This window comes from Delphinapterus leucas, unplaced genomic scaffold (assembly GCF_059928025.1).
Source record: "Delphinapterus leucas isolate spDelLeu-1000000601 "Yukka" unplaced genomic scaffold, BTC_Dleu_Yukka2 spDelLeu_asBTCV2_sq25, whole genome shotgun sequence".
Taxonomy (NCBI): domain Eukaryota; kingdom Metazoa; phylum Chordata; class Mammalia; order Artiodactyla; family Monodontidae; genus Delphinapterus; species Delphinapterus leucas.
In genome coordinates this window covers 7017598-7140242 of record NW_028322234.1, presented here as the reverse complement: position 1 = coordinate 7140242, position 122645 = coordinate 7017598, and the positions used below count along the sequence as shown (strand labels likewise).

The 122645-nt window shown below is 52.7% G+C and overlaps 5 protein-coding genes and 1 pseudogene across 8 annotated transcripts; 3 read left to right on the top strand and 3 right to left on the bottom strand.

Annotated features, from left to right (window-relative positions):
* The first annotated feature begins 3262 nt into the window (after positions 1-3262).
* Positions 3263-19079, top strand: JAK3 (Janus kinase 3). Its single transcript, XM_022558424.2, has 24 exons — positions 3263-3337; positions 5588-5784; positions 6245-6368; positions 6696-6807; positions 6985-7130; positions 7539-7833; positions 8385-8507; positions 8607-8764; positions 9216-9327; positions 9537-9723; positions 10303-10430; positions 10661-10792; positions 11377-11461; positions 12280-12407; positions 13110-13242; positions 13325-13476; positions 13616-13766; positions 14411-14550; positions 14622-14811; positions 15306-15430; positions 15717-15889; positions 16214-16331; positions 16696-16806; positions 17750-19079. Exons 2-24 carry the CDS (start codon positions 5601-5603, stop codon positions 17855-17857), a joined length of 3315 nt encoding a protein of 1104 aa, XP_022414132.2. The 5' UTR covers positions 3263-3337; positions 5588-5600; the 3' UTR covers positions 17858-19079.
* Positions 19080-19175: 96 nt separating this feature from the next.
* On the top strand, positions 19176-23887 carry INSL3 (insulin like 3). Its single transcript, XM_022558781.3, has 2 exons — positions 19176-21268; positions 22091-23887. The coding sequence occupies exons 1-2, from the start codon at positions 21079-21081 to the stop codon at positions 22300-22302; spliced, it is 402 nt and encodes a 133-aa protein (XP_022414489.2). The 5' UTR covers positions 19176-21078; the 3' UTR covers positions 22303-23887.
* A 1295-nt stretch (positions 23888-25182) lies between these two features.
* On the bottom strand, positions 25183-41000 carry B3GNT3 (UDP-GlcNAc:betaGal beta-1,3-N-acetylglucosaminyltransferase 3). Its single transcript, XM_089905273.1, is given in 8 exon segments — positions 25183-26392; positions 26394-26460; positions 26463-26710; positions 26712-26746; positions 28451-28931; positions 28933-29068; positions 30114-30296; positions 31295-41000. Coding segments are annotated over 6 exon segments (1101 nt in total). The 5' UTR covers positions 29019-29068; positions 30114-30296; positions 31295-41000; the 3' UTR covers positions 25183-26208.
* Positions 41001-45677: 4677 nt separating this feature from the next.
* Positions 45678-73392, bottom strand: FCHO1 (FCH and mu domain containing endocytic adaptor 1). Of its 4 annotated transcripts, XM_089905270.1 has the most exons (29): positions 73352-73392; positions 68488-68532; positions 68161-68253; positions 67688-67758; positions 63056-63147; positions 61918-61992; positions 60619-60760; positions 59066-59218; positions 58720-58824; positions 57588-57686; positions 57399-57495; positions 56263-56307; positions 56070-56148; positions 55307-55331; positions 54848-54905; positions 54186-54364; positions 54079-54103; positions 53653-53704; positions 52999-53090; positions 52331-52606; positions 50342-50454; positions 50145-50232; positions 49881-49989; positions 49004-49159; positions 48554-48686; positions 47912-48111; positions 47207-47262; positions 46528-46692; positions 45678-45966 (listed from the first exon to the last, which is right to left on the bottom strand). In XM_089905270.1, the coding sequence occupies exons 4-29, from the start codon at positions 67712-67714 to the stop codon at positions 45944-45946; spliced, it is 2664 nt and encodes an 887-aa protein (XP_089761396.1). In that variant the 5' UTR covers positions 67715-67758; positions 68161-68253; positions 68488-68532; positions 73352-73392; the 3' UTR covers positions 45678-45943. The 4 variants fall into 4 exon arrangements, with proteins under 4 accessions (XP_089761396.1, XP_022414197.1, XP_022414196.1 ...); XM_022558489.3 differs by lacking the exons at positions 68161-68253; positions 73352-73392 and having other exon boundaries at positions 67688-67762; positions 68488-68518; XM_022558488.3 differs by lacking the exons at positions 68488-68532; positions 73352-73392 and having other exon boundaries at positions 68165-68250.
* Positions 73393-78900: 5508 nt separating this feature from the next.
* On the bottom strand, positions 78901-111787 carry MAP1S (microtubule associated protein 1S). The gene is made up of 7 exons (XM_022558555.3): positions 111652-111787; positions 110309-110410; positions 108750-108832; positions 107773-107913; positions 104822-107177; positions 87203-87438; positions 78901-86239 (listed from the first exon to the last, which is right to left on the bottom strand). Exons 1-7 carry the CDS (start codon positions 111770-111772, stop codon positions 86084-86086), a joined length of 3195 nt encoding a protein of 1064 aa, XP_022414263.2. The 5' UTR covers positions 111773-111787; the 3' UTR covers positions 78901-86083.
* LOC149744061 (serine/threonine-protein phosphatase 2A catalytic subunit beta isoform pseudogene) lies at positions 88890-91947 on the top strand (annotated as a pseudogene).
* Positions 111788-122645: the final 10858 nt, after the last annotated feature.

Sequence of the window (122645 nt, the reverse complement as noted above, 5' to 3'; positions counted from 1 at the left end):
TTAATAACATTGAGTCTTCCAACCCATGAACATGGTATTTCTTTCCATTTATTTATGTATTCATGAATTTCTCTCAGCAATATCTGTAGCTTTTAGTATAACAATCTTAGACTTCTTTTGTTAGATTTATTCCTAGGTATTTTATCTTTTTGGTGTTACTGCAGATGGCATTTAAGATTGTTTTCATTTTCAGTTGTTTCCTGCTAGTATATAAAAATTCAACTGAACTTTACACATTAATTTTTTAACTTGTGAACTTGCTAACTTCATTTATTAGTTCTAGTAGTTGTCATAGATTCCCTTGGATTTTTATATAAACAATCATATTATCTGCAAACAGGGACAAATTTACCTCCTCCTTTCCAACCTTTAAACATTTTATTTATTTTTCTTGCCTCATTGCAATGGTTATGACCTCCAGAACAATGTTGAATAGAAGAGGTGAGAATGGACATCCTTGTCTTTTTCCCAATCTCAGGAGGACACAATTCAGTCTTTTACATTAAGTATAATATTACCTGTAGATTTCTTTGGTAGGTATTCCTTATCAGATCGAGGAAGTTCCCATTTGCACATGGTTTGCTAAGACTTTTTATCATGAATAGGTGTTGAATTTTATCATTTCCTGCATCCATTAAAAAAATCATATAGTTTCACTATACAGTTGATCCTTGAACAACGTGGGGGGTTAGGGGTGCTGACCCCATGCATTCAAAAATCCATGCATAACTTTATATTCAGCCCTCCATATCTGAGGGCCCACTGATTTAACCAACTGCAGAATGTGTAGTACTGTAGTACATATTTATTGAAAAAAATCTGTGTATAAGTGGACCCTCACAGTGCAACCCCATGTTATTCAAGGGTCAATCCTGCTTTTAATTTGCATTTCTCTTGTTATGAGTGAGGCTGAGCATCTTTTTCTGGGTTTAACAGCCATTTGTATTTCATTTTCTGTGATTTCTGGATTCATATCCTGCTAAGTCATTGGCATTTTCTTATTGTCTTCTAGGAGTTGCTTATATTATGAAGATATTTTATCCATGACATGAGCTTACCTTTGTTTCCAGTTCCATTTGTTTATCCTTTGTATTTATGGCTTTTTGCCTCGAGAAAATTTGGGATATTTGCATCACTGAAGTTTCCAATTTATTCTTTTTTTAAAATTTTATTTATTTATTTATTTATTTTTGGCTGTGTTGGGTCTTCGTTTCTGTGCGAGGGCTTTCTCTAGTTGCGGCAAGCGGGGTCCACTCTTCATCGCAGTGTGTGGGCCTCTCACTATCGCGGCCTCTTTTGTTGCAGAGCACAGGCTCCAGACGCGCAGGCTCAGTAGTTGTGGCTCACGGGCCTAGTTGCTCCGCGGCATGTGGGATCTTCCCAGACCAGGGCTCGAACCCGTGTCCTCTGCATTGGCAGGCAGATTCTCAACCACTGCGCCACCAGGGAAGCCCTCCAGTTTATTCTTGGGCAAATTCTGGGCTCTGCTTCCTGGAATCTCCTCATGGAGATGTCACATGCTCCTATCTGGGACTGGTGGTGCCACCTTTGTCCTGACTCTGTTCCCTTCCTGCTCATTCTCAACATACCACAGTGACCATAGAGTTGTCAGGGGCCTAGAGACTCACTGTCCTTCCTGGAGGGCAGGAACCTCCCTCTCAGGGCCAGGGATGGGAGTACACGTTTGCATTCTTCTCTGCTGAAGCCACCCAGGAAATGAAAGAAAAATACTATGGCTAAGCTCCCATGCAGCACTTCCTGCCACAAGCCTGCTCTGGCTCCCACTGTGCTGAGGACACACCTCATACCTCTTCCCTTCACCCACAAGGCCCCACTGATGCCTCCAAACGTCTCAGCACACCTTTTCCCTGCCACCCTGTCCTTCTCAGGAACACTGTGACCTTGCCCAGCTTCTCAGCCTTTGCCTGGGCTGTTCCTCTGCCAGAACTCCCCACGCCTCCAGATCACTCTCTGGTTAATTCTACTTGTCCTTGGATTTCAGTATCAAAGTCACTTCCTCCACGCGTCCCTCCCAGACTCAGCGTTTCTCCTAGCAGCCTGGCACTGAGGGCCACTGAAACACTGATTCGATAATAGTTTATTTATTGTCATCTCCCCCACTAGACTGTTGGCTCCACCAGGCAGAGACTGGGTCTGCTATGTCCCCTGCTGTGTCCCCAATGCCCTGCACACAGGAAGTGCCCAAGAAGTGTCTGTGGGTGACTGAATTAAAGTCAACAAAATCGTACCAAAGCCATTTTTGTGCCAGGGCTTGTGACGGGATTACAGAGATGCAAGTGTCCTCTTAAATCTATCCCCAAAGCTCTACCTTCTGGGGTTTGTATCCTACTAAGGACACTGGCCCGGGTCTGACCTGGACACTGCCCCACTCCTCCACTCATGACAGCCTCAGGGGTGTTAAAAAGCATCCATCAGACTCCGCTGTGATCTGACCCCAGCTGACTGCCCTGCCATCCCCCTCCCTCCTCACTGCACCCAGCCACGCCCTTGGGGCCATAAACAGCTTGACTCACTCCCACCTCTGGGCCTTTGCGCTTGTAGTGTTCTCGGCCAGGAGCCGTCTTCATCGCGCTTTAGATTCCTGCTTGATCCATCCTGGCCTCTACACAGAGCCTCCGACCCTGCACCGGAGCCCCAGCCTGTGCCTGTCCTGTCGCCTTGGTTTTCTTTGTTATCCATAATGATTAATTGCCTCCCTGCCAGACCAGACAGTGAAGTGAGCCTGAGGGCAGGTCCGGGTCTGTCTGGTTTTCACAGTTTCTAGGGCTGGGCTTAGGGCACAGAGCACAATAGTGGGCTATTATCCCTCCCAGGGTCTCATGGGAGAAATACCTTGAAGGAGAACTTGACTTTTGTCTGGGGCAACTTCCCTGCCTCCTTCCTGGGCAGATCCAGCCCAGTTCCCTTCCTTAGGTGCGAAATTAGTTAATCTAGGTGCCCAACCCACACATGCCACAGATGGGTAAACTGAGGCTGGAGAAGCGAGGGTGTTGCCAGGGCCCCCACAGAGAGTAAGTCCTGGAGCCTGCTGAGGTCCCCCTGTGTGACCTGGGCCCTTCTCTGTGCTGTCACCCCTTCCCTTAGGTCTGGGGTCTCCAGCAGCCTGTCTGAGCAGGACTGCGGCTGCAGAGGTTTCCGGAACTTTCTGCCCCTCCCCGCACCCCCCCACCCCGTCGCCCACATGGCCATGACTTTCGGTAAGTGACAGCAGCTCAGGAAGCTGAGGGGCCCACACAGGAAGGAGCGAGTGGGACTTTCCTCCCGCTGTTGCTCGCCTCTGCCCTCCCGTAGCTGGCCCAGAGGTCCTCACCTCCAGGTAAGAGCTGGTGGTGTCACAGGGCTCTGGTCGGGGATGGGCGTGGGAGGAGACTGTGTGGATGGTCGCAGCTGGGGACAAAGGCAAGTTTGCCTTTCAGGCCTCTGAGGACAGCTGCCAGATGTGAGCTGGGACAGCTGGGTGTGTGGCCTCTGGCAAAGCGCTCCCCTCTCTGGGCCTCAGTTTCGTTCTGCATAGGAGGTCTCGAATTCCCAGCTTCCTGGACCTGAAAGAATCATTACGCATGCGCCCAGGGCTCCCGGTCCCTGAGGGGACAGTTCGATGCCCCTAAAATCCCAGGTCCCAGGCCAGAACACTGGGGGACCAGCCAACCTTCCCGGCATGCGGGACTTTTGGTGTTAAAACAGGGGCATTTTTCTGGGCTCCAGACAGACTTTCTTTTTTTACTTTCGATATTTTAAAAATCATGTTGTTGTTTTTTTTATAAATTTATTTATTTATTTTTGGTTGCGCTGGGTCTTCATTGCTGTGAGGAGGCTTTTCTGTGGTTGTGGCGAGCGGGGGCTACTCTTCGTTGCGGTGCGTGGGCTTCTCCTTGCAGTGGCTTCTCTCACTGCGGGGCACAGGCTCTAGGCGCGTTGGCTTCAGTAGTTGTGGCTCACGGGCTCAGAAGTTGCGTCTTGCGGGCCCAGTTGCTCTGTGACATGTGGGATCCTCCTGGACCAGGGCTCGAACCCGTGTCCCCTGCATTGGCCCCTAACCACTGCGCCACCAGGGAAGCCCTAAAAATCATGTTTCTTTAAGATTTATTTTAAACACAAGACACGCTGTGTGATTCCATTTACATAAAGGTGCAAATTTGGGCAAGATCAGGACGACTGTTAGAAATAAGACTGTGGGCACCTCTGTGGAGAGTGACAAGATGGGGTGGTGGCAGGGAGGGTCAGAGCTCACGGGACGGGAATGTTCCAATTCCTGGTCTGGGAGCTGGTGACAATGGACTGTCCCTTGGGGAAAGTTCTCTCTCCCCCACGCCCTGCCTCCCTGATGGTAACCCCTAGACCACTGTGCTAAGGGACCTTCCTGTCTGGTTCATCTGGCATTTGTCAAGGGCTTGCTGGGCATGTCACCAAGGATTTGTGCCAATTAGCATGGATTAAACGTGTTGACAGCTCAGGCTGGGCTCAGCAAGCCACCTCACTCAAGCAGGTGGGAATCAGCACATTTCACAGCCGAGAAAGCTGTGTCCCAGCAGTGGAAGCCCTGCTGGGGTCATGAAACCAGAATACGGTGGGGCTGGGATTTGAACCCAGAGCCTGGGGTTTTTACCTATCCCCAGTCCCAGGCTTATATTCTGGGTGTGTTAAACTCTAATTAATGCTATCAGCCCCCATCCTGCTATTATTTTGGAACATAGTTTTTATCCAACATTCTCTTTTTGTATCTTCTTCATTTGGGTCAATTTACGTGGATCTTCTCTGTCTCCCCCCTTTTCCTCATTGGGTTTGAAACCCTACTCCTCCCTCTACCCAGCCAGGGGTCCTGAGCTCTGGGTCCCCCAGGGTGACAGAGATCTGGAAGTTGGCTGGTGTAGAACGCCTGAGAATAAGATGGACGATTTCCTCCTGGGCCTATCCCAGGGAGGGCTTCCTACTATGGGGACCTAATGGTGGGAGTGATGAAAGGAACTGAGATGCAGGGAGCAGGGGAGACAGACACAGAGATCTCTGTTGACTGAGTCATCAGTCTGGATCTGCCCCCAAGGCATGCATCACACCAGCTGCAAAAGCTTCTAGCCCCAGCCTCAGAAGTGCTTGAATCCTCCAGCTTCACAGGGAGGGATGGCCACTTCTATCCCCACCCATGTGCACAGGCCAGTATCTATCTGCTTTCTGGTTAGCAAATCCCTATATCTGTGATTGATTGGTCATGACTGTCTGGAGGAGGGTTGGAGAAGTGGTATGTGTGGAGGCTGGAGATCGACTAGAGATGTCTGTCCTAGGCACCAAGAGTCTGGAGTGTGAGTTCACACAAAGTTGTGTGAATGTCTTGCAGCCTCCCAGCACAGCCCTCACCTGGGGGGTTATGGCTCCTCACCCACCTTGCACACTCAACTCCGCCTCTCTGTCTCTCTCCATCTCTGAGTTTCTCTCTGTCCCTGTCTCCTCCCCCTTTCTCCGGCTTCATCCCTACCTCATCCATCAGCATCTCTGCCCCCACCCCCACCCCAGAAGCTTTGTAGCCTTGTCCCCTGATCACAGCTGAGGGGCTGCCTCTTTTTGTGTCCAGGCAGGCTGCACTCATGGCACCTCCAAGTGAGGAGACGCCCCTGATCCCTCAGCGCTCCTGCAGCCTCTCCTCTTCAGAGGCTGGTGCCCTGCACGTGCTGCTGCCCCCGCGGGGCCCTGGACCCCCACAGTGCCTATCCTTCTCCTTTGGGGACCACTCAGCTGAAGAGCTATGTGTTTGGGCTGCTAAGGCCAGTGGTGAGTGGGTCCCTAGAATGTTTGGACAGAGGGAGGGGTAGGACTGTGCGGAACACAGATTGGGAGCTGGAAGAACTGCCAAGTGGAGTCAGCATTGGAGCTGGGGTTAGAGGGATGAGTAGGGGTGTGGTAAGGAGGAGGGTGCACAGGAAATGGCATGTGCAAAGACTCAGAGGCGTGATGGTATACTAGGGGAAACAGCTAGTCATCCCTCGAGGTAAACTGTACATGGAAAGAGATGCTCTGGGTAGAGGGGCAGGGAGCCCTGAGAAGCAGATTGAGCACATGGCTTCTCTCCTAAGGGCAATGGGGAGCCCTAGAATGGGTGCGAGCAGGGGTGGGACATGGTGTCAGAGCTGAAGGTGAGAAAAAGCCTGTGGGGCTGCATGGGGATAACATGGCAGCCCTGCAGGGGACAGATGGGGAGACTTGGAGGGAACTGATGGGGGCGTCCCCTCAGGCATCCTGCCCGTGTACCACTCCCTCTTTGCTCTGGCCTTGGAGGACCTGTCCTGTTGGTTCCCCCCGAGCCACATCTTCTCCGTGGAGGACACGGGCACCCAGGTCCTTGTCTACAGGCTCCGGTAGGAAGTATCCCCTGCCCCCCCCCCCCCGCTGCCACAGGTATGGGTTAAATGATACCGAGAGGGCATGCCTTTGGCTGAGGGCTTTGGAAATGGGAGTTTAAAACAACAGTGACCCCTCAATCATCATCTCCACGTACCTCCTGGTGGATGCCCCAGGGAGGGCATGATCACTGCTCATTTCACAGGTGAGGAAACTAATGCCAGAGAGGGTGGGTCACTTGTCCAAGGTCACACAGCAAGTCAGTGGCATAACCTGGGCTCTTTGAGGTCCTGGCACAGTCCCTCCATCGTATCCCCACTCCAGGGTTCTCCCCTCTCGCACAGCTTTTACTTCCCCAACTGGTTTGGGCTAGAGAAGTGCCACCGCTTTGGGCTACGAAAGGACTTAGCCAGTGCCATCCTTGACCTGCCAGTCCTGGAGCACCTCTTTGCCCAGGTAGGGGTCTGCCTGGGGCTCAGCCCAGGGGTGGGGTCCCTGGGGCAATATCAGGGCTTGTGGTTGGGCAGCCTCGGCTGACCCTCCCTGTGGCAGTCCAGGGGTGGAGGTCAGCCCAGGTGTGGAGGTCTACAGAACAGCATCAGGGCTCATGGTTGGGCTGTGACTGGCCTGCAGCACCGCAATGACCTGGTCAGTGGCCGCCTCCCGATGGGCCTCAGCCTCAAGGAGCAGGGTGAGTGTCTCAGCTTGGCTGTGCTGGACCTGGCCCAGATGGCCCTCGAGCAGGGTCAGCGGCCCGAGGAGCTGCTGAAGACCATCAGGTGAGGGCTTCCAGGCTGTGGCGCCCAGCCTCTACCTGGGAGTGAGCCAGCACGGCTCCACCAGAGCACTGCCAGAGTCCAGGCCCACCTTGGGGCTGCCCACCTACAAGCCACCAGTGTGTTCATGTGACCCAGCCCACACCCCTCCTTTCAACACAGTCCCACTGAGACTCCATTGTCGGGCTTCAGGCAGATAAAAGGACTATGTGTGTCCCTGTCTGTCTTATGGGGCCCAATGGCCCTTCCTATAGAGGCCCTACGCCCATGCCTGTCCCTGAGTGTGTCTCTGTGCCCCCCCTAGTGAGGCGACACTCCAGCCCCTCAACTAAAGTCTGGGTTGATGTACGTCCCTGCCCTCCCTGCGGAGGCCCCTCTCCACATTGAGGGCCCCACTCCCCCTGCTCGCAGCTACAAGGTCTGCCTGCCCCCGGGCCTGCGCGACATGATCCAGGGCCTGAACTTCGTGACGCGGAGGCGTATCCGAAGGACAGTGCGCCGGGCCTTGCGCCGCTTGGCCGCCTGCCAGGCTGATAAGCACTCGCTCATGGCCAAGTACATCATGGACCTCGAGCGGCTGGACCCAGACAGGGCCACCGAGACCTTCCGCGTGGGCCTCCCCGGAGCTGCTGGTGGTCAGGATGCGCCGGGGCAGCTCCGCGTGGCTGGCGGCAGTGGCATCGCCTGGAGCCCGGGAGAACACGAGGTGCGAGGTCGGGTGGGTTGGGGCTCTGGGCAGGGCCAACGGGGGGCGGGGGCCAAGGGGGCGGGGCAAGGAAAGTGGGAGGGGCTTGAGGGGCGGGGCCGAAGAGAGGAGGGACTGCGAGAGGGCTTGTGGGGGAGGGCACCCGGCTGAGTGAGGTGTAGGGCTGAGCGAGGAGGCGGGAATGAAATAGGCGGGGCGTAGAAGGAGGGGCTAGTTGGGTGGGCGGGGTTCAGAGTGGGGCTAACTGCAAGTTGAGGGAAGAGGCAGGACTGAGGGTGGGTGGGGCTCCCGACTGTACTAAGAGACACCGCGAGATAAAGTGGAGTTAAGTGAGGGAGGGGCTCGGGGTGAGGTGGACTGGGGGACCTGCCAAGAGAAGGAGGCGGGGTTTGGCAGTGGTGGGGTGGGAGAGGGATGTGACTGGGTGAGGCTGAGAGGGGCGGGTCTCATGAGTATGGGTTGTATGGGTTGGTGGGGTCCAGGCTTCCAAAAGGGACTGGGGGCTCGGAGTGGGAGGGATCCCCAGCTTTAGTCCTCCCCCTTCTTCCCAGGTCCTCCAGCCCTTCTGCGACTTTCCAGAAATCGTGGATATCAGCATCAAGCAGGCCCCACGCTTTGGCCCCGCCGGGGAGCACCGCCTGGTCACCATCACCAGGACAGACAACCAGATCCTGGTGGGTGCTGGACCCCGTTCCCCTCCTGCCTTACCCGAGGGCAGGGATGCGGGACTGTCACCCTCGGGCCGCAGCGTGCGCTGACGCGGATCCTCACAGGAGGCCGAGTTCCCGGGGCTGCCCGCAGCGTTGTCCTTCGTGGCGCTCGTGGATGGCTACTTCCGGCTGACCACTGACTCCGGGCACTACTTCTGCAAGGAGGTGGCGCCGCCGCGGCTGCTGGAGCAGGTGGCTGAGCAGTGCCATGGCCCCATCACGTAAGGACCCGCCCCCATGTGGCCAGACTCACCGGGACCGAATCTCGGTCACTCCCCTTCTTGGAGCCTCTGTGTCCTCGCCTTTCAGGAGCCCTGGACGAGGGATCAAGTGCTTGGTTCAGCGCCAGGTGCATAGTTGGCGCTGAACGAGTCTGGGGTCTCCTTTCTGCTGCCAGGGCAGCCGCTTCCCTCCTCGAGGCCCCAGAGCCATTTTCTGGGGATGCTCGCAGTGCCCGGCTTCACCTGCAGCCTCCTCTTTAATCCCTGAGGCAGAAGCCCAACTTCTGGCTCAATTTATAAATGGGAGGGAGTGAGGGAATGTTACCTGGTGACCTTCCCAGGGCTTCAGAGAAACCAGAATTAGAACTCAGGTTTAGTTTGGTTTCTGTGCCTCTATCTCTCTGTTTCTCTCCATCTTCGAATCTCAGTTCCCTCCCACCTTTCCCCACAGCTTGGATTTTGCCATCAACAAACTCAAGACTGGGGGTTCACTTCCAGGCTCCTACGTTCTCCGCCGCAGTCCCCAGGATTTCGACAGCTACCTCCTAACTGTCTGTGTCCCGGTCAGTCTACCATAGGGGCCAGGAGGGCAAGGAGGGCTTCCTGGAGGAAATGATATTTAAGCTGAGAACTGAAAGATGAGTCAGCATTACTTCCTGAAGAAGGGGAGGGAAAAGGCATTCCCAGTGGAGGGAACAGCATAGGCAAAGGCTTGGAGATTTGAGGGGGAGGGTGCCGCCCACTCCCACTCAGGGACCACTCCTCTTTGCAGACCCCCCTGGGCCCTGATTACAAGGGCTGCCTCATCCGGTGCGACCCCACAGGAACCTTCTCCCTGGCTGGCCTTGGCCAGCCCCACAGCAGTCTTCGAGAGCTCCTGGCAGCCTATTGGGGTGGTGGGTTGCACGTGGATGGGGTTGAGCTGAACCTCACCTTCTGCTGCACCCCCAGACCCAAAGGTGAGCCTGCTTTCTCCCCTGAGCTGAGTGATCAATCTGGGTCCCTGCCTTTCTGTGTCTGTTCCAGCTCTTGTATGGCAAGTGGCAGAGACTGCAGGTCAAGGTAGTTTAGGAGGGAAAAAACGGTGATTCGGGACTCGTGGGATAGAGGCTGCTTTCAGGCATGGTTAGATCCGGGCACAGCTGGATCTGAGTGATGTCACTAGCACTTAGCCTCTGTCCATCTCTTGCCTCTTCCTCTGGGTGAATTTTGCTCTCAGACAAACCCCTTCGATGGGACAGCTTTGAGGTGTGAGTTCTCCAGAGTCTCCCAGAATCCCTAGCAGGACTGAGACCAGGCTGCCCACAGCATCACCTGCTCATTTGCACCCACTGCAGGGTTCCTTCCCTCTCTGTCTCACTCTCCCACCCCTCACTGGGACTTCCTGGAGTCTCCTTTCAAATAAATTATGTGCCCTCGAGTCCTCCTCTTAGTATTGGCTTCTGAAGAAGACCCCACACTGAGACAGGGAGTGAGCAAACCTTTGAGGACCTTTCACCTCTAACCTCTGGTTTTCTTCCTCCATCCACTCCCCATAGAAAAGTCCAATCTGATTGTGGTCCGGAGAGATTGCAACCCACCCACATCATCCCCTGTTCAGCCCCAATCCCAATGCCAGCTGAGTCAGATGACATTTCACAAGATCCCTGCTGACAGCCTGGAGTGGGTAAGGGGCCCCAGGAAATGGGGGGGGATGCCTCAGTTGAGATCCAGAGAGACCAGGTCTACATCCGTCTCTTCTGTGTGGCCTCAGGCATGTGATGTAACCTCCCTATGCCTCTGTTTCATCATCTGTAAAATGGGTCCATTACCTGTGCCTTGCTTGGACCAGGGCTAGGGGACTGGATCCATGGGAGCCCCCTTACTGGCCTCTCATGTTGCCCCCTCACTCTCCAGCATGAGAACCTGGGTCACGGGTCCTTTACCAAGATTTACCGGGGCTGTCGCCATGAGGTTGTGGATGGGGAGGCCCGAGAGACAGAGGTGCTGCTCAAAGTGATGGATGCCAAGCACAAGAACTGCATGGAGGTGAGCAGGGTGGGACCAGGCCTCCTGGGTTAGGGCCTGGGTGGAGAGAGAGTCATGGATTCAGAGAAATTTGAAACACACAGGGTCTTAAAACAACAGAAATGTAGCCACAGCATCTCCATGAAATATAGAAGGGTCGGGGAAGTTAGAGGCAAACAGAAAGAGTACACCAGACAGAGGGAACAGCCAGTGCAAAGGTCCTGAGGCAGGGCCAAGCCTGGCATGTTTAAGGAACAGCAAGGAGGTCAGTGGGTCAGAGAGAAACGAGCAAGGTAGAAGAGAGGAATGATGCGGATGGAGGCATCAGCAGGGGCTGGGCAACACAGAGGAAGGTTTGAGCCCTTCTCAAACCCCAGATCTCCCACTTGTGTGAGAGATTCAAGGTAGAGTACAGTGGGGACTTCCTGCCTCCATCAGAAAATCATGATACAGAGTGCTGTGTGCACTAATGGCGGACTCCAGGGCCAAAGGAGGCTGGCGGCCAGGTCTCCTAAGCAGGTGTGAGAGCAGCAAGTTTGGGGTCCTTGGTCTGACCCTGAAGTGGAAGAAACCCATGCATCTTCTCTCCCTTCTTTCCTCCCCAGTCATTCCTGGAAGCAGCATCCTTGATGAGCCAAGTGTCGTACCAGCATCTCGTGTTGCTCCATGGCGTGTGCATGGCTGGAGACAGTGAGAGACACTCCCCGCCCCACCCCTGCCCTGCCTCATTGAGCCCATCTACAGCAGCAATAGCTGTACACATCCAGAGCCTGCCCTGGCTGGGGCTCCGTTCCACCAGGGTCTATCACCCTCCCCCTCAAATCTCCAAGCCTATACCCATCTCCCTGAATCATCACTCCTTGGGCAAGCAACTCCAGGCTCCCACCAATACCAGCCCCCCAAAATTATCTCAAGTCAGGCAGACCTGGGTTCCAATCTCACTCTGTTGCAGCTTTGCAAGGTCCACGCTACCTCTACAAGCCTCGGTTCCATCAGTTCAGCTCATCAGCTATTTATTGGGAGCCGAGTGTGTGCCAGGAGCTGGGTGCCTAGCGTAGATAGAACACGATAAGCTGATCAGGATGATAAATGATTTTGTGTGATGGGGGCAGCGCAGGGCATTGTGGGTGATCAGAGGCTGCTAACCCAGCTTGGAGGTCAAGCAATGATTCTGGGTAGGCAAGGATAAGTTCTAAGCTGGAAAGGCAAGGATAAATAGGCATTAGGGAAGTGAAGGAAGAGGGATGTTCCAGGCAGAAGCACAGAACATGCAAAGGGCTGGAAGTGAGTCACGGAGAGAGCTTGGCACCTTCCAGGCATTTCAGACAAATGGTTCTGAGATGGGAAATGGGGAGGAAGAGAGGTGAGTAGGGTAAGGATGGAGGAATAGGGGAGGGAAAATTCAGAGCTGAGAGTTCAAGGGACCCTTGAAGGTGGAGCTGGGGCACAGCCTGTTGAACACAAGTGCAGTCCTGCCTCCCAACCGTGCCCCTCCCTACTGCCACCAGGCATAATGGTGCAGGAATTTGTATACCTGGGAGCGCTGGACACGTATCTGCGCAAGTGTGGCCAGCTGGTGCCGGCCAGCTGGAAGCTACAGGTGATCAAACAGCTGGCTTATGCCCTCAACTATCTGGTGAGTGCTCCTCTGCTGCTCCACCCTCCATTCACAGAGTGTACGGGGCTTTGAGAGTGGGCTCTGTCGTGTGGACAGGAGTTTGGCAAGGGTGCAAGGGGAGGGCATTTTAGACTGAGGGAACAGCATATAAACAGGTTCAGAGGTGTAAGAGCAGAAGGGAACAGCTTGTAATTCATGGAAATTGAGGGGAGTAGTGAGCAATGAGGCTGGCCAGGGCAGGGGGCTTTCCAGAAGAAAGAACATTAGAGTTGGGACCTTGAAGATTAAGTAGAAGTTCATTAAGAGGAGAAAGGAAGGAGGGCATGTCAGGCTGAGGGAACAGCCTGGGCAAAGGCTGCAGCTTAGAAGGTGTGTTGTCTGTCCTGGGGTGCACCAGGCGGGTTGCCTGGCAGGAGAACAGGGTGGAGATGTGGGAGAGAGAAGCTCATGGGAAGAATGAACAAGAGCTGGATCTCAAAGGGCCTTGAGTGCCGGGCTGAGGACCTTTGACTTTATCCTGAAGGGAGTGGGGAGCCATGGGATGGGGGAGCAGTGTTTGAGAAGAGGGTGGGACACGGGGGGTGGACTGCCAATAGTCTAGGGAAGATGTTGAAGTACGGCCTGAGCAGTACCAGGTGGGCTTTGAAGGATGTGCAGGAGTTCGCCAGCCAGAATATTCATTCATCATTCTTGGCATTTTCCTATGCTTGGTCCACTTAGGAAGACAAAGGTCTCCCTCACGGCAATGTCTCAGCCCGGAAGGTGCTCCTGGCTCGGGAGGGGGCTGACGGGAACCTACCTTTCATCAAGCTGAGTGACCCCGGTGTCAGCCCGACTGTGCTAAGCCTGGAGAGTGAGTGCTGAGGGGTGGAGGAGGGAGGGGCCTAGTGAGGCAAGGAAGCAGATCCCTGATCCCATCCTTGCCCCTCCACCAGTGCTCACTGACAGGATCCCCTGGGTGGCCCCTGAGTGTCTCCAGGAGGCCCGAACACTTGGCTTGGAAGCTGACAAGTGGGGATTTGGTGCCACAGTCTGGGAGGTGTTCAGCGGTGTCACAATGCCCATCAGCACCCTGGATCCTGCCAAGGTCAGAGCACGCGTATTGGCCTCTAGAGCTCTCATTTGACAAAAGGGTAGACTGAAGTCCAGCTTGGGGAGGATGGGGGTGTCTGGGGGTGCCTTCTGAGGGTACACTGGGGGTGACCAGCCCCTCCTCCTGCCCTCAGAAGCTCCAGTTTTACCAGGAACGGCAGCAACTGCCTGCACCCAAGTGGATGGAGCTGGCCCTGCTCATCCAACAGTGCATGGCCTACGAGCCAGGCCAGAGGCCCTCTTTCCGCGCTGTCATCCGTGACCTGAACAGCCTCATCACTTCAGGTGCCCACTGGGCCAGGCAGGGTGGGCAGGGCCGGCATGTCATATTGGGCCCAGTAGGAGAGCGAAGTTTGCATGTAGAGCCTGCCCTGTGTGCCTGGCAAGGTTGGAATGGTTGGTGACTGTGACAGTCAGCACGAGTTTCAACAGCTGCTGTAACAAACAGGCCCCTCAATTCAAGGTTGAACATGATGGATGTTTAGTTCTCATTCAATGAGGGTGTCCAGGTCAACAAGAAACTCTCCCTTTGTGCTTTCCCCCATCCCATGGCCTCAGGCCCCTGCTGGATCCTCTGCAAAAAAGAGAGAGTGTAGAAGGTCCCACCTAGGTTTCCATGGGCCGGGCCTAAGGGGGCATTCAGCATGTCTCTGTCCCCTATCAGCCTGAGCTCAGTTATTTGACCATACCCCACGGCAGTGGAGTCTGAGAAATGCCCTTCGGTCTGTGTACAGCATGTGCACTGCATAAGAGGGCTGCCTTTGCCCAGGAGCACCTTTTTCCAGCCCCACAAAGTACTTCTTGGCTTGCAGAGGCCCTGCCATAATGCACAGAGAGGCTAAACATTCAGATGGAGGTCACACAGCAAGTCAGTTAGGAGTGGGGGCTTAGGGCCCAATGCACGCTCACTCACTGCCTGTGCCCCCCAGATTATGAGCTCCTCTCAGACCCCACACCTGGTGCCCTGGCTCCCCATGATGGGCTTTGGAATGGCGCCCAGCTCTATGCCTGCCAGGACCCTACCATCTTTGAGGAGAGACACCTCAAGTACATCTCACAGCTGGGCAAGGTGAGGAGGGTTAGGCTGGGGTGGGTGGGGTAGCACCCATGCACGTGGACACCAGCCCTGCTGTCCCCCAGGGCAACTTTGGCAGCGTGGAACTGTGCCGCTATGACCCGCTGGGCGACAACACAGGTGCCCTGGTGGCCGTGAAGCAGTTGCAGCACAGCGGGCCAGAACAGCAGAGGGACTTCCAGCGGGAGATCCAGATCCTCAAAGCCCTCCACAGTGACTTCATTGTCAAGTACCGGGGTGTCAGCTATGGCCCAGGTGAGCCACCTCCCAAGTGGATGCTCTTCAAATCACACATCCTCATCCTTCTGCAGTACCATTTTAGGGTGGTCTGAGAGCGCCAGTGCGGGTGCTACTGACTGGTCTTTTTCTTTTAATTAATTTTTATCGGAGTAGAGTTGCTTTACAATGTTGTTAGTTTCTGCTGTACAGCAAAGTGAATCAGTTATACACATACATATATCCCCCTGACTGGTCTTGTTTACTGATCTAGACTGCCTTGGGATCGACAATTTCCCCACCGGAAAAAATGGGTCATTATGAGGTTTAAAAGAATCAATGAATATTGTTGAAAGTACTCAAAAAGACATTAGCGATAAGCGTCACTGTTGCCGTTCCCCTTTTACAGAAAGCAATATTGAGGCCAGGAGGGACACGAGGTCCTACTCTGAACCGGGAAGGAGAAAGGGGAGGGGGAGTAGACAAAGTTAGGCCCTGTGGTGACTCCTCCCTGCCTCCCCCGCCTCCCCTAGGCCGCCTGAGCCTGCGGCTGGTCATGGAGTACCTGCCCAGCGGCTGCCTGCGCGACTTCCTGCAGCGGCACCGCGCGCGCCTTGACGCTGGCCGCCTGCTCCTCTACGCCTCGCAAATCTGCAAGGTGCGGGTCGGAAGAGGGCGGGGCGCCCGTCAGACCTGCGGGAACTGACCTGGCTCGACCTGGGCAAGGTCTGCGTGGATTCGCCAGGAAGGCTGAGGGTTGAAGTTTGGGATCCAGGTCAGGCTGGAAGTGGGGTTGAGTTAGGGCTAAGGTCAGGACTGGAGTGCAGGATGGGTCAGAGGTAGGGTTAGGCTCGGGGTCTGGGTTGGGGCTGGTGTTGGATTCCATGTCAGACTGGGGCCCCTGCGGAGTCATCCTGGGGTCCATATTCCATGCCCTCCCGCAGGGCATGGAGTACCTGGGCTCCCGCCGCTGCGTGCACCGCGACCTGGCAGCCCGTAACATCCTGGTGGAGAGCGAGACGCATGTCAAAATCGCAGACTTCGGCCTCGCCAAGCTGCTGCCGCTCGACAAAGACTACTACGTGGTCCGCGAGCCAGGCCAGAGCCCCATCTTCTGGTAGAGACCTCGCCCCTGCCCCACCCTTCCTCCCCACTACCCAGGCCCCTCCCCTGCTCCCACCTTCCTGGCCCCGCCCCTCCTCCCCAGGCTCTGGGGCCCGCCCTGGCCGCGCCCCCACGGCCCCGGCCCCTTCTGGACCACGCTCCTTTTCTTGTTCTGGCTCCGCCCTGACCCCGCCCAGGCCCCGCCCTGGGGCGCCACAGGGTTGGAGACTTGCTCATAACTCCCACCTACCGTGACCAGCTACCCCAGTCCGAGGCTGCTCCCTTTCCCGTCCTATGCCTTACTGTCGTCCCCCAAGGCCTCCCTGTTCCCCTCCAGGTACGCCCCAGAGTCCCTCTCGGACAACATCTTCTCGCGCCAGTCGGATGTCTGGAGCTTCGGGGTCGTCCTGTACGAGCTCTTCACCTACAGTGACAAGAGCTGTAGCCCCTCAGCCGTGAGTCGGCACCCCTGGATCCCCAAGACCCTCCTCCCCACCAACCCCTTCCTGGCCAACACCTGTCCTGTTTATGCCCGCGTCCCTCTCTTGCTCAGGGTTCCCTGGTCCCAGCATTAGAGGCTCCAGTAAGACCCCTTTTCACTATGGCAGACCCCCACCTCCCACACCACCACAGGCAGCCCCTCCCCCATGCATCACAGACAATTCCTCCTCCTCCATTAAGGAGGGCCCCTTCCCCCACCACGGGTGGGTGATTCCCTTCTTCCCTTCACTGTGGCTGACGCCCACATCACGGGCGGCCACTCCCCCTTCCATCACGGATGGCTCCTCCCCCACCTCGGGCCCTCCCCCTTGGCTCCAGGAGTTCTTGCGGATGATGGGATGTGAGAGAGATGTGCCAGCCCTCTGCCGCCTCCTGGAGCTGCTGGCCGACGGCCAGAGGCTGCCCGCACCTCCTGCCTGTCCTGGTGAGGTGAGCACTGGAGGGCCTGCCTCAGTTTCCCACTTTGTAGGTTCACCAGGGGGCCTGGGCAAGCCTGCTGGTCCCTCTGGGTCTCTCCACCACAGACATCTCTTGATTGAGAGCAGGGACCAGAGCATGAGGCTGAAGGGGATTTCTGGCCTCTACCTTGCTGCTCTCTCACTGTATGGCAAGTCACAAACACTTTCAGAGCCTCAGTTTACCTGTCTCCAAAATGGGAATAACAATGCCTCATAGGGTGGGAGAGGATCAGATTAGCTAACATCTCTCCATTGCTCAGCTCTGAGCCTGGCATACAGTCGGTGCTCAATAAATGATGGTGACTCTTACAGTTTCTCATCACAGCTTTTGTGGAAGTGTCTGACATGTGGTTGGTCATTCACAAATTAATCTGTTCAGGCCACAAACATTTATTGAGCGCTGACTGTGTGCCGGCTCTGTGCTGGGTGCTGGGGACCCAGCAGGGGACAGAAGAGATACTACCCCTCTTCCCTGTAACCGGCAGAAGCTAACAAGAACATTCTGGTGGTGATCAATGTCTGGAAAGAGATGGGGGGGTGTGGTCAGGGATGGCCTCTTAGAGGGGGTGAAGGAGGAAGAGGATCTTACCCATGGGGAAAGCTGGGAGAGGGCATTCTCAGTGGAGCACACAGCAGGTGCAAAGGCCCTGAGGTGGGAATGAGTTTGGTGTATTTACAAAATGAGATGGGGGCAGATGTGGCTGCATGGAACAAGAGAGGAGGTGATGGAGGTGATGGTAGAGGGAGGGAGGCAGGGGAGGTGATGAAATTTTGTTCTAAGATCCATAGGGAGCCATGGGAGGCTTTGGAGCAAGGGAGGGATGGAGTCTAATTTATATTTTAAAACTGTGAACAGGAGTCATGTCCTTCCTACCACTCACATGTGACCCTGTTGTCTCTTCCCACCCCCTCAGGTTCATGAGCTCATGAAGCTGTGCTGGGCCCCTAGCCCACAAGACCGGCCACCATTCAGCACCCTGGGCCCCCAGCTGGATGCACTGTGGAGTGGAAGCCAGGGATAGTGTCCAGAGGCATGAGACCCTCACCTGCTTGTCTAGAGGGAGAACCCCATTCTCTGTCCTTTTTATATCTCCTGCACACAGATCTCTGGGTTCTGGTCTCCATGGACTGGCTGTGTGACCTTGATCAGGGACCTACCCCTTTCTGGGCCTCCCGCTTCAGAGACCCCCTCATGGGGCAAATGACATTGCACTTGGGGGAGCACCCCTGGCTTGTAGAGCAACAGCAGCCTCGTAGCATTGGGAACTTGTAAAGATTCAAGACAGATGCAATGGTGGGGTCTACTGAGCCCCCACCCCCAGAATTGAGGGACCAGAGTTAAGTCCCCCAGATCTTCCCAACCTCTCAGGGCCTGGCCTGGAGCTTCCTGTCTCATTTCCAGAGGAGACATTATATAGCTTTAAATATGTGATCTCAGGCTTCTATTCCCCCCTCCCTCTTTAGCTGGAGGAAGCCAAAGACAAGAGAGCTGCCCTGGCTGAAAATTCACTTTTTGGGGGGAGCCTGTGTGACTGTTTAGAATTGTGTAAGAGACCAGGAGAAGCTGATGTCCCACTCCACCCTAACTGAACCTGAGTGTCCCAGGGCTTCAGTTTTCCTCCCTGTACGCTGGGGCCCTTTCAGTCTGGACCAGAGGATCACACAACTGATGACAATGGAGCCTAACAGGAGTTTTTCAGCGGGTGAAGGAAGGAAAGGCATTCTTGGCAGAGGGAACAGCATGGTGAAAGGAGGAGGCTCAGAGTACAGAGGTTAAGAGCGCAGGTGTTGGAGCCCATGGTTCTGCCACTTATTTGCTGTGTGATGGTGGGAGAGTTGCTTCCTCTCTCTGGGCCTCAGTTCCATCCTCTGTATAATGGGCAATAGTGTTGGCCCTTTGGCTATACAGAATCAACTTCTGGAGGCTTGTGAGAAGGCATCTTGTGCAGGTTAAGCTTACCCCACCACTCCTTCACACCAGTCTGCAAGGTTTTACTGCCACTTTTTGCCTCCCTGGAAAACTCTTATTCATCTCTCAGAACCCCAGCTATCACCTCCTTGCAGCATTCCCTAGCGAACGTTCTCCCACCACTCCCAGTCAGCCCTGTACTTCTGACCCTAGGGCTGGGGTGGTGTCTGCGTCTAGCTCCGTCTCTTCTGACGTGGAGGCTCCTTGGGGGCTGGGCTGGGCACAGAGGGGACTCTGGGAGTGTTTGTTGAATGAATAAAGAAGTTCAGTGAAAAGGATGGTTTGTTGCTGGACTTGGGCAATGGGGATCCTTGGGGGGGTGTGAGCCGGGGAGGAATATGCTTAGGGCTGGGGGATAGAGACCCCTGGGGGCCACAATGGGAGCCTCAGGGCAGGCTGGGGGAGGAGGGACAGGAGGATGGGGCCCTTGAGGACAGAAGCCCTCCCCCCAGCCCCAGCTGCTGGCCTTGGCACTGTCCTGTGGAGCTGATTACAGGCTCTTGGTGGGTGGAGGGAACAGGCTGCTCTAGTGGGGGCCAGAGAGCAAGGCCTGGTTGGGAGGGTTAGGCTATGGGGAGGGGTCCAACATTAGTGGGGGCCAAACCAGTCCCTCGTTTGCTCAGCACTGCTGGAAAGATTTGGAGAGTGACAAAGACAGAGAGAGAAAGGCCAAGAGAGACTCAAGAGAGAGACAGAGGGAGCAGGGGAGAGACAGAGACAGAGATCTCTGTGCCTACTGTCGTAGCCTGCTTTGGTGAAAAGGGGGAGGAGCTGCAAGGCAGGGTTTTCAGCTCAGGGTCTCACCCGCATTGGGTTGAGTAACCTCCCTCTCTGCCAGTTTCCCTCCTTGGTAAAACTGGCATCCAGACTGGCACCTGGTAGAGGCCCTCCATCCCCTGCCCAACCCAAGGAGACCGTGCTGTGGGAGAGGCAGAACCGACCAAGACTCGCAGCCCCAGGGCCCATCCTCTTGTGACCTTGGGCAAGTGTGGGGGTCCCCTCTCTGAGCCTCAGTTTCCTTATTTGTCCACTAATAAGGACAACAAGGTTCTGAATGGCCCTGGTCTCAGTTGGCTGGATGCCCACTGCCACCATCCCATGGAATTATTATTTCTCAGTTTATCTATTTCTCCTCTTTAAAATGGTTAAAAAATAAAGACTCCTCAACCAGTGGTCCCCCTGGGAGAGATACGCCCAAGGCCCTGGCCCAGGGAGAGAGACCATGGCTGTTTTGTATGGATCTTGGCCTATCAATAATCAATGTTGGGCTTCCCTGGTGGCGCAGTGGTTAAGAATCCACCTGCCAATGCAGGGGACACGGGTTCGAGCCCTGGTCTGGGAAGATCCCACATGCCGCGGAGCAACTAAGCCTGAGCGCCACAGCTACTGAGCCTGCCTTCTATAGCCCGCGAGTCATAACTACTGAGTCCATGCGCCACAACTACTGAAGCCCGTGCGCCTAGAGCCCGTGTTCTGCAACAAGAGAAGCCACTGCAATGAGAAGCCCGCGCACCGCAATGAAGAGAAAGCTGCCGCTCACCGCAACTAGAGAAAGCCCGCGCGCAGCAACGGACACCCAATGCAGCCAAAAAATTAAATTAAAATAATTAATTAATTTAAAAAAAATCAATGTTGCGGCTGGACCGGCCCTTGAGTTCTTATTATGATTGAAACATGCCATTCAGCAACAACCATCAGGAAACTTTGATAAAATAAAGGTTTATTACTTATAAATTACATAGCACACCTGGAAATTACACAGCACTCCCGGGGCCACGGGGCGAGGTCCTGGGTAGAGAGAGCAGTGTGGGTCTGGGGTCCTGCTTTCATTGGGGTCAAGGGTGGGAGCCTAAGAGTTCGTGGGCCCACTCTTTATTGGTGAATTTAACATAGGTTGGAATTTAAAGCATAAGAAGAGAAAACAAAACAAGCAACCAAGTGGCCCAAGTGGACAGTGACTGAAATCAGCTGACATGTGTAAAGCAAAGGTGCCTCAGCGGGAGGAGGTGGCCTGGCCCTTTACCTAGTCACATTTATTGGGGAGCCATCTATGAAGCCAATGCCTCCGCAATCAAAGATTGTCAGGCACTCATATATCATAAAAAAAAGGAAACCCAACTATCAGGGGTTCCAGTATGCTTGCCCTGACCCTGCCCTTGACCTTCTCCCTGGACCATCCTGCAGGAATGCTCTTTCCCCCTCCAAGGCTCCCAGCTGGGGCGGGCCAGCGCCTATAAGGGGGATCCCCGCTGGGGCCCGGTGCCTCCCGCAGCCATGGACCCCCGTCGGCTCACCTGGGCGCTGGTGCTGCTGGGCCCGGCCTTGGCGCTCGCTCTAGGCCCTGCCCCCGCCCAAGAAGCACCCGAGAAGCTGTGCGGCCACCACTTCGTGCGCGCGCTGGTGCGGCTGTGCGGGGGCCCGCGCTGGTCCCCCGAGGATGGGCGACCTGTGGCTGGCGGCGACCGTGAGTAGGGGCGGGCGAGGACTGTGCTGTGAGGTCTCTGGGGCCGGGCGTGGGGCAGGTGCATGCAGACGGGTTTGCATGCATGTTCTGGGGTCCACCTGCCGGCTGCGCGGGTGTGTGCAAGTCCACGGGGGATGCGCCCCCTGCCAGGAGCGGGAATCAGTGCGCGGCGAGCCACGCGAGCGAGTCTGAACAAGTGTGTAGCCAGATCAGATCCTGTCTTTATTTACAGTGTCAATATTTTGATCTTCAGGAATTTCTGCATTCCTTTTAATTTTAAAATATTCCGTGACAATATGTTTGATCTTGGTTGTTGAGGTTTTTTGGCGACCCCTTAAAATCGCGGGCTCCAGGCCCGAGCCTGGCTCTCTTCACCCTAGTCCCGGCCCTGGTGCAGGGAGTATCAAACAGCTTTGTGTACAACGTCTGTCACATGCGTGTGTGTCCTGTGTGTGTGACACGGGTACAGATGGGTGTGCAGAGGTGCGCAGGGGAGTGGGAGGGGCTATGAGGGTGTGCGCCTGCGTCTGTGTGTACATGTATACGTCGTATGTCACCCCTTCTGTCATCTGCTCTGTGAAGTGTCTGTGCCTTCTTACCATAGGTGACACGTGGGAGTGTGCATAGCTGGGGACTTAAGTGTGGTGTGGGTCGAGACTGCACACGTCCGGATGGGGGATTCAATCTGTGCCTGGTATACACTGGGCACTCAATAAATGCTTACTTTCTGTTTCTGTGCATGATGAGTGGAGGCTGTGTGTGCAGTGTGAGTGGGGTCCTCTGGGGTCCCCCCCTCTATGCTGAATTCCTCCCTGTCCCCAGGTGAGCTGCTACAGTGGCTGGAAGCACAACATCTCCTCCATGGGCTGATGGCTAGTGAGGACCCCGTGCTGGTACTCGCCCCACAGCCCCTGCCCCAGGCCTCTCGCCATCACCACCACCGCCGCCACCGGGCAGCTGCCACCAACCCTGTCCGTCACTGCTGCCTCAGTGGCTGCACCCGGCAAGACCTACTGACCCTCTGTCCCCACTGAACCCTCCTGGGGTGTGGCCTTGGGGGAGCCCGAGACCCACAGGGGTCCGGTCTGGTGAACTCCTAATGCCACACAGCACCATGAAGCCCCATGTCTGGGGGGACTTTGTTGATTACCTCCTAGGACAAGGCGCTCACCACCTCACCGAGGCCGCCTGTCCTCTGGGGGGCCAACTGAGGAAAACACCAGATCCCAAACCTGGCTTGGAGGATCCTTGGTTTCGTGGAGATGCCAGACACCTGTTCTCAAATGTTCTCACCTCAGAAGAGCCCCAGTTACCCCGCTCCCTGCATTTGACACCCCTCTTGCTGTCTTATCAGTAGTAAATAAATAAGATGCCTGCAGAATCTGAAGAAACTTTTTGCATTTTCTCAAGAAAAAGGCAGAAGCCTGGGTCAGCCTTTGTGTGGAATTGTCCTCTGGCAGCCGTGGACCCACCAACACTTCCAGAAACTTAATAACAATTGGAGAATCATCACAATAAAAAGTGAGGAAACTGAGGCCAAGGGAGCTGGCTGTTTGCCAAGGTCAGACAGGGAGGGAATGGTCAAGTTCAGGATTCGAATCCAGGTCTCTGTCATGGTTCATGGGGGGCCTTAACCTCACTGAACGTCCAACACAACACATGAATGTCTGAATGAGTCACAGTGGATTTTTAATTTTTTTTTGGCGGCGCCGTGGGGCTTGTGGAACCGTAGTTCCCTGACCGGGGATTGAACCCGTGCCACCTGCAATGGAGGCGTGGAGTCCTAACCACTGGACTGCCAGGGAATTTCCCTCACAGTGGATATTTAGTGATCCAACTCTCACCATTCTTTTCACTTGCGTCCTCCTTTCATCCTGAGATAGGAATTGTATGATTTGACCCTCTTGAAAAAAATGCTCGGGCATTTGACTACGTGATCTGTTCACATGTGTATTAGTTTCCTAAGGCTGCTGGAACAGCCACAGACTGGGTGGGTTAAAACAGTAGAAACTTATTCCCTCCCGGTTTTAGAGGTCAGAAGTCAGAAATCAAGGTGTTGGCAGGGTTGATTCTTTTTGAAGGGCTCTGAGGAAGATTCTGTCCCCCTGCCTCTCTCAACTCTGGGGGGCTACTGGCAATTCTTGGCTTGTAGGTGCGTCACTCCAAGCTTTGCCCCCATTTTCACATCGTCTTCTTTTCCATGTCTTTCTGTGTGTTCATTTCTGTCTCTTCTAAAAGCACTCTCATTGGATTCAGAGCCCACCCTAATCCAGGATGATTTTATCTTGATCCTTACCTTAATTACCTCTGCAAAGACTCTATTTCCAAATAAGGCCATATTCTGAGGTGCCAGGTGGATGGGAACTTTTGTGAGACACTATTCAATCCGGTGCAGCAGGGGAGTAGCACTCTTTCCCAAGGGCAATGGGGAGACACAGAAGGTGTTGGAGCAGGGGCAGGATGAGATCACATCTACCTGGTAAAAACCCCTGCAGCCCCTGCCTCATCCAGGCCTGCCTCCTCTGGCTTGGAGGCTGCCTCAGCCTCCACCTTCCCTTTCAACAGTCTCCATGGCAGCTGCAGGGCTTCTTAAAACTTAAAAATCAATCATGTCGGGACTTCCCTGGTGGCGCAGTGGTTAAGAATCCACCTTCCAATGCAGGGGACATGGGTTTGAGCCCTGGTCTGGGAAGATCCCACATGCTGTGGAGCAACAAAGCCAGTGCACCACACCTACTGAGCTCACGTGCCACAACTACTGAAGCCCATGTGCCTAGAGCCCATGCTCTGCAGCAAGAGAAGCCACCGCTATGAGAAGCCCGCGCACCACAACCAAGAGTAGCCCCCACTCACCGCAACTAGAGAAAGCCCGCGTGCAGCAACGAAGACCCAACGCAGCCATAAATAAATAAATAAATAAATAAAATTAATCATGTCATTTCCTTGCTCCAAAGATGCCGTAACCCTCAAAACAACACCCTCTCTCCTCACCCAAACCCACAAGGCCCCATGTGACTAGTCCCTGTGATCTCCTGTCCCCTCTCCCTCCATCTCCTCCTTACCCACCTCCAGTCACAGCTTCCTGGCTGCAATTTAAATGCTCTCAGATCGGCTCACCTCAGAGCCTTTGCATATGCTGTATCATCTGCCTGGAACATCCTCCTCCCAATTCTCCCCAAGGCCATAACCTCCTCTTTCAGGCCCCATCTCTGCAGTCCCAACCCTGACTTCCTTCCTGGCTAGCACCCGTCCCCATCACTGTGTGTCCGATTACCTCATTTTAATTCTCCTCAAAGTTCTTACCACTTCTGGTAACTTCCTGTTTCACTGTTCACAGGTTTGTGTCCTCACCTTATAGTGTATAAGGTGGGTCTGTGCCCACTGACCTTTCCCATGGGGCTGGGAGGAGGAGTACGGGGCAAGGTGTGTAGCACGCAGTAGGTGCACAATAAATAAAGAGGGGACACAAGGAGTGGGACAGAGGACAGTAGAGCTGTAGTCCCAGTGAGAGGAGGTGAGCCCGGGGAAGAGAGGGGAGGCTGTGTGGTGGTGGGGCGGGATTCAGAAGGAGCCTTGCCAGAAGCAGGTGGGTCCAGCGCCCCATGCAGCTAGGAGCAGTACCACCGCTGTGCCTCTCTCTCCCGAGCCTGCCATCAAGCTGGCAGTGAGAATCAGTCTGCAGGGGGGAATGTAGGCTGAGGGCAATAGGGAGCCATGGAGGGTGTGTGTGGGGGGGCAGGGGAGGATGATGTGAGATCTGCCTGAGAGAAGCTTCCATAGCCTCTACTTCATCCTTGCCCTGTTTTACTGGTGTATATTTTCTTCTGGAAGTGAGATTTTAAGGATGAATGTAGACTGATCTGAGTTAAAACTTGTAAATCACTTTAAAAAAACAAAAAAAAAAGACCTCTAAGTCTTTGCAAAACATTTTATTCCCTGAGGACCTGGTCTCCAGTCCTCACTGTGCTGTGTGAAGCCCCCTTTGCCACTGCCCCAATCCCTGTGAAGCCTGTCTCAGACACCTGTCCGAGGGTGGCAGGGCTGGGGGGGTCACCAGTTCACTTGGATCTCCCCAGTCTGAGAGACACACAGGGGCGGGGGCCAGTCCTGGGTCCCGAGAACTTAGGGTTTCCCAAGGACCTGAATATCCCCCTTCTCTGGGCACTAAGGTGTGTGTGCTGGCCTTGGGCCCAGGGAAGACCCCTCTTGCCCCAATACTCTCTCCTGTATTGTCGGGGAGCACCAGTGTGGGGCTGGGTCCTGTCAGGGACTCCAGAAACTCTGAGCTCCCATAGCCTGAGACAGATAGCTCCCTCCCTCCTCTGCCCAATGTTTCCACCATTAGAGCGCTTGAAGCCACAAGCAGGGAGGGGGCAGTCCCATTCCCAGACTCTCTGGCCCCTCCCACCGTCTGAGGGGTCCAAGATCCAGGGAGGGGTGGAGAACAGAAACCCTCTCTTCCCAGCTGAAAAATCCTTCTTGCTTCAGCTGTGTGTGGACCCAGGTGTCCTCAATTGGCCTTGAACCATTGCAGGAATTCACCCACTGTTGCAGGTTCACAACCAAGGAGAGGCTGGTCACTGCTTAGGCTTTAGCCCATGATCAAGGTCAGGGCTAGGAAGTGGGACATGGAAAAGGGATAGATGCAGCAGCAGCAGCTGGGGCCCTAGCAGAAGTGCTTCTGCCATTAGCTGACATGGAAAGAGATGGTCCTTCCAGCTGACAGTCTAGGGAGGATGATGGAACACGGTCTAGGCAGTACTAGGTGAGTTTTGAAGGATGTGTAGGAATTCACCAGCCAGACTCATCCAACCTCCCTGGTACTCTCCTAGGTCCTTCCCACTTAGGAGGACAAAGGTCTCAGCTTCCAGGGAGGAAGCTGCTGCCCTTTCTATGGGGATGGAGACAGTAGCCTCGAGGCTGGGGGCCCTGACTCCACCTCAGTAGATCTGTGTCCGCTTGTCACAGGTGAGGTTGGGCTGGTTCAGCACGTCCCACATGAGCAGCATCTCGTAGGGCAGGAAGCGGTGCACCAGCGGCAGCTCTCGGTAGAAGCAGGGGTCGAAGGAGGACAGGCGGCTGGAGGGGGCCTGAACACCGGCCGTGAGGATACCACTGTGTGAGGCCCTCCTGCTTTTGGCACACGCCCAGGAAGACATCATCAATGGGGAAGAGGTCCAGGGCGGGGGTGTGTGGCACAGGGCGGTGGCTGTGAAGCGGGACAGTAGGAAGCCACCACCCCCACAGTAGGGCAGGTAGCGTTCTTCCTCTGTCACCACCTTCGGCACATAGTACTTGCTCCAGGGAAGGCAGACGGGGCACACACTGTGGGTCAACTGCCCCACAGAGAGGTGGTGGTCAGGGTTGTCACCCTGAAGGTAGGTGACCACGTTGTCTGGGTGGGCAAAGACGTCATCATCCCAGTTGAGCATAAAACTGGCATGTGCACCGTGTCTTCTGCCACTGTAGGAAGAGCACCTGCAAGGGGGGGTGGACAGGGCACACGGGCTTGATGCCTGGGGCCATCAGCTTTGGGTCCCTGTCGGCCACCCCAGCCCAGTGAGGCCAGGCAAGGATGTGTTTTCCAGTCAGGCTATTTTGGGTTAAAGGACTCACTCTGTGGTCCTTTGCAGCCAACTGCCCCTCTCTGTGCCTCAGTTTCCAACTTTCCAGACAGGACACATCATGGGACCTGCCTCCAGCAGTGTTGGGGATCTACAGAGATGATGCTCCGTAAAGCACCAAGAAGTGCTTGAAAATTGTCACATTTACATTTATTGCTATTCCTTCTGACTCTGCCTTGCCAAGCACTACCATTAAATAATTACTTGTATGACTGTTATATAACATCTACCTCCCCCACCAGACTCTGGGGTCCCCCTGGGTGGGAGCTGTGTCTCTCCTATGTGCCATCTCTTCGGCACCCATTATGGGGTCAATACTTTGTAGGCACTGGATTCATGTTTGTCAAGTTGATGTTTATCACATGCTTTTGTGCTCTGCGTTAAGAATGTGGCATGTGGGCTTCCCTGGTGGCACCGTGGTTGAGAGTCCGCCTGCCGATTCAGGGGACACGGGTTCGTGCCCCAGTCCGGGAAGATCCCACATGCCACTGAGCGGCTGGGCCCGTGAGCCATGGCCGCTGAGCCTGCGCGTCTGGAGCCTGTGCTCCGCAACGGGAGAGGCCACAACAGTGAGAGGCGTATGGCAAAAAAACCCAAAACAAAACCAAAAAGAAACCAAAGAACGTGGCATGTTAAGAGGTTCTGGGCCCTCTACCCACCTCGGCTTCAGTTACCTCCATAACTTTGGTTGCATGCCAGGCACCGTACTCAGTGCCTGCTCTACCTTGAATCCTTAATACAGTTTTAAGAGGCAGGTGTGGTCTTCAATCCCATTTACAGATGAGGAAATAGAGGCTCTCCAGAGAAAGTGCCTTGAGCAAGGTCATACAACAGAGACGGTCTGTTGTTCAAAGTCTTGAACCCAGATCTGTCTGTACTTACTATGAGCAGGAAACTGCACTGGGCCCCTTTCAACCTGTGTCTCTACTCAGCTTACTCCATCCCCACCCTCCACACCCTGGGTAGGTCCTTGGAGCCTTCAATTCCTCCTCTGAGCATGGGCAAGTTTCTGTCTACCTCTCATGGTTTCTTTTCCATCAGAAAGGCCTTTGTTGAGTATCTTCCACACAGACCTGGGTCTCATGGGGAGACAGAACCAGAAAAAAGAAATAAGATGTGTTCTGTCCAGCTCTCCCCATGCACCATTGCCAATGTTATCTGAGCACCTGGCACTGGTCCAGGTGCCTTATGAATATCATCTCATGTAATCGTCACAGCAGCCCTCAGAGGTGGGTGAGTTCAATTAATATCCCGTTTCCCTGATGAGCAAACTGACGCACAGAGAGGTGAATGATCATCCATGGCAAACAGCAGATAAGCAGCAGAGTCTGGATTTGAGCCCAGGTCATCAAGGCTTGGAAAGCCAGGCTTGTAAGTCCTTTCTCCCTGCCTCCCTTGGACAAAGAAGACTTCGGATCACCATGAGGACAGGGGCGAGGTTGGGGCGAGGTTGATGGGAGTTTCTGGTCCCCAGAGCTCCTCAGAGGAGGTGGTAGCAACTTTGGACAGGAAGACGAGGTGGCCCCAATCACGTGACACCCTCCCTCCCCCAGCCCACCTGTTTGAGCGTGAGGTTGAAGAATGAGTCGTAGAAATCCCACTGCAGGATGTCACCGTGCATCCGCGCCTCCATGGCCTACAGCCGGTTGACCTTTCACGTCTCCAGCGGGTTGGGGTCCGTGCCCACGAGGAAGAGGCAGTGCAGCTGAACACCGTGCACCTGGCGCTCACGGCCCCACCTGAGCCGCACCAGCTCCCGGTGCTCGTAATTGCTGGGCGAGGACTTGATCACCAGCAGCAGAAAGACTGGCTGCACGCACTTGTCAGGTGGCACGTCCTGGAGCAGCACGACATCGCGGCAGTGTTTGTACAGCAGGAAGTTGCAGATGTGCTGCGGCTGCCTGGCGAAGTCCGGCAGGGCGGCCATGGAGGAGCTGGCCAGGCAGGGGGCGGGCGGTGGGCGGGAGGGTGGCGAGGGCCAGACCAGAGCCACGGGGGTGCCCGGTGGCTCCTTCAGGCCTGGGCAGGTGGGTGGTGACCTGCAGATCGAAGAGAAGGAGGAGGTTGAAGGTGCCCAGAGCCACAGCCAGGCCCAACTCTGTCCGCAGGTGCCGAGAACACCTCATTCTGGTCCGCCTGAGTTTGGGATTGGTCTGAAGAGATCCCTGGGCAGCTCCTGCAGACAATAACACTCACTGAAGATGCCTGAAGATGCCAGATGGGCCAAGCACTTTTCCAGAGCTACCTGTGGACCTCAACACCTGGTTGCAGCCCTACAGTTGCTCAAGTTGGAAAAATACTGAAATTCACCCCCAGAGATTCCCCCGGCTCCCACCTCCTCCAGTACCCCATGTTGGCTCTGACTGTTGCCCAGGTCCTACCGGGGATCAATAGTTACAGAGAAAACAGGCATGGAAATGCCAAGGTGAGCCTCCCAGATTCAGTGTGCCCAGAATCCCAGCCCCCCCATCCAAGCTGGTCCTCTTTATGTCCCTCTCTCAGAGATGGCCCAGGAGCCTCCCCGAGAGAGGCAGAGAACTCCCTTTTTAGCAGTTGAGAGCTGCTGGGATCCTTCCTGCTTCCCTTTTCACTTGCTCCTCCAGGAAGCTCTGAGCTTCTGGGATTCTGATATAACCGTCACTCATTCTTCTTGACTATTTTTAATGGTCCTGTGAGCTGAGCGTGGGCCCTGGCTCTTCACAGAACCCTCAGGCCCAGCATGTCTCAAACAAAGCTATCTTCCTTGGCAAACTCCTCTTCCTCCTTTAAAACCCATCTCAAATGATCCATTCTCTGGGTAGTCCTCTTGGACCTCTCAGGAAGAGTCCTGGTCTCCTATTTAGCCCTGTCTCCCTCTCTGGCTAAGTCACTGAAACAGGAGGGAAGGGGGCAGGGCACAACCTTTGAAAGAATGACATAGCCCACAGACATGACATAAACTGACTAGAACCAGATGGATCCAGGATGGCAGACAAGTCAACTTCCACTAGACCTTGAGCCTCAGTATACACTCACTGTTAACACATCAGCAAGCTAAATGACACTATAGGCACCATGACAGTTCCAAGACCTACCATAAGGATCAAAAAGTGGGCGGTGGCCCAATTCTTGGAAATCCCCGCCCTTTCCTCTAATAGCTGAATACTCCTCCCACTCATTAGCCTATAAAATTACCCACCCCTATAAAAACTGATAACCCCATACCCTGGTGCCTTTCTCACCTGATATGGTGTGTGATCTCAGTAGGAAGACTGTGGGTTTTGGCCGGGTTCGAGTCCAAGTGTCAGTCTGGGTTTAGGCTGGGTTCGAGTCCCAGCACGTGGTTTCAAGTCCCAATCTGAGGTGTACGGTTTCATCATGATCTCTAACTTTTTCGTCCCAAGACTGGGGGCTTCTTGAGGGTCCTGGCATTGCCCAGCATGAGGCAAACGCATGGGGGAAGCAGAGAGTTTCTGAATGAATGCATTTATGAATAAAAGTAAATTCATTAAGTTTTTCTCTGGCACACTTTTTTTGGGCGGGGGTGGGGTGTGAAGTAGAAAAGAAGAGCTTTATTGCTTTGCCAGGGAAAAGGGGGAAGCAGCAGGCTCGTGCCCCTCAAAACTGTGTGTCCCAACCCAGGAGGATTTGGCAGTGGTTCAAGGGCAGGGCTGCTTATAAGGATTAGGGTGTATGCAGGGCCTGCACTCCTTTGATCTTGTCTCAGGTGGTCTTTTCTGGAGTGAAGAACGCTAACATTTTCCATTTGTTGGGGGTTTTAGTTCTGGTCTCAGGATTTAACAAAGCTCAGGTTCTTGATGTCTCGTCACAAAGAATTCAGTGAGAGACAAAGTGATAGGTAAGAAGTGGATTTATTTAGAGAGAAACACACCCGACAGAGTGTGGGCCATCTCAGAAGGTGAGAGCAGCCTGGCACACTCTTAATTTATCCATCAACCCCCCACCCCAACCCCGCCTGAAGATTTCCTTTCCCATATGTAGGCAGAGCCTTTGGTCTCCTGTCCAGATCCCTTTCCCAGGCTTCCCTGGACTCCCTCAATGTCATTTTGTCTGGAAAGGTGGTATCTGTGCTGTGTTCCAGCCCTAAATTTAAAGATCTATCTTCCAGCGCAGCATGAAAATGCCAGATTAGACCCAAGGCAGAACTTACCAATTCAGTAAACACTTATTGTCTCACCTCAGAGAGGTGCCCTCTGGAGTCCAACTCCTGGGTTTAAATCCCAACTCCATCACTCCCTGGCTGTGTGCCCTCCATACCTAGGGTCTCAGTTTCCTCAGTTATAAAGGGGGCATCTGAACAACCCACTAGGTTGTGCAGGTGTGAAGGGAGTTCCCGGCACCTGGTACCTAGTGGGTATTCAACAAGTATTTGTTGAATGAATATGTGAACCCCAGCACTTACCTCAGATTGCCTCAGGATGTCTGTGCTCGTCTGGGGTCTCCTCGCTCTCCCCTCTGGCACCTGAAACACTGTGGGGTAGTCAGTGGATTCTGGCAGGCCCCTCGAGCTCCAAGCAAACCCACCCAGCAATTGCCTGGGAGCAAGAAGAGAGTAGTTTCCCATTTTATCTAGAGCCACAAATGGGTGCTGGTGCTGGGAACAGAGGCTCCTTCCCTGATCCATGAGGCCATTTCCGCAACGTGCCCATCACTGTCTCTGCACACTGCCTGGCCAAGACCTCTCCAGCCAGGTGTCTCCCCGAAATGGGGCTCAGATCCCACTCCACAGGTTCTGCTGTGTGACCTTGGGAAAGAAGCTTGACCTCTCTGAGCTTCAAAGTAAAATGGGAATTAACCCTATGTAAAAGTGTGGTTGGGATTTTAACCTCAAATGTGCTGAGCACGGTCCTGCCTCAGGACCTTTGCACAGGTTGTTTCCTCTGCCTGATTCTCCAGATTTCTATACAACTCCCTCCTCCCCCTCCTCCTTGTCTTTGCTCAAATGTCCCCTTCTCAGGAACACCTCCTCAGGACACACCATCTCACTGGCAGCCCTGATCCCCCACCCTAGCCTACTTTTTCTTTCTTCCACAGCACTTTTCACCTCCTAAAATAAAAACTTAAAAAATGGGGCTTCCCTGGTGGCGCAGTGGTTAGGAACCCACCTGCCCGTGCAGGGGACACGGGTTCGAGCCTTGGTCTGGGGAGATCCCACATGCCGCGGAACAACTAAGCCCGTGCGCCACAACCACTGAGCCTGCGCTCTAGAGCCCACGAGCCACAACTACTGAGCCTGTGTGCCACAACTACTGAAGCCCGCGCGCCTAGAGCCCGTGCTCCTAGAGCCCGTGCTCCACGATAAGAGAAGCCACCGCAGTGAGAAGCCGGCACACCGCAGCAAAGAGTAGCCCCCGCTCGCCGCAACTAGAGAAAGCCCGCGCGCAGCAACGAAGACTCAACGCAGCCAAAAATAAATAAATTTTAAAAACCTTAAAAAATGTACTGCTTCTCATCTATCTTCCCCATCAGAATACAGGCTCCATGCAATAAGTCTTATTCATCATTTTATCCCCAGTCCCTAGAACTGTGCTTGGTGCGTAGTAGGCGCTCAGTAAATGTGTGTTGAATGAATGAATGAACAAACGAATGCTGGGATGCCACAGCATCTGAAAAAATATTGACTCTTGGGACTTCCCTGGAGGTCCGGTGGTTAGGACTTCGTGCTTCCATTGCAGGGGGCACGGGTTCGATCCCTGGTCAGGGAACTAAGATCCTGGAAGTCGCGGCCAAAATATATATATATATTGACTCTCAGAATGAATTTATACATTCATTCATTCGAGCCAATATTCCCAGCCAATAGATCTTTACTGTGCTTCTTTACTGTGCTTCTCCTGTGTGCCAGGCACCTCCCGGGAGCGGGGACACAGTGGTGAACAGGCACGGGATACCTCAATGTCTCTGCCACTCTGGGACCCACATGCTTGAGGGGGAACAAACACTAAATAAAAACCTCGGTGAAGAGATACAAGGGGATGAATGCCACGGGAGGAAATGGGGTTGGGTGGCGGGCGTGGATTTTGAGATCTGGATGACATTTAAGCTGGGATGTGAATGGCACAGAGGAGCCATCATGGCTGAGGTTGTGAGGGAAAGGTCCCCAGGGAGGGAACAGCAGGTGCAAAGACCCTGAGGTGGGAATGAGCTGGTGGAGTCCGAGCAGCTGGGGACCCTGTCTGCGGGTGGCACAGAGCCTGTCTTGTTTCCATGGCGTCCCTGGGTTAGCTGCCAGCCTCAGCAGGTGGTTCACCATCTGGAGGGTTTTTGGAGACCCAAAAAGGCAAATCATAATCTTGAGAGGAGACTGTGAACTGAAAAATGATGCAAGAATGAACAGAATCCTAGAAGGACATTTTTCTGAGCTGAAGAGGGGCCCGAGTCCAGAGTGGACCACAAGAAAGGAGCGTTCCCAGGTGAACCTGGCAGATCCCTGAGCTCCGAGGACAGGAAAAAACTCAAGAGCTGCAGTAGAAAGCCCAAGTCACCAAAAATAAGACCAGAGATGTCACAACATTCTCTTCGGTGACACTGGTGGCCAGAGACTCACAGATGCTGGAAGACAAGGGTGTGCCTGGGACCCTAACTTCTGGCTAAGAATCCAGATTTTCAGAATCCCATGAAAATTTAGAGGGTGATTCACCCCCTACCCCATCTGCAGTTTAGAGTCTAAATCAGTTTTCAATCAGGGGTTATTCTGCTCCCACAGGATAGTTACTGGGCAATGTCTAGAGACATTTCTGGTTATCATGATTGGGGCAGGGTGGAGATATGGGACTGCTCATGGCATCGAGCAGGTGGAGGCCAGAGATGCTGCTTAAATTAACATCCTATAGGGCACAGGACGGCCCCATGACAGAAGATGATCCAGCATTTTCAAGATTGAGAAATCCTGGTCTAAACAAACACAGAAACCAGAACAGAGAACTCAAAAGGAGGAAGGATCCAAAGAGGAGAATGAGGGACTGAACAAAGAAGCTTGATATAGGTTTAGTTAAGTTCATTAGACGGAGTATTTATTACTATTTAAATAGAAAATCAAACCTAAATGGCCAAGGATCTATTGGCTGGGAATGTGTTTAGTGCCCAACAAGAGCTCCAAAACAAAGAAAGATACCTCAACAAATAGGAATATTTACAACTCAGCCAAACCTGGACATTGGGGAGGGGGAAGGTGTGAGAAGAGGTAAAATGATTAAATGGCTCATATCACTGGGATCAGGGTATCTGGGCGAAATAGAAGCTCTTGGGGGTGGCCATTTGGTTTTAATTAAATCCATTAACGCCTGTTCTTTTCCTTGCATTTTCTTTCTTGTTTATTTGTAAGATCCCTTTGCATATGAAACACTTAATCTTTGTTGGCTACCTGCATTCCCAACTTTTTCTTGCCGGGTCTCTGGTTTCTTTAAATGGAGGGATCTTACAGCGACTTCACCCTCCCAACCCCCATAAGGCTCCTGACTGGGGTCTGAGAGCTCAAGTTGGGGGTGGAGGGGATGGAGGCTCACATCCCCTTCCCCTTACACTAGACCTCTATTAATGCATCCCAGATCCCCTTCCCTTTTCCAGCCACCAAGGCTACCTCCACCCCTAACTCATGGCCCCTTAGAACTTCAAGCAGCAAATGTTTCCAAACTCGCAACATCCCACATCCAGACTGGCATAAAAAAGAAACTCCAGGCCCCGCTTTCAGCCAGGTTGAAAGTGCTGTGGATTTACTGGTCCAGGATACCTTGCTGGGTGTCTCAGTGGGCTGTATCCCAGGTAGTCCCCAGCCTCTCCTTACAGGCCTTACTTTCTAAATGGGCTGGGACCTCACACCTACCGTGGGAAAAGCTGGGACTTACGGGCTCCACTTAGCCAAGGACGGGAAGCCTCTTGGTATTACTTCCTCCTAAGCGACTGTGCGGCAGCTCTGGGGACTTTGCTGGTGGGGGCTCTATGGCTGGTGAGAAGTTCCTCTCAGGTCTGCTTTCGATTCCCTGACCCCACACAAGACTCTCCTGTCCACCCTCTCCAGTTCTGGAAGGACTGGGCTTCTGGAAGCCCAAATAGCTACTCACTCTGAAGTTTGTGGGGTCTGAATAACTCTGGGGGAATCCCCACCCCCATTTCATAGCTGGAGAAGTGAAGCTCAGAGAGTCGTCCCAAGGTGGCCCAGTGGGTGACTCACATTGCCACAGAAATCCACATTATCTCCAAGTCCTTCAGCTCTGAGAAGGGTCTCAGTGGCTCTTATCTCAAAATACATATATGAAAACTATTCATTCGTTCAACAAATAGGTTCTGGAGGAATTGAGAAGCCTCATCCCTGGGCCTGGCCCCCCAGAAGCCCTCAATATGGGGGAGACAAGTCCAGACACCTGTGGGATCAGGGCTGGGCCAGAAGAATGGATCAGGATATTGAAGCTGAGGTTTTGAAGGATGCATATGAGTTCACCAAGGGGAGTTCAGGCAGCAAGGAGAGCAAATGCAAAAGCAAGGAAGGGAAAGAAAACAAAGCCTATTCAAGGAAACATGTGTAGTTTATTTTGCTGAAAAGCAGAGTTTGGAGAGGGGTTGATTTCTGAGGCTAAGAGGTGGGGCCAGACCCTGTAAAGACCTTCAACGCCAGGCTGAGTAGTGGGGCTGTTTCCTGGGGGCATGGGTGAGCCATGGAGGTGTGTGAGCAGGGAGCAGAGAGGTCAGATTCCTTGTTGAATGGTACCTTTGCTCTGAGTTGACCTTGGTGAGTCACTTCCCCTTGGGAGTCTATTTCCTCATTAGCACATGGAAGTGCTGAGGATACTCCCTGCCCCACAGACACACAATGGGTCACTTTGTATTGAGTATTAAAGGGCTTGGCATACATTGACTATGCGATGACAACCTCAGTGACCTTGGTTCATTGTCCTGGCTCCTTTAGTGCCCCCACTTACAGATGGGGATATTGAGGCTCAGCATAAAGCAGGAATGTCTATGAACATGTACGAATCCAACCGTTTTACTTGTTGCACTGACTTGTGGGCCATAGAGTATTTACTAAGCACCTACTGTATGCAGGGTACAGGGGACATAGCCATGGCCAAGCCAGCCCTTCTTTTATGATATTAATACATGAGGAAGTGATTTGTTTAGTCGCAGCTTCGATAAATGCTGTTGAAGAAGGAGGGATCCCTGGCAGGGGAGGGACCTGACCAGCCTAGGGACATCCTGAAGGATGAAGGGGAATCACCTGGGCAGAGCCCCAGGGGAAGGGCATTCTAGGCAGAGGGCACAGGAAGTGCAAAGGCCCTGAGGTGGGCACAAATTTAGGTTATCAAAGGGAGAGAGAGGAGGCGGTGTGGTTGGAGAAGTGGAGGAGGAGGGAGATACAGGCAGGGTTGCCAGATGATGGTGGGGGAGGAACAGGAAATGGGGCAGACCACAAAGCAGCTCTTCTGTTGCAGGTGAGGCGCAATGGGGAGCCATGGACGGTGTGTGAGCAGGGGAAGGACAAGATTGAGTTATGCTTTGAAGAAGTCCCCTGTGGGGCCACTGAAGCGGGAAAAGGTGATCAGGGCAGGAGTTAGAGGCCAGGGCAGCAACCAGGAAGAAGAATTTGGGGACCTGGATAGGGGCTGGCTGGCGGGGTACAGGGACGTGGGTGAGTTCAGCAAATAAGATGAAGGGAGTCATCAATATTTAGGGCCTGGGACTTCCCTGGCGGTCCAGTGGTTAAGACTCCACACTTCCACTGCAGGCAGCACGGGTTCGATCTCTGGTTGGGGAACTAAGATCCCATATGCAGTGTGGCATGGCCAAAAAAAAAGAAAAAAAATTTAGAGCCCGGATGTGGGGGACAGAGAAGGATGGACCAGGGAGAACAAAATGTGAGAAGTCTCTGAGCCTTTCACAAGGGGACTTTATGGGGCAGCAGGTGACCCAGGTGTGGTGTCTGGGCGAGAGCCTTCGGGACACGATGCCACGTAAACCAGGAAGATCCATCAGGCATTTGATGGATGAACACATCCATATATTGCTTGCACGTGGCAGGGCCTCCTCCATGCTCCTCCCTACAGACCGCAGTGCCACGGTGTGCAGAGTCACAGCAGTGATGTCCGGGCTGACTCTCAGGGCCCATCACCCAGTCCCCCCACTGCAATACTGGCCAATCCTGCTCGGGGCTGTTTGCCCTCCATGTACTGTTGCAACTTCACCATCACTCAGACCCTGCTTCCTGCAGCGCACACAGCAAAACCACTTGTTTTCTTTGGCTGCAACCCCAAAGCCTCCCCCTGGGGTGCTCTCAATCTCCTTCTCCTCCCGCCCCATGTCCACTGCCCCCTTTCCTCCACTCTTGCCACACCAGCCTCTTCACAGCTCCTTCAAACACCCGGGCTCAGCCCTGCCACAGGACCTTTGCACCTGCCTTTCCTTCCACCTCGGACACCCCTCTCTCCCGCTCTTCCCCCTGGTTCTCCTTGATCTTCAGGTTTCCGCCCAACATCATCTCCTTAGAGACGCCCCAACCTCCCAGCTAAAACACCCCACCCCGGCTCTGCTTTCCTCTGCTGCTCTCACCACCATTAGACAAAACTGCTCACTTCCCTCCTGTCCATCTCCCCAGCCAGCCTGGGGAGGTGGGGCCCAGCATCTTGGCCCTCACAGCTGTGTCCCCAGTGGGCGCTCACTGCTGTTTGTTGCATGAGGAAAAATACTAACGATGACTCACATATTGGCTATTTCCTTGCGCCTCACTTCAGGCTAACCCCATTCTAGGCAGCAGCTGCCACCATCCCCTACCCGGGACCTTGGGGATGCAGGTGATTCAGTCCTGAGAAGTCAGCAAGCACATCCTCGGAGCCAAGGGGGCAGGACCAAGAGGCACTGGATATTCCTGACTCCGAATAGTCCTAATGTGCTAAAAGGGCCAAATATTCACGGCACTAAAATATTCAGGATGCGTTTAATGAGCAAGAAGCAATGAATATTAGTGAAGTGCTGAATATTAATGATCTGTTAAATATGCAGGAGGCACCCAGTACTTATAATATATGAACTACTTATAAGGCAACAATGAATAGTTGCAAGGCATGTTTGTGATGCATTAATGAATATGCATATTATCACAATGAATATGATACGAATGAGCCACTAAACAGCCCTGAAGAGACACAGTCACTGAATAGTCATGATTCGTTGCATATATATATATATATATACACACACACACACAGTACTAAATATTAATAACCCACTGAATATTACTGAGACACTAGATGTACGGAAGGGGCTGACCACTTGGCAGAATTAATTAGGGACCCCCGCTGGTGACAGTGCTCTAGTCCCCCAGCCTCTGCCTACACCCCCAAGCGACAGTCAAGGTCTGTCAAGGACCCAGGCACGTATGGCTCCAGGCACCTCTGTCCCCCTCACCTCCCCTGGGGAGGCCAGGAAGGCAGAGAAGCTGAGACACATGAGGAAGTGAGAATGTCACACAATCCAGGTGGCAAGGCCCTACCCGTTAGCACCCTTGGGGGGCCTGGACCAGTCCCCCCTCCCCGTCCCCACCCTGCACTATTTCACGGACAGTGGGGGCTTGCCTGACACTGACTTGGAGGCCTCCATCACATCAAGGCGATTCCCCACACGACGCTCCCAATTTCCAGATGAGGAAACTGAGGCTTGGAGAGGGTGAATCTTGGGTCCCTCTCCAGGCCTGTCAGACACACACCCATGCGACCCCCTCCTTACCCCAGCTCCGGGGACCCCCAGGCCTGGGTGCTCCCAAACAGCCCAGTCACTTGGGCTCAGTTCTTGAATCAGGAACGTGAGGGCGGCTCGTTCCCCGCCCTCACCCAGCAGCCGTGAGGACCAAGAGAGCTGATGCTCCTAAGACAGCCACCGTGGCCCCCGGGGAAGGAGGGCCTGACCCGGCTACTGGTCATCTGTGGACTCGGGGCAAGTAGCTGCCCCCCGCCCGCTCCAGGCCTCAGCAGCCTCATCTGTGAGGCTGCCTGGCATCGGCTGCCCACTCACGGTTCACCCCCAGCAGGTGCTAAATACGAGCTCCACCGTGGCTTAAGTTGTTCCTTCGCTCCCCACCGACGCTCAGCTGGGATCTCGATAGGGATGGGGGCCTGGAACATTCTGGGGCTGCCACAAGGAGACGTGAGGGGTGGGGGGCGGTGACAGGAGAACCCCATTTGTGTGTATAACCCCCTGAGCCCTGGGAAAGGCTAGAGGACTCAGCGGTCACCTTTTCTCCAAGTCACACATATACGAAGTGCCAACAATGACGACATCAGTATCGGCGGCAGCACCTACCGCTATCACTTGCACACTGGTCACTGCTCTGAGCTGAACGCCCTGGTCTAGGTCCTGGGCACCCAACCAAGTTGATGGAGACAAACCACCATGTTTGGGGAGCCAATGGGCTAATGGGGAACAGAGGCAGCGAAGGAGACAATTTTCCAGAAAAGGGTAAGTCCCAGGAATGAAGACCCAAGGACGGGAGCCAGGGGTGCTTGCAGGAGAGGGTGCGAACCACTGGCCTGTGGATGGGCCCCCGTGGCTCTCACTGAGCCTCCCAAGGAGGTCCCCTGTTCCAGTTCCCGGGGGGGCAAGGTAGGCACAGAGAAGGCACCCACCTACCAGAGACCAGGTTGCTGGAATTTGAACACTGATGAGCTGGACCTGCGGGCGATCCCTCACCAGTTCATACCAGTTTGGCCTTCCAGTAATGACGGGCTGGTCCGTTTTTACAAGGACCATGAGTTGCTTTTGTAAACAGGACAAAAAAAAGAAGAGAAAGCCCAGTAAAGATAATTCGTAAGAAAGCCTCATTATGGGCCAACTCTGCTTACCATGTGTGTAAGTGGGTTTTATGCAAATATACGTCCAACATTCACTCTGGTGAACCCCTGGGCGTGGAAGAAAGGGTGGGAGGGGGCAGGGTGACACACACACACTTTAGACCCTTGAGTCCTCTGTTTCCAGGTCCCAGGGCTCCTAATGGATGACTCATTGGCTAAGCCTGCCCTCCCCCACTGCAGGAACTGCCCGGGGCACCTACGATGAGTCCAGGAAGGATTCTGAGGCTGGACATAGGCCCCTGATTAAATGCCAGCCCTGCCCCCAGCTGAGCCTCAAACGGCATCTCTGGGCTCATTTCCTAGCTGGGGAAACTGAGGCTAGGGAGGCAGGCTGTGCATCACAGTTCAACCTCAGAATCTTCCAATGATCCAGGGCTGATGTGCAAATTGAACCTCTGGGGACCTTCTGGAGGACCTCCACACCTGGTCAGGGCCCTCATCCAGGCTTTGTCGGACACAATTTCTTTCATGCAAAGATAAATATCACCAATGAGCCACATAATCAGGATTAGAGTTAACATGCGATATCTTGCATGCAGCCTTTCCACCATCAGCTCATCGACACTCCACACTTGCGCTGGGAGGTAGGGCTATGTTAGCCTCATTTTTATTGATGGGGAAACTGAGACACAGAGAGGTCAAGGAACCCATTCAAGGGAGGTCAAGTGGTAGCCCAGTCCCTGCCTTTAACCACCACCCGGTGGGACCTCCTTTAGTCTGCTATCTTGGTAGTGAGTTCCCCTATCACGGGGGGCAATCAAGCTGAGCCAGACTCCCATCGGGTGGAGGGACCACAATGGGCATCCTCCCTGGCTCATGGGGGGTGGGGGGCAAGTTATTGCCCCACTCTGGGCCTCAGAGGCTGTTGGCAGGAAGAGAAGATGCTCAGTGACGTCTTATCTCCTCCTCCTGGGCTAACCCAGCCCAGCCCCAGGGTCCCTGGGCCAACAGGCTTGTCTGGATTCCCCAAGCTCTGGCCTGGAGCAGAGAAGCTCCAAGGCCCCTTCTCAGTTCCCCCACACCCCGAGTACCTGGCAGGAATCACTCTCTGTGCCCTGGGGGCGAGGGAGAGGGGAAGGGAGGGTGTCCAGGCTGGGCTGGGCAAACATGAACTGCTCACCTAGGCTGCTAAGAGGTGGGGGCCCAGTGACCTGACGCAGGGGCCACACCTCTTCCTCTGGACTCTTCAGCCCTGTCTGTCACGGTGGCCACCTTGGGAACTGAAAGGGCAGTGGGAGAAAGTGGCGGCCCCAGGGCCAGCCCCAAATCCAGCAAACTTCCTCTGGGCCCTGAATTCCAGATCTGAACAACAGGGAGGCCCTGGCCCCAGGGGGTGGGAGGCGAGGGGAGGGGGGGAGGGAGGGGGGTAGGGGAGGGCTGGCGTAGAGGGTTTGAGGGGAGGGGGATGGGTCCTCAGTTTCCCCATCTGAAAAGTGGCCATGATAAAAAAAATCTGACCCAGAGGGAAAGTTGGTTGAGAACCTGGAAAGGTGGCTAATGACGTAACTGTAATATACTTACGGTGATGGCTGACATTCTGTGGGCCCCACTGAGTGGCCATTGCACTTACTGACTTATTTCACTTTCACCACAGTTCCGTATCATGAGCCCCAGTTGACACATAGCAAAACTGAGGCTCAGAGACCTACCATCACTCACTTGGGGTCTTTCAGTGACCAGAAGCGCCCCCATCATAAGAGCTTCCACTGCCTAACACCTCAGGCATCCTCATGGAAGCCAGGTCATTTTGCTACCTCCCAGAGGGGACACTGAGGTACATTCAGAGACCAGGAGCAACCAAAAGCAAGCAACACAGCCAGGCACTGGCTGAGCAGGGACCGGAATGGATCCCAGAGGAAACTGTGAACTGGGGTGCCCAGGCTGGAACCTGGTCCAGCGCCTGGCAGCGCTGGGGTTCAGCAGTGGTTCCCTCAAGAAACAATAATAAACCCAACCTGGGAACCCGGGTGCTGTTCCTGCCTATACCCTCTCAATCAGTATGCTAACAATCTCAACAATAACGATAACAGTAATAGTAACGGCCAGCACATACAAAGCTCCCTCCACTCCTGGGTTCGGATCCCACCCTATCCTAGGAGGAGGATGGGAGGTGGGGCTCCAGGGTCGCTTCACTGTGTCCACGACTGCGACGGCACATTGTCCAGGATCAGGGATGCCACAGCTCCACGTGGCCTCGGTCTCCCCCCATTCCCCAGGCGTGGGTGAGGTTTCCTTCCCGGCCAAGACTGAGCCGGCCTTGGGACGCAGGCGAGTACTATTACCGATGGGTGAAGGCAACAGGGTTATTGAGACCCGGGGCTCCAGGATCTCCCTGCCTCTTCAGGGTAAACGCGGCAGATACTCGACCCCAGGGACCTGCAGGGGCTTCCCTAGAGCCCCAACTCCGCCCCCCACCAGGGTTCCGCTAGATCCTCCGGGGCCCCCAGTACTCACCCCCAGACTGCCGTCCAGCCTCCGACCCCTATCCCTGCTCCTCTTGGCTCGCCCCCGCCCTTCCCGGCTTCGCTGCTTCCTGCCTGCCTTCCGCCGGAGCCCCCCCTCCCAGCTGGGCCGTTTCTGCAGGGTCCAGTACAAGTTCTCCTGCCGGCTCCTCCCTCTTCCCTCCCCGGCCCCGCCCCTTCCCCTCCACTGACCGCAGGGCACCACCCAGGCCGCTTCTAGCCTCCCCCGCCCCTATCCCGGCTCACGACCCCACTTGAGTCCTGCCCACAGTCAGGAAGTGAGCTCCCCGCGGCTGGAGGTGTGCAAACAGCGCCTTTTTCGGCACAGGGCCCCGGGCAGGGTTGGTCCAACGTGTGTTCGATGAAGAAATGATTAAAAGAGGGGCAGGAAAAAAAAAAAAAAAAAGAGGGGCAGGGAGGCGAGTTGAACCCAGTGGCTCTTCAAGAGGTTAGAATGTTTCAGAACCCAATAAGCTATCCTGAGACCCCAGACGTCTGGATGCCGTGAGCTGGCATTTTCAGAAGTCAGATTGGAAGATTCTTGGGATTGGGGCTGGTGAAGATTCGAACCCTGCTGTGTGCTGCGTCTGAGCCTCTAGAAGTTTCTGGTGTTGACACGTTAGAGTTGGGAGCTCTGGGGAGGGGGAAGATCCAGGTCCACAAGTGTGAGCCAGGTGATGGTTCAAGTCATCCCCTGTTTCCTCTCGCATCGCGATTTCTTCCCGTGGAGGAAAAGGGGCAGGTTCTGGCTGTGCCTCAGTTTCCTCGTCTGTAAAGTGGAGGAACTAAACCCCGGTTCCTCTAGCTGGGACAGGTCTGGGGGGCAAGGTCAGCACAGAGCAACTGCATGATGTACACTATACTACAGCTATAGCGGTTGAAGGTCGATTACATTAAATGTCTGCATCAAATGGGGGCACTTCAGGCCTCAGAGGCCCTGGCTCATACACTTTCTTGCGGCGGCAAACCCTTGAACTTTGGAGCCCATTGACGTTTCCTGGGCTTAAGGTCTTCTCCTATCCTACAGGGTCCCCTTGGGTTTCCTGCGTTCGTGAGCCCCATAAAAGGGCCGGAATCAAACACCGGATCTGGTGGGCGTGGCTCCGCCCATCTACCTCCACATCAGGCAAGGGCCCCTTCCCGTGTCATCTCCCGGGGAACGTGAGGGCCCTGGGAGCTGGGTCACACCCAGCCCTGCTTGCAACGTGGAAACTGAGATCTGCCCGGTCAGAAGTTTGAGTCTGCTATACTGCCAGAGTGGCTTCAAAAGCGCCAGGGGGGCTTCCCTGGTGGCGCAGTGGTTGAGAGTCCGCCTACCGATGCAGGGGACGCGGGTTCGTGCCCCGGTCCGGGAAGATCCCACATGCCACCCGTGAGCCGTGGCCGCTGAGCCTGCGCGTCTGGAGCCTGTGCTCCGCAACGGGAGACGCCACAACAGTGAGAGGCCTGCGGGCTGGAGGGAGATGGGGAATGAGGAGTGACAGCTAATGAGAATGGGTTTCCTTTTGGGGTGATGGGAATGTTCTGGAACTAGATAGAGGGGATGGTTGACAACATTGTGATTGGGCCACTGAATTGTTTGCTTCAAATAATTAATTTTCTATTATGTGAATGTCACCTCAATTAAAAAATTATCTCAATTAGGCCATTCACCTACTGGGGGTGGCCTCTGGCTGGTCACCTAATTGCTTTGTGCCCCAAACCGAGGTTTTGGGGCATCCCAGGTGTAGGAGACCAGGGCGTTGTAAACCACCAAATGACAACCCACCTGCCTGGGGTTGGCCAGTTAAGTGGGGATACCACCTTCCCTCCTGGGACTCACCCTCCCAGGTAGGCACATGTCACACCAGCTCTGAATGTCTGGGCACATAAGAGGCCGCACCCAGAAAGGCCTTCTGTATTTTAAAGGTTGCCCAGCCTCACTGGTGACCCAAAGAAAGCAAATGAAAGCCACCAGGAGGTGCCATTTTCCCATCTCTTATCAGATGGGCCAGAACCCAAACCCAGATAATGCTCAGAGCCGTGGCAAAGTGTCTCCTCACTCAGTGGCCCACAGCATGGATATGGCACCCTAGCCACTCAGCCTCAGGACCAGCAAAGGGACCGTCTTAGAGGGCTCAAAGCCACTGAGCATGCACGCACTCATGCACGCATGTGTGCAAAGACCTGGATGGAGGGGACAATCCCATAGGCTCAGATGTTTGATTCTAGCTTCTTTATGGGGCCCATGAGCTCAGGGAACCGCAGAGCCCCATAGGGCGAGCGTGGACTATGAACTTGCAGCTGAGGAGCTGAGGGCCGGAGAGGGAAAGGCCCCACCTCCAGTGGCTCCAAAGTCCTAGCTGTTGGAGGCAGTGAAGTGTGTGTGCTGGTGATATCACTGCCTGAAATGCCCCCATTTGATGCAGAGACCACTGTAATTGCCCTTCATACAGACGGTGTTGATCGTGTACTTGCTCCGAATTGAGGACGCTCCCCAGACCTCTCCCAACTAGAGAATTTCCCCCCATTTTACAGAGGAGGAAACTGAGGTACAGCCGGGCCCCTCTCCCCCACACACACACCCTGACTTTGGAGGACAGGGTGGGAGGATCAGAGCACACAGGCCAAACCCTGCTTTCTGCTTCCCGAGCTCCGTCTGGCCCTGGCTTGGTCCCTGGAATCTGCATGGTCTTCAGGGTCAGGCACCCAGCATACCCACATGTCCACTGGGACCCAGGACTTTCCATCAAGTTCAGACCTGCTCTCCACCACAGCATGCTGATTACCACACCTGTCCTGGGCCCACCTCGGGCTACCCCTTGCACACCTGCACTTAGGACCACCCTCCACCCCAGGACCCCCAATAAATAAGAGAATACCAGCACTTCTGGGGTGCTTATTCTGTACCAGGTACTCTTCAAAGTATGTGAGCTCTTGACAACCACCCAGTGAGGTGGGTTACAAATGAGGCCTGGGGAGGTCAAGTCACTGATTCAGACACGCAGCCACTGGGGGTCAGGCAGGCTCTAAACCCACACTTTTTGACTTTGCAGCCTCACGGCTTCTAAGAGCTTTCTCCTGCTCATAGCTGTGTCTCTACAGCCTGGCATATAGTAGGTGCTCAATCAGTGTTTGTGGACTAATTGCTTTCTCACAGAACTCACAACTCACCATCCTTCTGCCTGGCATGCCCATATCCAGCCTGCAAACTCCTACTCAAACTTCAAAGCCCCATTTATAATGCCTTCTGCTTAGGAAGTCTTTCTGGCATCCCCCTCTAGGTTCCTCTGGCCCTTGTTCTCTTCCACCAGCCCACGGGACTGGAGGAGTCCATGGGGCTGGGGGTGTTCACGTCTGGCTTTTTCTCCCCCCAGTATCGCCCCGCACGGGCTAGGTGGGGGTGGAGGGGCAGGGCTAAGGATTATTAAGGATATTAGATTTCTCCCACCCATCCGTCTTTTCTTCCTTTCCCCTCTGGCGATGTGAAGGAAACTTCCTGGAGCAGGAAAAGGCTTGTTATTTATTTTATTAGAAAATAGAGTGTTTATTTAAAGAACATTAAAAGGCCAAGGACCTGCATGAGAGTTGGCATGAGCAGGAGTGGATCTCAGGCTCAGCCAGACTGAGTGTTGGGATCCTCTCCATGGAGTCAGGGCCTCAGGGGAGGCCAGGGTGGGGGACCCTCGGGTCTAGCAGGAGGGCCAGGGAGCAGTCAGTGAGCACCAGGACGCAGTGCAGAGCTGGGGCCAGTGGTGCTGGTCGACCTCTGCAGGCTCAGCAGCTCACCAGATACATCCCTGTGGAGGCAGGGTTGTGAGGGGTGCAGGGGGGGGCTCTTGCCCCTACCCTGGGATCCCCCAATCCTCTTCAAAACACCCCCCTGTAACTCACTGTTCCCACTGCCCCATGGACCCCAGCAGCCCCTTGTGGGGACGGGAGAATGGGGGTGGGGATGGGTGCGCCAGAGGGGCTTCTGGCTCCCTGCCTTGGGTTCTTGCAAGGATGCCGGCCAGGGGACACTTCTTCCTTTTTTGGCTGCACCCGCGGCATATGGGATCTTAGCTCCCTGACCAGGGATCGAACCCGTGCCCCCTGCAGTGGAAGCTCGGAGTCTTAACGACTGGATCTCCAGGGAAGTCCTGTAGGGGACACTTCTTGATCCCTCTCATTGGGGCCCTGACCACCCCTCTCCACCTGTGCCCCCCATCTTGGGTCTCCAGGCCCCAACACCCACCTATCCTTTCCAAACACCCCAAATGCCTCCCCCACCCCCGCACCCTGGCAGAAGCAGGGAGTGGGGCTCAGAGCCCGGCCTGGTCTTGGCTCCGGGGATGCGCAGCGGCAGGGCGAGGGCGTACCTGTGGCGAACCTTCTCTTTACCAGTGACATGCGGTAGCCACTCCCCACCAGCTCCAGGTCCACGCCGGACAGAGTGGCCCCCTCGCTGGTGAACTGAGCAGCCACAGGGCTGGGTGTGCTGGGCCCCGAGCATGGCTCCCAGCTGGCAGACAGGCGGCCAGAGCCTGGGGAGGTCTGAGGTCAGCTGTGTCCTGTTCCCCGACCCCAGTCCTGCTGTGACCTGGGCTCCTCCTCAGCCCTGCACCCGAGCCCTTTGATCTGTGGCTCTGTCTGTTCCGTTTGACTTCCTCTTGTGTCCTGCACCCTTTTCCTTTGGCCCCACGGGGCTGTGTGTGGTTTGCAAAGGAATCCTGCCTCAGGGCCTTTACACCTCTTGTGCCCACCCCTTGGGATGCCCTCTCCTCCAGCTTCGTCAAAGCCCTTTCAAGCTTTCCTTGATGCCTACACTGCCCTGCTCCTAGCACATCCCCAATCCTCCCCTAGTTTGTTTTTAAAATTTTTTTAGCTGTGTCGCGCAGCTTGCGGGACCTTAGTTAACCGACCAGGGATTGAACCTGCGCCCTCAGCAGTGAAAGTGGAGTCCTAACCACTGGATCGCCAGGGAATTCCCTCTCCCCTAGCTGAAATAAGCCTCTCCCATTTGAGACCCCCAAGACCTTAAGCACAATCATAACTCACCCCCTGTCTCGGACACATCCGGAAGCTTCCATAGGAGCCTCTTCTCCTCCAGGTTCCTGGCATCAAGAGAAGATTGGTCCGGTCTCCACCAGAAAGGACATTGGGAGCCCAGGGTGCCAGCTCAGTTGCCTCTTGGCTACATGACCCGAGAAAGCCGGGTCTCCTTCCTGGCCTCAGTTTTCCCATGTGTGAAATGGGGGTGGGGTATGGAGCAGCTGGTTCCTGAAGGCTCTACAGCCTCGCAGCACTTTTAGATGATGCATTCGGCCCTATAAATTTGGCTTCTTGGTGGCAGGTTCTACCTTTTGTACAAAACAAAGGCAACATTGTGCAGTGACTAAAAGCCAGGGACCACCAGTGGGTGGCTGGGTTGAAATCCTGGTGTGACCTAGGTAAGTGACTTAGTCTCTGTGTGCCTCAGCTCCCCCTCCATAAGTGGGGATGATGGTGGCCAACCCCTTGAGGGATTGCTAAAAGCCCCAAGCCTGTCAGTGTGTGCAGAACACAGGGAACAAGCCTGACATGTAGGAAGCTCTCGGTGTCAGACATTATTATTGCTAGTAATATCACCCTTAGCTCCAAGCAAGGTGAGCCCACAGTGAATGGTCAGGCCTAGGGTGGACCCTTCAGTTGGTGTATCAAAGGGAGCTCTGCTAGGTTCTGGGGGCACTGCTGAGCTTCCCCAGGCCTCCCACATGCCCTCACCAGGTGGCAGCCGGCTGCAGGCGGACGTTGGTCACAGGCTCCCCTATGGGCAGCAGGATCTGGACATTGGTGAGTGGCGTGGACACGGCTGTGACACCAGGCCGGTAGCAGTACTCCACCGAGACCTGAGTGAGGGTCGCCCCGCACTGCCAGTGGGTGCTCAGCTGCAGAGGCACGGACTGGGGACCGGGGCGGGAGAACTAGGGGAAGGGAGAGCAGGAGAGAAGACACGGCTTGAGCCGTCCTGTCCTGCCACACCGCATACTATTCAGCCACACTGCCCCTGCCATGCCACCCGCCATTCAACTGACCTGACTGCACTGCCTAGGACACCCCAGGGGCTCTTTGTTGATGAGAGGCCGTGTTACAACACGTCTCCAGCAGAGGGCAGACGAGTGCCCCATCCTAACAAAGTCTTGGGGACAGGTGCCAGCTGCCAGGTCCTGGGATCGGACCTCTTCTAATCTGCACGATGGGGCCATCTGCACTAGTGGAGGCCAGGCCCCCCTACACTGCCCACCCCGCCTACAGCTCACCCCACGGTCATTGCTATCAGCCTCCATTTCTGCTGCCTGCTCACCCTGTCCCCATTCACCATCCCCTCCCTGCCCCCTCTGCCCAACCCCCATCCACCTGGCCCACCTGGTACCGCAGCAGCACTACGTTGTAGTAGGAGGCAGCTGGATTCTGTTCTGCCTGACGCTGCAGGGCCTCAGTCAGAGCCGCCATGTTGAGCCAGAAGTCTTTGGTCTCAGGGTCGCTCTGGGAGGGGTCACTGCAGAGACCGGGAATAATCACCCCAACCCTCGGGAGATGCCGTCCCAAGGGCCTCCAGCATCCCACCTACACCAAGGGCTTCCTAAAGATGCAGATTCCCAGGCTAACCTTGGGACCAATAAAGCATAACTCCCAGGGAAGGGCGAGGGTGGGAAGCAAAAGACAGAAGGAGAGTGAGTTTCAGAGAGGGAGAGCAGCTTGCCCAGGGTCACACAGCAAATCCCGGGAGGCAGAACAGGAATTCAGAGCCGGGGTGCTCCTGGCCCCCACCAGTCCCTGGAACCCCCTAACTTTTCTCCCTTTCCTCAACAGTACCTGAAAAGCAGGTCAGCATTGGGGTGGAAGTGCTCAATGGGGGCCGTGTGCACGAGGCGGAAGCTGAGGACCGGTGGGGGTGGGGTTCCGCTGAACACGCGCACGATACCAGCAGGGAAGGTCATGGTCAGCTCCCCAGTTACTCGAGCCAGGCAGCTGGTGGGGGCGGGTGGTGAAGGCACTGGGCGTTGGCTCAGGGCTCTGCCTGGCACCTCACGCTCCCCTCTCTCCTAGTTTCACTGTAGCCTGTGGTTCACCAGGTCCCTCAGAATCAGCAAGGCTCTGACCATGGCCAGCCTCCCAGCCCCAGCCTCCACCTCTTGTGTCCCTGCCTGGACAGCAATCCAGACACCAGGAAGAATCCACACTGGGCTGAAGGAGACAGGAACACCCCCTTCTCCAGTTCTCTTTTCCCCAGGCCACCAGGAAGCTCAAAGCAAAACATTCAGTTTTGTAACTGTCCTCAGCTTAGGTTTCCGGTCCAATACTCTCCTCCTCTTTGTGGCTTGATCTTAAGGTCTTTTCGTCTGGGCACCGCCCCCAGATTATCCCTGGTCCCTCAACTCACCCTTAACCTGCCCCCTCCACGGGCCTGGCCTCTGGTCTTGCTCCCTTCAGTTTGACGCCCACAGCAGCCTCAGAGGAGTTCCTCTAAACCGTGGCTACATCAATGCCTAGCCCTGCTCAAATGCCTTCCATGGTTCCTACAGCCCTCAGGATGGGTCTGGTTGTTCAGCTCAGTGTTCAAAGCCGTTCCACGGTAAAGCAGATCATGAAACCCATTTGAAAGCTGTCCCTGCCAGAACCTAGATGCACAGCCCCCAGGGAGCCCTATGTTTGCCTGTCACCATCTGCACTGTGCCCCACCACTGTGTACCTGGGGTTGTGGCCACGGAAGTAGGCGTGGACATACTCAGTGAAGGCAGTGGCCACGGGCAGGGCATCCTGGGAGCCCAGGACCACAGGGCTTGGGCCCCGGGAGACTCCTGGGGGTGGCAGGGAGGGAACGAGGGACAGGCAGAGTGAGCACAGGTCCCAGGCTCCAGAACCCGCCCTCTGCCGACACGGCCTCCATTGTATCACTAAGCCACACACCCGGATCAGAGAAGGTGAAACTGAGGCCCAGAGAGGACCCACGTACCATGTCCTGTCTGGGATGAGAAGCTGGGCCGTTCTGGGATGGTGCTGGGGGCTGAAGAGCCCAGTGGGGAGGGGCTCAGGGAACGAGACTGGAAGGGAAGAAGATAGGCCAGCCTGTGAACGCCCTAGCAGCAGTGCCCCGATGCTGACCCTGGAGGCGACCCCCAGCCCGGCTCCTGCCACCCCCCCTCACCCTACCAGGTCCCCGTTGCTGCGCATGAGGGGACAGGATGCTTTTCTGGAGCGAGGTCTCCGGGGTGGGGCTGCCAGGCCCTCCCTGGCTGCAAGGTCAGCAGGTACAGGCATCAAGTCTGGGGAATGAGCATAAGAACAGACATGGCTGAGCTGCTGCCTGGGCCTCTCCAACCTCCCCAGGGGAGGAACTCAGCCCCAAACTGGGAGTTGGGCTTATAGGAGGAGACCCCCTGATGGTTGGGAGTCCTAGGGCTACAGAGAAGGTGCTGGACAGGACTGTAGACACCATCTGCAACCCTGAGTCTCCCAGACACTACACTGGTGGCTCAATAAGGGGTGAGCTCCCCATTACTGGGGGTATGCAAGCAAGGGCTGGATGCTCAGGAGGTAGGCACTCTACGGGGGGGTGGGGATTTGGCAGAGGCATTTTACCCAACATTCGGCACTTCCAAGGGTAGTCTCCCACCCTGGGTTGCGTCTGAGTCACACCCTTCTAAATTAACTAATCGTGGTGTAACACCTAGGTTCCCCTCGCTCTCTTGCTTCACTAGTGTCCCTGCTTTGCTCCATCTACAAACGCTTACTCGCCCATCTCCCCTCCTACCTACACCCCAGGCTGTGCCAAGGTTCTCAACAGGGTTGGATCCTTCATGATGCTGGGGCCACCCTGAATACTGTAGGGTGTTGAACAGCCTCCCTGACCTCCACCCCTCAGACGTCAGGTATACCCCGCCCCCAAGTGGTGACAATCAAGTAACAGTGGTGACATTGCCAAGTGTCCCCTGAGGGGCATAACTGGCCCAGTTGAGAACCTTAGTTTTACTGTAAAGCGCAGACAACTTTATCTGTCTACACTCATGGTCTACACTCACTCCCCTGAGCCCTCCCTTGAACCAGCTCCAACCAGGATCTTTCTTTAACCAAGGATGGTACCAAGCCCCCCACCCCACCCCCCGCCACCCCGTCACCACTGCTGGGGACCTCATGTGGTCACAGCCCACAGTCCCTCTGACTCAGGCCCCCAGGAGCCAACCAGTAGCCAATCCCCTCCTTCCTCCCCCCCTCTAGCCCTGCCCCTGCTCCACCCTGGGCGCTCTCCTACCCTCTCCCTGGGCAGCCTTCCATCCCACTTCAGCTTGATGATGTCTTCATACAGCTGTCCACAGGGTGCTCCAGCCTGGCCTCCCCCATCCACCTGCCATCTAAAGGCCCAGCCTTGACACGCCCCCACCCCAGCTTCTTCCGCCCCATCTTCCCTGCTCTTTCTGCCCTTCCCTCTCCTTTCAGCTGCCCTCAGGCCCTCTGCCCTGATTCCTCTGTTCTCTGGGTCCCGTGACTGTCTTCTGGCCTTCTCCCCACTGTTACCCCATCACCACTTACCTGGACTCACCTCCCTCGTCTCTGGCTCTCATCCTTGCCTACCAAGCGGTCAGAGAGAGCCTGCAATCCAAGTAGGTCCCACCCCTTCTTTGCTCACAGCCCTCCCTCCTGTGGCTCTGACCCTGCTAGGGGTAAAACTCACATTTCTCCCTGGGACCACCAGCCCCCACCTGATCCCATCTCCCTGCCGACATCTCCCCCTCCACTCCCTCCTTCTCCCTTCATCACTCTGCTCCACCCACACTGGCCTCCTAACTGTTCCTCAAAGGGTCTTGCCTGCTTCCACCCCAGGACCTTTGCACAGGCTGTGCCCTCTGCTGGGAATGCCCTTCCCCCCCCCATGTCCATATGGCTGCGTCCTCACCTCCATCAAATCCCAGCTCAGATGTTCCCTCCTCAGGGAGGCCCTACCCTTCTGAGTCCTCACCAGGCACCTGCCACCTCCTGCCTTGTTAAATATCCATATCACTATTGTCCCTGCAAGGGTGAGGGTTTCTGCCTGCCTGGGTCCCGGCTGTGTCCCCAGCACCCTGTTCAGACCCTGGCCACATTAGGTGCTCAATCCTCCCCCAGGACTCAGATAACTCTCAGACTAGGGGTGGAGGAACTCACCTCCTCCAGCCACAGCCTCCACCCCCCAGGGACCCGGGGATGGTGCAAGGGGCCGTGGTGAGTCTGATGGCAGCAGAGGCTGTGTCCCCCTCGACTCTGGGGGCGGCACCCTACAGGTAGGCGGGCTCTGTGGGGTGCCTGGGCGGGGAACCCAGGAATCCGGGGAGGGGCCGGGTGCCACGTGGGACGGTGAGTCCAGGCCAGAGTCCTCCACGTTCTCGGGCGACGAGGAAGAGAAAGGCGAGGGGCTGGAGGTGAAGCCGAGACTGCTAGAGCCTGGGGTAGGGAAGGGGACAGCCAGCTCCAGACCCCACTCACAAGGAGTCCCGTCCATCCTCCCGCAGGCCACGCCCATGTCGAGGAAGGTCCGCCCCCATTCGATGTCTCCCCCACCCCCCCCTCCACCCCAGGCCATGCTGTCTGGCTACTTTCACCTCCACTGATGCCTGCCTATCCACTCATTGTCATCCTCACTCCCACGAAGGCCACACCTTCTCGCCGGCTCCGCCTATTCGTGCCATGGCCTCGCCCACCCTCACTTTGACCCACAAAGGACGCCCACACTCCTCCCTCCGGCCTGGCCCACGGTCCTGAGCCTCCTATCCTTGCAGTGGCCCCACCCTTCCTCCTGCTGGCCGCCCGTGTCCCCGAAGCCCCACCCCCATCACCTGTAAAATCTTCATGGTCAAAGGCGGACTCTAGGGGAGGCCCAAAGAGGTTCTTGGAAACCTGCTCATCCGATTGCAGCTTCTCTGCACAGCTGGGGACAGGGAATGGACAAGAGGGGTGTTTCCATGCCTCCTCCCACTTCAGGACCTTTGTACTTGCTGTTCTTGGTCTTGAGCTCTGTCCCCCACGATCTCCCTGCGGCCACCTCCTGCTCCTTTTCAGGGCTCAGCTCAGAGTCCTAGCACCTCCCCTGCTAACCCTCCACCACGGCCCCAACTAAAGTCACCCACTCCTATTTTCCATCACATTGCCTGCTTCAGTTTCTTCACAGCACTTGGAAGCATCGAATATACTCTAACTTATTTACTATTTTAAAAATCTGAGCCTCTAGAATGGGACTCTGAGGAGCATCTGTCTTGGTCATTTATCTCCAGAACCCAGCATAGCACAAGTACACATAAGGTGCTCAATAAATGTTCATCAAGGGAATGACTGAGTGGTCCCTCAAAGATGGCACGCCCTTAACTCCCTGCCAGGATAAGAGAAGGGGAGTCGGAGACATGGGGAGGCAACAGGGGAGGAGGAGAGAGGCAGGGACGGCCCTCACCTGCCCACTCATGTGGGCCCAGTGCCCCACCTCCCATGGAACCCACCTGCCAGCCCTTGGGGCAGATCGAGGCCTCTGTAGTTTCCCAGCGGTGTCCCCTGCAAGAGATGTACCTCCTTGAGCCTTTCTGTCGCCAGGCCTGCACTGCTTCCCACTCCACACACCAAGGAGACCAAGGTTTGGAGCTGTCTAGTCAGCCACCCAAGGTGACCAGCAAATCAGGCAGAGAGGGGTTCGAACCTGAGCCAACTTGTCTCCAGTTTTTGGCTTCTTTCCCAGCCCCAGCGATCCCTTTTGGCTCTCATTTAATTCTCATAATGACCCCATTTTATAAAAGGAGATCAGAGTGGGTAAGCAGCCTGCCCCAAGTTACACAGCAGAGCTGGAATTCAAACCCACACCCACACTCCAGGCCCAGTCTCCCTTCCACGTGCTCCTCATCAAACTGAAGACCCCTTAACAGGCTACTCACGTGAAGAATGGCGTTTCATGGTGCCCTGTGGACAAAGGGGTGGCATGAGGTCGGTGGCATCCAGCCAGCCCCACCTGCCCCACACACAGCACCTCCCCACGCCTCACCCCTGGGCCAGGAGGGAGGATGAGGCTGCCAGCTGTGGCCCTAAGCTGTGCTGCGGCTGCCTCGGGGCTGCAGGTTGGGGCCCGGGCCGGGGCGGGCTTGATGTGCACGTAGAATTTGCGGGGCTCGTCATCATCGAAATCGGAGTCGCTGGATGAGAAGCGGGAGGGCTCCGCTGTGCGTGCACTGCAGTCAAGGGCCCAAGCGGATTCTAACACGGGGTTTCCCTCCAGTCAGCCCTCAAATCCATCTCTTCCTGCTCACATCCCTTCGAGGCACTGCACAATTCCATCTCTCACCACTTGCCACCCTTGCCTCGACACCATATATTTGCCATTCTCCTCCCCCCACAAGTCTTCATACAAGCATGCCCTGTCCTAACTAGTAAACTCCTATTCAGCTGCTAAACCCCAACCCTGGTGACCCCCTCCTCCAGGAAGTCCCCTTGGCTCCCCCTCTGGGGTAACCAAGCTCCCCTCTCTCCCTCTTGTTCAGCCCTGACCCCGCAGGGGCAAGTGTCTGCATTTGAATCTGCTTGGTTCACAGCTGGAGGCTCCCCTCAGGATGTACACAGAGAGGGTTGCTAATGGTGGGTGGATCACTGTGGACAGAGCTCTGTCCTTGCTGTGCCAACAGCTGCCCCCAGAAGGCGCCAGGAGGATATTGTTCTGGGTCACATCAGGCCGGACAGTGAAACCTTCTTCATCCACCTCTGGACATGTCTGGGGGGACAAGTGGTGAGTTAGTCTCTCTGGTACCAAACCTCCCATCTCACCCTGCCATGCCCCCCTCCACCTGTGGGCCCTCACTCAGACCAAGAAACAACCCCAATGGCAATAACGGTCTTCTCACAGTTCGTGGGCAGGTTCTTGGAGGAACAGAACATGCCGCAACCTGTCCTGAGGGGCAAATCGAGGCTAAGAGGGGACATTGGTCCCTCCCACGTGGTCCGTGGGAGTTTGCAGCCACGGTGGGATTTGAACCTGGTCCCTAAGCTGTGCTACCTCTTGCCCCTTGAGCTCCAGGCTTGGCTTCCAGGCCTGGGCGGGGTGGGGGTGGGGGCCCAAGGTGGGATGGAGCCCTCCCACTTGCAGCCCGTCCTGGCCCCTCCCGTGGCACTCACCCCTGAATCGGGCTCCAGGGAATCTCTGGGAATGCAGAAGGAGGTGTCAGTGTCAGCTCCCCCACCTCCTCTGGCCCTCCCCTCCGCCCCCAACACCGGACACGGAACCTGGGGCCAGCCCCTGGGCTGCTATGTTGTCCTGAACTAGCCCTGCAGGTGGTGGGAACTTGGGGCTTGCTTGGGGCCGGGGCAGTGAATCTGGAGTTAGCTGAGCATGGGGTGTTCTCAGTCAACTTGGAAGGGGAGGAACCCTGGAGTTAGTCTGAATGTAGGGCTCACCTTGGCAGGGAAATAATGGGGCTAGCCTTGGCAAAGAAAAGAATCCTGGGCTAGCCTGGGCAAGGGTAATCCTGGGCTAGCCAGGGAGACCATGGGCATAGGGAAGAATGTGATACCCATCTGGGCAGGGAGACTCTTGGGCTCGTCTTAACAAAGCAAGAATTGCCAGGCTAGATTAGGTGGGGAAAGAGTAAGGCTAGCCTTGACAGAGGGAGAAATCCTGGGCCAGCCGGGGAAGGGGGAACAGGCAGGCCCTGGTCTAGTCTTGGCAAAAGGAGAATCCTGGACTAGCTTGGGCAGTGGTAATATTGAGCCAGTCTGGGACAGAGGAGCTCCTGGCCTAGCCTGGGTAGAGGGACTCCTGGGCTAGCTTGTAATACGATTCTCCTGGGCTACCCTAAGCAGGGGCCTTCTGGGATACCCCGGGCAGGGGGAGGGATCTTGGGTTAGCCTGAGCCAGGGCTGGGTTGGGGTACTTCCTCACACAGCTGCAGGTGGCTCCCGCTCCCGCCGGCTCAGTCCTGGGAGACGAAAGGCCTTGGCTCCCCGCAAACGTTTCATTGCTGAGGACAGATGAGGGGGATGCAGCTGAGCCCTGGGGGGTTCCCCTTCCCATTCAGCTCTGTCTCCCTCATCCCTGTGGTCCAGCCTGGGCATCCAGGCCCAGACGTACTTGCCTTCCTGCAGGGCAGCCGCACTGTACGCCTCAAAGTCCAAAGGCCCTGAGACAGAAAAGATTGAGAAACTCAGCTGGGCGGGGAGACTGGGCCTGGCAAGGGTAGCAGTATACCTCTGGCCACACAATGGCACCTGGATTTGAGCTCAAGACCAGTCAGGTCCAGGGCCTGAGCCAAGATGCTGAACCAGCCCCAGAGATGGTCATGAGTGGTTTGGGCCAAGCGTTCTGGTCCTGCCTTGGATGGTTGCCACCTTGGGATGGACTGGAGGGGGCACTGCCTGAGTTACTTCTTCTACCTCCAGCATTTCTGCGTGGAACTTGGGTGGTTCAGGGGATGGACCATAAGTCTGTGAGGTGGGCTGAGCATCAGGTGCCAGGATGATGATCTGGGACTCTCTCTCAAGGGTGATGGGGAGCCATAGAGGGTATATAAGCAGGAGCAGGGCATGACAAACCTGGAGCCAGTGAAGGGCAAGAGTGGGGGCCCACACAAGGAGAGGTGACCTGAGCTGGTGCTGAGCTATAGAGACAGGAGGGAGAAAAGACAGACCCTAGTGGCTGACCAGAGCTAGGGACGTAAACTGTGTACCAGCATCTACTGAGTGCCTACTATGTGCCAGGTACACATTTTGCCCTTTATCTGCATCAAATTACTGAACATCCACAACACCATTAGGTGGGGGTTATTATCATCCCCACTTTACAGATGAGGAAACTGAGACTCAGAGAAGGCAAGACAGACGTCCAAGGTCACACAATGAGCGACAAAGAAAAGACACAAACCCAGCTGTGACCCCAAAACTTTTGCTCTCAATTCTTCCTCAACTCTGTATCTGGACATTTTCAAATTGGTCTTTTGCTCAACAACCCTCAATGGCTCCCTTGGGCCCTCAGGGAAAAATCTGAAAGGCTGAGCTTGGCATTCAAGGCCCCTCTGGTATCCAGTTGTAAGAGATTTACACATAAGATCAGGCAGCAGATCCTCTTCCTCTGTGAGCTGCTGAGTTAGATTTGTCATCAGCCCATTTTTCTGATGAGGAAAACGAAGCCCAGAGAGGTTCATTCTCTTCCCTCTTGAGTCCTGTTCCTTCCCTACAGCTCCACAGCCCAACGCCCACAGATGCCCAGACTCACCAGGCTTCTCCTGGCCTGTGCCCTTGCTCTCTGCAAACTTCCTCAGCAGCATCTCCACGCTGATGTTTTCTATGTTCTGCTTAAACTCCTCATGTACCTGGGCCAGGCGAACGAAGTGTGTAATCAGGCAGGGCCAAGGCCCTCTTTCCCAGAACCCCAGCTTCATTCCCCACCCCTGGCCCCACTCACCTGCCCAATCTGCACATGGGTGTCCTCCACTGAGTGAGCATAAGAGCCCAGCAGTGCCTTCATTTGCCGCAGGTGGGTCTCCTCCATGGCTTGGAAGCGCTGAGGCAGGAGGGGAGGGGCAAATGGGAAGGTGGGGCCACAAGGAGTGGCTATGTGACCCAGCCTGACCAATAAGGATGCTCCAATCCCCTGGCCTCAGTGATTGGTTTGGGGAAGAGCTCTGGGACTTCTGCTGGAACCATGGAAGAAAACACTTTCATACCCTAAGTCAATGTGTTGGTGGATGCATGTGGGGGCTGCTGGTGGCTACTTTGCAACACACACACACACACACACACACACACACATCCGGGAGGGTATGTCTGCCTGGGAGTAAAGCCCTCAGGGAGAAAAACAGACTTGAGAGACAGAGAGGCACAACTTCCTGCCAATGCCATTGGAGCACCTGGATCCAGCCATACCTGAAGCTCTGCCCCCTGAACTTTTCAGTTCCCTGAGCCTACACGTCTCCTTGTCAGTTTGAATGAAGATTTCTATCACTGGCAACTTTCTATCACTGCAAAATCAGAAAAAAAAATCTGATTCTTAATCCTGAGGTCCCAATCTGCTTTTCAAACATTTGGGTAGACAGAGACCCAGAGAGGTGCAGTGCGTTTCCAAACGTGGCAGAGCTGGGGAGAGATGGAGGCTGGACCAGGAATCCAGGCTTTTCAGCTACCATGACATGTCAGGAGACTCTTGGCTTCTAAACTCTGCACTGTCTTCTTCAAAAACCTCATCAGTGCTAATAAAAATAATAATACTAATACTTCATAGAGTGGTTTCTATGCACCTGGTACTGTCTGAAGACTTCACATATGGTGACTCATTTAATCTTCACAACGATTCTATGAGGCAGGTACTATTACTGCCCCGATTTTACAGGTGGGGAAACTAAGGCACAAAACTGATTTGGTTTCTGAAATAATAATAACAGTAACAATAGCTAAGTGGCTCTAGAATTCTACGGCTTTAAGCCTGTGATTCTAAGGCTTCTGGAGTCAAGGGATTGGAAGGTTCTGGACTTCTGGGGCCAGAGCATCCTGGGCCCAGGAATGTGTAGGTCTCTAAGGTACAGATGCCTGGTTCTTACCAGAGCTGAGTCCAGCATCTTCTGCTCGAAGTCGGCACGGGCTGAGTTGTACTTCTCCACTGAACGCCGCAGGCTCTCTGCTGCCTTCTTGGTCTTGGTCTCTGCCTAGGAGGCACAGGGAGGGGACGGAGTTGAGAGGGTGACACTCAGGGCACTTCCCCCGGCCCCATCCCCCAGCACATAGACTCCTTGGGGTGCCCAGCATGTATGTGGTTCATGCAGGTTCAATGACCATCGCTCTGTGATATGTTTTCACTCTCCCAGCAGGCAGCTCCGTCACCCCTCGGCAAATTCCTCTGACCTGTGTGGGCCAGCGGTGGCTGGGGACCTGCAGCTGTGTGCCCACCTTGTCCATCTCCTTCTGGCTGGTGCTCTCCCTCCGCAGCCGCTCCTGGTCCATGCAACGGTTCAGGTAGTTCTCGCGGGACTTGGGCAGGAGCTGGCTGACGCCTGCAAGGACCTGCACAGCGTCCAGGGTGCCCACTGCTTCCTCTTTGCACTGTGGGGGCGGAGAAGAGCATGCGGGCCACCTGAAGCCCCTGCTGGGGTACAGGACCTGAGCAGACCCCAGGTGTATGCCGTGAAATTCCCAGCTTCCCAAACTCTGTGGGATTCCAGGTCCTAGAGAATACTTTTTCTGAGTATTCTATGAATTTCAAAACTTTTAACTCTTTAAATAGGTAATATTTACACATAATTCACATTTCAGAAAGTTTTAAGGGATGAGTTCAGGTAAAAACCTCCCATTATTACCATGATACTTCTCCAGAAATAACTGGCACATGGACCATCAAATGTGCCCATTTTTTATGACAAATGGCAACAGTCCATACTGTTAAGCTCACTGCTTTTTCCACTTAATAATTCATTCCCAAGATTGTTCCAGATCAGCCTGTAGAAAACTTCCTTGTTCCTCCATTTTTTAAAAACTGTGGTAAAATACATATAAAATAAAAGTTGCCATCTTAACCATTTTTAACTGTACAGTATGAAGTACTACCAACTCCCTTTTTTTTTTTTTTTTTTTTTTGCGGTACGCGGGCCTCTCACTGTTGTGGCCTCTCCCGTTGCGGAGCACAGGCTCCAGGCGCGCAGGCTCAGCGGCCATGGCTCACGGGCCCAGCCGCTCCGCGGCATGTGGGATCTTCCCGGACCGGGGCACGAACCCGTGTCCCCCGCATCGGCAGGCGGACTCTCAACCACTGCGCCACCAGGGAAGCCCCCAACTCCCTTTTTTAACGGGGGTTAAAAACCACAGACTCAAGACTTCCCCGGCGGTCCAGCGGTCAAGACTCCGCACTTCCGCTGCAGGGAGCGCAGGTTCGATCCCTGGTCAGGGAACTAGGATCCCGAATGCCGCATGGTACGGCCAGAAAACAAAACAAAACAAAACAACAAACAAAACCCCCTGTAGATTCTAGGGATCTGTAAATGCAAAGCCTTTATGACTCTAGAATTATACGCTTCAAATATTTTGGGATCCTGAGAGTCTAAGGTCTGGCTCTTCCAGAGTCTAGAAACGTCAAATAACAAGATCTGTAGCCCCTGATGCTCTAGATCAGGGGTCATTTTCACACATCACAAAATATTCTTCTTTTGGTTTTTTTTTCAACCACTTAAAAATGGAAAAACTATGCTTAGCTCGAGGGTTGCACAAAAACAGGTGGTGGGCTGGATGTGGCCCGCGGGCCGTAGTTTGCAAATCCCTGCTCTTGAATTTTGAGACTGAAATTCACCAATGCTCAGGTCTGTGAGATTCTGAGTTTGATGTCGTGGAATTAACAGAATTCTCAGAGGCACACACCAGGGGCTGGAGGTTCCAAGGCCCCAGAAGTCCTGGGATCCTGGGAGCTGCTGCCATCCCCCATCCACCAGCCTTGTGGTACCCACAGCACACACCTTCTTGTGTGCCTTAAGCTGTTCCTCGCCGTAGCGGAGCACGTCCTTGATGAGGTCCTGCAGCTTCCGTGTCAGCTCCAGGTGGCAGAGCGCCAGCTTGTCTGAGGAGACTCGGAAGACCTCCCAGAGTGGGGCGAAGGTCCTGGAAACAGGTGGGGTCACACATCCCGGGCCCAGCAGGCCCAGCCCCCCAGGGACCCCTCATACAGCATGGCTGGCATTGGCTCAGGCATCGAATGTGTGCCGGGCCCTGCTAAGCATGAACACATATGAATTCATTTAATAATCCCCACTGCAGTTGTGTGAGGTGGGCCTGTGGCAGATGGGGAAACTGAGGCATGGGAGGCTCCATAACTCACCCAAGGGCCCTCAGCAAATGAATATCAGAGCTGGAATTTAAACCCAGGCCGAGGCCCCGCAGTCCTCTGTCTGGACTCCAGGCCCCGCCTGATACTCACAGGCAGCTGAGACTCAACCTGCCCAAATCAAGTTTGAGGGGCTTTCCCACCTCGACAGAAGACCCCTCTGGCCTCCCCACTGCCTTCGCTCTCTGCTGCCGCCATTTCGGCCCCCGACAGAACCTTTGCCCCACGGGAGCCACAGGGAACTTTGCAATGCCAATGGAACCACATCACATCCTGGTTTAAAAGTCACCTGTGTGTTGGGGCCCTGTGGCCCCTTCCCTCTATTTCTCCCCTACTTCATCTCCAGTTTGTCCAGGCCCTGCAGCCATGCCAGCCTCTTGGCTCTTCCTTGAACATGTACGGTGCGTTGCTGCCTCAGGGCCTTTGCACTAGCTGAGCCACCTGCCTGGGTCTCTGTCCCGCAGACACCCCCATGGCTGATTCCTTCGCATTACTGAGGTCTCAGCTCCAGAGATAGTGTCCAGCCTCTAATGCTCCTATTCTGTTCTCTTCCTAGCACTTTTCTCCCTGGGAGAGGACTTTGTTCATGTTTGTGGTTAACAACCGTCTCGTCACACATCCCAGATGTACACCTATGAACAGGGCATGAAGGTGACTGGAGGCTTTATCTGTCTTGATTGCCCCGGGCCCCCTGGTGCCTTGAACAGTGCCTGGCACACAGTAGGTGCTCAGTAAATATCCAGTGAATGAATGAATGAACTAGTGAATGAATGAACTATATTCCTCTGTCCAATTAGCCCCATAAGCAGGGGGATGACTCCCTGTTCCACATACCACAAGCGTGAAGAGATGTCCACCCAAGGGCAGGCTCCTGTTGTCCCCCCCCAGCGCACCACACCCTTGGCCACTCCTGCCCCACCCAGAGCCCACTCACCCCACCGAGGTCCCGTTGCTGGCCAGCTTGGAAAGTTTTGCCATTGCCTTCGAGTAGGTCTCTTCGATGGTGGCCCTGGGTAGGAGGACAAGGCAAGGATGGGGAAGGTTCTGAGCACACTTGGGAAAGGCCCCACACCCCTGGGCCTCAGTTTCCCCATCTCAAGCATCTGAGCGGTGTCTCTCCAGAATGATACAGTCCCCTGACAGGGGGAGGTGTTCTGGAAATTCATGGGAGAGGTTTTAATCCTTAAGTAAAAACATCAGTAGTAGTAGCAGCAGTAGCAACAGCAGATAAACAAATTTTTAAGCACATAATATAAATGTTTTGTACGCTTTGTCTCCTTTAATTGCAGAAGACAAACTCATATTTCCTTTTTCCCTCTAGACAGACACTGCTAAATGCCTACCTAATATCCACTCACATTTTCATCCTAATAGAACCTCAGTTTTGTTTAGGGTAGCAGTGTGCCCAGTTAAAACCAGTTACCCATTGGGGTATTTTCTGAGAGAGGCACCCGTGGGGTAGCATAAGCAACAGTGGATGGATCCAGGGTCTGAAGGCCCATAAAATAAAGAGTGGCCCCTGTCCTGTATGGCTGCGACAGGTCCCACGTGACAGCCACAAAGAGAAAAACCTGGTTAATAATCCTTTGGACTTTCTGCCCAGATTTAACGGGCGTTCAGCTGCTGAGAAGCTGGGGAGTAGAGGCTGCCTTGCAATTTGAGTTTATTATGTTTTCCCATAATTGGGAATTGACATGCTGAGATGTAGCTTATTTCATTATACATGATTTTTCTTTTATCATACTCAGGGCCCCGAGATTGAGTTTTCAAAATTCTCCTTGTAAGTAGGTCATATTAGCGTCTCTTCAGGGGGAGGCGTTAGAACCTGGCGATTGTCATTTAAGATGGGGCATGGGACTGATAGTGTTGAGAACCATTGGTTTGGAGGGTCTTCAAGCCCATTTGGTTCCTGGAGACCCCAGGGGCCTGGATCCTTTCTGGCAGGGTGTGGTGTGGTGGGAGGATGGAATGGGCAAGGGAAAAGGGGGGCACCAGGGTTGGGGCACAAGATGAGCATGGCTGTGTGGACTGTGGGACGTGGCCATGGGGTGGGTGGGGCTTGGGGACCTCACCTCTCCCGGATGAAGTCAGCCAGCTCCTTGGTGGAGATGGGCCCCTGCTTCACGCTGTGGTACAGGACCTCAAAGCCATGGTTCTTCTCTCCCTGCAGGGGATGGGGGTGGAGATTGAGAAAGGGGATGGAGAGGACATCAAGGTTACCTAGCAACAGGGGCTGGGCTGACGAGCTAACCAGAAGAAGTCCATCCTCTTGGTTGTAGGGATTGGTTCAGGCCTGAGCCAGTCAACCTGTTGCATTTCCCCCTCGTCACAAGGATTGGTTCATGGGCCTTAATTTGGTCCAATCAGAAAGAAGCCTGGGAGAATTCCCTGGTGGTCCAGTGGTTAGGACTCTGCGCTTCCACGTCAGGGGGCCCGGGTTCCAACCCTGGTCAAGGAACTAAGATCCCACAAGCCACGAGGCGTGACAAATAAATAAATAAATAAACAAACAAAATTTAAAAATAAATAAAATAAAAATTCAAAAAAAGAAAGAATCCTGGGATTTTTCTCCCATAGTTGAGGGAGAGACATTCTCATTCACTGGTTGTCTCTCTCTGTCACTATCTTTCTGTCTTTGTGTGTGTGTGTACCTCTGCCTCTGTTTGTTCCTTTCTCTATCAGTCTCTTCCCCTGTTTTTCTCTCTATCTTTCCATAAATGATTGTGTGGTCACAGGAGATACTGGAAACCAAGTGGAAACCATGAACTTTGGAAAGAAGCTGAACCTGAGAGGGTCTGAATAAAAAGTGTGTTGAGTAGAGTTGCTGGATCAAACCAACCCTGAAAGCCACACTACTGCACAACTTTTCAATATTATGAACTAATACGACCCCTGTTGCTTAAGTCACTGTAGTTGTGTTTTCTGTTCCCTTCAACATGAAAACTCCCTCTCTGAGAACCCCACAAAGCAGGATGCAGGTCTGACACCTCTCTCAGGACCCAGCAATATCCAGTACAGGGTGGGGCACAGAAAGGGCATTTCAGTTTGTCGAATAGATGGACAAAGTTATTTTGCTCTTACCTGGGACTGGTGGGAACAGAGCCTCTACCCTGGTGCCTGCTGATGCCTTGCACCAAACCTCTTTCCTCCTAGTTCTGGGGTCACCATGGTGGGAGAGGCCAGGCCTGTGCTGTGTGATCCAGATCAGTCACTGTCTGTCTCTGAACCTGTAGTGGCTCCTCATTAAGATGGGGGCAGGCAGTCACCTACCTCTCATATGGGGATGAAGTAAATACCAAGATGATCCACATCACGCTCCCCTAAAGCCCCAAAGGCAACCCTAGTTTCTGCTGATTCATGGTATTACTTAGTTATCATTGCTTTAAGGTTGCTCTTGTTTCTTCTCCAAATATATTGATTTAAAAGGGCACCGCTTACCACTATCCTCTTTTTTCTTTTTTTAAAAAATTTTTTTCTTATTTTTAGGCCACACCACACGACATGTGGGATCTTAGCTCCCCGACCAGGGATCGAATCCATGCCCCCTGCAGTGGAAGTGTGGAGTCTTAACCACTGGACTGCCAGGGAAGTCCCTACCACTATTCTAAGTGGAAAGCCAGGGCCCCTTGCCATAATGAAGGGGACGGGAAAAAATAAGGCAACGACTTTGTTTTAATGCCAGCCCGATCCTGTCACACGTGAAAGGCAACATGTCTGAACACTGAGCTGTCAGTTAAAAAGGGTGATCAGCTGTGGTCGGAGGGAAGTCGAGATATTTTAGCACCAAATGGGGCCTTGTAATTAGACTGAAAGAGGAAGCTCATAGAGGGATCCAATGTTATTTAATTCCCAACACAAATCACTAAAGTGATCCCTTTGGGAGCACTTCACAGGCCCTCTGGAAATGATGGTTTCCTCCATCCTCCTCCAACCTGAGGGGTTCAGCCTCCCAGTTACCTGGAAGCTTGAAGGATAAAGCCAGAAGTCACCACCAGATGATCCCTCCTGCTGTGCAAATGGAAAAATGGAGGCCAAGACTGGGGAAGACCCAGGACAGCCTCTTGGCCTCGCCAGCAAACAGCAAATGGTGCAGACATGCTGCTCTTTCCCACCACGGTATCCTTGCTGGGGCTGTTACGGTCACCTGGCTCACTAGCCTGCAACTTTCTCAACCCATCCAAATTCTTCCACCTCTCAAGGATCACTGCCAGGCCCTCCTCCTTCAGGAACATTCTTAGACCCTCCTCAGACCCCCACTTCCCAACATGCATTGTTGATCCCTCCAGCTCCCCAGGAATATATTTTCTCTTATACTTCTTTTTTTTTTTTAATTTAATTTTATCTTTGGCCTCGGCTTACGGGATCTTAGTTCCCTGACCAGGGATTGAACCTGCACCCTCGGCAGTGAAAGCACACAGTCCTAACCACTGGACGGCCAGGGAATTCCCTAGAAACATACTTTCAAGGCCCAAGTGTCAAATCCTCCTCTTATGCACTGGGTCACTCTGAGCCAGTGACTTCACCTCTCTGGGTCTCAGTTTCCTCATCTGACAAATGGGGACAATGACAGCACTCACCTCCCAAAGGTCTTGGTGAGATGAGGCTGGTACAAGACACAGGGCCTCCTGCACAGTGCTGAGGGCTCAGCAAACAGCCCCAGCAGGCCTCCGCCCACCCTGCCCAGGGGATCCTCGGGTGAGGCTGCACCAGGCACCGCCGCCCAGGCCAGCATCTGGAGCTGACTCAGAGCCAACTGCTGGCCCGTTTCCCAGACCTGGCAAAGCCCCCAGCAGTGTCTGGCTCCCCCAGGCTGGGCTGGCAGCCGAGGGTCCTGGGAGGGGCTGTCTCGGGCCTGTGTCTTCTTTCAGAACCTCTGGACTCCAATCTTGCTCCCACGCCAGCCCCAGAGAGATCTTTCTAATACAGCTTGATCATGTCCCTCTCCTGCTCACACTTCCCCCGTGGCTCCCCAGTGCCGTCCATGCCTCCAGACCTGACTTGGTCCAACAAGACTGGGGCATCCCTGTGTGGCTTGATTTCCCCTGACTGGAGCCCCCTTCAGGCCAGTCAGGGCCCCAGCGTCACCCAGCAAAGAGTCACCAATACTAACAATAGATTAAAAAAGAAACATTAATTAAAAGAAACAGACATTCCAGGGGTACTACCTTAGTCCTGGGGAAGCAGGAGTTTCATCCCTCTTTCCCAGATGCAGAACCTGAGGCTTTGAGATGCAAAGCCACCTGCCCAAGGGCTCCCAGAGGAGCCCAATTCAAATCCCAAAGTCAAAGCTCTTATCCACTGTGTACCAGGCTATCTTTGGAAGGAGGAGTTGGGGGTGGCTTCTATTTTCTCTTTGCTGGTCTGAATTTTCTGTAGCGAACTTGCATGCCTCATACAATGAAAAAGAATTTAAAAGAAATGTAGGTGCCGCATGCCATTAAGAGAAATTTAAAATAAATGTAGGTGCCGCTGTCAGGGCTCCAATACTTGGGCGACCACCGATCCTCAAAACGGCCAACCCCGCCCCTTACACAGATCACCACCAGGGCCTCTGAGAGTGGCAGCACTCTGATGGGGTCACACAGCCATTCAGAGGCAAATCCAGGGACTCTGACCCTTGGGAAGGAGGTGGAGGTCCGTTCCCCCGCCACCACTCCGCAACTGGCAAGGGGATGCAGCCCCTTTAAGAAAGCAAGTGCTAGTAAGAGGAGCCCCAGCTGGGGAGGGAGAAAGGCCTGTTGCCATGGGCAACGGGTTGCCTAGCAACTGAGCTTCCTCTGCAAGCTCTGGGCTTGCAACTGAGGAAGGGGCTTTCTGCCCTGGTCCTTGCCTGATTCTCCTGTTCACACATCCTCTGTGGCTCCCCATTAGCCTAGCTCTGCGGGAGGAGTCCTTGTGCCCTCAACTGGCCACCCAGTGTCACATCTCTGGATTTCTGCCCAGGCTGTTCCCCCTGCCCAGAATGCCTTTCTGACATCCTGGAAAATCAGCCTTCAAAGCCCATGGCAAACACAGCTCTGTGTCCTTGCTCCTCCTCTGGGCATACCCAAGGCTGGGTTCAGCCCTGACCCTACAGGGCTGGGTGTATCTTACTGGCTCTGTGTCCCCCAGACTGGAGGCTTCTCAGGGTCAGGGCTTGGATGGAATCTCTTGGGAGCTCCAGCATCTCCCAGAGTTGGCTGGGTGTGGGGTGGTGGTGACAGGGAGGGAGGGAGGGAGTGAATGAATAAAAACAAGTCTGTCTCACTTGGCTCCTTGAGTCACAGTATGTGGTCCCCAGCTTGGAGGGCAGACAGGTGAGCGGGTCCCTAGGGGTCAAGTGAAGAAAACCCCCCAACTCTCCAGGATGGGGAAGATGTGGAAATTCCCTGGCTGGAATGATCCTGGATCCTGAAAGTTCAGTCTGGCCCTGGGTTTGAGCCCTGACTCTGCACTTTCTCACTGGGCAACTTCGGGTGAGAGATTCCTACTCTGGGCCTCAGTCTCCCTGTTCAACCTGTGACTTGCCCAAGATCACAAGGCCTATGACATCTGGGGGTATAGATTCAAACCCAGCCTGACTTTTCCCACTTTAACTTCTATCCCCTGCAGATCCTCCATCTGCCCAAGACTCTGCCCACAAGCCCCCAGGTCCCTCCATCTCCATAAAAGCCCCCACAGCCCTTCCAGGAGCCCCCACCAAAGTAACAGCGGATCTTACTTACCCAAAAATACTCCCCAAAATACGACATCCTGATGGCCTCTATGGAGACCCCCGAAGGCTCCCGTCTGGTGCCTGTCTGAAGAGAGAGGCAAGTTTGAGCTGTAGTCATAGCCAGCTCGGGCCTGAGGAAGGGAAATTCCAACTGCTCTCCTTGTGGAGGAGGGAGAAAGAGGATGGAGAAGGAACCAAAAACCCCAAGGCTGGGAGTATGCCAGGGCCCCTGAAATGATACAGCTCTGGGCATGGTCCTCAAGTAGCTCCCAGCCTAGGGGGACAGAGCTGGATACAGATGCCCAAGCCCTGTGGGGTCAGACTAAATGAAGAGATACGGGCTAGGGGAGCCTAGACTAGAGGAAGGGGCATAGGGGTTGGGGTTTTAAAGCATGAATAGGAGTTCATGGTCGGGGATGGGTAGAAAAGCTCTAGGCCATTTCACATATGGAAAAACTGAGCCCTGCCCAGAGGGGAAGCTACTTGCCAAGGTCACACAGCCAGGAAATGACAGTGGATTTGCACTCGTGCCAGCTGAGTCCCAACCTGAGCACTCAGCCCCACGCTGGGCAGCTCCTGTGGGAAGAGGGTCTGGTGAGAGGTGGACACTGGGACTGTGATCGGCCACATGGCAGTCGGGGTCCTTGAAGTGCCCCTAAGGTTCCCTCGGGGTCTCCTGAATCCCTCTACAACAGTCTCCATGTCATGCACACTCCTGTAATGGAAAGCTCATCCCTCACCATGGTGACCCAGCTGACACTGGTGCCCCTATGAGTCCCAACCCTACCCCCTGGAAGCCAATATGTTCACCTGGTATCTGAGTCACTGTCCAGCTCCGTGCCTCAGTTTCCCCATCTGCAAAACAAGAGGGAATGCCTAGAAGGGGTCTTGCTGGAGGACCCCAGGCCTCCCTGCAGAGGGGGCAGGGCCAAGCCACCAGACGAGGGAGGGACACTTGGTGTCCTTGGCATGTACTTGAGGTTGGGCTTGTCACTGGAGCCCGCAAGCCTCATCCATAATTCATGACCCCGCAGGCAGCTCAGCAGCAGCTGGGAGCCCAGGAGGCACAGTAGCAGCAGGGACGGGGCTGGTGACCGCAGGATGGGAAAGCTCCCCGGGCCTCACCAGGAAAGGACTGAGCAAGGACCTTGGACAAGGCTGCCCCTTTCTGAGCCTCAGTTTTCTAATCTTGAAAGTGAGTTTAATTCGACCCATTATCAGCTAGCCCCTGGTCACTTGACTTCTGTAAGTCACCCAGCACCCACCATGTGCCTACCTGGCCAGGACAATACCAGGGTCCATGAGATGATTCAGCCCTGGGCCTGCTTCCTGAGGAGCCCTCAGTCTAGGAAAACAGAGCTGAACACAGATACCCCAGTCCTGCAGGGTCAAAGCTGAACCAAATGGAGGAACAAGGACTGGGGGACCTGGACTAAAGGAGGGGGCGTGGAAGTTGGGGTTTTAAAGCATGAATAGGTGTTCACCAGGCAAACAATTATTTGATTCAACAAACATTCCCAACCACCACCCTGTGCTGGGTGATGCTGGGGCCCCTGAGAAACTCTAGCTCCTAGTGTAGCCCCTGAGGAAACCCAGTCTAGCTGGGGATATGCTAAGCTGACATCCCAAGGGGGAAAAGCCCTAAATTCCCATCTCATTTCTTAGTTCCTGGCCATGACCTAGACCCTGAGCATCTCCAAATCCCTTAGAGTTATGCTAACTGATAAGGGAACCACTAGTCCCACGTGGCAACTTAATTCTAAACTAAATAAAATTATATACAGTTAAACCCCTAGTTCCTCAGTTGTGCCAGTCTTGTTTCCAGGGCTCAGGAGCCACATGGGGCTGGTGGTCACCCCACTGGAAAGCACAGATAAAGTTCTGCTAGACAGTGCTGCTCTAGAGGATCCTAGGAGCCACCGGGCCCAAGTTCCCCAGAAACCAAGCATCTTGCTACTGTTTTTACAACTCCCATTAGATTGCCCCTCCCCCAACACATACACTGAGCACGAATGTGTGTGTGGCGCTGTGCCCAGCTCTTCACAGGTACCACACATTCATTCAGCCTTCACAACCACACCGCAAGGCTCAATCCCAACTTTACAGATGAGGAAATTGAGCCACAGAGAGGTCACTCACTGGCCCCAGGTCACTATGATTTTGTCCCTGACCTGTCTGCAAAAGAACTCCTGTTCGAAACTTCCACACATGGCTCTGGATCTCCATCTTCCCCCGACCACCCTGCCATCCCTCCCGCCACTCAAGAGTCGTAATGGGGGTCGGGGTGGCAGAGCAAAGGGTGGCCCTGCACAGGCCCCAGCCCGGCCCAGGAAGTGACACCTACTGTTTCTCCTGAAACCCGGGCCAGGTAGAAGGGTCTCCCTTCTGCTCCTGAGCGGGGCAAGAAGGGGCAATGGGGGCCTCCTGGCCTGGGCTCAAACTCACCAGACAGTGAATGGGGCCAGAGCCCCTGTCAGCTGGGGCAGGCACCAGGAGAGAGCCACGTGGCCCCTGCCACTTCCGTTAGCACCAAGCAGAGGCCCCTGCGTCTGGGGGACAGGAAGCTCACCCTGCCCCGCCCACGGCCCAACAGCCACCTCCCCTCCCCCTCCAGACAGCACCCATGGGACCTCCCTGGCACCGTGCAGGTCCTGGGTGGATAAACTGAGGCCCCTAGCCGGGGCTATTATTACCAAGCAAATAATCTTGACAACAATTGTGAAATAATAGTACCCACAAATTGAGCACCAACCCTGGGCTAAACATTCCACACCTCACCATTCTGAGGGGGGCCAATGATGCCTGCTTCACTGGGGGGGAACCCAAGACTCAGAGAGGGGAGTCCACCTGCCCAAGGTTGCACAGCCCATGAATGGGAGCACCAAGACTCGAACCCAGGGCCGCATGAGGACGTTCATAGGCCAGAGGCACTTTTGCTTTCATGGGCCCCTTCCTCCAATAAAAAAAGAGAATTTAAACTATATTTTACAATTACATTTGGCATAGAGATGAATATATTAATACCATATATTAAATGTTTGCTTTGACCCCAAAGCTTGTTTTTTTTTCCCCTTCTGATTTTAAAAGAAGTTAAAACACCTTTACAGACCCCTAAAATATTGTGCCTGAGACACGGTGGTCACTGTGTCTGATGAAGTCAGCCCTGCATGAACCCAGGTCTCCCAGCCTCCACAGAGCCAGGGCAAAGCCCAGAGATGGACAGGGACTTGCCCAAGGTCACACAGCAGGTTGTCAGTGGACCTGGATGTCCCCATCCTCTGGCTGCTGGAAGTGGGGAAGAGTCCTTCCGGGAGGTGGCTGACACAGGCTCTGGGTGCTGCCCACAGATCCACCCTCCCCAGCACCAATTCCCAAAACCTTGGGGCTTCTTGCCGGTTCAGCATTAGAGCAGGTCTCGGAGCAGATAAAACAAGACAGGAACCAAGTCAGCAAAGAAGGCAGGGCTCCTGTTCCTGATGGGTTGTCTGGAGCTCCTGACCTCTCACTTGGTGGCCCTGGGCTGCCCTGACCTCTCTGGGCCTCTAAGGTTCTGCGAAACAGGATGTCATTTTGTTCCCCCTTGGACTCTAATTTGCTCACAGTAGGGCCAGTTTGGGATTTTTCTCTTCCTTTCCTGTGACTGGCCGCTTGGCTATGCTGTTTCAAGGACCAGCTCTGTCATGTGCTTCCTCCCCTCTAAGGCTGACCACCAGGGCTGTGCCCATTTACACAATCTGGCTTGATTCTCACAATGGCACTTGGAAGCAGTGTCTCATCTCAGCCATTACCCCAATGAGACAACTGAGGCACCGGCCCCATGTCACACAGACTGGGCTGTGAACGGCATCTGAGCTTATGCTCAGGAATTTTTCAGTCCTCCCGCCCTGGTCTCCTCCCTCTCCATCACTTCACTTGGAAAACACTTATTGAGCACCAACTGTGTACCTGACTACCGAGCTCTGGAGACACAGCAGGCAATACCCTTGCAGACTTCCCTCTCTCCTACCCCTGCCCCAACCCGAGTCAGCTGTTGACCCCATTTATGCTCACTAATATTGTAATTAGTATTATAATTACAATATAATAATAATAATAATATTGTACGATAATGATTGGAGTATTATAATGATCATGTCTGCACTTGCAGCACTCCCATTCTCACAGTCTGCTCTGATCTTCCAAGGGGGATTCAGCCCATTTCACAGAAGAACACATCAAGGTGCAGAGGGGCAAAGCCATGCACAGGAGAGCTGGGTTTGAACCTGGGAGCGTTGGACTCCCAGCCCCACCACAGGGAAAGAGCCCCAAGGGATAGGGGTTAGACTGGCCCAGTGCCTCCCACCTCCTCCTGCCCAGGATCCTGCTCAGGTACCAGCTTTGCCCCTGGTGTGGGTGAAGGTATGTGGGTCAGGCTGTGCCCCGGGCAGTCCAGTGGGTGCGACCAGGGTGGAGGAGCCCCTGTTCTGATGATGGCAGCTTGGCAATATGTTTTATTGTCTGGCAGAGCAACCCTTCCAGCAATGCCAGAATGTGACCATCAACCCATTTTGCAGTGTAGTAAACTGAGGCTCAGAGGCCAGCAAGGCATATGGGGAGATCTCCAAACCTATTGCTCTCTCTCCTCCAACCACCAACATCTTTAGCAAAAGGGTGGAGTTACATTTGGCAAAAGATAGGGTGGGTGGGTTTCAGAATCTGTAGAATACAGGCTCCAAAGCCCACTTTCAAAAAAAAAAAAAAATCAAGGCTCAGGGAAGTCTGTCACCTGCCCAAGGTCACCAGTGAGTCAGGTCCATCCAAAGCCACCTCCAGGTCCCCACTGCGGCTGGGGCAGGCGAATTCTGGGATCTGAGGCAGATGGAGGGGCCACCCACCCCCCAACACTCCTCCGCACTTCACTTGCAGCCAGCCTCCAGCAAGATCCTAATTTACGATTTATTTTAATCCCTGGGAACAGATGCTCGCTGCCCAACCCCACTGAAGCAGGGACCACCACCAAGTCCATGCTCCAGGTCTCTCTAAGCCTGGCCCGGCAGGCAAGGGACCCCACACTGACCCCTAGCTAGAATTCCAAACTTGGGGTCCCTGCAGAGGACGCCAGTGAAAGGCCCCTCCACCGCCCATCCTTGTGCTGGGGGGGGGGCTGGAAAAGGACACTCTAGAGGAGGGACCAGGGGACCCCCAGCTCCTCGGCCAGGCCTAGATCGGGGTTCATAGCAGAGAAAAGGGGTTCCTCATCTTGGTCCCCAGGGGTCTACAGGCCAGAGCTGGGAAAAGGGAAATTGGGACCCGTTTCGGCTGTCCTGGGTCCCAGGCTGGAGGGAGAGTGGCGTCCCCATCTCTGCCCCGGAACCTAGACCCAGATCCAGGCTTAGAATAAAGGGATCTGGGGAGGGGTCTCGCTTCATAGCTGCCCCGCTGCACGCTCCAGTTCTAGGCCAGGAGATGGAGGATTTGGGAGGGGTCTCTAGCTCCCTCCGCGGATCCCCGATTATCACGAGGGAGCGGGGGAAGGACGGGGAGCCCACTGCGCAGCCCCCCCACCCCCTGTTCTCCATCCCTCACACCCCGCCGCGCCTTTGACCCCCGGGACCGCCGGGCTGCCAGGCGCGGTGCGCACGGGGTGCTGCGCGGGCCAGGGGTTTTCGGGGGTGTCTCGGTGGACAGCACTTACCTCCCGAGCTCGGGCCGAGCCCCGCGCCCGCCGCCACCTGCGGCTCGGTCGCTGACACGCGAGCCCGCCCCGCCCCTCCCCTCCCCTCCCTCCGCGGTGCGGCGCGGCCGCCAGCTGGCTCCGCCTTTGGGGCGTGGCCGGGAGAGTCCCCACCTCCGCGGCGGCCTGGAGGCAGGGGCGGGCTCTGAGAGCGCGCGGCCAGCCACTGGACCATTTAGGAGGCCAGCTCCGCCAGCCCAGCGCGCTGATTGGCTGAGTCGGAGAAGCGGCTCCTTTTTTTTTTTTAAATCTCCGTAATTTAAAGCGACAGGTCCCGCTCCTTTCACCTGAGATTGGGTGGGAAGGGTGACTATAGTTTATTGAGCTCCCAATGTGTGCCAAGCATTGAGAAGGACTCATTTGATTCCCTCTACAAGCCTGTGAGCGGGACATTATTGATCCTCATTTTACAGATGGGGAAACTGAGGCTCAGAGAAGGCTCCTGCAGGCCACAGAGCAAGTCCACAGCCTTATAAGGGCAGCCTCAGGATCTGGTCCCAGCGGTGGGGAGAGCCATCCTTAAGAATGTTGTCATGTCACAAGTCTGAAAGGGTCCGGTCGCCCTCAAGTGAGTCCTCATAAAATGAGATTTACACAGCACCTGCCGGTCCTCCATTCAAACCTCCACTCCTGGTTGATCTGCCTGCCCACAGGCCTGCTCCTCCACCAGCCTCCCCAGCTTAGAAAGGCCACTCAGGAGGCTGGCCAGAGGCCTGGGAGATCCTGAGAGCCTTCTCTTCCCTTCATCATCCACACTGGTCCTGCTGGCCCTGTGTCTCTGAAACACCCCCAATTTGCTAACTTTCCTGTACCCTGCAGTGGCCTGGGCCCAGTCATCTCCAGCCTGGTTGCTGCCTGGGCTTCTACTTGGGCCTCTTGTTGCCTCCACCTCTTCCCCCGACAATCCCTGTTCCCCATGGCAACTATAGGGTTTTTTTCTTAATAAACTTTAAATTTTAGAGCAGTTTTTGATTTACAGCATTATTGTGAAGCTAATACAGAGAGTTCCTGTGTGTCCTACACCCAATTTCCTCTGTTATTAACATCTTACATTAATATGGTACATTTTTCACAATTAGTGAACCAATATTGAGACATTATTATTAACTAAAATACATACATGATTCAGATTTCCTCAGTTTCCCCTAATGTCCTTTTTCTGTCCCAGGATCCTGTTAGGGATCATCATGTCATCATATCTCTCAGGCTCCTCTGGGCTAAGTAGTTTCTCAGAATTTCTTGGTATTGATGACCTTGACAGTTTTGAGAACTAGTCAGGTGTTTTGTAGGATGCCCCTCAATCAGGATTTAAAAAAATTTTTTTAAGTTGAACTATATTTGACATATAACATTGTATAAACTTCATGTGTACAACATGTGGATTTGATACATTTGTATGCCATAATATGCTTGCCACAATTGGTATCTGTCTGATGTTTTTCTCTGGGTTAGACTGGGGGGATGGGTTTGGGGAGGATCACAGAGGTGAAACTTCCGGGGCACATGCCATCAACGTGAATTTTCACTCTGATGTTGAGATCAGCCGGCTGAGGTAGCATCTGTCAGGTGTCTCCACTGCCAACTTAGTCTCTTCCCCCTTTCCCTGCTGTACCCTTTGGAAGGAAGTCACTATTTACAGCCCACACCTAAGGGATAAGTATTCACTCTCCCCCACCTCGAGGGCAAAAATTATTTGGAATTCCTCTGATGGGAAATATGTCTCTTCTCCCCATTTATTTATCTATTCAATCATTCATATCAGTCCGGACTCATGGATATTTATTCTACATTTTGGGTTATAATCCAATACTACTTTATTGATTTTCCTACTCAAATTCTTCCAGCTTTGGCCCCCGGAAGCTCATTCAGTTGGCTCTCATGTCCCTTTGACATGCCCCCATCCATCGCATCCTTGGTTTGTTTTTTTTTAGCACTTCCCTTATGTTGTCACTACAAAATGCTCCAAGCTCATCTGGTATATTTCCTGCCCCAGTCCTAGAATCAGCTTTTCTCCAAGGAGCAGCCCTGGTGTCTTTCATTGGAGAATACTGTTAGAAACCAAGATCTGGGTAGTAGGTTTGCTCATCACTACTGGGGTGTAGTTGCTTCTAGGCGGCTGACAGAGCAAGGACATATATGTTTGTATACTAACCTGTATACATATATACATATATGTTTGTATACTAACCTGTATATTTACAGATACACAGATCTGTAAATATTTCCATATGTAACTGTATCTATATTAAGTTAAACATGAGTTCATACAGATATGTCTACACCTGATCCATTACCAAATGGATCCTCCTAGCCTCCTCCCTTGCCTGTCTGTAACCTCCCACTCCAGTGGTGAGAAACCTGGCTCCCACCAACCGCTCTCCGTTCGCTTAATTATTCCATTCAGGGGCACAGGTATAGTGGCTTCAGGATGTTAACTTGTACCCACAGAGGGGTTTTCAAACAGAAACTGATCGCCTGCCTCTCCAGCTCCAAACCCTTCCTGAGTGCCCAGCACCCTCAGTAAAGACCCCCGCCCCCCCCGCCCCCCCACCAAGCCCTCCAGGCCAGCCCAGTCTGGCCACGCGTCCCTTGCGGCAGTCCCACCACCATCAGTCCCACTTCAGGGCCTTTGCACCTGCTGCTCCCTCCAGCTGTTCCCTCCAGCTGGAGTGCTCTCTTCCCAGTTCCCCATCTGACTGGTAACTTAGCTCTCAGTTCCTGCATGGAAGCTCTGGTCTGGCTTCCTTTCAGCCCAGTGATAACGCCCAGGGCTGGGGCATTGTGTTAGGCTTGGCGCCCTCCGTGCCAGAAGCTGGGAGATCCATGGGGGCCCGGCACCACCCACACCAGCCAGGTGGGGGCTGAACTGCATTCATACCCCCATACAAGCCTCTCTCAAGACTGGGCCAGGGGCAAGTTTGGGAAGGGGGCTTTGATTCTTGTTTTACAGGTGAAGGGACCAAGGCTGGTGGGCAAGAGACTACTCTCTGAAGTCAGAGAGTGAAGACATGTCAGAGGCAGGGCTTGACCCAGGTGCACTGATGCCTAAGCTCTCACCTGTCCTGACCTTGGATCCCAAAAGACGCTGTGAGGATGGGGAAGATAGGATGCAGAACAGGCCCGTCTGGGGTTGGGGAAGGAAACTCAGGTGTCCAGTCACCTCCAATACAGCCCCTGGAGGTTCAGGCCAATTTTCTGAGATTGTGTGTGGGGTGGGGGGTCGGTGGGGTCCAGAGAGGTTAAGTAACGTTTCCAAGGTCACATTCCCAGTGATGCCAAGCTGGGACACAACCAACATTTCCTGAGCACCTACTATGTGCAGGGAGGGGAACGGCACATACTGTGTAGGCGGGTGCCGACCTTGTCCTGTCCCAGCAGCAACCCAGCTTACAGACCAGAAGGTAGCACAAGAGGGTGACTCACTGGTGGATAGGGTAGCATTTTAAAGGGAGTGGGTCAGGAAGAGCCAGAGAAGGGCCTGGGCTAGAGGTGGGGACCAGAAGAAGAACAGGGAGGGCGTCCTGGAGAAGGGCCCCTAGCAGGTGGGGTTTGGAAGATATAGAGGTTTTGCGTTGCTCTTTCAGAGAAAGGCTACCCCTTCCTCCTCCGTCGTGGCCTTCAAAGAGTCCACATCTTTCCAGAAAAGTGCCCTGGCCACGCCCCACGAGGGACCCGGTCCCCCCAGTCCCATCTCTGTCCCCTTGGGAACCTCTACCAACTCCAAGTGCCAACCCTGGCATGCTCACAGCTCCCCAGCTTGGACCCCTCTCCCTGACTCCCAGTCCTTTGAAGGGGAAGTCCCAACTGCTCGGTGGGGTGTCCACGCAGCTGTAGGGCCGGCACCGCCCCCGGCCTGCCAGTGTTCCGGGAGCTTCAATTTTCTGTCTCCTCTCGGTTCCTCTAAAAGACCCAGCCTCTGCCTCTGCGGGTCCCTCCGCCAGCCATGCTCTCTGTCATTCCCTAACATTGGCTTAATCCTTTGTATCCTCAGGAAGCTTTCCCCGACCCCCAGGCCTGGGGGGCTCCTCTGGCGCCCCGTGCCACCCACCACACCCTTCATTGTGGGTTGTTGTCCCCACCTATGTGTCTGACTCCCCTACTTGACACTGTTTGCCCCGCGAGGGCAGCATCCAGTATGTGCTGACTGATGAATGGCTGGATGGTGGCATTCCAGGGAGTGGACACCGCGGGTGCAAGGGCCTGGGGAGGCAGGATGTGGATGTTGAAGCAACACAGAGAAATCAGGGGGCGGTTGCGGATCGGGCTCTGGGTGAGTATCGGGGAGGGGCTGCCGACGAGCAGGCAGCGCAGAGAGTGGGTGCCCAGGTCAAGATCGCACATCTGGCTCCCGCCGCATGCTCCAGGGTCCCCAGGTGTTTCGGCTACTGACGGGATATTTTTAGCGCATGCTCCGCAGAGGCTGGGCCAGACAGCTGTCAGGAGGGACTGGGCGAGAGGAAGAAGAGAGGCACAGAGAGGAAAGAGAAAGAGAGAAGAGAGAAAGAGCGGGAGGGGAACTCCAGGCCCCAAATTGTTCTAGGAGGCAGATGGGAAAGAGTCAGAGTTAACGCCCTAGACCAGGAGTTGGCAAACCACAGCCCATAAGCCAAATCCAGCCCACTGGGTTCTTTCCGTAAATAAGGTGTTATTGGAATTCAGCCATTTCTTTCCATTTGTTCAGCAGAGTTAAGGTCTGGACAGACTCTATGGCCCACAACACCAAAAAAAAATCATCTGTGTTTTTTTTTTGTTGTTGTTTTTTTACAGAATGAGCTTGCCAACCTCCTGCCAGGACAAAACTCTCTCTTTGGGGGGACGTGTCAGTGGTTATTCATTGATTTTCACCACTATTTCTGATTCTCCTCCTTCCACGTACAAGGGAGGAGTATACCTTTCAGCTTCTGAATTAGGCAGAGTCATGTCACTTGCTTTGGCCAATGAAAGGAGAGTGGAAGTGGCATGGTGGAAACCCTTAGGAGCTGGTGCCTGATTTGCCATGTCCCTTTCCCGTCTTGCCACCTGATGTTCTAGATGGTGGAAGTTCCATCATGCTGGGCTGCTAAATGAGGGTGATGAGAAACACAGCACCAGCAGAAATCTGAAGGGCAGGGAAAGGTCCACCAAGTGTTGAGTGCAAAAGTCCAGACCCCCCTCTCCCCACAACACATACACAACTTATTAAAATAAAAATCAGAGTGGAGTTCTTTCTAGGAATGTAAGGATGGATCAATGTTAGAAAACCTATTAATAGATTTTTTTTTTTAAGATAAACTTATTCCCTCCAGTGGTTCTTCACTTTATTTTGAAGCCCTGTTATCAGGTGCATACAAGTTTGGAACTGTTACATCTTCTTGGTGAATTAAAAGTTTTGATATGATCGTCCTTATTTCTAGTACTATACCAAACATATAACTTTATTAGTATGGGTATATCAGCTTTAATTTTTTCTTTAGTATTTGCCAGGTTTATTTTTTTCCATCCTTTAGTTTCAAAGTTTCAGCACCTTCATGTTTATTTATTTATTATTTATTTATTTTTCACATCTTTATTGGAGTATAAATGCTTTACAATGTTGTGTTAGTTTCTACTGTACAACAAAGTGAATCGGCTATACGTATACATATACCCCCATATCCCCTCCCTCTTGAGCCTCCCGCCCCCCCCCATCCCATCCCTCTAGGTCGTACAAAGCACCAAGCTGATCTCCCTGTGCTATGCGGCTGCTTCCCACTAGCCATCCATTTTACATTTGGTAGCGTATATATGTCCGTGCTACTCGCTCACTTCATCCCAGCTTCCCCTTCCCTCCCCGTGCCCTCAAGTCCATTCTTTATGTCTGCGTCTTTATTCCTGCCCTGCCACTAGGTTCACCAGTACCGCTTTTTAAAATCCCATATATATGCGTTAGCATACGGTATTTGTTTTTCTCTTTCTGACTTACTTCACTCTGTATGACAGATTCTAGGTCCATCCATCTCACTACAAATGACTCAACTTTGTTCCTTTTTATGGCTGAGTAATATTCCGCGGTACATATGTGCCACATCTTCTTTATCCATTCATCTGTTGATGGACATTTAGGTTGCTTCCATGTCCTGGTTATTGTAAATAGTCAGCACCTTCATGTTGAGATGTTTCTTGTAAATAGCATAAAACGAATTAAAAAAAATACAGTCTAAAAAATCTTGTCTTTTAACTGGAGGTTTTTGTCCATTTGCATTTATTTTAATTACTGGAAAATGTTTATGTATTTCCATTATCTTATTTTGTGCTATTTGTACCTCCTTCCCTATGGAAGGCTTGTTTTGGATTATTTCTTCTTCATTCTAATTTTTCCCCCTCTACTAATTTGGAATTTATAGACTAGTTCTATTCTCCTAGTATTTACTGTAACTATTAATATTGCTACTCTGCTCAGCTAAGCAATATGTTACTCTCCCCTCAAACAATACAAAGATTTAAAAACCTTACTCCAATCAGCTCTTATTAGTGGCCATTTTTGCCTAAATTTCATTTAGTTTTTAATCCTACATATTGGACATTCTAATTCTTGTTAATGATGGTGATGTTTCTTTAGCTGCACCAATGTTTTTCCTGCTTTTTTGCTGTTTCCTTCTGCAAGTCAGCATTTCCACCTGGATCATTTTCTTTCTGCCTGAAAAAATATTCCCTCAGAATTTCTTTCAATGAGGGTATTCATTTCTCTCACCCAAAGATGTTTCTGTTGCGTGAGAACTTCTTGCTATTTTCTATTAGCAATTTAGATGGTGCCCCACTGTGTCCTGAGTTTCACGTTGTGGGGCTGAGGAGCCGGCTCTTGGTCTGTTTTCTTGTTGACTTTGGTTTCCTGCACTGTCAATTGTCTTTTTATATATCCTGCTTGGGATTTTGTTGGCTTTCTGAATACGGGTGAATTGATGACTTTTCATCAGTTCTAGACAATTCTCCACCATTATCCCCTTCAGAGTTTGCCTCTGCTCTCTCTCCTCTGTCTCTTAATCTTTTTCTCTTCCCATGTTTGGGAAATTCATTCAGTTCCATCTTCTAGTTCACCAATTTTCTCTTCAGCTATCTCAAATCCACTGTTGACCCGATTATTTGCTTTTTAATTTCTCTTAGTTCTATTTGGTTCTTCTACAGATATTACTCTCTCTTGCTCTTTGTTCACTTTTTAAGATTAAACACAGCAAAGACACCAGGATTAAAGATACCAGGTCTTTGCTGCTGGCATTGATAGGGTGTGAGTTTTGATTCTGGCTCTAATTTCCTGGGATGTGACTGGGGTGATTCTTTAAGACTGGGGTTGAAGTTTCTGCCAGTAGGCCCCCAGGGTCACCACCATCCTGGACTTTTTTTTTTAATGTGTTCAATAAGTATTTATTTAAAATCTATAAATCTTAAGAAAGGCATTTTTTTAAGCATCTTTACCGGAGTATAATTGCTTTACAATGTGGTGCTAGTTTCTGCTGTATAACAAAGTGAATCAGCTATATTTATACATATATCCCCATATCCCCTCTCTCTTGTGTCTCCCTCCCACCCTCCCTATCCCACTCCTCTAGGTGGTCACAAAGCACCGAGCGGATCTCCCTGTGCTATGCGGCTGCTTCCCACTAGCTATCTATTTTACGTTTGGTAGTGTATATATGTCAATGCCACTCTCTCACTTCGTCTCAGCTTACCCTTCCCCCTCCCCGTGTCCTCAAGTCCATTTTCTACATCTGCGTCTTTATTCCTGTCCTGCCCCTAGGTTCTTCAGAACCACCCCCACACTTTTCTTTTAGATTCCACATATATGTTAGCATATGGTATTTATTTTTCTCTGACTTACTTCACTCTGTATGACAGACTCTAGGTCCATCCACCTCACTACCAATAACTCAATTTTGTTTCTTTTTATGGCTGAGTAATATTCCATTGTATATATGTACCACATCTCCTTCATCCATTCATCTGTCGATGGACACTCAGGTTGCTTCCATGTCCTGGCTATTGTAAATAGTGCTGCAGTGAACATTGTGGTACATGTCTCCCTTTTTTAAATTTTATTTGTTTTTTATACAGCAGGTTCTTATTAGTTATCTATTTTATACATATTAATGTATGTATGTCAATCACAATCTCCCAGTTCATCCCACCACCACCCCCTCCCACTTTCCCCCCTTGGTGTCCATATGTTTGTTCTCTACATCTGTGTCTCTATTTCTGCCTTGCAAAGTTGTTCATCTGTACCGTTTTTCTAGATTCCACATATATGCGTTAATATACAATATTTGTTTTTCCCTTTCTGACTTACTTCACTGTGTATGACAGTCTCTATGTCCACCCACGTCTCTACAAATGACCCAATTTCATTCCTTTTTACAGCTGAGTAATATTCCATTGAATATATGTGCCACATCTTCTTTACCCATTCATCTGTCGATGGACAGGTTGCTTCCATGTCCTGGCTATTGTAAATAGAGCTTCAATGAACATTGTGGTACATGACTCTTTTTGAATTATGGTTTTCTCAGGGTATGTGCCCAGTAGTGGGATTGCTAAGTCGTATGGTAGTTCTCTTTTTAGACTTTTAAGGGACCTCCATACTATTCTCCATAGTGGCTGTATCAATTTACATTCCCACCAACAGTGCAAGAGGGTTCCCTTTTCTCCACACCCTCTCCAGCATTTGTTGTTTGTAGATTTTCTGATGATGCCCATTCTAACCTGTGTGAGGTGATACCTCATTTAGCTTTGATTTCATTTCTCTAATAATTAGTGATGTTGAGCAGCTTTTCATGTGCCTCCTGGCCATCTGTATGTCTTCTTTGGAGAAATGTCTATTTAGTTCTTCTGCCCATTTTTTGATTGGGCTTTTTGTTTTTTTAATATTGAGCTGCATGAGCTGTTTATATATTTTGGAGATTAATCCTTTGTCCATTGATTCATTTGCAAATATTTTCTCCCATTCTGAGGGTTGTCTTTCCATTTTGTTTATAGTCTCCTTTGCTGTGCAAACATTTTTAGTTTCATTAGGTCCCATTTGTTTATTTTTGGGATTGTTTCCATTACTCCAGGAGGTGGGTGAAAAAGGATCTTGCTGTGATTTATGTCAGTGTTTTTCCTATGTTTTCCTCTAAGAGTTTTATAGTGTCTGGTCTTACACTTAGGTCTTTAATCCATTTTGAGTTTATTTTTGTATGGTGTTAGGGAGTGTTCTAATTTCATTCTTTTACATGTAGCTGTCCAGTTTTCCCAGCACCACTTATTGAAGAGACTGTCTTTTCTCCATTGTATATCCTTGCCTCCTTTGTCACAGATTAGTTGACTATAGGTGCATGGGTTTATCTCTGGGCTTTCTATCCTGTTCCATTGATCCATATTTCTGTTTTTGTGCCAGTACCATATTGTCTTGATGACTGTAACTTTGTAGTATAGTCTGAAGTCAGAGAGTCTGATTCCTCCAGCTCCGTTTTTTCCCCTCAAGACTGCTTTGGCTACTCGGGGTCCTTAGTGTCTCCATACAAATTTTAAGATCTTTTGTTCTAGTTTTGTAAAAAAATGCCATTGGTAATTTGATAGGGATTGCACTGAATCTGTAGATTGCTTTGGGTAGTATAGTCATTTTCACAATATTGATTCTTCCAATCCAAGAACGTGGTATATCTCTCCATCTGTTTGTGTCATCTGTGATTTCTTTCATCAGTATCTTATAGTTTTCTGAGTACGGGTCTTTTATGTACCATTGTCAAATGATAGTATCGTAGTCACTAAATAAGAAATCAACATTTTATTCTATGAAAATGGTTCTCAGTTGCAAATTATCACTGTAAAAAAGAAGAGTGAAATTTTTTTCCTGTATTTGAAACTAATAAGAGTTGTGTAATAGTAGTTGTGGGATAAGTGTTACCTTCTTGACATCAGGACGTGTAGTAGGGCTGGACATTCTTACCGACACATTTAAAACTAAACTCTTTGGTAGATCCCTCAGCACAAATGCAATCATAAATACGGAGCCCTCTTCTGATCTGTTTGTCAGTGCAGTTTTTCAGCCTGTCTCCTCAACTGACAATAAGTGTATCAGATAATTTGAAATATGCTTGTATTAACTTTTAAATTAGCATCTAATTAAAAACTAAAAATTCTCCTACAGAACTCAAAAATGCTGAAGAATGTGTTGTGTGGCTCTCAGTTTAAGAAGCACTGGCCTAGGGACTTCCCTGGTGGTCCAGTGGCTAAGACTTCATGCTCCAATGCAGGGGGCCCAGGTTCAATCCCTAGTCAGGGAACTAGGTCCCACATGCCGCAACTAAAGATCCTGCGTGCCGCGACTAAGGTCTGGCGCAGCCAAATAAATAAATAAAATGTTTTAAAAAGAAGCACTGGCCATAATCATTACACATTTCACCTGACAGTGTTCTGCAGTTTCATGAGCATTTCATGTCTCTTTGAATTATGGTTTCCTGAGCAACCAGAAATTAAGACTTAGTTAAGTTAAGACTTACATTATGTTAATCAAGACTTAACTCTTACATTATGTTAATCAAGACTTAACTTATTTTTACCCAGCAATTTTAGTTGTTTTTATTGGGACTCTAGCCCAATATCTGGTCAGAAGCAGAAGTTGACAGTGCTTCTTATGCACGTGTTTGGGCCCCCTCCGTGGAGATTCTAGAACTCCAAGAAGAATCAGAATGCAAAAACAATTTTTTGTGAAGGAAAAAAGTAAGATTAAGGAGAAAGAACCTGCCTGGTGAGCTATTAAGGCACACAAAGCTATACCAACGAAAACAAGGAGATGGCCAGAAAAGTTGGCAATGGATTAGAACAGATTTAGAAACAAACAACGACACACATGGGATCTTTTTCAGGGAGGAAGGAGTGTTTCAAAATCTGTACATAGCATTGAACAATCGAATTGCCCAGGTTGGGGCAATCCTTACCTCTCTCTTCATCCCAAAATAAGTCCTAGGTGGGTAAAAATAAACAGAAATAAAAAACCCTGGCAGAATTTGTGCCAACTGTGGAAGGGCCTCTAAAGCACAAAAGAGAGACATTTAAAGAATGTGGTTTGAAAATCATAAAAACAAAATGTTTACAGCAAAACTACTCATAAACAAAACTGAAAGGTAAATTTGGAAAAAAATGTACAATGCAAAAGTTTATTAATTGTTAAGATGGTAAATTTTATGTTATGCATGTGTTTTTTTTATTTTCTTGAGGATTAAAAAAAAAGATTTATTATTTATTTATTTAATTTATTTTTGGCCTCATCAGGTCTTAGTTGTGGCACGCGGGACCTCTTGTTGCGGTGCACGGGCTTCTCTCCAGTTGTGGCAGCAGGTTTTCTCTTCTCTAGTTGTGGTGCACGGGCTCCAGAGCGCATGGGTTCTGTAGTTTGTGGTACCAGGCTTTCTAGTTGAGGCATGTGAGCTCAGTAGTTGTGGCGCACAGGCTTAGTTGCCCCACGGCATGTGGGATCTTAGTTCCTTGAAAAGGGATTGAACCTGCATCCCCTGCATTGTAAGGCAGATTCTTTACCACTGGACCACCAGGGAAGTCCCTGTGTTACGTGTTTTTGTTTACAATTAAAATTTTTAACAAGTTTGTTGTTCCTATTTTAAAAAAAAGGAATTATGATATATGAATGAGAAAAAGACAAATGTCTAATAAAAAAAAAGTGAACCAGCTAATTAAAAATAAATATAAGAAAATCTCCCTGGAAAGAAATGAAATGAGAACAAGGAGGCAGCACCTGTATGTACTCAACAGTTTGGCCAAGATGAAAAATCAGGGTGATACGACCTCATGTATAAACAGTAACCTATCTTGAGACCCTGCACTAAGAAGTCTCTCCTCGCGGGAAAAGGGGGGTAGGTATTGAGGGGTTGGGACTTGGTCATAAGTTTTTTAAGGTCACCATTCAACCCAGTGCAGATGGTATCTTATTGAAAACACTTATCTAGGTGTTTCTGTACATGCAGAATAGAGAGATCAGGGAGGGGCTTCATCAGGAGATTGATGTTTTGTAGCTTTTAAGTTTCAGATTGCTTTTTTTTTTTTTTTTTTTTTTGGCCAAGCCAAGTGGCTTGTGGGATCTTAGTTTCCTGACGAGCAATTGAGCCCAGGCCACATCGGTGAGAGCACTGAGTCCTAACCACCGGACCACCAGAGAATTCCCTCAGATTACCTTTTAAGACCTTGCTGTAGAGTGAGACTTTCCTGCCATGAGTGCCAATTATCCCTAGGAACAGAGGGCAACTTTTATTTAATGGCTTTGGAGCACAGAGACTGGGGTTCAGATCTCTGCTAGGCCACTAAATGGTTTGTGTGGCCGGGGTCTGGCAGCTGCCTTTCCCGTCTATAGAACGGGGCCCTCACGGCCGCTGGAGGGCCATGGTCAGCAGCGAGCTCCACTGGCCAGGGGTCATCACCTGAGAGGCACTGTCGCCCTTGGGCCTGGGTTTTCCCATCTGTGACACGGAAGCCAGAGCATGCCTGACCTGGAGGCTACTGGGAACTCCACAGAAGCTGTCTCCCCCCAGAACTGGGGACCCACATGGCAGCAATGACTGCGCGGAGTCCTGCCAAATCTCCTGCCGCCAGAAGGAACTGAGGCCACAGCCGCGCGGAGTACCTGTTTTATTTCTGACACAGGTGCACCTCAGGACGGCGGCGGACTTGGGGCGGGGGGTGGTGCTGGGGGCGGGGCTAGAACTCCACCTTGCAGGCGGGGAAGGCCTCGTCCTGCATGGACACAGTGCTGTTGCTGCCCAGCACCGTGATGCCCAGCGCCTGGTGCCGGGCGTGCGTCTCCTCATACCACTCGTGCATCGCCACCGAATCGAAGGTGGGGATCAGGGTCACCTGTGGGTGGGACAGATGGACCAACGGTGAGGGGGAGCGCCCTCTGCCCTCCCGGCCCAGCCCCAAGGCATCTGAGGCCCCTCTTCTCTGACCGTGTTTGTCTCCGCCTCCATTACCTCTCGCCTGGATGTCTGCAGCCGGCGGCCGGCCTGTCCCCGAAGTCCCTTCTCCTTCTCACGGCACCCAAAGGACCCTTTCACAACCCAGGAGACCGGACCACTCTTCTGCGAATTCTTCTCCATGCTTCCCGCCCACCCCCACCGCTGCCATCTCCCCCTGTTCTCTTGCCCAGGCCTCCCTCCAGCTCCCTGAATACACTAAGCTTGCTCCCGCCACTGGCCTTCGCCCACGCTGTGCCGTCTGCCCGGGACGCTCCCTCGCAGCTGCTCCGTAAGCTGCGTGCAAGGCTGGGTGTCAGCTCACTCACAGGCTGAGTGGGCGGCCAGGTACCTGGAGGCTCCTTCTATCCAAATTCGCCTCACCCTTCAAGGTTCTATTTCAAGGCTTCCCGTGGGGACAACCCCAGCCCTCAGGGTCAATTCTCAACGTTCTTAGCTGTGTAGACACCACACATCTCACCTATTCCTCCTGGCTGATTCTCATAACATTACGGAGGTTCAGTGCCAGGGGTCAGGCGAGGTGATCAAACCAGCCCCACCCTGCGACCTCACCCAGGTTTGCTGCAGACAGGGAAGTGGATGTAACAGGAACAGAGTCCCGAGAGCTGGGTGGCACTCCTGCATCTGACCTCATTGCCGCATGGCCTTGGGGACATGGCTTAGTCTCTCTGAGCCCCACTCCCTCCTTGGATGCAGGTGAAGGTCACACCAACCTCACAGGACAGGGTGGGCTCAGCAGGAAGACACCGGGAAGCGCTGACCCTGCTCAGTGGCAAGAGCTTGGGCAATGTCCCAGTGACATTTGCTGTCATCGAGACTGTCTCACACCCGGGTCGTCACGCACCTGGAGGTCACGGTCCCACAGCTGCTTGCCAGCCAGAAGCGCATCCAAGACAGCCCGCATGCCCTCTTCCTTGTGCTGGTCCTGGCCACTGATGACGTAGCAGAGCGCACGCACCCTCCGGAAGAACTCCTTGTCCACCAGGCGGGCACTGCCCCCACTGGGCAAGTAGGCCAGGTCGAGGTAGACGGGGGAGCTCGGCGGGGCCAGTGACCCTCCTGGCCGACTGCCAGCTGACCCTGTGGGTAAGAGGGATGGGGTCAGTCGTGAGCTCTGGGGACAGGGAGGGGCTGAGACCCAGGGCCCGGGACAAGGCTCCCAGCTCCACCTGCACCTCTCTGAGTGGCTCCCTCCCTGGCAGGAAGCCTGATCTCCGTTTTATGGTTGACAAGCTCTCCCTGGCTTGTCCTGCAAACACCCCAGCCAACCCCTCAGTGCCTGGACACTCCCTGGCCAGTCCCTGGACACAGACATCCCCAGGGCCTGAGGGAGGGGGCAGCCAGGGAGGGCTCCCTGGAAGAGGGGGTTTTAGAGCTTGAGTTCCTAAAGCAGCAGTACTTGGAATTCTCAGCAGCATCCACCTGTTTAGTTACTCAAGGGGAGCCAATCGGGCATTTATCAAACTCTCCTGGGCACCGCCCCCTGGGGACATGGCAGTGACCAAAACAAACAAAAATCCCTGCCCTCAAGGTTGACAGGGAGCCAGAGTGGGTGTAGGAAGGAGAGCTGAGAGAGGGTGATGCAGGCTGGGCAGCCTGGATGGAGCTGGGGCAGCTGCTCTCAGGGCCTTGTCCATGCCCTGAACCCAAAGCCCGTGCAAGGGGGACAAGGCCGCCATTCCTGGGCCAGTGAACTCATCAACTGATTGAGGACGTCGCCAGGTCTTGGCCACAGGAAGCCTGCCAGGTGTTTGGTGTCTTAAGATCATAAACGCTGCCCAGTGCAGGGTGTGGGCCCAGAAGGCTGCTGGGGCATTTGCAGAATGAATGAAATCCCCAGCTTTGGGCAGGTAGAGCCCCTCACTCATAACTGGGGACAGTGGTGTCGAGGACCCTGAGTGGTGCCCCAGGAAGGGAAAGCCACCGTGGCTGTGGAAGGCGAGAGGGGGACAGGAGCAGCAGAGGCAGCACAGCAAAGCGAAGGCAAAGGGAATGTGGACGGAAGCCATGGGGCAGGAGGACAGGGGTAGAGCAGGGACTGGCAAGCTATGGCCTGTGGGCCAAGTATGGCAACTGCCTGCTTCTGGAAATACAGTTTTACTAGAACACCCACCGAGTACTTACTGAGCTGTTTTTGTGCTACGACACCTAGCTGAGTGAGTAGCTAGCTGAGTAGCTGAGAGAGAGACCATCTGTCCTACGAAGCTGAAAATGTTTACCCTCTGGCCCTTTAAGACAGGCTTTGCTGACACTAATGTCGATGGTTGGTTTATCAGAAGCAGTGGGAGCAGGAGACCCTGAGTGGCCAAGACTGTGGCCTTTGGAAAGAGGTCAAATGCCCAGGAAGAGAAGGTCTCAGATGATCCCCAGCCTCCGGGTCCCAGCCTTGCCCATGGGCCCTAGGGGCCACCCTCTCTCTCTCCCTGCCACTGTGCTGGGAGCCCCTGACCTGCCAAAGGTCACAAGGGCCCATCAGATGCCTCTCTTGGAATCTGCCCAGGAAAGACAAGAAGTGGGGGCTCAGGGGGGCGCTGAGGCTAGAAGACAATCAAGAGACCAGGGTGGCCAGGAGCTGAGGACAAAGCCACATGGGGAGAGAAGCTGGAGATGCCTGTCGGCTCCCGGAGGGCAGGACCACCCCAGGCAACTAGAATAGGGCTCAGTCCAGAGCAAGCACTCAGTGAACATGACCTGGAGTTATTTATGACTGTCATCGTTGTTGCTGCTTTCTCACCAGCCCTCTCTTGGTAATTCTAGACCTGCTCTGACTGATGCAGTGGCCACCAAGCACTGGAACGTGGTGTGAGCCAAGACATGCTGGGAGTGCAAAACACGCACCAGGCTCCCAAGATGTAGTGTGGAAAGAGAAAAGGGAACTATCTAGTAATATTTTATATTGATTACATGCTGGAATGTCATTTTGATATAGTAGTATGCAGGAAAGAATTAACACAGCAGGATTCTGGGACGATGGCACAGTAGGAAGCTCCAAGAATCTGCTCCCTGTCTAGATAGTTGCGCTGGCAGCCCCTCAGCATAAGTCTGAAGCAACTTACATGGGACTTAAAGGACGGAAATTTTTTCTTCTTCCCTTCTTCTCCCTTCATTTTTTTTCTTTTTCCCCTTTTGGGAGCCAAACATTTAAGCACTAGGACACTCAAAAGCAACTACTATACAGGGAAATTTAGAAAGCAACCACAGATGCCCAGCAAAAGGTACAGGATCAGAAAAGACATGAGAACACCCTAAGTTTACACCACAGACTGATCCCCAGCATAGAGACAGCTCACAATAATCAAAGGAAAGAGCCACAGCAAACCCTGGGCAAGGGGAAATTTTGGATCTCAAGTTATCACATTATTAGATTCAAATGTACAGTTTTCAATTAAAAAAAATCACAAGGTACATAAACAGGAAAGTATGGCCCAGTGAAAGGAAAAAAATTTAACAGAAACTGTCCTTAAGGGAGACCAAATGGTGGACTCACCAAAGACTTAAAAAACTGTCCTAAAGATACTCAAAGAACTAAAGGAAGATGTGGAAAAAGCCAAGAAAACAAGGTATGGAAAAAATACAAATATCAATAAGGAGATAGAACACATAAGAGTAAATGAAAAGAAATTCTGGAGCTGGAAAGTATAATAACTGAAATGAAAAATTCACTAGAAAGATTCCACTCAAGGTTTGAACAAGCAGAAGAATCAGTGGTCTTGATGACAGGGCAATGGAAATTATTGAGTCTGAGGAACAGAAAGAGAAATAATTGAAGAAAGTGAACAGAGCCTAAGGGACCTATGGGATACTATCAAGAGGACCAACATACACATTATGGGAGTCTCAGAAGAAAAAAGAGAGAGAAAGGGGCAGAAAGATTATTTCAAGAAATAATGGCCAAAATCTTCTTATATTTAATGAAAGACATGAACATAAACATCTAAGAAACTCCATGAACCCCAAATAGGATAAATTCAAAGAGAACCAGACTGAGACACATGATAATCAAATTGTTCAAAGATAAAGACAAAGAGAATCTTTTTGTGGGAAAGAAGTGATAAAGCGGATGTTTATAGCTATAAACACTTTTATTAATATCTCAGATCAACAGCCTAACTTTACAACTTAAGGAACTGAAAAAAGAAGAAAAGTAAATCCAAAGCTAGCAGAAGGAAGGAAATAATAAAGATCAGAGCAAAGATTTTAAGAATAGAGAGTAGAAAAACGACACAGAAGATCAGCAAACCCAAAAGTTGGTTCTTTGAAAAGATTAACAAAATTGACAAATCTTTAGTTAGATTGACTAAGAAAGAAAAAGAGAGAAAGAGCGAGAGAGAAGGGGCAAGGGAACCGGGAGTGGCCGGCGGGCAGGAGGCGGCGGCAGGTGCCCGTCGTCCGGCGGGAGTTGCGCGGAAGCCCCGCACCTCCCCGCGCCCTTCACCTACTCCAGGGGCGTGCGGCCCAATGGGCCAGTGCGGAGGGTCTCCTGGAGGCCGTGTGCCCGGAACCGCCCGTGGGGCTTGGGCGCGGCGCGGGGTCGCGCTCCCCAGCTCCTTCCACTCCCGCTGGGAGCTGGCTGCGGGCGAGGGCGCTGGGGCGCGCGGGGGGCGGGGAGGGGGGGCCCGGAGGCAGCGGGGGAGGGGCTCGGGCCACCATGGACGACAAGGCATTCAACAAGGAGCTGGACCAGTGGGTCGAGCAGCTGAACGAGTGTAAACAACTTAACGAGAACCAGGCTAAGGAAATTTTAACAAAAGAATCAAATGTGCGAGAGGTCCGTTGTCCTGTTACCGTCTGTGGAGATGTGCATGGTCAATTCCATGATCTTATGGAACTCTATAGAATCGGTGGGAAATCACCAGATACAAACTATTCATGGGTGACTATGTAGACAGAGGTTATTATTCTGTGGAGACTCTGACTCTTCTTGTGGCATTAAAGGTGCGTTATCCAGAACATATTACAATATTGAGAGGAAACCACGAAAGCCGACAAACTACCCAAGTATACGGCTTTGATGATGAATGTCTGTGAAAGTATGGAAATGCCAATGTTTGGAAATACTTTACAGATCTGTTTGATTATCTGCCACTTACAGCTTTAGCAGATGTACAGATATTCTGCCTGCCATGGTGGCCTTTCCCCATCCATAGATACACTGGATCATAGAAGAGCCTTGGATCGTTTACAAGAAGTTCCACATGAGGGCCCAACGTGTGATCCGTTACGGTCAGATCCAGGTGATCGTGGTGGGTGGGGTATTTCACCACGCGGTGCTGGCTACACATTTGGACAAGATATTTCTGAAACATTTAACCATGCCAGTGGCCTCACACTGGTTTCTCGTGCTCACCACCTTGTAACGGAGGGATACAATTGGTGTCACGATCGGAACGTGGTTACCATTTTCAGTGCACCCAACGATAATTAAGTTATCGTTGTGGGAACCAGGCTGCTATCATGGAATTAGATGACACTTTGAAGTATTCCTTCCTTCAGTTTGACCCAGCACCTCGTCGTGGAGAGCCTCATGTGACCCAGGGCACCCCAGACTACTTTCTGTAAATTCCTCCTGGGAAAAACTGCCTTTGTATGTGGAAGCACACCTGGCTTTTAAATAAATAAATATATATATATATATATATATATATATTTAAAAACAAAACAAAAAAAAGCAACAGTAATCTATGTGTTTCTGTAACAAAATGAGATCTGTCTTGGCATTAAACCATATCATGGACCAAACTGTGCCATACTAATGATGAGCATTTAGCACAACTTGAGAGTGAAATTAGTTCAACACTATGTTCTAGATTGGTCAGTCTTAACAGTTTGCCTGCTGTATTTGTAGTAACCGCTTTCCTTGGGGCTGTTCAAGCAAAAAAGGTAACTAACTCCATCTCCTTTTGCACTTACTTGGAGATTTTAGTTAGAGTGTTTAACTGGCATGGATTAATAGGGTTGGATTTTTTATTTTTAAGAAAAATTCATAAAGCTAACTTCCACTTAATTCATTACCGTTTATTTTATTGAAATGTATAATTAACTGAAAAATTCTTGGGTGTACGTTGTCATAACATTTAAAGAGATTTCCCTTCATTTAAACTAAATTACTATTTTATGTTGATCTGCATATTTCTGTATATTTGTCATGACAGTGCTTGCATTCTATTTGGTGTACTGAGCAAATAAACTTTCCATTTTAAACAAACAAACAAAACAAAATGAAAAAGAGAAGCCTCAAATTAGTAAGATCAGAAAGTGGAGATGTTACTACCAATCTACAGAAATAAAAAGCATTATGAGAGTACTATGAACAATTATGCACCAACAAACTGGATCACTTAGAAGAGATGTACAAATTCCTAGAAACACAAAACCTACCAAGACTGACTCACAAAGAAATAGAAAATCTGCATAGACTTATCAATAGTAAGGAGATTGGATCAGTAATCAAAACCTCTGGGGCTTCACTGGGTTTCTACTAAACATTTAAAGAAGAATCATTAGAAAGGAAAAAGTAAAGTTATCTCTGTTCACAGATGATATAATGTTATGTGTAGAAAATCCTAAAGATTCCACACACACAAAAGAAACCTGTTAGAACTAACAGATGAATTCAGAAAATAGCTGGATACAATATTAACACACAAAAAAAACAATTGCATTTCTATATGCTAACAGTGAACAATTCAACGAGGAAATTAAGAAAACAATTCCATTTACAATAGTATAAAAAGAATGAGATACTTAGGAATCAACTTAAAAAGGAGGTAAAATATTTGTACACGAAAACTACAAAACACTACTGAAAGAAACTAAAGAGAACATAAATTAATGGAAAGATATCCCATGTTCGTGGATTGGAAGACTTAAATATTGTTATGTCAACACTACCCAAAGTGATCTACAGATTCAATGCAATTCCTATCAAAATCCCAGTGATTTTTTTTTTTTTTTTTGCAGACATAGAAAAAATACATTCTGAAATTCATATGGAAGCTCACTGGGATCCCAAGTAGCCAAGGAAACCTTGAAAAAGAAGAACAAAGTAGGAGGACTCACATTTCCTGATTTCTAAAATTACTACAAAGCTATAGTAATCAAGGCAATGTGGTACTAGTATCAAGACAGACATACAGATCAATGGAATAAAATAGAGAGACCAGAAATAAACTGTCATACATATGGTCAAATGATTTGTGACAAGGGTGCCAAGAACATTCAATGGGGAAAGGGCAGTCTTTTCAGCAAATGGCCCTGGGAAACTGGATATCAACATGCAAAAGAATGAAGTTCAATGCTTATTTAGCACCATATCCAACAATTAACTCAAAAAGCAAAATATAACAGTTAAAACTATAAAATTCTTAAAAGAAAACATAAGGCAAAAGCTTCATGATACTGGATTTGGCAATGACACCAAAAGCACAGGCAACACAAGAAAAAGTAGACACACTCAACTTTATGAAAATCAAAAAATTTTGTGCATCAAAGGACACTATCAACAGAGTAACAAGGCAAGTCACAGAATGGGAGAAAATATTTACAAATCATTATCTGATAGGGATTAATATCCAGAATATATAGAGAACTATCACAACCTAACCACAAAAAGACAAACCACCTGACTCAAAAATGGGCAAAGGACATTTCTAAAAAGATATACAAATGTCCAACAAGCACATGAAAAGGTGCTCAACATCACTAATCATTAGTGAAATGCAAATCAAAACCACAGTGAGATACCACCTCACACCCATTAGGATGGCTACTATCAAAAAGCCATAAAATAGGGCTTCCCTGGTGGCACGGTGGTTGAGAGTCTGCCAGCCGATACAGGGGACACGGGTTCGTGCCCCGGTCCGGGAAAATCCCACATGCCGTGGAGCGGCTGGGCCCGTGAGCCATGGCCGCTGAGCCTGCGCGTCCGGAGCCTGTGCTCCGCAACCAGAGAGGCCACAACAGTGAGAGGCCCGTGTACCGCAAAAAAAAAAAAAAAAAAAAAGCCATAAAATAACAAGTGACGGCAAGGATGTGGAGAAAGCGGAACCCTTGTGCACTGTTGGTGGAACGTAAAATGGTACAGCCACTGTGGAAAACAGTACGGCAGTTCCTCAAGAAATTAAAAATAGAATCACCATAAGATCCAGCAATCCCACTTCTGAGTATATACACCAAATTTGAAAGCAAGGGTCTCAAAAAGGTATTTGTACATCCAGGTTCATAGCAGCATTATTCACAATAGCCAAAAGGTGGAAACAACTCAAGTATCTAACAATGGATGAATGGATAAACAATATGTGGTCCATCCATATGATGGAATACTATTCAGTCTTAAAAAAGGAAGTTCTGACACATGCTACAAAATGAATAAAGCATGAGGACAACACGCCAAGTTGAAGAAGTCAGTTACAAAAAAACCCCAAATACTATATGATTCCCCTTATATGATGTCCCTAGAGTAGTAAATTCAGAGACACAAAGTAGAATGGTAGTTGCCATGGGCTGGGGACAGGGAGGAATGGGGAGTTAGTGTTTAAAGGGGACAGAGTTTCAGTTCCACAAGATGAAAGAAGTTCTGGAGATGGATGGTGGTGATAGTTGTACGACAATATGAATGTACTTAATGCTATTGAACTGTGCACTTAAAAATGGCTTAAGGTAGTCAAATTTTTTTTTTCTTTTTTTGCGGTGCACGGGCCTCTTCAACTGATTGTTGATTTGTATCCTTTAACAGTGTTTTATATGTAATAAATGAGTAATCTAGGGAGTAAATGGGTTCTTCCTGAGTTCTGTAAGCTGCACTAGCAAATTAACCAAACCCAAGGAGGGGGTCATGGGAACCTCTGATTTATAGCTAGTCAGTGAGAAGCACAGGTAACAAACTAGACTTGCGATTGGCATCCTGAGTTGCAGGAGGTCACCAGAACCCCCGGTTTGCAGCCAGGTGGTCAGAAGCACAGGTAGAAACCTGGGCCTGTGACTGGCATCTGACGTGGAGGGTGGTCTTGTGGGACTGAGCCCTTTACCTGTGGTATGTGATTCTATCTCTGGGTAGAGAGTGTCAGAATTGATTTGAATTCCTCAACGCCCTGCTGGCATCCAAGAATTGCTTGTTGGTGTGGGGAAACCTACACACAGACACACACACAGTGGAACTGGGTCCAGGAACCCTTTTTGGTTGGTGTCAGGAGTGGGATTTGCTAGAATGACCCTGGCTTACAGAAACGTGTTTTTTTTTTTTTTTTTGGTGTGTGTGTGTGTGTGTGTGTGTGGTACGCGGGCCTCTCACTGTTGTGGCCTCTCCCATTGCGGAGCACAGGCTCCAGACGCGCAGGCTCAGCGGCCATGGCTCACGGGCCCAGCCGCTCCGCGGCATGTGGGATCTTTCCGGACCAGGTCACGAACCCGCGTCCCCTGCATCGGCAGGCGGACTCTCAACCACTGCGCCACCAGGGGAGCCCCGAAACGTGTTTTTTTAAAGAGAAAGGATAAAAGGGTGGGGAATGAGCAAACGCTGATCCCCAGATAGCTACCTAGTCACCCACAGTATGAAACTGCAGCTCACTGCAATCAGTTACTAAAGGTAAAAGTTACCAACGGAATGTAGTAATGGTAGTAGACCCAACACCCAAGGAGTTGGCTCACTGGATATATAAGGAAATGCAAGATAATAAGCAGCATGCTGAATACAGTTTCCTGGTTATTGTTATCTCTATTAGCCAAAATGAAAGTTAAAACATGTGCTCACTCAGGTCTTGATGTTGAACCAAGTTCAGATTTGGGTAGACCTGAGGTTTGGTCGTTAGCCTCAAAGCCGCCCAGAGAGGGAAAAATTATGCAGGGGCATCAGGAAATACCTCTAAGGTCTCTGGTCACCAAGAAGGTAGTTAATGTAGGGGGAGGGCAAAACCAAGAAACAACTGAAACCAGGAGATCGAGTGTAAAGAAACGGGCTCACTTTGTGGACTGGTATCATCAGTTTCCTGAAGAACCTTTACCCAAATGGATCGTGAGAGTAACCAATTTGGGGGCTGTGTCTTTGGTTTTGAAGGCTGCAGAGTAGAATAGCACATCTGGGTTGATGCAGGACCCGAAGCTCACTACTGAACAATCACAGATTGTTCCAGACACACAGGAGGTTATTCCCGAAGGCATAACCAGCCTGGCCGACTGGATAAACACCACTGAAAAGTGTGTTTATCCTGAGAAGGGGGGACTGCCCAACTCACCCCATAAATGCCAAGTGGGACACCCCAGATGAAGCAGCTGAAATGCTTCCTATGCAGGCCATGTGGGATTAGCTTTATGACTGGGACATTCACCCACTGAATATGCCTGTTACCCAGGTTTTGGTAAATGCTGTGATTAACGGGACCCTTGTTGCATGGGCACCCCGTGGAACTTTACTGCTACAAAACTGAACAACAGTTCTAGAAGCCTTATCAGATCTGCTATCTCAGCTTCTCTGATGACACCAAGAACATTAGAGTAATTAAGAAAACGGGGAGAGACAAAGGGGAGAGTCGAGGGACTTGACCGAGTGCAGTGGTCATCTTCAGATGGCTGTTGAAACGTAGAATGAATAAAGCAGACACAGAGTTGAAACAGGTGAAACTGAGCAGGACCCTGTGGGGCTCCTGGACATGGAAGCCTTTCTGTGTACCCCGTTCCTTGTTTGTAGGGGACAGACTCCAGCCTCCAGGACCTTCCCGGAGTCCCAAAGGGCAGATTCAAACAGTTGCTAATCAGGGAAGGGAGGGGATGCAGAGACAAGGGAGGGGCAGCCAAGAAACAATAGGGCAGCCTTGGGGCAGGGGCTCGTTATTAACAATACCTTTGAGCTCTTTACAGAACTAAAACCCCCAACAAATGGAAGATGTCAGCATTATTCATCCCAGAGAACAGCATCTGAGGCCAGATGAAAGGAACCAGAGAAGCTCATCAAGAGATTACCTGAGACCGGATTAAAGGAGTACAGGTGTCCCCCCCCACACACCTTAATCTTATCAACAACCCGCCCTTGAACCACTGCTATAAAACTCCTCACCAAATCCCCCCTGGGTTGGGGGACAGTTTTTCAGGGGCATGAGCCCACTGTGCCCCACTCTGCCTGGCAAAGCAATGAGGTTGTTCTTTTTTTTTTAAAGCTATTCTCTTCTAATTCACCCAAAACTCTCCCTGCAAGATTCGATGTGGCACTGGTTCACGGAAGCTGAGTTTTCGGCAACAGATGCAGGGCCCCCAACGTTTTGTCAAAGGGCCCCAAACAAGTCCACTATTTACTCTAGTTTCGACGGATTTCAAAAGCCAGGAGGCAAAGATTACAATGAGAAACCTGACCAGGAATCCCCTGCGGGTGAGGACTAGGAAGATTAATGAAGATAAAGACTGAAGCAGAGGCCAGGATCTTCTGGCTCCACCCCGGGGGGTGGGGACCCAAGGCCATCTGCACAGGCGTGGAGAAAACAGCCAGGAGAGGAAGGAGACCTTCCCAGGATTCCTAGATACAGGAGCCCAAAGCACTGTGATTCCAACACCTGTTGGTGAAGTCTTAGCGGGGGGCTAAGGTTAGACTGGAAGGTTAGATTGGGAGGAACTGGAGATGCAAACGTTGATGGGATGAAGGTGCACATTGGGATGAAAACTGGGGTGAGTGGACAGATTTTGTGTGAGGTGGTCACATCTCCTTTACCTGACTGTATTACTGCGATGGAGACTATGACTGACTGAGGATTGCCTCCCCTACTTAATATTGTAAAGCAGAGGCCTGTAAGTCCGCCCTCCGGCCAGTTTTAATTGGGGACGCCAGATGGGAGCCGCTAGAACTGCCCGAGCACACACAGGCGGCTAACACAGAGTGATCTAGAACGCCTGGTGGACAAAAAGAGACGACCACTTTAATTCATGATATGCTAGAAGCTGGAGTGTGGGTACCCACGAATTCACTGTACCATAGCCTTATGCGGCCTGGGGAAAAGACGGATGGTTCATGGAGACTAACTGTAGACTATCGAGACTTAAACCAAGTTGTACCACCCATCGGCTCAGCCGTTCCAGACACACAGAAAATGCAAGGAGGCTGCTACTCAGTGAGTGACCTCGTAAATGCTTTCTTCCCTGTTTTGATCTCAGAAAAGAGCCAGCAGCAGTTGGCCTTCACATGGGAAGGATCCCAATTTACCTTTCTTGTGCTGCAACAGAGGTATCTGAACTCACTGGCTTACTGTTGTGATTTGGTCAGAAGGGACGTGGACTTGATGCGGGTCGCCAATGTAATCATACACTATACTGACGGCGTTACGGTGATAGCGGAAACCAAAGAGCAGGCTAGGACTGATCTGAGTGCAACAGGGATGCACATGACCAACTGGGGTGGGTTCATAAATCCAGCACTGGTTCCCAGGCCTGCCCGAACAGCCAAATTCTTAGGAAGAACCTGGGCAGGGGCCACCTGGGATATTCCACAAGAGACTAAAAATAAACCGCTGTCACTGTCCTCCCCAGGACCAAACAAGAAGCCCAGCGTTTGGTTGGTTGACTTGGATTTTCATCTGGGAATGTTGCTTCCACCTGGAAGACTACCCGAAAGAAAGCTCTGAGTTAGGGACCCGAACGAGAGCAGGTTGTGTCTGAATCACAAACAGTGGCAGCCCTCTCAACTTGGCCGTTGGGCCCTGCCGACCCCCCACTCAGGTATGATTTGGGAAGTGTCGGCCATACTCTGTACACTCTGCAGACTGGAGCTTCGGGCAAAAGCCCACGAGCACCTCCCAGCAGTGACCACTGGGATTTTGGACCAGAAAATTCCAAGATGCTGCCGCCCATACACAGTATTTGAGAGACCATTAGTAGCCTGCGACTGGGCATTAACTGAGATCACCTCGATTACTGATGGACATAAAATAATCATGAAACCTGAGATGCCCATAATGTCTTGGGTGATGTTGGAGAAACACTCCAATGAACGCAGTGCCCAGAAGTGTTCCATGATAAAAAGAGAAATGGTTCATCCGAGAGCACGCTGCCAGGGCAATGCAGGGAGGCACCCACTGGATCATGAGCACGTAGCCTCTTTCCCTCTAGGACCGACTTTGGAGCCACCTGAGGAGCTGCTGGAACTGACTGGCACATGGCCTTGCCCTATGGACGGCTCTCAACTGAACCACAAAGCGCGCTTGCTTTATGGATGGCAGTTTCAAGATGAATGGATAATAACCTGCTTGGAAAGCGGCTGCATTAAGACCAGGGGATGGCGAGACTCTGATTGGAGGCAGCAAGAACAAATGGGCTCAGTGGGCTGAATTGCACGCTGTTTTCCTAGCAGTGGTGGAAGAATTGAGCAACGGTAAAAGCCCCTATGTTTGGGTTTTTACTCCTGGGCCGCAGCCCATGGCGTGGCTGTGTGGTCGGGCAGATGGGCAACAGAAACCTGGACTATTAAAGGGATGCCTGCATGGGGCGCGGCCTTATGGAAATCACTCTGGGAATTTAAGGGGCATGTTAAAGTAGGACATGTCAATGCCCACCAGAAGAACCCCTTCCAGGTTTGGAAGGTCACTGAACCATCAAGTGAACATTTTGGGAGGGCGGCCCATGAATGAGTCGGCATGGGGAGAGGGCTGCAGCAATGCAGAGCCCCACACATAGCCGGCAAGTGGATTACATTGGACCAAAGCCAGTAGCCCTGGGGCTGGGGGCTATAAATGAGCCCTAACAGGAAGAGACACCCTGCACTGGGTTTGCATACCTGATGGTAGATGCGAATGCTCAAAATACTGTAAGACTGGAACAGAAAATACTAACAATTTGAGCCACTGAGTTACATTTCTTCGCACCAAGGGGTGCACTTTACAGCCCATACAGTCCAACAGTGGCAAGAGATTTCACACCAGATGTGCTGCGTATCATCCTCAGAGTAATGGTTTAATAGAAAACTGGAATGGGCGGCTGAAGCATGTGCTGTCTAAAACCAGGGGAGATACAGGCTTGAGGGGCTGGCTTACACACCGTCGTGAGCATGCACTCACCCTCAGCGTGAGCGGGGCTGAGGGCGGGTCCCCACTGGATAGACTCCTCCGCTTTTCTGGGGCTGTGGGCGAGTCGGGGTGGGGGAGGATGCTGATGCAACTGTGTAACTCCGCCCCGCATCACAGCAACTTTTTTTTTTTTTCTTCTCCTACTCGATGCAGTGGTCCCAGAACCAGGGATGCAACTGTGGGGGGCCAGAAGCAGGGATGATTCCTAAACGAGAAACTGGTAACTATACCTTTAAACCTTTATGTCAGAATTCCTAAGGGCCTGATGGGCCCGGAATGTGCCTTCACCCGCCTCTGGCAAAGCTGGTGCTGACGGTGAATGCTGCTGCGCTGCCTAGCAGTTGCAAGAGCCCACTGGTTCTGTACCCGTGTAACCCTACTCTAGGCGAGCGGCAGTGGACGGGGCAGGGGAGACACCTGCCAGCCTAGTTTCCTGGCAGCAATCTGGACCAGCACGGTGGCCAAACTCACGTCCCTCCCAAGAGTGGAAAAGTGTGGGTAAAGATAAATGACAAATGGAGAGGAAGAATAACAGCTGAGGGTAAAGGGATGAATAAGTGGGTTATGCAATGAGGGAAATCCAACATTTTATTAACACCTGGAGAGAGCCTCAGAGCAAGAGAATAATAGAATCTCTTAGCAGAAGCATACCAGATGCCCAGCAGGCTGAAGCTAGTTTGCTGAGATCAGCCCTGATTTGGGGACCTGATAAGATTGAACAGCAGCCTGCACACCTGAATGGCATGGCTCTGGAAAGACATTCTGTTCCTGAGATATATTAACGAACAGGACCAACTGTTAAAAGATTAAATGGAATTCTAGCGATGCGCCTGTGTCTTCTGACTCCCATTTTTCGGGCTACTACAAAGGATAACATTTGGGAACTGTTTCCTACTGGGACTTCAAACTGTGTGGTGTATAGCTCCCAGCAGACCGATCTATGTGATCACTGTGTAATTACAGATCGTGACAATCAATTGCTTAGAAAGGTCCCTGGTTATGATGGACAAAATATAATGGCAGCATGCCGAGCATGGGAGGGTGTGCTGTGCACGAGCACATGTCATCCTGATTTTGTGGATGGAAAGCGATTCATCAAACTAGGGAAAAACAGTGGGTCCCTGATGGGATTAAAGCAGTGGGCATCACATGGTCGCTCAAGTTCCCCTGGGGTACAGCCCTACCAGAGACAAGGCAGGCCACGGGAAGCCTCATGGCATACTCAAACTAAATTAAATTACATCTAGGTGTGCTTACCACGCATCTAAGCCTAGTCTGGGGGGCCCAAAATTTTGGGGTGCAAAACATGCACCCTATCTGCACCCAGGCCATTAGTACACAATGGCAACAAGGTCTCTGGTGGATTCAACAACACTGGCCCACAAGCCAGAAAGAGCCTTAGGGTAAATAGGTGCTGGTAGGTATCCTAGGACAAGTGAAATTTGCTTTTAATGAGGAGTGGCATTCAGAGGAAAAAGATTAATTAGAATAGGCAGACTAGGGGGAGTTCTCTTCCAGGTGGAAGGCGAAGGATGGGAGCCAGCCTGGAAAGAGAATGAGGTTTTAGCAAAGTGGGTCAGGCAGACTGCCAATAATGCTGGATATGCTAGAACTAGCACTGGGACCCAACAAGGCCTCTTGACTATTTAAATACATATGCAGGCTGAAGTGGCCACGGGGCAGTGGCCCTCAATCCTAGCTGCCGAGGCTCAGGGGCGCACACACCTATGGGAATGTTACGGCCCTCCAAGCTTATGGAAGTTCTCTGGGGACATTTATAATTTACACAGATGCACCCTGACTGCTCGCACCTCCAGTAAAGCTAGAAATAAAATATACCCTGCAGCACAGTTAGCTGGGATAGGAATATTCTAAATACAACTCGTGTCCTCCCCACAGAAGGGAGGTGGGCCCTGTGATACAACACACAGTGGAAATCAGACTCAGTACAAGCTCGTGAACTTGTCCCTAGTTACCTTGGAATCTGGAGCTAGCTGAATGGTGGCCAGTGGTCACAACCTCTGTCCTTAATACCGTCTGGTATATGGGCAAAGGCAGATTCTGTTGGGAAGGCAAAGTGAACACGTCTGTAGCTCTTACCGATTTGTTGTGTAATGAAAATGAATCGTACGGTAACCATATTTCGATACGGTGTAGCCCTGTCGCTGGTAAGATTCAACTACCTCATGTAAATGAGTCTTATGGTAACACTGATACTGATGATCAAATGTATTGAGAGCCTGAGTTAAAGCCTCCTCCGGAGGTAATACCTGTGGGAAATGACTGGCCTGAGGAGGACCAGGATAGCTAATCACCAGCTGATTTCTGTGCTGAATAGTTCTGCACAAATTGATCGTAAGGTACAAGTAGCAAATGACGTTTCTCTAAATCGATCCCGGGACTTCCCTGGTGGCGCAGTGGTTAAGAATCCGCCTGCCAATGCAGGGGACACAGGTTTCGAGCCCTGGTCCGGGAAGATCCCACATGCCGCGGATCAACTAAGCCCGTGCGTCACAACTACTGAGCCTGCACTCTACAGCCCGCAAGCCCCAACTACTGAGCCCACGTGCCACAACTACTGAAGCCCACGGGCCTGGAGCCCATGCTCTGCAACAAGAGAAGCCACCACAATGAGAAGCCCACGCACCACAATGAAGAGTAGCCCCCCCGCTCGCCACAACTAGAGAAAGCCTCCACACAGCAACGAAGACCCAACGCAACCAAAAATCCACCAATCCATCCATCCCTACCCCACACAGCTTCTCCAAATGTCTGGCCTATCTATGTTGGTACTATTGCTACATCTGTTCTAATAAATGTGACCCCAAATATAAGTGCTGTGATAGGTATGATTGCTTTGCTGTAAGGGATCTGTTCCGCCAGGGGGTGGACTGCAGTACTGTGATTTATAAGAAATACATATAGTCATTCTCAGATATATTTGGTCCTTCATCCACAGTTCCTGGCTCACAGCTCCCAAAACCCTTGGAATTTTCTGATCAATGTAAGCAATGGGAGCATCTTTGTTATATTTGGTCTCTAGTCCTCAGTTCCAGAAAACACTTTAGGGCCAAAAGGGTGAAATGGGTGTCTTGTTATTAATAAGAAGCCCTTTTCCACCACAACCGGGTTTATGTTAATGAAGGTGACTTTGGATTCCCACCCCAGGGTGGCGGCTTGTTGCCAGGAGAACCAACCTTGTGATTAGCGGGTCAGAATTTTCAGTCTTGCGTCCTGACTCCTGGGCAGGGGAGAGGGGCCTCAGGTTGAGTCACTCGCCATTGGCCAATGATTTAGTCAATCATGACTATGTAGTGAAGCCTCCATAAAAGCCTCAAAAGGCCGCTTTTTGGCCCTTTTACAGAAAGCTTCCACACCAGGGAACCAGAACGCTTTGTGCTACCATGCAGGGTCCCAAGCTTCATGAGGACATAAGATCCCTTGTTTGGGACCTCGCCCTATGTATTTCTTCATCTGGTTGTTAATTTGTATCCTTTAAGAGCCTTTTATACTAAATTGGTCATCTAGTGAGTAAATGGGTTTTCCCGGGTTTTGTCAGCAGCTCTGGCAAATTAATCAAACCAGAGGAGGGGGGCATGGGACCCTCCGATTTACAACCAGTTGGTCAGAAGCACGGGTAACAGCCTGGACTTGTGACTGGCACCTGAAGTCCAGGGTGCTCGGGGGACGGAGCCCTTTACCTGTGGAATGTGATTCTGCCTCTGGGTAGACAGTGTCAGAATTGCGGCCAACTGCGGGACACCGGGCTGGTGTCCAAGAATTGGATCCTGGAAACCTTTCCAGTGTACGTGTGAGGTAGAGGGTGCCTGCATGACCAGCCCCAATAGAAACTCTGGGCCCTGAGTCTCTAAGGAGCTTCCCTGATCGACGGCACTTCACACGTGTTGTCACAGCTTGGAGCTCAGGGAACCAAGCACATGATATGTGACTCCACTGGGAGGAGGCTTCCAGAAGCTTGTGCCTGGTTTCCCTGGGACTCCCCCCCCATGTCTTTTGTTTTTGCTGATCCTGCTCTGTATCTTTTTGTTGTAATAAACTTATGAGTATGACCATACACCGAGTCCTCCTAGGCAATCATCCAACGTGGGGGTGGTCTTGGGACCCTCCACACAAATGAGTTTAACAAAATATAATATTGAAGCTAATTTCACCTGTTTCTTTTTGCTTAGAGTGGCTACTGGAAAATTCACCATGATGGATGTTGCTCACATTACATTTCCGTTGACGGTACTGCTTGAGCACCTTGGAATTGCAAGTGCTTAAAGTGTCAGGCCAGAGCTTCCATTTTATTGGAGAAACTGAGGCCCAGAGAGGGTGGTGCGTATGGCTGAGACCACACAGCAAGCGGGGAACAGGAGGACTTGGGCAGGGAACCCACTGCAGGACTCCAGCCCCCAGGTACTTACCGGATGGACCTCGAGTGGTTGTCTTGGGGACTGAGGGCTTTCTGGCCAGGGGTGCCCGACTTCCTTTGTCACTAGGCTCGCTCCGGGCGCTGAGTGGCCGACTGGCCCGGTCCCCACTGGCCAGCCCCTTGGTCTTGGCAGCAGTCACTGGAGTGGCTTTGGGGGCAGTGGTGCCACGGTTGGGGCGGGTAAGGGGCTTCCGGGTATGGCCGAGGCCCTCTCTCAGCCGCGCCTGCTCAGGAGGCAGCATCTCAGGGTCCACCATGCAGATACTAGGCGGGGTGGGCAGTGGCGGGGGTATCTTGAGCGGGTCAGGCAGTGGGTCGCGGCGAGGGGCCCCAAAGCCCTCTGTGTCCTCATCTGAGTCCGCGGTGCCAGGGGCGGCAGGCAGGGGGTCCGAGTCAGACAGCGTAGGCAGGGACTCGCTGACGGATGTGGGTGGTGTCTCCTCCACCCCTGGAGCACCCGCCCGCTCCTGGGACCGGGCACTACTGTCATTGGAGCTGCCGGGGGACACAGGTGCCGGCGCCATGGGCACAGCCTTGCGGTGCTCAAACTCACAGGGTGATACCAGGCACAGGTCCACGTCGTGTGGGGAGGCCGAGCGGAGCACCCGAGGGCCACAGAGTGGGAGGCTCAACCCGGCTTCACTTGCAGCAGCAGCTGGTGGCGGTAGCACCTGCTCAAAGGACACCGACAGGGACTCGTCCACCTCTGTGGAGTGCGGGGAGCCCACCTCAGCAGGCAGCGAGGGGGTGGTCACTGTGGGGGATGCATCCGGCCCAGGCTCCCCACCCCGCAGCGGGCTCAGTGACAGTGGCCCGCTGCTCTCAGTTGGGCCCTGGTGGGCTCCGGCGGGTGAGGGTGTGCACGGCTCGGGGGTGCTGGTGGCCAACAGCAGCTCCAGGGTCTTCTCTTCCAAGCTGCCGCCCTCCTCCCCGGCTGGGCTCAGCCCCAATTCCAGGCTGCTCTCCTGGCTGGGCGTGGCCACCAGCCGAGGGGCTGGGGAGTTGCAGGCCTCCGTGGCGGGGCTGGCCTCTCTGCACCGGAAGCTAGGTGGGCTGCGGGGCCCATTCTCTGCTGGTGGGACACCTGGGCGGGGTGTGTTGGGTGCTCTGCGGGGCTTGGGAGCCACCTGGGCACCTGCTTTCTTGCCACTGACCACAGCAGAGGCCGCCCGCCGTACCTCCCGGGGTTGGGTCCGAGGGGCGCTCGGCTTGGGGTCCTTCTTCACCTCCCGGGAGGGCCTGGCTTCTTTCTCAGCCTTGCGAGGGGCCTCAGCCCGCGGTGGCTCCTTCTGGGCCACCCCGGGGCGCTCCTGGGCGGGCCTGGAGGGTGCCGTCGTCCGGCCCTCTCTCCTCAAACTGTCCCGGGAGCCCACGCTTTCCTTGCTCTCAGCTCGCCGAGGCCCCGCCAGGTCCTGAGGGGTCACCACAGGCTCCCGCAAGAACCCCAAGTGCTGCAGGCGGACCAGGCCATCCAGGAGGCGGGCGGGTGGCGTGCAGCCAGGGAACAGCACGCGCACCACCTTCTCGGAGGGGCCCGCGGGGTGCCACACCAGCAGGGCACACACAGAGGCCAGCGTGTGGTCAGTGGTGGCCGAGGGTGGGTGCAGCACGTACATGTCCAGCCGGCCCACGCCCATCTTCTGGAAGAGCACAGTGGGCTCGGCCGGCAGCGGCCCACGGTTCAGAGGCAGGGGGGTGATGCCCAGCCGGGCCAGGAGGCTCAGGGCCAGCTCCGCCTCATCCTCCCCGCGTACCAGCCGCGAGGCGGCTGCACGGGCATTGAGGAACACGATGCCCAGGTTGGGGGAGATCAGCCTGCGCAGCCGGTCATCCCCAGAGCCCCCGCCAGCGGCTGCCTCATCACGCTCCGCCAGCTTGCGCCGCAGCAGACTGTTGAGGCCGGGGAGGCTGTCAGCGCCCGCGTGGGTCACCAGCACGGCGTCCACCCGGTCCAGGTGCCGCACCAGCTTCCAGAAGCTTGACTTGGGGTTGGAGCCACCATTGACCAGCACGGTGAAGCCATTGACGGCGAAGAAGGCAGCATCCCCCAGGCCACCAGGGAAGATGTAGCAGCAGGGCCGGGCGAGCCTGAGGAAGCCCACGGAGGCCGGAGGCTCGAGCAGCTCAAAGGGGGACGGCGGCTCCAGCGACTCAGCCACGTACTCCAGGAACTCACGCAGGCCCTCAGAAGCCGGAAGCTGCACTGGAGGGTTCAACTGCAGCTGGAGCACGCCCTGGAGGCCGGGCACTTCGGGTGCCAGCTGGGCCCAGTCACCAAAGGTCGGGCAGGTGATGGTGAGCTTGGGTGGGTCTGCAGGCGGGGGTGTGGAGGCCAGAAGATCCCGGATCTGTAGAGGGCGGAATGGTTAAGGGGTCACCTGGAGCCAGACAACACCCAGCCCCTTGGGAAAACTAAGGCCCTTTGCCTGCCCTTGTCACCCTCAGGACAAAACCCCAGCCTTCCCCACATCCCAGAAGGGCCCATCACCACCTGTCCACCTCTACCCTCCCCCACCCTCACTCTCCCTGCCCCAGGGCCTTTGCACTTGCTGTTCTCAACTCCTAAAGCACAGCATCCTCCAGAGAGACCTTCTACACTCACCCCACCACCACCCCTGTGTACTGGTTCTTATCAAACCAAACATGGTTTGCCAGTTTTTTGCTCATTTTGCCCCACCCAGACTAAGGGATTCAGAAGGGACCCCCATTCAGATGGGACCTAGAATCTGCGGTGCCACTTGAAGACTCTGAGACATCTGCTGACCTACAGGCCCACACACTGCAGTGGGTCATGGGACTGGGCCCAGGAGGAAGACACGCCACCACCATTATTCCACAGAGGAGGAAGGGACGATGCTCAGGGGGACAGCAGGTCGCTGGAGCCACTCAGCCCAGTGGGGACGAGCCAGGCTTCAGAGGCAGGATGGTGAGGGCGTGGCTTACCTCTTTGTCCCCCAGGACCTGGAGGAAGTGGCGGGGTGAGAAGCCCCCTGTCTGGAGCAGTAGCTCCCCCGTCTCCTCCAGGCAGGGCCCAGCCAGCACCAGCAGCTTGTGAGAGGCAGGGTCCAGGAGAAGGTTCCGGAGCTGAGGGAGAGGGAGAGTGTTCAAGGCCCTATTCTGTGCAGTGAGATAGTCAGCACCCCTCTTTGGGGTGGTCCCCAGCCCCTAATCTATATATACCACCCCACTCCTGTCCCCATGACGGCCTGACCAGTACTAAACTAGAAGCCAGGACTGCAGCCTGTAGGCCTCCAGTCGGGCTCGACCCCCTATCCCTGCTCCCAACTCCTGCTCATTCTACAAAGCCCAGCTCCGGTGCCCCCTCCTCCTGGAAGCCCTGCACACCCTTTCTGGGCTCCCTGAAGCCCACCTCTCCCTCTGGCCCAGCCCCAGTGCCATGGGGAAGAGGGGCCTGTGTCTGGCTCTGTCTCCTCGAGCCCCTTCAGGGAGCATTTTTGATCAGAGGAATCAACTCGTACAAGAGTATCTAGAGGGGTGTCCCGGGGCTCTATCTTGTTCATCTTTCTCATGGGAAATTGAGAGTCGCCTCATGGGAAATTGAGAGAAGAGCACAGATGTCCACAAGCTAGAAGTATTAAGTCAGTTCAGACAATTAGCGGGGCCCAGCCCAAAGGAACGCACGGGATGCAAACATCGGTTGGGTTCTGCCCTCCCACCTCCAGCCCTTCCCTATCTCATTCCTTCCTCCCAAACTCCAGCCTTTTCTGATTCCACCCGCTCCCCCCATCAGCTCTGAGGAGGGAATAAATCGAGGCTGGAGTCATTGGGGGAGGCTTCGCTGCTGCTGGGTGTCAAGAAGAGGATTTCAGGCAGCATGAAGGCAAGGACACATGAGGTGAGGCCAGGGAATGGCGCTCGTCCTAGCAGCCCACTCCCCCCAGGAGCCTACCCTTCCCTACCTCGTCACACAGGGACTTGTCTGATGGATTCAGGAGGACCAGCGTCTCCAGGGTGTCTCCACGGTGGTGCAGGCTCCGCTGGCCTGCGGGGGAACCGGGCCCTGTGAGTTTAGGGCTGAGCCACATGTGTGGGGGTCAGCCTGTGACAAGGTCAAACCCTCCCTCACTGTGTAACCCCCAGGCGGCCATGAGCCCCTCCAGGACTCCGCTTCCCAGGACCCCCAGCCAGAGGGTCATCCAGGGATTAACAGGCATGTGGTAAAGCTGCAGGTCAGGATGAGGCAAGAACAGGAAACCGCCTTGGCAGGCCTCACGCTGGAAACAAGGCCTCCACTGCTGGCAGGGCCCAATTCACAGCTCTCAGCCCTGCGGGGGATGCCACTGTCACCCTCATTTTATAATCAAGGAGCCTGAGCCCAGGGAGGGCCAAGGAGGGTACACCAGGAAAAGGGCACAACACGGGCAAGGGCCCTGCGGCAGGACTGAGCTCTCTGTGTCTGAGGATCAGGAAGGGGCAGGTGGGGCTGCAGCGAGGGGCAGCAGGAGGGAGCCGAGGGCAGGGAGGCCTCATGGGCCACGGAGAGGGGAGTGGGGTTGATTCTGGGATCCAAACCCTCGTCCGTCCCCCAGAGACCAGATGTGTTTCAAATATGCAGCACCCAGCCTGCGTCTGGAGAGGCAAGGACCCTCTACTGCTGGTTACCCTTTATCAGTTTATCACGGGCTTCTTATCATGTGCGGCTATTGCCCCATTCAGGTGGGGAAATTAAGGCACTGAGAGGGGAAGTGGCTGCCAAGGCCACACAGAGCGGATGGCATTTCCAGCTCCCCCAAATGGTGAGGGTCAGGAAGCCACCCAGAACCACTGGGACAATGAGGCGACGGACGCTTCCTTCCTCTCCTGCAGCGGCCTGGAGGTGACTCAACAGGCTGGCTGAGGCAGGGGAGAGCTGCAGGCAACACCCAGGCCCTGCCCAGCAGCTGCTCTGTTCACCCTGGTCACCCCAGAATCCCCAGGGAGCCACGGGACATGTGGGGCTGGCCCAGGAACCCCAACTCCCTCCTCGATCTTGCTTTCTCAGGTCCCCATCTACTGAGCATCTACTGTGTACCTGGCCCTGTGAAGGAATCACAGGCATAAACCAGACATAGTCCCTGCCACACCAGGCCTACACTCCACCCTCCAGTCCCGCTCAGCAGCCCCTCACTTTCCAAATGTCCTGTCCCTTTGACTGGGCCCTTCCCTCCACTCTCCACACCAGCCCCAGCTGCTTTTCATCCAAAAAGACCCTCCTCAGAGGTCTCCCTGTCCCCCACACCTCACTGGGGACAAAAACACAAGTTCTTGCCTTGTGGGTTGCTGATGACCAAAGGAAGTGAGTGCTGGCTCAGGGCCTGCCCCTGCTCTGCACTCAGTAGATCTCAGTTGTGTTATTACTGTTGCTGCTTACAGCCATTCCCTGATCCCCATGCCTCACATATAGTTGGCACTCAAAGAACACCTGTCCACTGAATGAGCAGAAGGGGAGAGCTGGGGCATGCAGGGTCCCCAGCCTCACCTTTCACAATGCTGGAAAAGGTGGCCGAGTGCCGTGACACAAAGACCTTGAGCTGCTCATCGAGGCTGCAGACGCCAGGGTCAATGTCCCACGACCGGATGCCTGGTGGGGAGAGGGGGGAAGGGAGGTAGGAAATCAGCTGGGCTTCCCAGCTCCCAGAATACTTCAATAACTAGCGGATGGTTGGTGAAGGCCGCCACAGGCCCCTCCCCTCAACCTGCCCCTGCACATGACGGCCTGGAAATTCAGAACCATCCAATGTGCCTTTGGAGCCCACTGCATCCACCCTCAAGGAACCCAAAGTATAAATCAGGCATTTTACAGAGAAGACTCAGGACATCAGAAAGAAAGTCCCGGCCTCCTAAACAGTCATCTTGTCCCCTCCGTCATCCTCCCACCCCCACCACTGGTTTCACTGTTCCTCAGCCCTGCCAGGCACAGTTCCCGTCTCCGAGCCTTCGCGTGGGCTGTTCCCACTGCCCAGAGATCCTTCTCCCCACCCTTCAGGTCCTCTCAGCCCTTTGCATCCTCTGAACACTCCTGTAACCATCTGAGCTTAAAACTTGGTCCATCTCCTCACTCACTTTGGTACCCGCCCCTCAGCCAGACCCACTAGTCCTGTGAGGGCAGGACTGAGCCTGCCCATGGTCCCCACGCTATCCCTGATGCCCTGTGGGGTGACATTCCTTAATCCTGTGAACCGAGATGTTTGCTGCAGTCCCATTTTACTGGCCACGGACGGCAGGCCCTGCCGATCTGAGAGACGGGGGATGGATGAATGCCCTCCAATCACGGTTCGGGGTGCACCACGCCTGCCGGTCCCACCGTGCCAAGCGGCTGCAGGTTAACCTTGCAGGTGCACCTATGACTCATATCCCCAGGTGCCAAATCCCTTGAGCAGGCAGCACCCGCCCACACCCCAATTAGCAGTTCCTCATGGAGCTGCGGAAAGTAGGCCCTGGAGCTCCGGGCCCAGCCTCCCCATCCCTGCTCCTCCCTCCGGGACTTCCAGGCTGCTAAGGCCCGAGGATTCGAGGAGGGCCCGGAGGGCGGGAAGCGGAGCCGTTGCCCATGCTGCCCAATCGCGTGGGTCCCAAAGCCTGGGCCCGTATCCCCTCCCCGGTCTGCACCCCGCTCGAGGCGGAGCAGCCCGGCCCAAACCCGAACGCTGTTTCCTCTGCGGGCACGCACGGGCTCTGCCTGCGCCCTGTGCCTAACGGTAAGGGGATAGGGGCACCGGGGCCCCCGGATCCAGCCGCCCCCCCGCCCCATCCCCCGGCCCTTAGGCCGAGATGCGCCGCCGCGCCCGCCTCCCCGACACCGAGTTCCCGGGCCGGCCCGACCTCGTTCAAGCTCCTCCAGCACATAGGCTAGCAGCCCGGGGCACCCGCACTCGCCGCCCACCACGAGCAGCAGTGAACTGGGCGCCTCCACCGACCCGGGCCCTGCAGCCGAAACCGCCATCTTCGCGCCGGCCAGACGCTCCGACCGCCCGCCCTGCTGTCCCCGCCCCTTAAAGGGGCCGGACCGGAAGGGCTGAAGACCCCGCCCGGAAGCCCCTCCTCGCACGTTATCTGCCCCTTCCCGCACATTGAAGTCGTGGGAGATGGGGGTATGGAGACCTAAGGGTTGGCCTAGCCTTGGGTCTCCACTTTGGGCACCCCTCCCAAATAACCACTGATTCATTCATTCATTCACTCAACAAGTTCTGACTGCATGCCTACTACATGCCAGTCGGAATCTCTGCCCTTTGGAAACTCACATCACATCACAGTGGGCCCAATCAGAACCAGGTCCCAGGTCCCCAGGTCAGGGCTTAAACAGAGAAAAGAAGGGTACCTTTGAGGGCTTTGAGGGATGCATAGGAGTTTGCAAGGTGTGGGTGATGGGACAATGACATGTGAGGCATAAGTTAGATCATGTGCAAAGTTTTAAAGATAGGAAAGTACAGTACATGTGAATTTGAGACACTCTGGGCCTGGAACAGGGCACACTTATTCTGCTATATGCCAGGCATTTTACTCCATTAGTTCACTGAATACATGCATAAACCTATGAAGTTGGCACTGTTATTATGGTCATTTCAGAAAAGGATGGAGAGGAAATAGACTTGGAGAGATGAAGTCACGAGGCCCATAAGAGGTAGAGCAGAGATTCAAATCCAGGCAAGTCTGATTCCAGATTTAGTCTGTGGCAGAGACTGGCTGCCTGGCTCACATGGGTAGCCCTCCTTCCCCAGACAATTGCATTTGGCCTTTTTACCCATGGTGGGCACTACCTGGAAAATTATGTTGCAGCAAACTTTTTGACAGTTGCCCATGTCCAGGAAGGGCTGGGTTGTCTCCCTGGGGAGTGAGCTCCTCATCTTTGGAGGTATACAAAACCAATCAAGACAAATGAAAAGATCTGCCAAGAAGGATCAGCCTCCCAGTGCCCTTCATTATCTGTTCAGCACAACTTCCTCCCTGGTCAGTGTGTAACAGTCACTGGCCACGTGCCATCTAATGTCCAACATTTGGGCGCTCCACTTCCTCTCTCTCATTTTGGCCCTGGCATCTTTCCTCTATCCTGGTCCCTCCCTCTTGGCTCCCTTCCCTGTTTCCTGCCTGCCTATGATTTCTTCTATTATTTGTCTCAGCAATAATGGGAATGGAAGTGTCTGTGTCAGGTTCTGTCTCCCCCAGCAGGATAGGAGATCGTTGGAGGCCAGATCAGGCTGAGGTTTCTCTGGGGTCCCTGGCCTTTTGCAGGACAAGGCTGAGCATCTGGGAAGTGCATGATAAAGGGTTTTGAAATGGGGGTGAAAGGCTAGTTCATCCACCATTCATCCATCCATTCATTCATTCATGTGTATTTATTGATTGGGTCAGGACTGGAACCAGGACCTCCTGCCTGCAGGCTATACTCTTCCTTCTGCCCAAGGCTGTACGTTATGATTGCTAGTGTTCATTCTAGTTGGTCTTAAAGGACCCTGAGGTGCCACGTTGTGTCTCTACCAGGAGATCTGGGAGCTGATGTTCTCAGTGTTCTGGAGTCCTGAGGTTTTCCTGTCCCAGAGTGTCCCCCAGTCTGGGGACCCCAGTCTGGGGAGTGTGGGGAGCATCTCCCAAGAGATGAAAAAGCATCTGGGAACCACGTCTGAAATCCCAGGCATCAGACTCCAGTCACTGCCCTCCTGCTTCTGTCCACACCCAGCTCCATGCCTGTTTCCAAGTCATCAGTCCCCAGAGGGATAAGGTGATGACATTTGTGGTGAAAATGGAAAACCCTCGACCTTCAGGACTGTTGGATGTTCTTGTGTCCTTCCCTGACAATTCTTTTCTCTCTCTCTCTCTCTGCCTCTTTTTTTTGGCCACACCACACGGCTTGTGGGATCCTAGTTCCCCGACGTGGGATCGAACCCATACACTTGGCAGTGAAAATGCGGAGTCCTAACCACTGGACCACCAGGAAATTCCCCTCTTTTCTCTTTTTAACATTTTTGTTGAGGTTTAACACAGGCATGGTCAAGTTCATAAGTGTCAGGATTGGAGGTTGATTGAGGTGATGACCCTTGGGTCAGGATATAGGACATTTCCAGCCCCTGCCGGGTCCTTGGACCCTCCAGTTGATTCTCCCCTCCCTCAAGGTGACCACTACTCTGACATCCATCACTTGGGTGAGTTTTACCTGATTTTGAATTTCACGTATGGGATGGCAGGGTGTCCACTCTTGCCTCTGGCTTCTCTTGATCCTCATGTGGAGCAGGCAATTGTTCCTTTTCGTGGTTACGTAGTATTCCTGGGTATCATTTCTTTCTTCCTTTTGTTTTATTTATTTATTAGAAAAAATGCTTTGGGCTTCCCTGGTGGCGCAGTTGTTGAGAGTCCACCTGCCGATACAGGGGACACGGGTTCGTGCCCCGGTCCGGGAAGATCCCACATGCCGCGGAGCGGCTGGGCCCGTGAGCCATGGCTGCTGAGCCTGCACGTCCGGAGCCTGTGCTCCGCAACGGGAGAGGCCACAACAGTGAGAGGCCTGCGTACCGCAAAAAAAAAAAAAAAAAAAAAAAAATGCTTTTTTGGCCGCAACGCACAGCATGTGGGATCTTAGTTCCCTGACCAGTGATGGAGCCCATGCCCCCTGCATTGGAAGCGCAGAGTCTTAACCACTGGACTTCCAGGGAAGTCCCCATTTTTCTCTTTTTATATTGTGGTAAAATAAATATAACATATTACTTATCATTTTAACCACTGAAAGTGTATAATTCAGGGATATCTAGGACATTCATGATGTAGCATGACCCTCACTAGTATCTAGCTCCAGAATACTTAAAAGAAGACCCCATGCCCATTAGCAGTCATCCCCATCCCCCCTCCCTCCCAGCCACTGGCGACAACTCTTCTGCTTTCTGTCCCTGTGGATTTGCCTCATCTGGACAGTTCATACAATATGTAGCCATTTCTATCTGGCTTTCTTTACTCAGCATAATGTTGGTTTTTTTTTTTTTTTTTATTGCGGTACGCAGGCCTCTCACTGTTGCGGCCTCTCCCGTTGCAGAGCACAGGCTCCGGATGCGCAGGCTCAGCGGCCATGGCTCACGGGCCCAGCCGCTCCGCGGCATGTGGGATCTTCCCGCACCGGGGCACGAACCCGTGTCCCCTGCATCGGCAGGCGGACTCTCAACCACTGCGCCACCAGGGAAGCCCACTCAGCATAATGTTTTCAAGGTGCATCCACGTTGTATCACGTGTGACCGCTTTATTCCTTCATGTGGATCTACCACATTTTGTTTGTCCATTCATCTGTTGATGGACATTTGGGCTGTTGCCACGTTTTCGCTATTGCGAATAGTGCTGCTGGGAATATTCACATGCAAGTTTTTCTTGAGCATCGCTTTCAGTTCTTCTAGGTCTATACCTAGGAGTGGAATTGCTGGGTCATATGGTAAGTCTATATTTAGCTTTTGAAGAACTGCCACACTGTTTTTATACAGCAGCTGTAACATTTTACATTCCCACTGGCAGTGTACAGGGGTTCCAGCATCTCAACCTCCTTGCAAACACTTGGATTTTTTCCTTTCTATCTTAACCACTGGGTGCCAATTTTTCATGATTTGTCCATTTTACCTGTTTGTGGACATTTGGGTTGTTTCCAGTTTGGGGCGATTATGGTTAAATCTGTTTTGAGCCTTTTTGTTCATGTCTCTTGGCAACTATACTCTTTTCTTCTCCAGTAAATGCCCAGGGGTGGAATGGCTGAGTCACGGGGTAGGACATGGCCGGGATATTTTCTCCCGTAGCCTGTGAGGGAGGCAATGCCACCCATGTCCTGCCAACACTTAGGTTTCAGCCTTTTTTTGTTTGTTTTAATATTTTATTTTATTTTGTTGAAGTATAGTTGATTTACAATGTTGTGTTAGTTTCTGGTGTTCAGCAAAGTGACTCTGTTATACATATGTATATACATTCTTTTTTGTGTTCTTTTCCATTATGGTTTATCACAGGATATTGAATATAGTTGTAGCACCTTGTTTATCCTTTCTATATAAAATAGTTTGCGGGCTTCCTTGGTGGCGCAGTGGTTGAGAGTCCGCCTGCCAATGCAGGGGACACGGGTTCGTGCCCCGGTCCGGGAAGATCCCACATGCCGCGGAGCGGCTGGGCCCGTGAGCTATGGCCGCTGAGCCTGCGCGTCCGGAGCCTGTGCTCCGCAACGGGAGAGGCCACAACAGTGAGGGGCCCGCGTACCGCAAAAAAAAAAAAAAAAAAAAGTTTGCATCTGTTAATCCCAAGCTCCCAATCCATCCTTCCCCTACTTCCTTCCCCCTTGGCAACCACAAGTCTGTTCTTTATGTCTGTGAGTCTGTTTCTGTTTCGTAGATAAGTTCATTTGTGTCATATTTTAGATTCCACATAAAAGTGATATCATATGGTATTTGTCTTTCTCTTTCTGCCTTACTTCACTTGGTATGATAATCTCTAGTTCCATCCATGGTGTTGCAAATGGCATTATTTTATTCTTTTTTTATGTCAGCCGTTTTAATATTTGCCTTTCTTTCCTTCCTCCCCCATCCCCCTCACCAACCCTGTTCTTCAACATTCATTAAGCATTTGTGTTGACAACACTCTAGTTCTGAGTGCTGGGAGAGGAACAAAGTCCCTGCTCCTGGGTACAAATAGCTCTCAACCTGGGACAGGAGGGAGCCCGAGGGCTGAATGCAGATATGTCAGTTCATTTCATTCTTGCAACAACTTGGGCCATAAACTGAGAAAACACATTTAATATATGGGGAAAAGGGATTTGGAGAGTCAAGGGACAGATCCAGTGTCTAGCACCCCTGCTGGGATATGAATCCAGGGTATGTGATTCCAGGCCCTGAAAGAGGCATTCATTCATTCATTGTTTATTCATTTGTTCATTCATCCATTCCGTAAACACTTCCTGACAAGTTTACTGTGCCTCCAAGAGGTCTCAGTCCTGGTCCCCAAGGAAACCCCAGTCTGCAGGAAGAAGGGCGGGCCACAGATGCTCCCCAGCTGTGGATTCAGAACTGGGCTAGAGGGTGCACCTGGAGCTGGAGGAGTCAGGAGTAGGGCAGTGAAGGCTCTGTGTGGGGAGACAGGGAAGGTATCCTGGGACAAGGGACCTTGAGGCTGGGCTTTTGAAGAGTGCACAGGAGTTCGTCAGGCAGATGATGGATCCATTAATTCGACAAACACCCTCAGCCAAATCTTCTATGCCAACCTCACCTCAGCCTGGTCCCAGGGAGTCCCCAGGCTGAGGGAGACGGTGCCAGACACAGACTCCCCAAAGGGTCATGGATGGGCTGGAAGGGGAGGGAGGGGCTGGTGGTGTCCCAGGTGGAGGAACATAGAAGTTCTTCAGCAGACCAGCAAGGGTCTCCTGGGAGGAGGATGTGGCTCCAGTTTGCTCCCCCAGAGCAGAAAGAGCTGATGCTGAATGTTTTTGTTTTGGAATATATTGCTTGGGTTAAATGAGGCAAAGACAACATGATTCTGCCTCAAAGAGATGCTTGGATTTGCTCCAAGGCACCTCCCAGCAGTGGAGCCTCAGTTTCCCTGAGTGAGGAATATGGGAGGAAAAACATACAGCCCCTTACCCATGAGCCTGGCGTGCTGGTGATAGAGGAGGACCTCAGATTGTTGCCTGTGGGTGGAATTTCATGCATTTGAGATAAACAGGGATCTGTGAATGGAACAGGGTTGTCTCAACTACACCTGAAAGGATCTAGGAGGACTTCCCAGGGGAAGTAGCGCTTGAGTCAGTCAGGACCTCAGCATAAGTATGGGACAACAAGAGGAGAAGCACGTGGAGAAGGAAGAGCATTTCCTCTGGAGGGGGAACAGCATGTGCAAAGGCCCTGAGGCCAGAACAAGCTGGCTGTGTTCAAAGACTAAAGAGGACCACAGAGTGGCTGGCTGGTGTGACAGGGAGGTGCAGGGAGGGGAAACCAGGGAGGTTGGTGGGGGGTGGGCCATGCAGGGTCACAGGAAAGGGTGTGGGTTTTACCCTGAGGGCCATGGGAGCCACAGACGGTTTGGGAGCAGAGGGGACGTGGAAAGTGAGCTGTAAAAAGGACCATGAACTGATTCCAGGCATTTTACACCATTAACATGTAACTATCCATCCCATTTTACAGGTGGGGAAACTGAGGATTGCAGAGAGTAAGTCACGTGCCCAGGATCACACAATCACATGACCGACCCAGGATTTGAATCCATATGCCCTTAGTTTTAGGGGCTGGGCTCTTAAACACTACACTATGGGGCAAAAAGGAAAGAGGGGTCTGGGAGTCCCCTGACAGGGGTGGGCACTCACTTGCAATCACTTTATTCTATAAAATCACCAGGATGTGAGGTGGGATGGGATGGGGGGAGGGAGGCTCCATTTTGTTTATAATCCAGTCCTCTCTGGGTGGGGGAGCTCTCAGCCCCTTCCTAAATCCCCCAATTAGTGCAAAGAGGCCCCCAAATGACAATAACCTCCCCTCTCCTCTTACCAGCTCAGGGTCCTGCCAAGCTCCACCTCCACAGGGGATTGGACAAGACAGCCCACTTTGGACACCTAACAGCAGCTCAGGACATGAATGCCCCCCCTTTCTCCCCCTCGGGCCACTCTAAATCTCACCTCAGGGAAGGCCCTAGATAGAGGGTGAGTAGGGAGGGAGGTGACTGGCTGGAGTGGCTTGGATCCCTGCGAGCTTCAGAGGACCATGAAGTGGAGCCATGAGTCATTGAGCACGTATTCAATGTCATCCTCAGAAATGACTTGCACCCCTTCCCTCCTCGGTTCCACACACATGTATTGAGTGACAGACCAGTAGTGGGCGAATCTCGGTCCTGCCCTCATCAGGAGCTTCTAGCTCAGTGCTCCCAAGAGTGTTACTGAACTGAACTCGGGTCCTCTCATCCAACACACTGCAAAGCCAGTCTACTGACACCAGGTTGTGGTGAAGGAAAGTACAGCATTTATTCTCAGGGCAGCAAGCAAGGAGAACAGGCAGCTAATACTCAAAAGACCCAATCTCTGCAATGGCTTCCAGAAAAGGGTTTTTAAAGGCAACGTTAGGGGTGAGGGTCAAAGAGTGTGTGACTACTTCATGGACATTTTTCTGATTGGTTGGTGGTGAGATAACAGGGTGATGTTTCAGGAATCTCAATCATCAATCTTCTGCCTCCAAGCAGTTTAGGGTCTACAAGTTTGTGGTCAGCAGTTTCCATCTGGTGGGGTGCTGGTTTCTGCAAAAACAACTTAAGAATGTGTGTCAGAAGATTATCCATATCCCTCAAGGAGAAACTAGGGGCTCTGTGACTCTTTATATGGCTGACCTATTATTTAAGTTATTGTCATTATTCTCCTCCTTGACTGCTTCTCCTTTGTCCCTGCTTTTCCACTTCTCTAATCATTAACTGCTTGGGTCTGCTCTTGAGGAAGGCCTGAGAGACTAAACCTTTTTCTACAAGCAAGAAGTGGGGAACACAGGGGTCTGTCACTGGGAAGGCCCCACAGGGTCCATTCTGTTTCCTGAGGGCTGAGAGCTCCCTAATCTTTGATACCAGATGCATTCATTCATTATTCCAGTCGACATATATTTCTTGAGCACCTCCTATATGCTAGGCAATGGGGAGACAGTGTTCTCTGAGACCCCGTTCTAGCTTCTAAAGAACTTGCTGCCTGGTTGGGAAACAGACAAGAAAACTGGTATGAGAACACAGGATGCCAAAGGCCCAAGGGGCGGTCTCCACCCAGCCTTGGGCATCAAGGAAGGTTTCCTGGAGGAGGGGACGTTTCAGTTGAGAGAGGGAGAGAAAGTGGCCTATACAGGAGAAGAGAAAGGAAGGGGTGTTTCTGGCAGTAGGAACAGCGCGTGCAAAAGCAGGTAGGCGAGGCCTGTTGGAGGAATTAAAGACATTTAGGGAGGCCTAGTCTGGAGGAGGATGCAAGAGAAGGGAAGACCAGTTGCCGATCACCGGGCAAGAAGAGCCTTGTGGGCAGAGCTTTCGAAGTACGTCCTCTCATTGGCTACCAGCTGTTGTATGAAGGACTGCCCTAGTGGTTACACCTGTCCTGGTCCAATCAGCGACGGCCAACAGGGTGCGGTCAGGGGTGGAGCTACATCCTGTCAGGCATCCAGTCCAGGGCCAGAGGCGACCTGCCTTGCGTGGCTTGCAATCCCGGGAGGAGGACGGGGACTGGAGGAGATTGAGAGGAGTCCTGACCCAGTTTCCCACCATCGTCCAGATATGGACCCACAAGCGGTGCAGTGTCCTGACATCCAAACCGTATTCAAGTCAAACGGTCACCATTGTACCCGCATCTCCTGTCCTAAAAATAATGCCGCCGTGAAACACAAGTTTGAAGACAGCACAGGGATCAAGGGTGCAGACCCCAAGCCTGCTGAGGTTCAAATCCCAGCTGTGTCCCTCCCCAGTTCTTTGACCTCCCTGTGCCTCAGTTTCCCCATCAACTGAACCTGTATCATAACAGCCCCACCCAGTAGGGGCGCTGTTGGGATTAAAGGAGTTAAAACACACCCAACAAGAACCAGATGCTGCATGTGCTAAGTGCTCACGCGGTTAGTTCTTTTTTTTTTTTTTTTAATTAATTAATTTATTTGGCTGCATGGGATCCCAGCACGCGTGATCTTTGTTGCGGCGCGCAGGCTCCAAAGCACTTGGGCTCTCTAGTTGTGGCGCGTGGGCTCCAGACTGTGCAGGCTTAGTTGCCCCACGGGCATGTGGGATCTTAGTTCCCCGACCAGGGAGGGAACCCGTGTCCCCTGCATTGGAAGGCGGATTCTTAACCACTGGACCACCAGGGAAGTCCACCAGTTAGTTATTCTTGTCATTTATCTTTTTGCTTTGGAAATCGACTGGCCACACGTAGCTCTCTAGACAGCTGGAGGCCATCTGCCTGGGGTCTTCCCAGGGAGAGCATTCCAAACCCAGGCCTCTTTCCAGATGCATCGATTTTTAACCCCAGTAAAGCTGACATCCTGTTCCTAAACATGGTTAAGCATCAGTTCATTTGGACTTTGCAGTTCCCCTTTAGCATACTAGAGCCCAAGTGTGTACGCATCTGGGTCTCAAACCTTTTCAAAGGACTCTGGTATTCTTGGGAGTCCTGAGCACCTGGGGACTGACACAGCCTTATCCTAGAGGCACGGCTTCGGGTCCGGCTGTACCTCATACTATCTGTGCAGCTCGGGCAAATGCTTCGGCATCTCTGATCAGTTTCCCACCTGTCAAAGATGACATCATTGGGCTTCCCTGGTGGCGCAGCGGTTGAGAGTCCGCCTGCCGATGCAGGGGACACGGGTTCATGCCCCGGTCCGGGAAGATCCCATATGCCGTGGAGCGGCTAGGCCCTTGAGCCATGGCCACTGAGCCTGCACGTCCGGAGCCTGTGCTCCGCAACGGGAGAGGCCACAACAGTGAGAGGCCCGCGTACCGCAAAAAAAAAGAAAAAGATGACATCATTGAAGCCCCTTTGTCGAGTGTTCTCAGCCCTCTCCCCAGGCTGGGCGAGAGTCCACTGGGTCTCCAGCCAGTCTGGGGTGGGGAAACAGGACTCAGAGGGGTGGCATGAATGGGGGTGCAGCTCTGAGTTGGGGCACGTCGAGGGGCTTGGCTGGGGCAGTGGTGGCTGCAGCGGCCTGGAGGCTGGAGAGGACAGAGGCTTGGGGTTCCTGCTGGCTTCTCCCCTGAGCTGGACCCAGGCCCAACTGCAGATGAGCCTCACAAGCTCTTGGGATTTTCACTTTGGACATACATCCATCTCAACTCCCAGAGTCACTCCTTTATGCCTCAGTTTTCTTGGAAAATGGAAATGACTGTACACACCTGGAGAGATGGCACATAAGTGAGGTAAGCAAGAAGAGCTCAATAATTGTTGAGAGGGAGCCATTACTTAAAAAAAACAAACAAACAAAACCAAAAGCAAAGCAAAACAAAACTATCATTTTTAGAGGATTTGAGAATGTAGGTGTTAAGGGTCCCAGCTGGATTCCCTCAGTTCACACCCTAGCTCTGCCACTTCCCTGCTGTGTGACCTTGGGTATGAGACTGAACAATTTTCTCTCAATTTCCCTGCCTGTAAAATCAATTTGGGGATTAAACGAGCGAACATTTGTAGAGTTCTGTGCAGCACCTGGCACACTGAGGGCACTTGCTGAATAAGTTAACTCCCCTGGAGGTGGTCCCTGGCTCCGGGTGACCTCCAGCCTTAGGATCGTCTATTGACCCAGTACTGCCCCCTGCTGGTCACTCTGGGGACTTTGGGCTGAGCCCCGCCTTGGAGGCCAGAGCCCCTTCTGCCATCCTGTCTGAACCAGTCCCATTTCTTTGCCCCCTTCGAGGCCTCATCCTCTTGATCAATCCAATCACTCTCTTTTATTATCAGCACTCTCCAGGCCAATCCAATCCCTTCACTTCCTCGAGTTAGTCACGCCCCAGAGTGACGCTGCTCAGGGCTGGGAATTTGCAAGGAATCAGCGCTGACCTTGACCCATTGGCTTTCTAGGAACCAATTATTTTATCCCCATTTTATAGGTGATAAATGAAGAATGCCCTCATTGATTTCTCTTTGTTACCACCAGCCTGAAAGCCACAACTAAGGCCATCACAAGGTCCAGCCTCAGAGCATTTGCACTTGCCACGCTCTCTGCTAGGAATGGCCTTCCTCCAATTCCACCGTGCTTAGCGAGACCTTGCCACTGTCCAACTTCCTCTCTTCTAGGACGCCTTTCCCAACATCCCAATCAGAGTCTCCATCCCCCTTAGTCATCTCCCTTCCTTTGTCCCAGCACTGACCTCAGAGACTGGGCTCTGTTGCT

Excerpts from the sequence above, each read along its gene's own strand:
- FCHO1 (XM_089905270.1), bottom strand. The coding sequence starts at position 67,714 with ATGTCGTATTTTGGGGAGTATTTTTGG. Across the intron at positions 49,160-49,880 it reads TTCCGTGGCCACAACCCCAG|CTGCCTGGCTCGAGTAACTG; the intron begins GTACACAGTGGT and ends CGCCCCCACCAG. Across the intron at positions 48,112-48,553 it reads TAGTGCTGCTGCGGTACCAG|TTCTCCCGCCCCGGTCCCCA; the intron begins GTGGGCCAGGTG and ends CCCTTCCCCTAG.
- INSL3 (XM_022558781.3), top strand. The coding sequence starts at position 21,079 with ATGGACCCCCGTCGGCTCACCTGGGCGCTGGTGCTGCTGGGCCCGGCC. Across the intron at positions 21,269-22,090 it reads ACCTGTGGCTGGCGGCGACC|GTGAGCTGCTACAGTGGCTG; the intron begins GTGAGTAGGGGC and ends CCCTGTCCCCAG.
- MAP1S (XM_022558555.3), bottom strand. The coding sequence starts at position 111,772 with ATGGCGGTTTCGGCTGCAGGGCCCGGGTCGGTGGAGGCGCCCAGTTCA. Across the intron at positions 108,833-110,308 it reads CTTTTCCAGCATTGTGAAAG|GCCAGCGGAGCCTGCACCAC; the intron begins GTGAGGCTGGGG and ends GTTCCCCCGCAG. Across the intron at positions 86,240-87,202 it reads TGTGGGACCGTGACCTCCAG|GTGACCCTGATCCCCACCTT; the intron begins GTGCGTGACGAC and ends TCCCACCCACAG.
- JAK3 (XM_022558424.2), top strand. The coding sequence starts at position 5,601 with ATGGCACCTCCAAGTGAGGAGACGCCCCTGATCCCTCAGCGCTCCTGC. Across the intron at positions 8,765-9,215 it reads CAGTGCCATGGCCCCATCAC|CTTGGATTTTGCCATCAACA; the intron begins GTAAGGACCCGC and ends CTTTCCCCACAG. Across the intron at positions 13,477-13,615 it reads GCACCCTGGATCCTGCCAAG|AAGCTCCAGTTTTACCAGGA; the intron begins GTCAGAGCACGC and ends TCCTGCCCTCAG.